Raw genomic sequence first — 144,179 nt, forward strand, 5'->3', positions numbered from 1 at the left:
GGAGGGTTTTGTTTGATTAGTTTAATGTCCCATTAACAGCCAGTCCTGTAAGGACATGCTAGGTTTGTAAATAGAAGAAAGCCAGTATATTTAATTAAGGGGACATAACTCACTGTAAAATATTAACTTAGTGCATTTAATTAAGGGGACATAACTCACTGCCAAATGTTAGCTTAGTGCATTTAATTAAGGGGACATAACTCACTGCAAAATGTAAACTTAGTGCATTTAATTTAGCTTAACTGAACATAACTCAAGAAATCAAAACATATAAATGTGATTTTTAAGACAGCATGGAGTATGCCCTGAATCAATGTATGCATAATGGGTTCTAGTAAAGTAAATCTTGTTCATTTTTATTTCAACTTTGGTTAAAAGCTATCACTTTAACATTTTTTTTCAGAATAATAATCATGACATTTGTGTTCAGACTAACTTCATTCATGTTCCTTTGGGTACATGACCTAATAAATAAAAAAAAATAGGAGAAATAGAAATATATGAAATGCACATCTATTTAGCATAATTCAGTGTGTAATTGATGTGGTGTGCTAATAGATTCCTGGTCAAGGCTCTGACACCAGGCTTTACAAGTTCTACTGCTATAACTTAAAGAAAAACCCAGTAATTGTTCCATAAAAACGTTCCATTATATAACAATTAAAATCAAATGACTCTGAATCTGTTTGATAAGTGTTTGAAGATTGATGAGATATCAAGATAACCTCAATAAAAATGAGGAAAAAAGGGGAAATAATGAATGAAACTCACTAGATAATTTAAATACTGTAAAATACATCATATATCATTTCATTCTGGGATTAATTGAAATTGACATGAAATGTTGGAGTAAGATTCATGTGCATTACCTTGGGTAAATGACACTGTGAACCGCGATCATTCACGCCACCAATAAATGGTGATATGTGTACGATATTGGACTATTCATAGGTGGTGATACCACGCTCCAACAATACATCAAAAACATCAACCAATCACAGGTACACATCTGTCAGATGTTCATTTAGCCACACAAAATCCTTCACATCAACTATCAAAGTGTTTAAATTTTATGTCAAACATTTATACTACTAATCAGAATCCAGCACCAGTTTGTGGTAGCTCTATGAAATTCAATTTATTCATTGTAACTGAGATCTAAACTATAATACCAAAGTAGGCAAACTTCATATATGTCACACAAAAAAACAATTACTCATTTTTTCTTAAAGTCTATCCTTAATTGATTACTGAATATCATATTTCATTATTCTTCAGATGTTAATTTAATTAATATCAAATAACCTTATAAGGGCATATACCAATTAAGTATGTACTTGGTCCTACTAAATGTGAGACGGACTTGGGTCTTACCATTCAATGTCAGAAGTAGAAAGTCAGAAGTACAGTAATAATAATGATTAGTATATTAATATCAAATCTGCCAAACTAGAATTTTCCAAATCTTTCCATGTCAAAATATGAATTCAATCCTTAAATAAACAGCTATATTGAGCAAAAACTATTTTAAAATTTCCATAATACTTAAAAATTCCAATATATTATGATCAGGTAATAAATCATACTTGTTAACATTTTCTTCCCTATCATTGAGCTTAAACAAAACAAGATATAAGGCTTGTTATAAATATCATATTAAATATTTCAATTTATTGAAGTATACCTAAATAGGCCAAAAATGAATAGTACAGGTCTCAATTTAGATATTGGTACTCAAGACACAATGAATAGAGAAAAGACTTATATAATGCCAAATGAATTTCAAATCAAATTTCTGTCTGACAACTTATCTATTCATAACAGTGAATAAGTGTACTTAAGGACATATAAAATGCTTTTGCAGTCAATTTCACAATTTTTTTTTTTTTTGTTGAAAAATTCTTTTTTGAAGACAAATAAAATTTTGTAAAAGGATTTGTTTTGTCGGTTTCCTGCAAAGTCATGTTTCCATAAAAGGAAATCATAATTAATTGTAAATTGTACATAGGCCTATTAACTTACTGTGGAATTCTCAATATAAAGGACTGAAAAAAATTAAATTATTTCAGTTAAAGATCATTCTGAATTAATGATTTCAACTACAAACCATGACATACCATTTTTTTAAATAACTCATATCAAACATGGATGGAAATGTTAACAGAATTAAACTGACATGAAATATTGGATCCTCCCTTTAGAAGGGATCAGGATAGTCAGTAGGTGCCCCATTTCGCTGTCCAACTCAGGGATTAATAACGTGGGCCAAGGTCCTCATCATTACATCGCTCCCTTGTCATTTACAACTCATGAATGAACAATAACCTAAGTCATCTGTGTCCAATAACTGTCCATTTAAATCACTCTACAATATATTCTCTACTTAAAAAGGCTGGCATGTTTTTGTAGCAGAGAACAAAACCCCTCCATGTTCTTTGTAAAGCCCTAGATAGACTATAAGTAAGATATGTGTGGTGTATACTCGTACATTCCGTTTGAATGCACAGTCTGTATATACCTATATACCGACACTTTCTGGTAATGGCTAAACAACCTCAAAAATTCTGTCAGTGAAATGTTTGATGATGATAGCCGATGTGTTCTTTGTCCAGAAAAACTTCATTGGACATTAAGGTGATTTATAAGGACATCAAATTCCAAATAAATGAAAACTCGGCCAAGTAGAAAAGTTCCAATTTAACCATTTAATATCATAAAAGCCTGTGTGCGGAGTTCACACTGGTTTGTATCCGGCTAAATCTAGCGTGCCTCCATCTCTAACAACGATTCTCTACCGGCGCACAAAGTTCTTTGCATCCAAATAGCTCCTGAATAGGTATCTCGGCCCGATCCCGCTGTCCGTCGGTAAATCAATTGTTTGAGGACGACTAGAGGTGTGTTCATTTGTGGTGATACAATTGCGGAGAACAACATGGGCGCCAGGGCAATTGCGACAGCGATAGGGCGATTACTTATCTTTACCTAGCTGGAGTTGGCGTTTATCAATTCTGTGAATCCATCAATTCATGGATCACGTCCTTGGTTAGGTATAAATCTGGTGCCTATAGAATCTTTAATGCGACAGGAACATCATTTGCTATGCGTTTGGGATACAAATTGCTTAAAACAGAAGTTGAACGTATATCTGAAGATAATTCTAATCTATATTAGAAACTAGATTTGGTTTATTTGACATCTGAATACAGGATGAATATTCCATTGTCTGTGAAGTGGCAAGCTGATCAATAAAAGACAATGACTTAATACCGCTACTCCAAACTGGCAAAGTCTTGGTAAATTCTTAGCAACATCAATGTATGAAGCAAATCAATCTGATTATTACAATGCAAAGATTATTCCATTGATTAAAAAAAAAGGGGGGGCATATATTATTAAATGTTCCTGTGTCAAAATATTTGCTAAATTCATAGCTTGGTTTGTAATCTAGTGATTTTTATATCTGACAATACTCTAACACATCCAATTGTTTGCTCCAAATAGTTCCAAAAAACATTACCCTGTCCCATCCTGGTTCCCATAAGAAAATCAATTGTTCGGGAATTAATTTTCAGGTACGGATTTGTCCAATTGTGTTGATACCAGTGCAAAAAAAAAAAAAAAAAAAAAAAATCAAGGGCATGGCAATCTAGAATTGTTGACCAATCAGTATCTGTATGTTACAGATAAGCACAATATGTTTTTGTATATATTACAAACATCTTATAAACCTTGACTGAATAAAAAATATGTTAACCATGAATTTGTTTTAAGTGTGGTATTTTTTTTATAAAAGTGTTCTGCTGAAAATTCAAAAATTTACAGAAATGTTACTTAAAATATTCCAGAATTCTTCATTTGCTTTTTTTCAGTTTTCTGTTTATACAAAGCTATAGAGGGTAATGTCATTAGCTATGATGCGTGTGTGAGACGATCTAGAAGAGACAGCCCAAGGGTGGTGCACCCGCTCCCCTCCCGTTTAAAATACGCACCAATGTGACATTAGGCCCTTCAGCTAACCAAGATCCACCATAGCCATATATCATTACCTATTTTAATACAGCATCCTAATTAATACCTAATCAAGCAAATAAACAATTACACATAATTAAAGGTTGAACGCGTGTGCACCTGTATGCATGCAAATCAGTCCCGTTTCTATTGCACAGTAACAATAGCTGTGAAGCAAAACCTTGCGTAGATCTGCAAAAGAACACCTGGGCCCCCAAAATACCCACGCTATCAGCCTGTTACCTTTAATCTCGTTATTTATTAGGTTATATTTACAATTGGAAATACAAAGAATACCTAGACCTTTTTATAAGTTGAGCAACAATATCTAGATAAAATTTTGATTGAATTGATTAAAGTTTTTTTTTCTTCCAGTAATAAAATGCTATGTATGACAAAAAAAAACTTAAGCATGCCATCTCAAGTATGTTAACAATATATATATAAAGTGTTGTTCTGGGCTCTTCAATGTGTGTTGTGATCTTCTATAAAAGCAAACCAAAGCAGTGTAAACGTTGAAGGTCGATTGATAGAAAACTGTTAAATCTATTCAACTAGACAGACAATCCCACCGCTGACACCAAAAAACAACCTATTCTCCTGTGTCATGATATAGGTATATCAGACGTTTGATATTATATCAAAACATTTCTGACATTTTCTTTACCAGCAATGGCAATCTAACTTTCTAGAACTTGAAGAATGAAGATATGAACATATTCTATAGCCTTATTATTTATATACATAACAGTAGTTATCTTTGAATTTCAAGTAATAGAAGATTTTGTATTCAGTAAATGAAATGAAGTTGGAATACTTCATTGACAGATGAAAAAATTTCACAATGGAAAAATCAGGATGATATATCTATAATTACATTTTTTACATCAATAATATTTAGTTTAATATACCATATTTCAGCTTTCCCAGCTCGTATCTGCTAAATGTCTTCCTTGAACTGACATAGATATGACACATTATTTCTATACATTTTTCAGCTTTCAATATCCTCATTAGCATTTAACTACACAAATACCGAGATATTAACTACTATTTCATAGAGCCCTCTCCTATCACTCACATCCAGAAATCTCCATTAGATTCGTTGGCGTTTGCCTCTGATGTTTTGACACCTACATACCGCGGTAATAAACAAGTTGAACATTTTTGCCTACATCACAATGACAAAGCCTGCATGTGTCCATAGAATTGATTTAATTGAAAAATATAACAGAACTACTCTGTGACTTAATGGAGCGCAAGCGGACACAAGATTCACAACATAATAGACAAAATGGAAACTAACGATGGTAATGGACGCCCAAAGGTCGTTGAATGGTCCTACCTATTGACAAACATTTCAACACCTCTTTCACCCCTCGACAACAGAACAATGGCAAGGAGAGGACCGGGGAGGCGATTGTTGGGACTCGGACTACAGTATCATCAGTACATTGTACTAAATACTGCAACTGGAAACTTCCATAATGATATCACGACAGTGTCTTATTTCCAAAAACATTTCTGGCGACGGAAAATCTGTGAATATTTGGATCACTTGAAGTCAAAAGGATTGAGTGATTGAAATGAAAATTATTAAAATTTATCCCTGAGCGTTTTTTTCTTTTCCTGAAGAGTCCACCCTGAACTCCTGTCCAGTGATTGATAACTTTATCAGAAACACCAACAGGGAAATGTATAGTGGTCATTTATCAATCTACAACAAACACCACGAGAAGGGAAACAGTCATTTTTAAAAAGATTTTTTTTTTTCTTCTATGTTGAAATTGAATTCACTCCTCAAATGAATATTAGTACACCTAACTAGGACATATTAAAACATGCCCATACACTCATAATAGTATAAACAAGTGTTCATATGCATATCCTCTACAATGACTACAAGCACAGAAGAGTTACTTCCCTTGCTGGATTTTAGCTTAACTTAAACATACATTTTAAGTCTCACTGAACTGTTAGGTATCCAACATTCAGCACAAAAATTAGAAATTGCTTCAATGTTTTGATAACATACTATGCATGATGGACAGATAGACAGACACAGCCGCGAATCTAATGGGGGATAATAGCCATCTCAGTAATTGAACTTTTGGACCTTGAAAAAAATTCAGGGTAAATCATACTATATTTACACTTGCTAGGCTTGTTCACTATACGCAAGTACTAGCCAATTTTGTTTACCATAACTGCATGGTAACAATGAACTTTGAACTCACGTATGAAAATGTTCTATGCAACTTAAAGGCCCACTACCTTTCCGAAACGGCTTTTTATTTTTAAAATGGGAATGTAAAACGAGATCGATAATTTTGTAGAGTCGCAAAAGTTATTAACTTACCGTTAATAATACATATATCATCACCTTCTGAACAATTTAATCAAAATAAATAAAATGTTTATTTCATAACGCGGGTCGTCTTATGATTCCTGCCGTCGTCCTAAATACCACGCGGTAGTTGACTATCACTGCGCCAGACGGCAAAACAGTGAAATGACTTTCCACTGTTTTCATATATTACGCGGTAAATCTTGCATATCTTTGGTGTTGCAACCTCTTCTTAGGCCATCGGTACATATTTTCTGACGTTATTAATGTTTTTAAGAAATCTTTATATTTTGCTCCGGAAAGGTAGTGGGCCTTTAAAGGGGCTACTTTTTTAAAAAAAAAGAAACACATGGCTTTGTTTACATTTTGACACAACATTATGTGTATATTGTTGTTTTTCATAGAATTTTAGAAAAAATATAAACAATACATTTATGTTTTATATTCATATATGATACAAACATTTTTTAAATTAACAATTGTATAAAGAAACGGGAAAAAATATCCCGACCGGGGTGACGTACAATGCTTTCATTATTGTTAAAAATGATGGATGTCAAATGTAAACATTACCTCTGTGTTTGTGTTCGTCCTACGATAGAGTCTTTGGGATGGACGGGCGTGAGACTCTCTAACAGAGGTCAGTTATAAACATATCTTCTTGTCTTTGTTCTTTGAGAATTTAATCATGTGTATTATAAAACATGCACCACTAGTAATCCACGTGTTGACAGTCACACGTCACCACAAATACATTGTATCCATCAAACACAAGTGAAGTTGTTCCATCTATCGATGGCGATGGATCTAAGCGTAGATTATATAATCACATTGCTTCCAAGGATGTATTATCGTCAAGTCATACGACAATCTCAAAAACATTGAGCTACATGTAGCCTACTTGAACAAGGTGTTTTGACATCTTCGGCAAACTCCAGTGTGTAAGTGCGTCAGCTTCGATCGCCCTGCTGAGTTCACACATGTGGCCGAGTACAAATACTTTGTTATTATGCTATATATTAACTATTAGCAAAATTGAATATACATTAAAAGTTCTGATCTGATTAAACAAAATTTATCTCTGAATTACTTTGTTTGTCATTGTTATTTTACACTAAAATATCGAACTTTTTTGTCGTCGCGGATGAATAATTCTACCTTACGTGAAGTCATCATTCGCTGTTCAATCGAGTAAGCTCCTCCCACTTTTGACCGACATTTTTGGAATAATTACGTCACTTTCACATGATGATTGTATTACATAAAATATAGATAAAATGTGTGTGTTAAGATATAGGGATTGGATTTCCCTTTTATGTTAACCATGATTTTATGGAGCAATTCCTCTAAGAATATATTCAATATGGGGCGCTAACGCATGGCTAACATAAAAGCGAAATCCAATTCCTATAAATAACCAGTTTTTATAAATATTTAGAATTAATGAAGTGAATGCGCCTCTGCACCACAATCAATATCATTATAACAGTGAACAGATAACTAAGTTTGTAATATCACTGGCATAACATCACTATTTGAGATTTTGGCATCTAAATACTGGAGGAAATAGCCTGTTGCTAGTTTACTTTTTTCTTTTTCTTATTTTTTAGAGGAAAGTTTATGAAGTTTTTTTTGTTTTGTACTTGACCTATTATGACGTTGTGGTAAGGACAACACTGTATCAGTGTATCGCCTTGTGATGTGTGTCCTTTGGCTACGGCACGATTCTATCCCTGACTAATATCATCAGGCAATAATGGCCTCATAGCATGGCCACAATAATTACCATATATAACCTATTTATGATTTGCTTCATTGGCTTTGCTCTATATCAATGTTTTTGTGTGATCTTTTTCTGTCCTTCACAAAAAAGGTCCCAAGATTGTTTGTTTGCCAGAGGTTGGATTAGGTTACATCTGGAGAATGATAATCAGAAAAGATGAGCATTCTAGTGTCAGCCAAAGCAAATTCATTATCCAAACCCAGATCCTTGCTGCCTCGAGGCATATGAAAAACCATGAAAACCTTGCAAGCTAATGGACGATCTTCTTGAAACTTTATAAAATCATCTAACAATTAACTCAAGAGCTGAATCATTTCATCAGACGACAACTCTTGTCAGTGAAATGGAACTTAGCAATATGTCGTGTCATGTATATAAGCGGTCAACTAGTTATTGTATTACCCGGAAGGCATATTTGATGTGTGTTGACTTTGTGAATGAAAAAAAGCATGTATCTGTCCTCTTTAGGTTACTCAGAAGAAGATTTTTCTGACAGAAGTATCCAGGCCTCTACAGGTTATTGAGAAGAGAATGTTTCTGGCAGAATGGTTGACAATAGACAATAATATACAGTGCAGCCACGGCTTTGTCCCAGGTGACATTGTTGCCAGTTGAACATCATCAAGACATTAAAGGTAATCTTTCATCAATAACAAAAAAACAAATACACCAGATGTTTATTGTTTTTTATTTGTCCTGTTCCCAGTACATGACTGTAATACAGTTCTATAACATACGTATACCTGGTGATAGGTACATTTTACATGTATCATGATTATTTACACTTTTAAAGTTCTGGAAAAGTTCCATTTCTATAACAATCATAATTGAGATGAGTTATAAGACTTGTTTGATAAATGAAGAAAATGAATCATTCATGACATATGAACATGACTGATGCGTAATTAATATTTGTATACAAAACAGATCTTCATTGGGAGATGACAAAACTACAAATTAATTTGTATTTTAATGTATCATTAAAGAATTGAAATTAATTTTTACTTAATTTCAATATTTTATTTATATTCCCCTTGTCATAGTTTAACAGGTACAGACTTCAAATCATTGTACTTTTCAGTAACTTAGCATACTTAGTTCTTCTCAAAAGCACTATTTCCAGTGACTTCAAATATCTGCAATTTGTGAACACTTTATCAGTCACTGAATAATATTTCCATGGATGGTTGAGATAGCATTGCCACATTTTTCGTTTTAACACACATAACATTCAAAAACATCAATTAAAAATCATTATATGTCAACAATGTTGATTGCTATATAATTTTCTATGTAAGTGTCTAATCTATGTTACTTCTTAGTCCAATGTTTGATCGCATTTGATCTACGTCACAAAAGTGTCTAATCTGAATCCTTGTCACTCTTTCTCAGCCACTATTTATGACTTTTGTTTTGGGTCACAGAAATGTTTAATCTGAATCCCTGATGCTCTTTGCAAACCAATCTATGTAACCTTTGGTCCGAGTCACTGAAATGTTTAATCTGAATCCCTGTTGCTCTTCGTACACCAATCTATGTAAACTTTGGTCTGAGTCACTGAAATGTTTAATCTGAATCCATGTTGCGCTTCATACACCAATCTATGTAACCTTTGATCTGAGTCACTGAAATGTTTAATCTGAATCCATGTTGATCTTCGAACACCAATCTGTGTAACCTTTGGCCTGAGTCACTGAAATGTTTTAATCTTTCTCCCTGTTGCTCTTTGTACACCAATCTATGTAACCTTTGGTCCAAGTCACTTCACTGTTTAATCTGAATCACTGTCGCTCTCCTCACTGCCACTTTCTCCCTCCAGAACGTCGATGGAGAACTTGTACTCCTGATCACACCCCATATAGGCGTCACTCATGAAGAAGATAGTATAGTTGTATTTGCCTGCAGTGGGGGCCACAAAGTCTAGTTTCACTTTTGCTTTCTGCTGCAGGGTCAGCCTCTTGATGGACAATAAAGAGTTGTTCTTGCTGTCACCAATAACAACCCACCAGCCTTCCTCTCGTTTCTGTCAGTGAAAAAGTATTCGTTACCATAAACAGAAAACAGTAACCAAGCAAAGCTATGGCGTTAAAATTTAGCCTTTTTGATGATTTTGATAAAGCCATGCAGTTCATAACAAGCCTTTAATTTGAACAAAGCGTAGCATAAACTTAAATTTCAACAAAAACATTTTCAGCTGAAGCAAGCCCTTGGACTACTATTACAATGTAAAGTATTTTATGATTAACTTTCAAATGAAAATTCCATAAATAAAATCGCTATTGACAATTGACTGAATCAAATATTTCATTTTTTTTCTCAGAGTTAGTTAAGAAGCTATATCCATGGGCTTGTACAGCTACCAACTTACCTGTGGGAAGAATGGTGCTATCACAGGTCCAGCTAGTTCATCCTCTCTCTCTAGGGTAGCTACCACGTTGACTGCAGACCCACTGAAAGGTAACAGAGACATTTCAGTATACTCTTTACAAATACAGTCTACAGAAATAGATGGTATTCAATATCTCTGGTAGTCTTGATTGTCCATGAAGAGGAGAAAACATGATGGCTTTCGTTTTTTAACTGTATTGATAATAAAATTATCGTTTTTTAATTGTCTTGATAAAATATTGATCGCTTTTTAACTGTCTTGACAAAACATTGATCGTTTTTTAACTGTCTTGATAAAATATTGATCGCTTTTTAACTGTCTTGATAAAATATTGATCGTTGTTTAACTGTCCTGATAAAATATTAATCGTTTTTTAACTGTCATAAAAATACATTTAGTAAAATTTAAATCTTCTGGTGTTTTAAAAAGTTATTAATTACTAAGGAAACATGAAGAATGAAATCTTATTCCAACAAATCAGAATTAAGATAATGCATCCCTTAATACCCCTATATACTAATTTTTATTGAAATGACCAAAATATAAAAACAGGAAGTGAGCCCAATGAATACCAAAAATCTTTACGGAAATGTTTTTATGTTGTTCGCCATCCCTTAAAACCTCCTGTAGACCAAATTTCATGGAGATCGGGAGATCGAAATCTTAAGAACAGAAAATAAGCCAGCGGCCATCTTGGAATAGCAAAATCTTTACGAAAACCTTTGCATGTTGTTCACCATCCCTTAAAACCCCTATATACAATTTTCATTGAGATAGAAAAAACCGAAACCTGAAAACAGGAAGTGGGCCAGCAGCCATCTTGGAATACTTAAATCTTTACGAAAACCTTTGCATGTTGTTTGCCATCCCTTAAAACCCCTATATACCAATTTTCTTTGAGATCGGAGACCGAAACCTGAAAACAGGAAGTTGGCCAGCAGCCATCTTGGAATACCAAAAATCTTCACGAAAATGTTTTCATGATGTTCGCCATCCCTTAAAACCCCCATAGACCAATTTTCAGCAAGATCGGAGACCGAAACCTGAAAACAGGAAATGGGCCCTGGCGGCCATCTTGGACTTCTGGTCGGGAAAAAAAAAAAACCTTTATGCACAATCCCATACCCTAATGAATATGTATGTGAAGTTTCGTGATAATCGGCCCAGTAGTTTCTGAGAAAAGCTGCGGGAAACCCGCGCGGCGGAAGAAACCAGAAGAAATAAGAATAAAAATAATAATAATAATAATAATTATAATAAGAAACGGAGCAAAAACAATATGTCCCCCCACTTCGTTTGGGGGACATAATAATCTTATTCCAACAAATCAGAATTAAGATAATGTATGAATGATATAACATAAATGAATATAAAAACTAAATTTGAATCATCTATGACACTCATAAAGATAAGACTTTACTAACCTGTGGATGCTGTCTTTGTCCATGACCTCATAGGTCAGCTCTATGTTGGGGTAGCGGTTACAGAATCGGGCCACATCAGCTATCTGATCTGTGGTCAGTTGTAGTAAGGAGGTCCTCTCCTCATCTTCCATCTCCATCACATCAAACACGCTCTCTATATTCTGTAGGGAACAAAGTTCAACATCAAACACACTCTCTATATTCTGTAGGGGAACAAAGTTCAACATCAAACACACTCTCTATATTCTGTAGGGGAACAAAGTTCAACATCAAACACACTCTCTATATTCTGTAGGGAACAAAGTTCAACATCAAACACACTCTCTATATTCTGTAGGGAACAAAGTTCAACATCAAACACACTCTCTATATTCTGTAGGGTAAGGACAAAGTTCAACATCAAACACACTCTCTATATTCTGTAGGGAACAAAGTTTCAACATCAAACACACTCTCTATATTCTGTAGGGAAACAAAGTTCAACATCAAACACATACTCTCAATATTCTGTAGGGAACAAAGTTCAACATCAAACACACTCTCTATATTCTGTAGGGAACAAAGTTCAACATCAAACACACTCTCTATATTCTGTAGGGGGGGAACAAAGTTCAACAAAGGTCAACATCAAAACACACTCTCAATATTCTGTAGGGGAACAAAGTTCAACATCAAACATACTCTCTCAATATTCTGTAGGGAACAAAGTTCAACATCAAACACACTCTCTATATTCTGTAGGGAAACAAAGTTCAACATCAAACACACTCTCTATATTCTGTAGGGAACAAAGTTCAACATCAAACACACTCTCTATATTCTGTAGGGAAACAAAGTTCAACATCAAACACACTCTCTATATTCTGTAGGGGAACAAAGTTAGGGAACAAAGTTCAAACACACTCTCTATATTCTGTAGGGAACAAAGTTCAACATCAAACACACTCTCTATATTCTGTAGGGAACAAAGTTCAACATCAAAACACACTCTCTATATTCTGTAGGGAAACAAAGTTCAACATCAAACACACTCTCTATATTCTGTAGGGGAACAAAGTTCAACATCAAACACACTCTCTATATTCTGTAGGGAAACAAAGTTCAACATCAAACACACTCTCTATATTCTGTAGGGGAACAAAGTTCAACATCAAACACACACTCTCTATATTCTGTAGGGAACAAAGTTCAACATCAAACACACTCTCTATATTCTGTAGGGAACAAAGTTCAACATCATCAAACACACTCTCTATATTCTGTAGGGAAACAAAGTTCAACATCAAACACACTCTCTATATTCTGTAGGGAACAAAGTTCAACATCAAACACACTCTCTATATTCTGTAGGGAACAAAGTTCAACATCAAACACACTCTCTATATTCTGTACAAGTTCAACATCAAACACAAAGTTCAGGGAAAGTGCAACATCAAACACACTCTCTCAAAATATTCTGTAGGGAACAAAGTTCAACATCAAACACACTCTCTATATTCTGTAGGGAACAAAGTTCAACATCAAACACACTCTCTATATTCTGTAGGGGAACAAAGTTCAACATCAAACACACTCTCTATATTCTGTAGGGAAACAAAGTTCAACATCAAACACACTCTCTATATTCTGTAGGGAAACAAAGTTCAACATCAAACACACTCTCTATATTCTGTAGGGGAACAAAGTTCAACATCAAACACACTCTCTATATTCTGTAGGGAACAAAGTTCAACATCAAACACACTCTCTATATTCTGTAGGGGAACAAAGTTCAACATCAAACACACTCTCTATATTCTGTAGGGAAACAAAGTTCAACATCAAACACACTCTCTATATTCTGTAGGGGAACAAAGTTCAACATCAAACACACTCTCTATATTCTGTAGGGGAACAAAGTTCAACATCAAACACACTCTCTATATTCTGTAGGGAAACAAAGTTCAACATCAAACACACTCTCTATATTCTGTAGGGAAACAAAGTTCAACATCAAACACACTCTCTATATTCTGTAGGGAACAAAGTTCAACATCAAACACACTCTCTATATTCTGTAGGGAAACAAAGTTCAACATCAAACACACTCTCTATATTCTGTAGGGAAACAAAGTTCAACATCAAACACACTCTCTATATTCTGTAGGGAAACAAAGTTCAACATCAAACACACTCTCTATATTCTGTAGGGGAACAAAGTTCAACATCAAACACACTCTCTATATTCTGTAGGGGAACAAAGTTCAACATCAAACACACTCTCTATATTCTGTAGGGGAACAAAGTTCAACATCAAACACACTCTCTATATTCTGTAGGGAACAAAGTTCAACATCAAACACACTCTCTATATTCTGTAGGGAACAAAGTTCAACATCAAACACACTCTCTATATTCTGTAGGGGAACAAAGTTCAACATCAAACACACTCTCTATATTCTGTAGGGAAACAAAGTTCAACATCAAACACACTCTCTATATTCTGTAGGGAACAAAGTTCAACATCAAACACACTCTCTATATTCTGTAGGGAAACAAAGTTCAACATCAAACACACTCTCTATATTCTGTAGGGAAACAAAGTTCAACATCAAAACACACTCTCTCTATATTCTGTAGGGAACAAAGTTCAACATCAAACACACTCTCTATATTCTGTAGGGGAACAAAGTTCAACATCAAACACACTCTCTATATTCTGTAGGGGAACAAAGTTCAACATCAAACACACTCTCTATATTCTGTAGGGAAACAAAGTTCAACATCATCAAAACACACTCTCTATATTCTGTAGGGAACAAAGTTCAACATCAAACACACACTCTCTATATTCTGTAGGGAAACAAAGTTCAACATCAAACAATTCTGTAGGAAACAAAGTTCAACATCAAACACACTCTCTATATTCTGTAGGGGAACAAAGTTCAACATCAAACACACTCTCTATATTCTGTAGGGAACAAAGTTCAACATCAAACACACTCTCAAACAAAGTTCAACATCAAACACACTCTCTATATTCTGTAGGGGAACAAAGTTCAACATCAAACACACTCTTATTCTGTAGGAACAAAGTTCACATCAAACACACTCTCTATATTCTGTAGGGAACAAAGTTCAACATCAAACACACTCTCTATATTCTGTAGGGAACAAAGTTCAACACATCAAACACACTCTCTATATTCTGTAGGGAACAAAGTTCAACATCAAACACACTCTCTATATTCTGTAGGGAAACAAAGTTCAACATCAAACACACTCTCTATATTCTGTAGGGAAACAAAGTTCAACATCAAACACACTCTCTATATTCTGTAGGGAACAAAGTTCAACATCAAACACACTCTCTATATTCTGTAGGGGAACAAAGTTCAACATCAAACACACTCTCTATATTCTGTAGGGGAACAAATGACACTTAAGTAACACAACACTCACCGGGGTAATGAGTGGGCAAAGCTTTACATCACAAAAGTAATGTATATTGTCCTGATTCTTAATTGAGAGAGGACACTTTAACAAGGTTTATTTTATATGAAACCTTTATTTATCAAAACAAATTGAGAATTTTGGTTGTTAGGGAAAGATTTTTGAGAGTAAGATATGCTTAAATTTTGTGATAAATATTTTGGAACACATTGTTTGGTTCTCTCTATTTTTTAAAAATATGTTAACACATTGGAATGAGATTTTCACACATTGGAATGAGATTTTCACACATTGGAATTAGATTTTCACTGATTGGAATGAGATTTCTACTCATTGGAATGAGATTTTCACTCATTGGAATGAGATTTTCATACATTGGAATGAGATTTTCACACATTGGAATGAGATTTCAACACATTGGAATGAGATTATCACACATTGGAACGAGATTTTCACACATTGGAATGAGATTTTCCTAACATTTGTAAAGTTGAAGCTGAGTTTAGACATTCAGTCGATAGGTTTTTATCAAAATCAGATCCAGATTTACCTTTAAGATGTTCAGATGTACTACAATATGATGGGTATACATTATTTACTGTGTGTACATACCTTGTCTGTACAGCGTTTGATGATTTCCTGTGAGAAGTGTGGGAGCTGTTTGAGGTACGAGTCCTTACTCCACATGGCCTGAGTGACCATCTGGGCCAGTTCCATAGCAGCCAGGGCAGGCGTTAACCAGCCGTTACTGGACAGGACGTCCACACAGGCCTGGATCAGCCGGATAGCCTGGGTACAAACAAGTGATAAATTATACTTGAGATGTCACCAACAATCAGATGTTACCAATGATCAACCCTACATGTACAAATTCTGGGGTATCTGATAATATGTGTGTGATACTAAAGTACTGTATCCAAACATAGCTTAGACTTTTCTTAATCCTAAATCTCCTAAATTAAATATACTCTGCTCTTAATCCTAAATATATCCCTCTCCTAATCCTAAATATACTTCTCTCTTCATCCTAAATATATCCCTCTCTTAATCCTAAATTACCCCTCTCTTAATCCTAAATATACCCCTCTCTTAATCCTCAATATATCCCTCTCTTAATCCTAAATCTCCTAAATTAAATATACTCTGCTCTTAATCCTAAATATACCCCTCTCTTAATCCTAAATATATCCCTCTCTTATTCTAAATATACCCTCTTTTAATCCTAATATAACCCTTCTCTTAATCCTAAATATACCCCTCTCTTAATTCTAAATATACCCCCCTCTCTCTTAATCCTGAATCTTTTAATAACCTGAACTTTATATATTTAGCAAATTCTGTCAATTAAACTGATATTTAACATCATATTGTACATAAATGTGCTGTGCACTTGAAATAAGTTTGTGCAAGAACATTGACCCTCTGGATCTGAAGTGACTTTCTGTAATATTACCTTGCTGAGTATATCCTCTGTGTCAGAGAGAAGCTCAGCTGACAGCTGCATACGAGACAGGTGAGCCTGTAGGAGAAGGTTGGTCTTCACGTGGGGGTCATTATACTTCTGTATCGTCAACTTGTTAGGTAGTCGAGTGGACAACTGGAGACAGAATACACAAGTGTAGGAATTAACATCTAAAACTTGGTTAAACAAAATATTTGTCATTTCTCAATACTTATAGCATTTGTGCATGTATTTCAAACATCTAGCTGGGCCTAGTTTTATTCCAACTACTGTCAACTACTTTAGTTTTGCCAGATAGATCAAATTTAAGTTTAAATGTTTCGCAAATAATTGTATAAATCCTATATTTGAATGCATGGTTGTCAGTAACAGCCTTTAATAGAAAATTTATGAATTTGCTAATATGCTGAAAATATCGAAGACAAAAAAATATTGTGTACACAATAATAAAGTGGCTTACAGTATGTTCTTGTTGTCATAGAAATGACCAGCAGTTGACATGAGTTACCTGTTTGAGTATTGTATCCTCGTGGTGGCGGATGGCTATATCCTCGTACTCAGCAGCATTAGAGATGATCTCCAACAAACCTTTGATCTTCGTCTTAGCATTCAAGGATATACTGAATGTTTCTGTAAGCAAATTATATAAACACTAAATATTTTTCATGGTAACTAGAAATGTTAAAATATAACTGTCTCTATATGAAACTAGTTCTATTAAATTCATGAAACTTTTAATGAATCTTGCCCACACTATGTACGTGAAGGGTGAGGACGTGTTAATACTTACCTATGGTTGTATAGTTGATATAATAGTAGGCAGCAATCATTCCTAAGTTGAGGGGCGTTACATCCATCTCATCCTCTACACTGATACACTGAAACATCCATCAATTAATATATATATATATATAGCATATTACCTTTTATTACAGCAGAAAATCTGTTTTTGGTTAATCAAGGGCTATAACTCCACCTAATATTGTCTGCTGGCTATACATGAAAAGACTGCCAACAAAAGATAAGCAGACAAATCTGCTTCATTTTATTTTCTTAACAAAAAGTGCAGACATAAATCAAAACTTGAGTTGGCTCCTTATGTAACAGCATGTATTTTGTTTTTAACTTTATCAATCTATGTAAATCAAACAAAAGTGATCAAACAGGTATTTTTACCTTTTCATTTTTATCACATGAGATTTATATTCCATTTAATCATGTCTTTAGATTACATCTTTCACTTGACTACAACTGATCTCACCTTGGACTGCTCAAGGTCATTGATGGTATTCTCCACCAGCTCTGACATGTGATCTGACAAGTGACGATGAGTAACCCCTGTAACATATAATACATGTCTTCTTTAAATTTGTGCATTTATAGCAAAGCTTATCACAGAAACAAAATATTTTACATACTGTCAGTTGCTAATGTATAGAGGAAATTTCTACATTTTAGATCAGATACATCAGCACGAAGCATTCAAAACCCCGTCCTAATAATCTTGATTTACCTACCATATTTCTTCCAAGCTTAATGAATTTGTTTATCCCCCAGCTGATGTATAATTACATCACTATAACTTGTAGTTTATAGTAGTTTGGGTTGTGTGTCATGTGTCGGTATACATACCTTGTAGGTTATAGTAGTTTGGGTTCTGTGTCATGTGTCGGTATACATACCTTGTAGGTTATAGTAGTTAGGGTTCTGTGTCATGTGTCGGTATACATACCTTGTAGGTTATAGTAGTTTGGGTTCTGTGTCATGTGTCGGTATACATACCTTGTAGGTTATAGTAGTTTGGGTTCTGTGTCATGTGTCGGTAACATACCTTGTAGGTTATAGTAGTTAGGGTTCTGTGTCATGTGTCGGTATACATACCTTGTAGGTTATAGTAGTTAGGGTTCTGTGTCATGTGTCGGTATACATACCTTGTAGGTTATAGTAGTTTAGGGTTCTGTGTCATGTGTCGGTATACATACCTTGTAGGTTATAGTAGTTTGGGTTCTGTGTCATGTGTCGGTATACATACCTTGTAGGTTATAGTAGTTTGGGTTCTGTGTCATGTGTCGGTATACATACCTTGTAGGTTATAGTAGTTAGGGTTCTGTGTCATGTGTCGGTATACATACCTTGTAGGTTATAGTAGTTAGGGTTCTGTGTCATGTGTCGGTATACATACCTTGTAGGTTATAGTAGTTAGGGTTCTGTGTCATGTGTCGGTATACATACCTTGTAGGTTATAGTAGTTTGGGTTCTGTGTCATGTGTCGGTATACATACCTTGTAGGTTATAGTAGTTTAGGGTTCTGTGTCATGTGTCGGATATACATACCTTGTAGGTTATAGTAGTTAGGGTTCTGTGTCATGTGTCGGTATACATACCTTGTAGGTTATAGTAGTTTGGGTTCTGTGTCATGTGTCGGTATACATACCTTGTAGGTTATAGTAGTTAGGGTTCTGTGTCATGTGTCGGTATACATACCTTGTAGGTTATAGTAGTTGGGTTCTGTGTCATGTGTCGGTATACATACCTTGTAGGTTATAGTAGTTAGGGTTCTGTGTCATGTGTCGGTATACATACCTTGTAGGTTATAGTAGTTTGGGTTCTGTGTCATGTGTCGGTATACATACCTTGTAGGTTATAGTAGTTGGGTTCTGTGTCATGTGTCGGTATACATACCTTGTAGTTATAGTAGTTTGTGGTTTATATATGTTAGGGTTCTGTGTCATGTGTCGGTATACATACCTTGTAGGTTATAGTAGTTTGGGTTCTGTGTCATGTGTCGGTATACATACCTTGTAGGTTATAGTAGTTAGGGTTCTGTGTCATGTGTCGGTATACATACCTTGTAGGTTATAGTAGTTAGGGTTCTGTGTCATGTGTCGGTATACATACCTTGTAGGTTATAGTAGTTAGGGTTCTGTGTCATGTGTCGGTATACATACCTTGTAGGTTATAGTAGTTTGGGTTCTGTGTCATGTGTCGGTATACATACCTTGTAGGTTATAGTAGTTTGGGTTCTGTGTCATGTGTCGGTATACATACCTTGTAGGTTATAGTAGTTTGGGTTCTGTGTCATGTGTCGGTATACATACCTTGTAGGTTATAGTAGTTAGGGTTCTGTGTCATGTGTCGGTATACATACCTTGTAGGTTATAGTAGTTTGGGTTCTGTGTCATGTGTCGGTATACATACCTTGTAGGTTATAGTAGTTTGGGTTCTGTGTCATGTGTCGGTATACATACCTTGTAGGTTATAGTAGTTTAGGGTTCTGTGTCATGTGTCGGTATACATACCTTGTAGGTTATAGTAGTTTGGGTTCTGTGTCATGTGTCGGTATACATACCTTGTAGGTTATAGTAGTTTGGGTTCTGTGTCATGTGTCGGTATACATACCTTGTAGGTTATAGTAGTTTGGGTTCTGTGTCATGTGTCGGTATACATACCTTGTAGGTTATAGTAGTTAGGGTTCTGTGTCATGTGTCGGTATACATACCTTGTAGGTTATAGTAGTTAGGGTTCTGTGTCATGTGTCGGTATACATACCTTGTAGGTTATAGTAGTTAGGGTTCTGTGTCATGTGTCGGTATACATACCTTGTAGGTTATAGTAGTTTGGGTTCTGTGTCATGTGTCGGTATACATACCTTGTAGGTTATAGTAGTTTGGGTTCTGTGTCATGTGTCGGTATACATACCTTGTAGGTTATAGTAGTTTGTGTTCTGTGTCATGTGTCGGTATACATACCTTGTAGGTTATAGTAGTTAGGGTTCTGTGTCATGTGTCGGTATACATACCTTGTAGGTTATAGTAGTTAGGGTTCTGTGTCATGTGTCGGTATACATACCTTGTAGGTTATAGTAGTTTGGGTTCTGTGTCATGTGTCGGTATACATACCTTGTAGGTTATAGTAGTTTGGGTTCTGTGTCATGTGTCGGTATACATACCTTGTAGGTTATAGTAGTTTGGGTTCTGTGTCATGTGTCGGTATACATACCTTGTAGGTTATAGTAGTTAGGGTTCTGTGTCATGTGTCGGTATACATACCTTGTAGGTTATAGTAGTTTGGGTTCTGTGTCATGTGTCGGTATACATACCTTGTAGGTTATAGTAGTTTGGGTTCTGTGTCATGTGTCGGTATACATACCTTGTAGGTTATAGTAGTTAGGGTTCTGTGTCATGTGTCGGTATACATACCTTGTAGGTTATAGTAGTTTGGGTTCTGTGTCATGTGTCGGTATACATACCTTGTAGGTTATAGTAGTTAGGGTTCTGTGTCATGTGTCGGTATACATACCTTGTAGGTTATAGTAGTTAGGGTTCTGTGTCATGTGTCGGTATACATACCTTGTAGGTTATAGTAGTTTGGGTTCTGTGTCATGTGTCGGTATACATACCTTGTAGGTTATAGTAGTTAGGGTTCTGTGTCATGTGTCGGTATACATACCTTGTAGGTTATAGTAGTTTGGGTTCTGTGTCATGTGTCGGTATATACATACCTTGTAGGTTATAGTAGTTAGGGTTCTGTGTCATGTGTCGGTATACATACCTTGTAGGTTATAGTAGTTAGGGTTCTGTGTCATGTGTCGGTATACATACCTTGTAGGTTATAGTAGTTAGGGTTCTGTGTCATGTGTCGGTATACATACCTTGTAGGTTATAGTAGTTAGGGTTCTGTGTCATGTGTCGGTATACATACCTTGTAGGTTATAGTAGTTTGGGTTCTGTGTCATGTGTCGGTATACATACCTTGTAGGTTATAGTAGTTAGGGTTCTGTGTCATGTGTCGGTATACATACCTTGTAGGTTATAGTAGTTAGGGTTCTGTGTCATGTGTCGGTATACATACCTTGTAGGTTATAGTAGTTAGGGTTCTGTGTCATGTGTCGGTATACATACCTTGTAGGTTATAGTAGTTAGGGTTCTGTGTCATGTGTCGGTATACATACCTTGTAGGTTATAGTAGTTTGGGTTCTGTGTCATGTGTCGGTATACATACCTTGTAGGTTATAGTAGTTTGGGTTCTGTGTCATGTGTCGGTATACATACCTTGTAGGTTATAGTAGTTAGGGTTCTGTGTCATGTGTCGGTATACATACCTTGTAGGTTATAGTAGTTAGGGTTCTGTGTCATGTGTCGGTATACATACCTTGTAGGTTATAGTAGTTAGGGTTCTGTGTCATGTGTCGGTATACATACCTTGTAGGTTATAGTAGTTTGGGTTCTGTGTCATGTGTCGGTATACATACCTTGTAGGTTATAGTAGTTAGGGTTCTGTGTCATGTGTCGGTATACATACCTTGTAGGTTATAGTAGTTAGGGTTCTGTGTCATGTGTCGGTATACATACCTTGTAGGTTATAGTAGTTAGGGTTCTGTGTCATGTGTCGGTATACATACCTTGTAGGTTATAGTAGTTTGGGTTCTGTGTCATGTGTCGGTATACATACCTTGTAGGTTATAGTAGTTAGGGTTCTGTGTCATGTGTCGGTATACATACCTTGTAGGTTATAGTAGTTTGGGTTCTGTGTCATGTGTCGGTATACATACCTTGTAGGTTATAGTAGTTAGGGTTCTGTGTCATGTGTCGGTATACATACCTTGTAGGTTATAGTAGTTTGGGTTCTGTGTCATGTGTCGGTATACATACCTTGTAGGTTATAGTAGTTTGGGTTCTGTGTCATGTGTCGGTATACATACCTTGTAGGTTATAGTAGTAGTTAGGGTTCTGTGTCATGTGTCGGTATACATACCTTGTAGGTTATAGTAGTTTGGGTTCTGTGTCATGTGTCGGTATACATACCTTGTAGGTTATAGTAGTTTGGGTTCTGTGTCATGTGTCGGTATACATACCTTGTAGGTTATAGTAGTTTGGGTTCTGTGTCATGTGTCGGTATACATACCTTGTAGGTTATAGTAGTTAGGGTTCTGTGTCATGTGTCGGTATACATACCTTGTAGGTTATAGTAGTTTGGGTTCTGTGTCATGTGTCGGTATACATACCTTGTAGGTTATAGTAGTTTGGGTTCTGTGTCATGTGTCGGTATACATACCTTGTAGGTTATAGTAGTTAGGGTTCTGTGTCATGTGTCGGTATACATACCTTGTAGGTTATAGTAGTTTAGGGTTCTGTGTCATGTGTCGGTATACATACCTTGTAGGTTATAGTAGTTAGGGTTCTGTGTCATGTGTCGGTATACATACCTTGTAGGTTATAGTAGTTAGGGTTCTGTGTCATGTGTCGGTATACATACCTTGTAGGTTATAAGTAGTTTGGGTTCTGTGTCATGTGTCGGTATACATACCTTGTAGGTTATAGTAGTTAGGGTTCTGTGTCATGTGTCGGTATACATACCTTGTAGGTTATAGTAGTTAGGGTTCTGTGTCATGTGTCGGTATACATACCTTGTAGGTTATAGTAGTTTGGGTTCTGTGTCATGTGTCGGTATACATACCTTGTAGGTTATAGTAGTTTGGGTTCTGTGTCATGTGTCGGTATACATACCTTGTAGGTTATAGTAGTTAGGGTTCTGTGTCATGTGTCGGTATACATACCTTGTAGGTTATAGTAGTTTAGGGTTCTGTGTCATGTGTCGGTATACATACCTTGTAGGTTATAGTAGTTAGGGTTCTGTGTCATGTGTCGGTATACATACCTTGTAGGTTATAGTAGTTAGGGTTCTGTGTCATGTGTCGGTATACATACCTTGTAGGTTATAGTAGTTAGGGTTCTGTGTCATGTGTCGGTATACATACCTTGTAGGTTATAGTAGTTTGGGTTCTGTGTCATGTGTCGGTATACATACCTTGTAGGTTATAGTAGTTTGGGTTCTGTGTCATGTGTCGGTATACATACCTTGTAGGTTATAGTAGTTAGGGTTCTGTGTCATGTGTCGGTATACATACCTTGTAGGTTATAGTAGTTTGGGTTCTGTGTCATGTGTCGGTATACATACCTTGTAGGTTATAGTAGTTAGGGTTCTGTGTCATGTGTCGGTATACATACCTTGTAGGTTATAGTAGTTTGGGTTCTGTGTCATGTGTCGGTATACATACCTTGTAGGTTATAGTAGTTAGGGTTCTGTGTCATGTGTCGGTATACATACCTTGTAGGTTATAGTAGTTAGGGTTCTGTGTCATGCGTCGGTATACATAAATGTTATAGTAGGTTTGCGTCTGTGTCATGTGTGGTCTCCATACTTGTAGGTGATAGTATTTCTGGTTCTGTCATGTGTCGGTATACATACCTGTGAGGAAGAATTTGTAACTTTAAATACAAAATTGTCCATAAGACATCAATACCCATATATCAGGCCAGGATAAAATGTCAAGGAACTTGATAGGACTAGGATTGGACGTAGAAAAACATTGATAACACTATATGGCTACTGATATCATATTAAATTTAATTCATCTAAATAATCTATGCATACTTTGAATAGTTACCATGCCAAATGATGCTGAAAAATTAGAAAATTTTCATTACAATTAAATTAGGGATATACTTGATAGGTCAAATTCAACAATTAAATTACTGAATAATAATTTTGAAAATTTGATGGATTTTGGGTCAAAAAGGGCTCAATCCATCTAAGTCCTTTAAATCTCTTTGTTTTTAGTTCAAATACAGAAATTTTTGACCCACAAAAATAAGCGGCTAAATGGTAAATAACACATATGTACTATCCCTTTAAAGGACAACAAAAATTTTAATTAAAGACTTGGACTTCATTCTCGTTTAGTGTAACAACAATATGGAAGAAACAAAGCTATCCTGAACATCACAGTTACTTGAGACAACATCATATATACCTCAACTGGCAAGGGTTCATACAAGAACTTCTTGAAAAATTCCTTCTTTGAACTCTGACAAAGGATAACAGCTTTTCCTGAAATGTAAAGAAAAAAACATATCTTAATAAAATAATATTAATGATTTCATTGGATAGGTCCTACTAAATCTGACAGAAATATGACACTAATTTTTTTTATTTTCAAAGTTGATCAGGAAATAAAGTGTGATTAAATGTCAAGAAACAAAAATATCTTAATAAGATATTAACATTATTTCTTATTAATGGAATTACATTGGCTTTCATTGGATTGGTACTACTGATGTAACAAGTGAGATACCTTCCTGATCCACAGTGGGTCTGTTAGCCCGACCAATCATCTGTAAAACATCTGTCACAGGGTAGTCTTCATACCTGTAAGTCAATACAAGTCTTAATGTATAAAACATCTGTCACAGGGTAGTCTTCATACCTGTAAGTCAATACAAGTCTTAATGTATAAAACATCTGTCACAGGGTAGTCTTCATACCTGTAAGTCTCAATACAATGTCTGTAATGTCGTAAATATATCAATTTGATATAAATGTCAAGGAACTTGATAGTACTAGGATTTGACGTGAAAAACATTGTCTTAACGCTATATGGCTCCAAGGGTAATATTCATCTTAAATTTAATTCAATGTCTAAATAATTATGCATACATTCACATACCACATGTAAGCTGAAAATTAGAAAATTTTCATTACAATTAAATTTAGGGTATATACTTGATAGGTCAAATACAACAATTTTAATTACTAAATAATAATTTTGAAAATTTGATTGATTTTGGGTCAATAAAGGCTCAATAATCAAAGATCCTTTAATCTCTTTGATTTTAGTTCAAATACAGAAATTTTTGACTAATGAACAAAAATAAGCGGCACAATGGTAAATAACACACTATGTACTATACCCTTTAAAGGACAACAAAAACATTTTAACTAAAGTCACTTGGTACTTCATTCTCGTTTAGTGTAACAACAAACTTAATGTACTTGAGACACTGTCCCAACATAATATATACCTCAACTGGCAAGGGTTCAATACAAGAACTTCTTGAAAAATTCCTTCTTTGAACTCTGACAAGGATAACAGCTTTTCCTGAAATGTAAGAAACAAAAATATCTTAATAAAAAAATATTAATGTTTCATTGGATAGGTCCTAACTAAATCTGTACAGAAATATGCACACTATTTTTTTTATTTTCAAAGTTGATCAGGAAAAAAGTGTGATTAAATTTCAAGAAACAAAAATATTTCAATAAGATATTAACATTATTTCTAATTAATGGAATTACATTGGCTTTCACAGGGTAGTCTTCATACCTGACACAGGTGTCAATACAAGTTCATGTATAAAAACATCCTGTCCACAGGGTAGTCTTTACCTGTTAGTCAATACAAATCTTAATGTATAAAACAGGTGTCACAGGGTAGTCTTCATACCTGTAAGTCAATACAAGTCTTAATGTATAAAACATCTGTCACAGGGTAGTCTTCACACCTATAAGTCAATACAAGTCTTAATGTATAAAACATGTGTCACAGGGTAGTCTTCACACCTGTAAGTCAATACAAGTCTTAATGTATAAAACATCTGTCACAGGGTAGTCTTCATACCTATAAGTCAATACAAGTCTTAATGTATAAAACATCTGTCACAGGGTAGTCTTCATACCTGTAAGTCAATACAAGTCTTAATGTATAAAACATCTGTCACAGGGTAGTCTTCATACCTGTAAGTCAACACAAGTCTTAATGTATAAAGCTATCAATTACATCAAGGGAAAATCTGAAATATTTTATAAACAAGATATGGGTCTGAAACAAAAACTTAAACATGCATAGAAATAATTGATTTGCTGAAGTTCTTAGGTCAGGGAGGTATTTCAGTAAAACAGCTAGCATATTTTATCAGTAAAATATTCCAATAGAAATTACAGTATCCAGCAGTGGACACATAATCATAACTTGTTTTAACACTCTATAATAGTTAGACATAATCATCAATCATTCATTGATATGTGATTTTAGTGAAAAGCCAACATGAATCATATTTGAGAAAGCAAAGATGTACTACAAAAACTTACGAATGACTCTTTCCGTCGTAGTATTGTGTATCCATGACAACCACAAGGTGACTAGACACATTCATGCCCCAGGACAGACTGCGAGAGGCCACTAGTACTTGTACAGCTCCACTAGAGAACAAAGTTTCCACTGCCTTCTTCTCTATATCTCCCAGCCCCTCGTGTAGGTAGCCTACCCCATTACTCAAAGTCTCCTTCAGAGTCTGTTGGTTATGTAATGTATACATTAATTACACAGTCTATGTTATGTTGATCTTCAGCTCATAGCTAAAGGTTAATAAATCAAAGTTAATGTGGCATCACACAACACTTGTTCAGGAAATTTTATCACTTTGAAACTGGTTTTATTTTCAAATCTTACTAGAACTGATAACAAATTTTAAACATTTTTAAACTTGCAACTCACAAAATAAGAATGCTAAAAAAACACCAGATTAACAACACAGATTTTGAATATGAATTATCTGTAACTTGTATATATGTTCATTCATACCTTGTCAGTGATTTTATCCAGGAATGGTTGTATATCTTCCTCCTTGACGTGAAGGAATCTACTTCGTGGTACGTCACTGTCAGGTTGGATTTCCGCAGCACTGAAGGTAAGGATGTCTATAGCTGTCAGTCTTGTCTGTTTACGTGATGGGACAAAGATTATGACCGGCTTCCTAGGGGCGTGACGGACAATAGCCTGATAGGCTGGCTTAGCCATGGCAACAATTCGTGAGGCATTGTGACTTGTGTTGAAACCCTGAAACATGTTTATCAAATTAACACAGTGTACAATATGTCTATATCAAATCTCTGATGACAAAGAATTTTGAAAATTAAGCAATATCCATATTGAAATTAAAGGATACTTTGGCAGACACTGGCATATTTGCAATGCCAGAGAATTAGAGCACAAATTAGAAGAAATAAGACTAACCTGAATGTGTAACTCGAGTGGGACTGGGCGGACATTAGGATGGAAGTTGAAGAATCCAGTAGCACTACATCCAAGCCACTGGGACACATCCTTAGCATTGGATAGTGACGAACTTAGAGCCACAATACGTATGTTGATACGCTCCAACTGAGACGACATGTATCTCATGCGTGAACATATCACCTCCAAAACAGGCTGAAACACAGAAGTTAAAATGTCTATAGTTTAATGAGTTAACTATTAAGCAATGTCAGCAGTGTCTCTTGAGGAGAAAATGCAGCAGTAAAAATGGTATATTTATGAGAAAATTGAATTTTTGATGTGGACATACCCCTACATCCACTCCTATGGAGGTGAAGTTCATCCACAATGAACAAGTTGACATTCTGGACATTCTTCCTCTGCTTCCATCGTCGTGACAACACATCCCACTTTTCTCTGGTGTACTGATAATAATGTTACCCTGGAAACAAACAAGGGTATGTCATCATGCTCTCTATAGTTATAAAGATCAGTTGAACTGAGGCCAATAAAGTAGTCTATACATAGTTTGACTTTTCACTTGAATTGAGTTTAGGAAAGTAACTATCTTATAATTGACATTGTATCCTATAGTTTGTTTGGCCTATAGACTACATACCTTGGCCAAGAGCTTGAGATCTGTACCAGTCCCCCCTATCAGAAGTGTACTTATAATTTACATTGTATCCTATAATTTGGTTTGGCCTATAGACTACGTACCTTGGCCAGGAGCTTGAGATCCGTACAAGTCCTCCCTATCAGAAGTACTTATAATTTACGATTGTATCCTATATTTGGTTTGGCCTATAGACTACATACCTTGGCCAAGAGCTTGAGATCTGTACCAGTCCCCCCTATCAGAAGTACTTATAATTTACATTGTATCCTATAGTTGGTTTGGCCGATAGACTACATACCTGGGCCAAGAGCTTGAGATCTCGTACCAGTCCCCCCTATCAGAAGTACTTATAATTTACATTGTATCCTATAGTTGGTTTGGCCGATAGACTACGTACCTTGGCCAGGAGCTTAAGATCCGTACCAGTCTCCCCTATCAGAAGTACTTATAATTTACATTGTATCCTATAGCTGGTTTGGCCTATAGACTACGTACCTTAGCCAGGAGCTTGAGATCTTACCAGTCCCCCCTATCAGAAGTACTTTAATTTACAATTGTATCCTATAGCTGGTTTGGCCTATAGACTACGTACCTTAGCCAGGAGCTTGAGATTCGTACCAGTCCTCCCCTATCAGAAGTACTTATAATTTACATTGTATCCTATAGTTGGTTTGGCCGATTAGACTAACTACGTACCTTGGCCAGGAGCTTAAGATTCGTACCAGTCTTCCCTATCAGAAGTACTTATAATTTACTTTGTATTCTATAGTTTGGTTTGACCTATAGACTACGTATCTTGGCCAGGAGCTTGAGATCTGTACCAGTCTCCCTTATCAGAAGTACTTAGTAATTGACATTGTATCCTATATTTGGTTTGGCCTATAGACTACATACCTTGCCCAAGAGGCTTGAGATCTGTACCAGTCCCCCCTATCAGAAGTACTTATATAAATTTACATTGTAACCTATAGTTGGTTTGGCCGTATAGACTACAATACCTGGGGCCAAGAGCTTGAGATCTGTACCAGTCGCCCCCTATCAGAAGTACTTATAATTTACATTGTATCCTATATTTGGTTTGGCCTATAGACTACGTACCTTGGCCAGGAGCTTAAGATTCCGTACCATCTCCCCTATCAGAAGTACTTATAATTTACATTGTATCCTATAGCTGGTTTGGCCTATAGACTACGTACCTTAGCCAGGAGCTTGAGATTCGTACCAGTCTCCCCTATCAGAAGTACTTATAATTTACATTGTATCCTATAGTTGGTTTTGGCCGATAGACTACGTACCTATGGCCAGGAGCTTAAAAGATTCGTACCAGTACCCTTCCCTATCAGAAGTACTTATAATTTACTTTGTATTCTATAGTTGGTTTGACCTATAGACTACGTATCTTGGGGCAGGAGCTGTGAGATCTGTACCAGTCTCCCCTATCAGAAGTACTTATAATTGTACATTGTATCTATATTCTATATTTGGTTTAGCCTATAGACTACGTACCTTGGCCTAGGAGCTTGAGAATCCAGTACCAGTCTCCCCTCAGAAAGTACTTATAAGACATTGTACTTATATATTTGGTTTAGCCTATTGTACCTTGGCTAGGATCTTGAGATCTGTATCCCCTATGGTTACATTTGTATCCTATAGACCTATAGAACTACATTACCTTGGCTAGGCAGCTTGAGATCTGTACCAGTCTCCCCTATCAGAAGTAACTTATAATTTACATTGGTAATCCTATATTTGGGCTTGGTCCTATAGACTATACGATACCTTGGCTAGGAAGCTTGAGGATCCCTACCAGTCTCTCACCCTAACAGAAGGTACGTATAATTTACATTGTATCCTATAATTGGTTGTCCTAAAGACTACGTACCTTGGGCCTAGGAGCTTGATATCCGTAATCAGTCACCCCTTAACTCAGAAGTCCTTATAATTTACATTGTATCCTATATTTGGTTTGGCCTATAGACTAATACGTTAACCTTGGCTAGGAGCTTGAGATCACGTACAAGTCCTGCCCTATCCAGGAAGTACTTTTTTTTTTTTTTTTTTTTTTTTTTGTTTTTTTTTTTTTTTTTTTTTTTTTTTTTTTTTTTTTTTTTTTTTTTTTTTATTTTTTTTTTTTTTTTTTTTTTTTTTTTTTTTTTTGTTTTTTTTTTTTTTTTTTTTTTTTTTTTTTTTTTTTTTTTTTTTTTTTTATAATTTACATTGTATCCTATATTTGGTTTGGCCTATAGACTACGTACCGTTGGCTTATGAGCTTGAGAACCGTACCAGTCTCTCATCCCCTATCAGAATAAACGTATAATTTACATTTGTATCCTAAATTTGGTTTGGCCAATAGACTACGTACCATTGGCCTAGGCGCGTCTGAGATCCGTACCAGTCCCTCTCCTATCCAGAAGTACTTATCAAATTACAATGTAAACCGATATATTGGTTTTGGCCCTATAGACTACTAACCTTGGCTATAGAGCTTGAGATTCCCGTAACAAGTCCTCCCCTATCAGAAGTAACTTATTATATTTTACATTGTATCCTATATTTGGTTTTGGCCTATAGAACAACGTACCTTGGCTATGAAGCTTTGAGATCGGTACCAGACTTCCCCTGGTAAGAATTACAACTTTCTTTCCGAAGTGCCCTCCAAACTTGGCTTGCCAGTCATTGTTACATCTGAGAATACAATTTGTTGATTTTAGATTCTGTCTTCTACAGATTTTTGCAGTGATTGATTCCTGTTTCTTGACAATTTTACATTACATTTATAAAGTAAAATTTATAGATAAACCACAGACATGTAAGCAATCTAACTGACAACATCATTTAATCCGAGTACATCAACGTGAAAGAACTTGCGAAATCAGTTTTTTATATCGACAACAAGACACATGTTTATAAACATATCAAATGAATGTCTTTTATTATAGGAAACTCGAAATACAGCTATAATATTAATTGAACATGCTTTCATTTTATTTTAAAAAATAGGATTTTTAAATGTGATAAACTGTATATGAATTTTTTTTTTAAAATGCTCCATCTGCTGACAGAGGAAACAATACTCATCATCTTGGTGAACAATATTTGATGTTTTTAATAGTGTATATATATAGTTCTTTGTCTAGATTTACACACAAAAAATATAAGATAATTATATCTTTATCAATCTCGAAGTAAAATTAAAGAAAAAGGGGGCCTCACAAAACCCCCTTTTTTTTTATTTTTCAATGATGGCAATGGTGTAAAGTAAGTAACTTATTGTGTAACCTGAAGAAAATAATACTAATTTCGTCTGTTCCAGATTTTGGAGAGAGAAAAAAATAACATTTTGTCAGCCATGGAGCCAATCTTTAAGCAATTTCATTTCAAAATACAATTAGATGATATGCTGCGTTGAATAAAAAGTTTGCGATACTCTGTACAAATTAGGTCCATCACGCAAGACACTTTGGTGAATAGTCCTTGGAAGTCAAAATCCAGAAAGAGAGGAGAATGGAGCAAGAACACGACATCATCCAGCGATACGCTAGGTATAGTTATTGAGGTATGAGAAGAGGGAACAACATGACAGTCAATAAGATAAGTAACTCTACATACAACCTCCCCTCCCTATCAGTGGAACAGGTTCTCTACATACACCCCCCCTCCCTTCAGTGGTACAGTATACTCTACAATACACCCCCTCTCCCCATCAGTGGAACAGGTAACTCTACATACACCCCCTGCCTTCAGTGGTTACAGTACTCTACAATATACACCCCTCCCTTCAGTGAGTATCAGGTACTCTACATACACCACCCTCCCTTCAGTGGTACAGTAACAACACAGATTTTGAATATGAATTACCTGTAACTTGTATATATGTTCATTCATACCTTGTCAGTGATTTTATCCAGGAATGGTTGTATATCTTCCTCCTACATGACGTGAAGGAATCTACTTCGTGGTACGTCACTGTCAGGTTGGATTTCCGCAGCACTGAAGGTAAGGATGTCTATAGCTGTCAGTCTTGTCTGTTTACGTGATGGGACAAAGATTATGACCGGCTTCCTAGGGGCGTGACGGACAATAGCCTGATAGGCTGGCTTAGCCATGGCAACAATTCGTGAGGCATTGTGACTTGTGTTGAAACCCTGAAACATGTTTATCAAATTAACACAGTGTACAATATGTCTATATCAAATCTCTGATGACAAAGAATTTTGACAAGAGGCCCAGAGGGCCTGTATCGCTCACCTGGTTTGTAATGCCAAGTAATGTTCTGAATACAGGTTCATTGTTTCTTTTCTGAAGGAATTTTAATATTAACCTCTAAATTCCCTATTGGGCCCCACCCCTCCCGCCCCCAGGGGGTCAGAGCCAAAATTTATACAAGTTCTGTTCCCCTTCCCCCAAGGATGTTTATGGCCAAATTTGGTCACAATCCAACCAAAACTCTAGGACAAGAAGTGATTTATAGGATTTACCTCTATTTCCCCTATTGGGCCCCACCCGTCCTGCCCTCGGGGGGCCAGAGTCAAAATTTATACAATTTCTGTTCCCCTTCCCCCAAGGATGTTTGTGGCCAAATTTGGTTACAATCCATGCAGAACTCTATGATTAGTAGCAATTTAAAGGATTTACCTCTATTTCCCCTATTGGGCCCCGCCCCTCCTGCCCCCATGGGGTCAGAGCCAAAATTTATACAAGTTCTGTTCCCCTTCCCCACAGGATGTTTGTGGCCAAATTTGGTTACATTCCATGCAGAACTCTGTGACTAGTAGCGATTTAAAGGATTTGCCTCTATTTCCCCTATTGGGCCCCGCCCCTCCTGCCCCCGGGGGACCAGAGTCAAAATTTACACAAGTTCTGTTCCCCTTCCCCAAAGGATGTTTGTGGCTAATTTTGGTTACAATCCATGCAGAACTCTAGGACAAGTAACGATTTAAAGGATTTACCTCTTTTACCCCTATTGGGCCCCGCCCCTCCTGCCCCCGGGGGGTCAGAGCCAAAATTTATACAAGGTCTGTTCCCCCTCCCCCAAGGATGTTTGTGGCCAAATTTGGTTACATTCCATTCAAAACTCTATGACTAGTAGCGATTTAAAGGATTTACCTCTATTACCCCTATTGGGCCCCGCCCCTCCTGCCCCCGGCGGACCAGAGCCAAAATTTATACAAGTTCTGTTCCCCTTCCCCCAAGGATGTTTGTGGCCAAATTTGGTTACATTCCATTCAGAACTCTATGACTAGTAGCGATTTAAAGGATTTACCTCTATTTCCCCTATTGGGCCCCGCCCCTCCTGCCCCCGGGGGACCAGAGTCAAAATTTACACAAGTTCTGTTCCCCTTCCCCAAAGGATGTTTGTGGCTAATTTTGGTTACAATCCATGCAGAACTCTAGGACAAGTAACGATTTAAAGGATTTACCTCTTTTACCCCTATTGGGCCCCGCCCCTCCTGCCCCCGGGGGGTCAGAGCCAAAATTTATACAAGTTCTGTTCCCCTTCCCCTATGGATGTTTGTGGCCAAATTTGGTTACAAGCCATGCAGAACTCTAGGACAAGTAGCGATTTATAGGATTTACCTCTATTTCCCCTATTGGGCCCCGCCCCTCCTGCCCCCGGGGGGTCAGAGCCAAAATTTATACAAGTTCTGTTCCCCTTCCCCCAAGGATGTTTGTGGCCAAATTTGGTTACAATCCATGCAGAACTCTATGACAAGTAGCGATTTATAGGAGGAAATGTTGACGGACAGACGGACGCCGACGGACGCCGACGGACGACGGACGACGGACGCCGCGCCATGACATAAGCTCACCGGCCCTTCGGGCCAGGTGAGCTAAAAATTAAGCAATATCCATATTGAAATTAAAGGATACTTTGGCAGACACTGGCATATTTGCAATGCCAGAGAATTAGAGCACAAATTAGAAGAAATAAGACTAACCTGAATGTGTAACTCGAGTGGGACTGGGCGGACATTAGGATGGAAGTTGAAGAATCCAGTAGCACTACATCCAAGCCACTGGGACACATCCTTAGCATTGGATAGTGACGAACTTAGAGCCACAATACGTATGTTGATACGCTCCAACTGAGACGACATGTATCTCATGCGTGAACATATCACCTCCAAAACAGGCTGAAACACAGAAGTTAAAATGTCTATAGTTTAATGAGTTAACTATTAAGCAATGTCAGCAGTGTCTATTGAGGAGAAAATGCAGCAGTAAAAATGGTATATTTATGAGAAAAATGAATGTTTGATGTGGACATACCCCTACATCCACTCCTATAAGGTGAAGTTCATCCACAATGAACAAGTTGACATTCTGGACGTTCTTCCTCTGCTTCCATCGCCGTGACAACACATCCCACTTCTCTGGTGTACTGATAATGATGTTACCCTGGAAACAAACAAGTTCTGTCATCATACTCTCAATATAATAAAGATCAGTAGAACTGAGGCTCTCTGGTGTACCGATAATGATGTTACCCTGGAAACAAACAAGGTGTGTCATCATACTCTCAATATAATAAAGAGCAGTAGAACTGAGGCCAATAAAGTATTCTATACATAGTTTGACTTTGAGTTTAGGAAAGTAACTATCTTATAATTGACATTGTATCCTAGAGTTGGTTTGGCCTATAGACTACATACCTTGGCCAGGAGCTTGAGATCTGTACCAGTCTCCCCTATCAGAAGTACTTATAATTTACATTGTATCCTATAGTTGGTTTGGCCTATAGACTACATACCTTGGCCAGGAGCTTGAGATCTGTACCAGTCTCCCCTATCAGAAGTACTTATAATTTACATTGTATCCTATAGTTGGTTTGGCCTATAGACTACATACCTTGGCTAGGAGCTTGAGATCCGTACCAGTCTCCCCTATCAGAAGTACTTATAATTTACATTGTATCCTATAGTTGGTTTGGCCTATAGACTACATACCTTGGCTAGGAGCTTGAGATCTGTACCAGTCTCCCCTGTTAGAAGCACAACTTTCTTTCCTAAGTGCACATTGTATCCTATATTTGGTTTGGCCTATAGACTACGTACCTTGGCTAGGAGCTTGAGATCTGTACCAGTCTCCCCTATCAGAAGTACTTATAATTTACATTGTATCCTATAGTTGGTTTGGCCTATAGACTACATACCTTGGCTAGGAGCTTGAGATCTGTACCAGTCTCTCCTGTTAGAAGTACAACTTTCTTTCCTAAGTGCCCTCCAAACTTGGCCTGCCAGTCATTGTACATCTGAAATACAATTTGTTGATTTAGTTTTCTGTATTCTACAGTTTTGAAGTGATGATTCTGATTCTTACACTTTAACATTACATTTATAATGTAAATTTATAGATAAAACACAACATGTAAGCAATCTAACTACAACATCTTTATCCGAGTACATCAACGTGAATGACTTGCAGAAATTAGTTTTTATTGGACAACTAGACACATGTTATAACATATCAAATGAATGTCTTTATAATAGGAACTTAATTACGGCTATATATAATTGAACATGCTTTCATTTTATTTTATAAAATAGGATTTTAATGTGATAAACTGTATAAGAAAGTTTTTTTTTAAAAATGCTCCATCGCTGACAGAGGAAACAATACTCATCATTTGAACAATATTTGATGTTAAATTGAGTATATATATTTCTTTGTCTAATTTACACACACACAAAAAATAAGAAAATTTATTTTTATCTAGAAGTAAAATTAGAAGCTCAAACTTTTCAATGATGGCAATGGTGTAAAGTAAGTAACTTTTGTAACGGAAGAAAAATATAGTAATTCGTCTGTTCCTGTTTTTGATAGAGAAAAAATTCGTCTGTTCCTGTTTTTGATAGAGAAAAAATACTTTTTGTCAGCGGTGGAGCACCTTTAATTGATTTCATTTCAAATTAGAATTAGATGATATGCTGTCTTGAATAAAAAGTGTACATCTCTGCAAAATTAGGTCCATCAAGCAAGACACTTTGGTGAATGTCTTGGAAGCTTAATCCAGAAAAGAGGGAACAGAGCAAACACAACATTATCCAGAGATTCGCTAGTTGTATATTGAGGTATGAGAAGAGGAACATCAGGACATCAATAAGATAAGTAACTCTACAAACACCCCCTCCCTTCAGTGGTACAGGTACTCTACATACACCCCCTCCCTTCAGTGGTACAGGTACTCTACATACACCCCCTCCCTTCAGTGGTACAGGTACTCTACATACACCCCCTCCCTTCAGTGGAACAGGTACTCTACATACACCCCCTCCCTTCAGTGGTACAGGTACTCTACATACACCCCCTCCCTTCAGTGGAACAGGTACTCTACATACACCCCCTCCCTTCAGTGGTACAGGTACTCTACATACACCCCCTCCCTTCAGTGGAACAGGTACTCTACATACACCCCCTCCCTTCAGTGGAACAGGTACTCTACATACACACCCTCCCTTTAGTGGAACAGGTACTCTACATACACACCCTCCCTTCAGTGGAACAAGTACTCTACATACACACCCTCCCTTCAGTGGAACAAGTACTCTACATACACACCCTCCCTTCAGTGGAACAAGTACTCTACATACACACCCTCCCTTCAGTGGTAATGGTACATCCCCTCCCTTCAGTGGAACAAGTACTCTACATACACACCCTCCCTTCAGTGGAACAAGTACTCTACATACACACCCTCCCTTCAGTGGAACAGGTACTCTACATACACCCCCTCCCTTCAGTGGAACAAGTACTCTACATACACACCCTCCCTTCAGTGGAACAGGTACTCTACATACACACCCTCCCTTCAGTGGAACAGGTACTCTACATACACACCCTCCCTTCAGTGGAACAGGTACTCTACATACACCCCCTCCCTTCAGTGGAACAGGTACTCTACATACACCCCCTCCCTTCAGTGGAACAGGTACTCTACATACACCCCCTCCCTTCAGTGGAACAGGTACTCTACATACACCCCCTCCCTTCAGTGGAACAGGTACTCTACATACACCCCCTCCCTTCAGTGGAACAGGTACTCTACATACACCCCCTCCCTTCAGTGGAACAGGTACTCTACATACACCCCCTCCCTTCAGTGGAACAGGTACTCTACATACACCCCCTCCCTTCAGTGGAACAGGTACTCTACATACACCCCTCCCTTCAGTGGAACAGGTACTCTACATACACCCCCTCCCTTCAGTGGAACAGGTACTCTACATACACACCCCTCCCTTCAGTGGAACAGGTACTCTACATACACCCCCTCCCTTCAGTGGAAACAAGTACTCTACATACACACCCTCCCTTCAGTGGAACAAGTACTCTACATACACACCCTCCCTTCAGTGGAACAAGTACTCTACATACACCCCCTCCCTTCAGTGGAAATGGTACTCTACTCTACATACACACCTTTCGTTCAGTGGAACAAGTACTCTACATACACACCCTCCCTTCAGTGGAACAAGTACTCTACATACACACCCTCCCTTCAGTGGAACAGGTACTCTACATACACACCCTCCCTTCAGTGGAACAGGTACTCTACATACACACCCTCCCTTCAGTGGAACAAGTACTCTACATACACACCCTCCCTTCAGTGGAACAAGGTACTCTACATACTCCCTTACAGGTACTCTACATACACCCCCTCCCTTCAGTGGAACAGGTACTCTACATACACCCCCTCCCTTCAGTGGAACAGGTACTCTACATACATACAGCTACACCACCTCCCTTCAGTGGAACAGGTACTCTACATACACCCCCTCCCTTCAGTGGAAACAGGTACTCTACATACACCCCCTCCCTTCAGTGGAACAGGTACTCTACATACACCCCCTCCCTTCAGTGGAACAGGTACATACACCCCCTCCCTTCAGTCATTCATTGTGGATTAGGCTACATTACCTGCTGAGCAAGAGCCTCTAGTGGCGTGACATACACACAGCGACCATCGGGATTCTGGGAGAACATACGTAACATAGCAAACTCTCCACAGATGGTCTTGCCACTCCCTGTGGGCGCTCCAATAAACACATTGTCGTCACTGTTATATACATAGCGTTAAACACTAAAACAAAAAATTACATAAATATGTCATAGCATCAAACACTAGAATGTTTAAAATACAAAATTTAATATTCTCTTTTTTTTTAACAAAGTCTCTGCATGTAAATAAAACAGCTTTTGAATCAGCACAATAACCATTTCATGTGTTACATTGTACTAGGAATATAAGAAGACAAAGGATATTGCCTAAATGTATTTTCTACACAATAACATTTCATGTGTTTACAGTACTAGGAATATAAAAGACAAGATATTGCCTAAATGTATTTCTACACAATAACCATTTTCATGTGTTACTTGTACTAGGAATATAAGAACAAGATAATTGCCTAAATGTATTTCTACACAATAACCATTTCAGGTGTTACAGTACTAGGAATATAATAAGACAAGACATTGCCTAAATGTATTTCTACACAATATACCATTTCAGGTGTTACAGTACTAGGAATATAAGAAGACAAGATATTGCCTAAATGCTATTTCTACACAATAACCATTTCATGTGTTACTGTACTAGGAATATAAGACAAGACATTGCCTAAATGTATTTCTACACAATAACCATTTCATGTGTTACAAGTACTAGTTTAATATAAGAAGACAAGATATTGCCTAAATTATTTCTACACAATAACCATTTCATGTGTTACAGTACTAGGAATATATAAGACAAGATATTGCCTAAATGTATTTCTACACAATAACCATTTCATGTGTTACTGTACTAGGAATATAAGAAGACAAGATATTGCCTAAATTATTTCTACACAATAACCATTTCATGTGTTACAGTACTAGGAATATAAGAAGACAAGATATTGCCTAAATGTATTTCTACACAATAACCATTTTCATGTGTTACAGTACTAGGAATATAAGACAAGATATTGCCTAAATGTATTTCTACACAATAACCATTTCATGTGTTACAGTACTAGGAATATAAGAAGACAAGATATTGCCTAAATGTATTTCTACACAATAACCATTTCATGTGTTACAGTACTAGGAATATAAGAAGACAAGATATTGCCTAAATTATTTCTACACAATAACCATTTCATGTGTTACAGTACTAGGAAATATAAGACAAGATATTGCCTAAATTATTTCTACACAATAACCATTTCATGTGTTACAGTACTAGGAATATAAGACAAGATATTGCCTAAATTATTTCTACACAATAACCATTTCATGTGTTACAGTACTAGGAATATAAGAAGACAAGATATTGCCTAAATTATTTCTACACAATAACCATTTCATGTGTTACAGTACTGGGAATATAAGAAGACAAGATATTGCCTAAATTATTTCTACACAATAACCATTTTATGTGTTACAGTACTAGGAATATAAGACAAGATATTGCCTAAATGTATTTCTACACAATAACCATTTCATGTGTTACTGTACTAGGAATATAAGAAGGACAAGATATTGCCTAAATGTATTTCTACACAATAACCATTTCATGTGTTACAGTACTAGGAATATAAGAAGACAAGATATTGCCTAAATGTATTTCTACACAATAACCATTTCATGTGTTACAGTACTAGGAATATAAGAAGACATGATATTGCCTAAATTATTTCTACACAATAACCATTTCATGTGTTACAGTACTAGGAATATAAGAAGACAAGATATTGCCTAAATGTATTTCTACACAATAACCATTTCATGTGTTACAGTCCTGGGAATATAAGAAGACAAGATATTGCCTAAATTATTTCTACACAATAACCATTTCATGTGTTACAGTACTGGGAATATAAGAAGACAAGATATTGCCTAAATTATTTCTACACAATAACCATTTCATGTGTTACAGTACTGGGAATATAAGACAAGATATTGCCTAAATGTATTTCTACACAATAACCATTTCATGTGTTACTCTACTAGGAATATAAGAAGACAAGATATTGCCTAAATTATTTCTACACAATAACCATTTCATGTGTTACAGTACTAGGAATATAAGAAGACAAGATATTGCCTAAATTATTTCTACACAATAACCATTTCATGTGTTACAGTACTGGGAATATAAGACAAGATATTGTCTAAATTATTTCTACACAATAACCATTTCATGTGTTACTGTACTAGGAATATAAGAAGACAAGATATTGCCTAAATTATTTCTACACAATAACCATTTCATGTGTTACAGTACTAGGAATATAAGAAGACAAGATATTGCCTAAATTATTTCTACACAATAACCATTTCATGTGTTACAGTACTGGGAATATAAGACAAGATATTGTCTAAATTATTTCTACACAATAACCATTTCATGTGTTACTGTACTAGGAATATAAGAAGACATGATATTGCCTAAATGTATTTCTACACAATAACCATTTCATGTGTTACAGTACTAGGAATATAAGAAGACAAGATATTGCCTAAATTATTTCTACACAATAACCATTTCATGTGTTACAGTACTAGGAATATAAGAAGACAAGATATTGCCTAAATTATTTCTACACAATAACCATTTCATGTGTTACAGTACTGGGAATATAAGAAGACAAGATATTGCCTAAATTATTTCTACACAATAACCATTTCATGTGTTACAGTACTGGGAATATAAGACAAGATATTGTCTAAATTATTTCTACACAATAACCATTTCATGTGTTACAGTACTAGGAATATAAGACAAGATATTGTCTAAATTATTTCTACACAATAACCATTTCATGTGTTACAGTACTAGGAATATAAGACAAGATATTGTCTAAATTATTTCTACACAATAACCATTTCATGTGTTACTCTACTAGGAATATAAGAAGACAAGATATTGCCTAAATTATTTCTACACATAAACCATTTCATGTGTTACAGTACTGGGAATATAAGAAGACAAGATATTGCCTAAATTATTTCTACACATAAACCATTTCATGTGTTACAGTACTAGGAATATAAGAAGACAAGATATTGCCTAAATTATTTCTACACAATAACCATTTCATGTGTTACAGTACTGGGAATATAAGACAAGATATTGTCTAAATTATTTCTACACACTGACCATTTCATGTGTTACTCTACTAGGAATATAAGAAGACAAGATATTGTCTAAATTATTTCTACACAATAACCATTTCATGTGTTACAGTACTGGGAATATAAGAAGACAAGATATTGCCTAAATTATTTCTACACAATAACCATTTCATGTGTTACAGTACTAGGAATATAAGAAGACAAGATATTGCCTAAATTATTTCTACACAATAACCATTTCATGTGTTACAGTACTAGGAATATAAGACAAGATATTGCCTAAATTATTTCTACACAATAACCATTTCATGTGTTACAGTACCAGGAATATAAGATATGATATTGCCTAAATTATTTCTACACAATAACCATTTCATGTGTTACAGTACTAGGAATATAAGAAGACAAGATATTGCCTAAATTATTTCTACACAATAACCATTTCATGTGTTACAGTACTGGGAATATAAGACAAGATATTGTCTAAATTATTTCTACACACTGACCATTTCATGTGTTACTCTACTAGGAATATAAGAAGACAAGATATTGCCTAAATTATTTCTACACAATAACCATTTCATGTGTTACAGTACTAGGAATATAAGAAGACAAGATATTGCCTAAATTATTTCTACACAATAACCATTTCATGTGTTACAGTACTGGGAATATAAGACAAGATATTGTCTAAATTATTTCTACACAATAACCATTTCATGTGTTACTGTACTAGGAATATAAGATATGATATTGCCTAAATTATTTCTACACAATAACCATTTCATGTGTTACAGTACAAGGAATATAAGAAGACAAAATATTGCCTAAATTATTTTACATTTGCTACAGTAAGAGCATTTACTGTACCTTGAGTCTGTATTGGGTTGAAGAAGGGGAATTTGTCGTTGTACAGCCCCTCGAATGAAGCGTTCCTGAGAGCAGACACAGGAAGGGGTTGGAGATCCAGTAGTTCTGTAGGGGGTGGGTACTTCTCAGGAAGGATGAGGTGACGGAACGACACCGGAAGTTGTGTCTCTGAGCCGAGCCAGCGATCCGATATCACTCTGATGAAGTACTGTGGGGGGAGGGGTTCAAACACAGGGACAAAGAATTTCACTGTATGTTCATCCTGGGCAAATTTACTGTAAAACAAAGATAAACAGTCTGTTATACAGAGCTCAAACTTTTCTTCTTAATAGCGATTAATTTTGATATTCATATGTCAAAGCACATTGAATGATACATAATGGTTATTTAATTCTTTTAATTTTTACATATAATCATGAGACATAAAATTTATCCAACAATAACAACGCTGACAAAGATGAAATCCGATCAACAATTTACAAACCGAAACCGATCAAAAATTATTTTCAATCTGCATCTAATGTGAGTGAGTTCAGTGAAGCCAAAATAAGATGGGGATACTTTTTCGAATACGGTATATACAGATATGAGAATGTACAGAAACCACCAACCTTTTGAGAAGGAAATACTCATGATGTAGAATGACCTCGCTGTCAACATCTTCTACTAGGATCCAGAAGGCCTGAAGACAATATACAGTATGTTTACACAAGGCCATTTTATATCTCCCAAATAAAACAGAATAAAGACAATATACAGTATGTTTACACAAGGCCATTTTATATCTCCCAAATAAAACAGAATAAATACAGTTATAAAGACACATCAGTGTCATATACTATCTTCGCTTAACAGTTACAAGAATACAGTGACATCAAAATCACTACTGCATTCTCTTTATGTGCATTGTTGAAATCTACTAATTATATGTATCCACACTATATGAACCTGATATGTAAGTTAAAACAGCCTAACTGAAGTATAATATGAACTTACTATTATATTCTTAATTAAAGTGGTTTTGTTATTAATAATTGCCATGATAAATCTCCAGCAATGATTTGAATTCATTAAAGTGTTATTTCTGTCTTTGTAATCTGTATAAACTGTACCTCAGAATGTCCGTGGATCTCCTCCTCCCACTGGAAGTCTGGCGTTATGGTCAGTTCTACACGGAGAGTTGACCGTGTGATCGGCTGGACATGGACAGATAACTCTAGTTTAGGGAACTGATGGACATTCTTGTGAATGGTTTTACCGCTCTTGGGAACACGAATAAGTTCAGCGATCTCGTGAGGGTTCAGATCATACAGACGCTCAAACGGGAAGTTCTTCTTCTCAATCTTCTTGATCACTTCTATGGGCATCTTCTTGTTGACGAGTTGTCGGAGAGGGCACATAGACTGCCACCTGTCAGGTAAGGGTAGATTATGCTCACTATTTTATAAACGAGTCATACATCACACTTTACAGTACATCAGATACATCATTACATCATATAATGTACACATCTGTTATAGTCACCACACACAAGTACAACAAACATTTCAATACAAATATTACACACAATATCATGTTGTTGGAATAGAAATTGAATATCACCCAAAGCAGAAAAAATGATACAACTACATGTAAAGGCCATTAAAACCAATCAAATTACAAAAGTTTTCTTTTACCATAAACCCCCCAGATAACTGGCATGCTTAATTGATAAGTTGTATCCATCTAGCTTATATATGGCATTACCATCAAATAAAGAAATTGTATAATTGCTGTAAATATCTTCAATTAAATGAAATTTTACAGAGGGCATGATTTGTACATAAATTTAATTACTGCCTCTGCCAGGGATCGAACTCGGGACCTCTAGAGACGCTCTCTCTAGCTGAGGGGTATATTGCGGCTAGCATGGCCCAAGGTGACAAAGGTTACAACAGCAAATCAATTCGGAGTAATACTTACATGCGTTTTGTGACCATCTTACACAGTGCCAAACACTTGTCAGCCAGCTGAGCCCAGCCTCGGTGTAGGACAATCTCAAACATGGCTCGCATCAGACGGCCGGCGGACTGGGTGATGAACACCATGTCAGACATGAGGGCGAACCCCTCCAGTTTTAACTGGGATATATACGCTTGTAGCAGTACATTGACCTGTAAAACAATGGCCTTCACTACACTGGCAAGTCTTGCATGAACACTGAGCATAATCAGATGAGAACATGAATGTTACTACTCTCAATTAAATTTGTCAACAGTTTATCAGAGATTGTAGACATACTAATGAAGCAATTCTAGTTGCTGGAAAATCAGTGTTCACAAAATACCCTCTGCACAATGTCAAACCCATCTCTATTTCGGGACAATGCCCTTTATTTAGAGTTACAATAAGAATTGATATTTTGTTCATTTCCCTCAAAGTTATAAAAGTTTTTCATGTTTAAATAAATACTAATTTTCAAAAAATTAAAATTAAATCCATATTACCAACTGACTGGCATCTGCTAAAACACACTAAATTTCACACTAGCTAAAATATTGTGGTTAAAGTTGTACCATATCTTTTAAATGCTTCACAACATTTAACCTAATTAACTGTGTCACATACCTTTGCACTGGCTTCCTCAATGCTTTCCTTGATAGGGATTGGCACTCTCTCCAACAGCTTCAGAAGCTCCAGCTTTTCTTCCTGGTCAAGTAAACAACAATTTGTTCTAAATCTACAGTTTTTCTTTCCAATTTTTCAAAGGCAACTATAATTTATAGGCATAAATATGAATTATGTAACATGTGTTTCATGATAAGATTTCAGTATAAATCTATGAGGCAATATGTTGATAATCAAGATAAAAGTTGGACATTTTTTCCTAAATAAGTTTTTGTTAGGATCGTGTGTTGCCTATTACTTGTTCTCCTACATAATCATATCTTCATGTGATTTGATTTTATCCTTATCTACCATCTTAGAAAATCTTTTACCTTGCAGCCTTATTCAAATCAAAAGACTTGTACAACGGCCACCGAATAGCTTGTGTAAAGACTAAATTGTAAAATTAAATTCAAAGAAGCTAAATTTTGTGCTTTAGAGGAAAATTGTGAAATTCTTGCACTTCAAAACTAATCACAATGATTTTTTAACCTGTTGTATACCTACCTCTCTGACATTGATGTACTTAAACTCGGAGGATAAGGAGAACACGCGGAACAGTTCTATCTCACTGAGTGTGGGCTTCAGTAGCTGATTGTACACAGAGATGGTCTCATGTGTACAGTAGTAGTGGCTGGAGATACGTCCAAGTTCTGTCACCTGTAATCACACAGTATCAATCTAAATTGTAGCAATGGTTGGCGAAACCAAAATTTATTGCAAATAATTAATCGTATCATTCATTGTCAACATTACACATATGAAATCTTTATCAACCAAGTCATTGAAATATGCTTCAAACCCCAAGATATTTGTGGGGAAACAAGCACATTCATGGAATTTCCATCTCCCGCTTTCAGGACATATTGTAGGTAAACATTATTGAGGTTAGGTTTAACCTTGGTTGAAACATGCCGTGGCAATCAAACTTGGCCAAGCCCTTAAGGCATTTGACCTTGTTACCAAGTTTGAAGAAAATCAGTTAATAATTATTACAGTTATTGTACGGAAGTGGCAGAAAATGACTGATATTGATATTAAATCAAAGGGCCATAACTCTGCTAATTAAGATCTGCCGAAAGTGGCGATCGAACTTGGCTGAGCCCTTAAGGCATTTAACTTTGTTACCAAGTTTTAACATTTGCTAGTTATTACCCATAAACTGCAGAAAAATAACATTTGTAGTAAATTAAAGGGCCATAACTTTGATAAAAAACATTCGCTGAAAGAGTTGATCGAACCTGGTCAGGCACTTAAGGCATTCAACCTTGTTACCAAGTTTGAAGAAAATTGGTTAATATTTACTACAGTTATCGAACGGAAGTGGCAGAAACTGACTTTTTTTTATTTAAGCAAAGGGCCATAACTCCGCTAAATAATGTCCATCGACAGTCGCGATCAAACTTGGCCGAGCCCTTAAGGCATTTAACCTTGTCACTAAGTTTGAAGAAAATCGGTTTAAATTTGTTACAGTTATTGAACGGAAACGAAGTGTTACAGACAGACGGACAAACCCAAATTAATATCCCCCGTTTCAGAGAAAGCGGGGGATTAAAAAACACAAAAAGTACCTGGAACTGCCCTGTCTTTTTGTCATATTTGACAAGATTGTTTTTATCCAGTAGAACGGCTGCGGTGTGGACGAGATCTTTACGACGTTGTTGAAGTAAAGGGTCCTCTCTTAGCTGGTCATGGTTTATACCGTACAGGGAAGACGAGCGCAACATACGGATGTACAAGTATGTGTAGCCTACAAAAAAACATCAACATAGTACTATTTAGCAATCAATACAAGTACATGTGATTTGATATAAAATTTGGATAGGATCTTCCTAATAGAGACATGCGACATCTTTTGAATACTCCATGAATTGGTTTTATTGATGAGTTATACTTACAAGCAATATACAGTGGACTCATAATTATCCAGACAAAGCGGAGAACAGATTTATTACTGGCCAACAAAATCCAACAGTCACGAAAAATTCTCAATACAGACAGTTTGGGCTCAGACACCGAGTCCAGATTATCAAGAGTCCAGTGTAATGTGTGTCCTACAACAACACAGCTGACCACATCATCTCTACTTACCTAGCCAGTCTACAGCTTCTTTGACATTCTGTACTGTCCCCAGTACGATCTCAGCATTCAAACAGTCCGCCAATCTGGAGATGAACTGACTCTCAATTGGCAACTGGAAAAACAACATAACTAAAATTCAGGTATTGCCTTTTAATATACAGAAGCAAAAAAATACTGCTGTATCAACCTTTTTATTTAGTAAAGATCTTATACACACCGAAATCTAATTTCAAAATATAGTAACCAGCATCTACTCTATGTAAAGGAAAGTTATCGCACAAAATGTAAAGAAATATAACCAAACATCAACTTAAAATTGTAACTTTCATCCTTTATATATGCATTCATGAATACGAATCTCATATCAAGTACAGAACTTATGATGTGGTGATGAGTTTGAGGGTGAGAGACCTAGCTCAGTCTTTACAGGGTAAGACACATAGATTGATCTTAAAAACCAAAAATGTAAAACATGTTACCTGTTGGTTCATCAGTGACAGATAGTACTGTAGTTCACTGTGATTGGTTATCATAACACCTTCTCCCTTCGTGTCAAACTGGGGACGACCAGCTCGTCCCATCATCTACAATGATAAATATCAAAATCATGAAAGAACACTATATAATATAGCCACCCAATCAATAATCAACAACAGTCAAAGTTAGGATCTTCCACTCCATATAAAATTATACTGTTAACTAGTTTATTTTTGTGATAATCTAATGTGTGTGAATGTTTTCAGCGCTTGCCTTACTGTAAATTTCCCTTAACGTAAATTTAACTTTCACATTACCAATGGAATTTAGATCCTGATTGAGCTAGTGTATATTTTCTTTGAAGCACATCAAGTTCCTGGATATAATATTAAGCTGTTGTGTTTTATAGACCTGATAAGTCTATGGTATCATGTTGAAAATTCCTGTGGTAAAAGCTAATTGTGCAAGCCCCTATACATAGGATATACCGACCTGCATGACATCGAGAGCACTTAGTTCCACCCAGCGCCCCTTCTCTGCGTTGTACACCTGTGTACCCTTGATGATGACAGTGTGGGCAGGTAGATTCACTCCCCAGGCCAAGGTCGAGGTCGACACCAACACCTGGATGTGTCGGTCCTTAAATAAATCCTCCACGAGGATACGATCCACTCTACAGGACAAATACAGTAGAATATAACACATTAAAATAGTAAATCCTCCACGACAAATACAGTAGAATTTAACATATTTAAATAGATCCTCCACGAGGATACAATCCACTCTACAGGACAAATACATTAGAATTTAACATATTTAAATAAATCCTCCACGACAAATACAGTAGAATATAACATATTTAAATAGATCCTCCACGAGGATACGATCCACTCTACAGGACAAATACAGTAGAATTTAACATATTTAAATAGATCCTCCTCCACGAGGATACGATCCACTCTACAGGACAAATACAGTAGAATTTAACATATTTAAATAGATCCTCCACGAGGATACGATCCACTCTACAGGACAAATACAGTAGAATTTAACACATATTTAAATAGATCCTCCACGAGGATACGATCCAACTTCCAACACAGACAAATACAGTAGAATTTAACATATTTAAATAAATCCTCCACGAGGATACAATCCACTCTACAGGACAAATACAGTAGTTCTTAACATATTCAAATAAATCCTCCACAAGGATACGATCCACTCTACAGGACAAATACAGTAGAATTTAACATATGTAAGAATTAATCTAATGTATCTGTTAAAACCCTGTTGTTTATATTATAAATGTTAAATAACCGTAAAAACTTGTATAATTTGCGCACCAGTGTGTAATTTGCGCAGGTACTTTTTAGGGCTGAAAATGCTGAAAAAATCTACTATCAGTATATTTTGCGCATCAAAATTTTTTTGAAAAAACGATGTCCAGGGAGTCCCAAAATCGATGTATGAAGGTGACAATTTCAATGCAAAATATTCCCCTGAAATGCTTGACAACTTGCACAAAGAAGTGTTGTATTAAGAAGAAATAACATATTAAAACCGCATCGTGTTTGTTTTCTTTTATTGGCCACCTCAACCTGAAACTAAAATATCTTGCAGATGTCTAAAACATCGGCGGTCCGGTCCGCTGTACTCCGTGCACATGTCAATGCTTTGAGATATTACACATGAATAGTAATCAGGAACATTTAAAAAGATTTGAATCTATTTGTTTAAAATTGTCACGGTAAGTAATTAGTGTGTTTGAGATCATTAACAATCAACAGCAATCGGCTACCGGATACGTATGTTAGCTTGCAACAATCACATTGCGAGTAAACTCACTACCTGTGTACGGTACCAGATCCAAGCTGATGGCTAATAATATTTATAAATACGGTTGAATATGTCACTAACCTTGTAGCTTGTTAATTCAGCAGTAATAAAATTGCAAACCACTTATTAAAGTCCTAAATATAGGTCAGTTTAGGCATCTTATAAATCCCACGTGTGTTTTGACTTTTTGCACACGGCCTTCAGCTGGGCCCTACGTAAGGTTTCATGTGCAAAGCTAATGGCTAATTATATTTATCAATACGGTTGAATATGTCACTAACCTTGTAGCTTGTTAATTCTGCAGTAATAAAATTGCAAACCACTTATTAAAAGTCCTAAATATAGGTCAGTTTAGGCATCTTATAAATCCCACGTGTGTTTTGACTTTTTGCACACGGCCTGCAGCTGGGGTATACGTATGTTTGTGTATACACACACACACTCTCTACAGACTTTCTCTACAGCCTCTCTCCCCTAAGAAAATACAGGTAAACTAGATTGACCCGGCCAAAGTCACTGATTGTGGCTGTCCCATTATACTACGAGGTGCACAGGGTATACATCGCTTGCTGTCAGTAGAAGCCATGCTCTCAGTCAGTCGCCATTGAATTCTCAGGGCAAATGGAAACAAGACAATGTGATCATAACTTAACACTTTAATTAGCCTTAGATAATCCACTTTAATAGGTGAGGCATTGTTTTTACAATCTTTAATACCTTGTATCAAATAAAATGGCTACCATACACAGAGCGGTACCTCAACATTCATAGATCGTCAGCCCCTCAGAATGGACAGATTTTTTTCCCCGTAAAATCTTTAAATCTCCTCTATCAATATAATTTGCGCACCCCCAACTTCAAATTTTATTTTTGCACAGAAAAAGTGCGCAAATTACACAAGTTTTTACGGTAATACTCCTACATTAAACGACAGATAAATGTGGAGGCTTCATTTCCATGGTAAAGGGTTCCACATTAAACTGGTTAGACTTAATGTGTTTTATACAACATCAATGGTTAACATACTTGGTCATTCCAGCATGATGGATAGCAAATCCATATGGCAGTAAATCTTTCAGTTCCAAATTCTGAAAAATAAAAACAGGTTTGTCATATAATTGTAGAAATAATCCTACTCAGTTATATGCAATACATTCAGTCAACAGAATATCAAAATTGTCATTCATTATATGGCAAGCTTCTTTTACTACCAAACACTTCAACCACTTTAAGAGTGTGTGCCTAATTGCATGTTATCAAAATAGGTAAAAACAGATTTTTATTACATATTATCTACCAGGATCATTTTTATATCACACTCCTTCTCAGCCTAAGGATCCAGATATCAGTCAGAGGGCTGAAGGTCATCAACTTTTTTCTTTAATTAAGGCTGATATCAACTAGTGGGAATTTCAGACATAACCAAAAAGGGTGATAATCAGTGGTAAAAATATAAATTGATTTCTGTGACTTTTTTCACTTAAAATATCATGATATTGACATACAATAAAATGTCTCAATTTTAACAGCACAAGGTTTGACATCGGACGTACCTTGACCTGGTCAGCTTCGGTCCGGAGGACAGCTGTAGACGCTGACCCTTCCTTGAGGAACATACCCAGTGTATCCTTCTCTAGACACATGTCACGGATAGCCCGGGCAGTCTTTCCTGTCTCCTTCCTCGAGTGGACAAACACCAGCACCTAGGAAACAAGTCCATATTTATATAATGTATACAAGAAACTTATGTCCGTACCTAGAGACACATCTAAGGTGTAGAGTTTGATAGATTATGTTTCGATTAGTTTAAAGTCCTATTAACAGCCAAGGATATTTAAGGTAATGCCAGGTTTAGAAAGTGGAGGATAGCCGGAGTAACCAGAGAAAAATCATTATCCTAAGGTCAACACATGACAACTGCTCCACATGGAATTCAAACTTGTAACTAAGATGCTGTTAGAGGGCTTGTGGTAATATGTCAGGAAATTTTAATTACCCACATGGTCATCACGTCCCCTAGATTTTGGTTATTCAATATTAAGAAAGATCTATAATTAAAACAAGCAAGTATAGAATGTCAATCAAGCTAGGTTGAAGTTTCAGATGATAACCTGAAGAAGACCTTTCTAGAACAATATTTTAAAATAATAACTTGAATCCATCATTAGAAATGGCAATGCTCAGACAAAATTATAAGATTCATTATTTGTCAGAAATCAGGGTTCAAAATTTATCATCATTGCAATTACCATTTCTAATTTAACCATTTTAAGATCAGGTTTAGTTCCACCAAGTATAAGTCTTTTCCGACCAATCCCAAACAATTACCATTTCTTATTTAACCATTGAAGATCAGGTTTAGTTCCACCAAGTATAAATCTTTTCTGACCAATCCTAAACAATTACCATTTCTTATTTAACCATTTAAGATCAGGTTTTTTCCCACCAAGTATAAATCTTTTCCGACCAATCCCAAACAATTAAATAACCATTTTAAGATCAGATTTAGTTCCACCAAGTATAGTTTAATCTTTTCCGACCAATCCTAAACAAGTACCTGGTTCTTGCCGGCATTTTCCATGACTTTATCATAAACAATTTCGTTCATGATCTGAAATCGTTTGACAGCTTTCTTTTCTGTGATACCAATGAACTGTTGTTCTAAGGGTACAGGTCTGATACTGTTGTCGAAGAAGAAGAGACCTTCAGCAGGATCGACACGTAAGAATGTGGCTACGTCCTCATAGTTAGGTAGGGTAGCACTAAGTCCTACGAGTCTCACATCCTCCTGGGTGGTCTCGATATTCCGTATAGTTCTGTACACAAATAAACACACACAAGTAAACACTCAACAGAGAGTTGGACATTCTTTAAAGACGTGTCATCAATCACAGATATCAAGCTTTTTACATAGCAAAATATTTACATAGAGAGAAAAGCTATAATGAAACAAGAGCCCAAACTTGTACCATATACATTACGATATATCAGGAATAGATATTTTCCATATCTGCCATGTCATTTTTCATATATATTTTTGAGTCCTACTTAAAGAAATATACATTTTTTTTTAGAAGCTCAATGAATAATTTTTTTTCTCATTACAAAAAACATTTAAAGGCCCACTACCTTTCAGAAACGGCTTTAAATTTTTGAAATGGGAATGTAAAACGAGATCATAATTTTGTATAGTCACAAAAGTTATTAACTTACCGTTAATACTACACGTATCATCACCTTCTGAACAATTTTATTTAAATAAATAAAATGTTAATTTTCATAACGCGGGTCGTTTTATGTTTCCCGCCGTCGTCCTAAATACCGCCTGGTAGTTGACTATCACTGCGCCAGACGGCAAAACAGCGAAATGACTCTCAGCTGTTGTCATATATTACGCAGGAAATTTTGCATATGTTTGGTGTTGTAACCTCATCTTAGGCCATCGATATGTATTTTCTGATGTTATTAATGTTTTTAATAAACCTTTATTTTTGCTCTGGAAAGGTAGTCTCATTACAAAAACATTTAAGTTTTTTCTCATGAATTTACTGTTACTGTATACATGTAAAACTTTCTGTCAAAATGTTTTATACTGCGCTAATTACATAAATGAATTTCTAATAAGGGAGATAAATGTGTAATTACCTAGCTACAAGAGCTTCCAGCACTGGTCCCCTGTCATCATGGAGCAAGTGGATCTCATCCTATAATAAACATTTGAGACATTTCAGTCGAACAATAGATCAATTAATCAGTTACACAATACAAAACAAAGCATGATTAATAACATTTTTTATGATTACCACGACAGTTTGGGAGAAATATCTACCATGGGAGTGACAACCAGATGTACAGATGTACAGTTGGGAGGTACTGACTTTGAATATTTACTTATAAATACCTCCTACTAAATAATAGTTTTAGAGTAAGGACACATGATCCCGGGGTCTAAAATATTGAGGTATTTGGTCACAATGACTGCATTTAATATCAAAACAAAAATCATTTTTGTTCATATCTTAAACTATTTAGTGTCAATAAGAGTCAGTATGAGACGAATGACTACTAACAAAAATCATGAGTCTGACGAGCTGTGTGTAGGTTCGCTCGCCTCCTTTCCTCGTGATGATATCCCATTTCTCTGGTGTACACACGATGATCTGTGTAGCTGAGATCTGTTCCTTAGTCAGCTGATGGTCACCGGTTAACTCCTCTACCTTGATGCCATACGATTTCAGACGCTGGTACAAAAAAAGGAAAGTTTATGTTACTACTGAACACATCATCATGGAGATCAAAATATTAGATGACTACCATATGATTTAACATGCTGGTACAAAATAGTTTATTCAAAAACAATCATTATTACCAAACAAATTGATAAACATAGAGCAAACAAAATACTGTCAAGTAAATAACTGCTATACATCTTCTGGCCCCGATTTCTCGAAACAAACTTAAGTCAAAATTTGACTTAAGTTAATTTTCTCAACATAAATTACAAATGGTAACCTTAGTAAGTTTTGACATAAGTCTGTACTTTTGTTACAAGAAATCGGAACCAGATGCTTGTAAAAAAATACAATGGTCAACATTACTACTGAACACATCAACAGGCATCCTCACTATTCCATGGCTTACTATCACTGTTGTTATCCCCAATCTTGGACCATACATAGTAAACTGAAGTTTCTGTGTAACAGAAGATGAGGCAGGTAGTTTGGTCCTTTGATGTACATCAAATGAATCAAATAACAGTACACTTTAGTGGACTCTATGGCTTTGAAGTTGGGCGGCACTCCCTACATAATCTTCAAAGTAAGACTTAGTAGACTTGTGATAGGTCAGGTTTTTCTCCTGCAATGCCTTCAGCTTTACTACAATAATAGTCCCAAGTATGGTGATAGTAAACCATATCGGGGATGATAGAGATCAAAATACACACAATTAAACTTAATATACAAAGAACACACAGCACAAATACGATGCTATAACTAATATAGCCAATATTTGCAAACGCATCCTAAGAGCACAGACAATTTACAGAACTTACAAGTACAACATACGCCTGCTAGTCATTAAAGGGTGAATGTATCTATAACATACCTCTCCAAAGCTGAAAACCATTTCCTGTACGAGGGATTTCATTGGAGCAATGTAGATGATCTTAAACTCGTCTGTATTGATAGTGTTATCAGCGTTAATGTGTTTACTGATTTCCTTTAACATACACATCAGTGCCACGTTGGTTTTACCAGCTCCCTGTAATCACACACAATTTATAATTATGTAAGGACTTGTCTTGTAGAATACCTTCCTAAAGAAGGACTTCATTAGAAATTCTATACAAATTTGTTCAAAATCATTTGGTAATATATCAACCACTCAAATCAGGAATGCATTTTACTATAACTATTATTTTTGCGACTATAAATTTTCTTGAATTTAACATTTCTCTTTTACCTTTGCCACTGATGGAGTTTTAGTCTTTCTGAGTCTACTATTGACCATTGCCAAACATCAAGGATAATAGGACAATTTTATTTATATGACACTAAACAGATGTTATAACAAAAAGACAACAATACATTCTACGAAGAAGACCAACAAAGACAGATACTGACCGTTGGGGCACACAGTAGGAGGTTCTGGTCCGATTCTAGGGCTGCCTTACACAGACGACTCTGGATTCTGTTAAGGTAGGTGAAGCCTTCAAACGCTGGCTGGGCGTACTTAGGTAGTCGCTCAATTGGCACCAGGGACTGCAATTAAATCAGAGGCAATAAAAGGATTAGTTTTCCTCATAACTCTTAATAGGAAGACAACTTGTATTTTTATATTTAAAACAAATGTGGTAAATGAAAATAAAGACTATAGATTATTCTAATATTGATACTTACCTCATCAGATTCAAAAGCCTTTGGCTTAAGAGCAGGTACATGTACTTCTTCATAACCTAAACAAAAGAAAGAACATAGTCAGATTTTTTAATTTTAACTTGAATTAAAATGAGAAGCTCAACTTTTCAAAAGTGGTAATGGTGTAAAGTTAGTAACTTTTGCTATGAATCGTCTGCTCTGTTTTTGACTACCATTTGGGCATCTTAACAATGAAACTAATTTTCAGAATATTTTATATTCAAGCACATGCCAAAAAAGTTAGCATATTGAACATATCCTTTTATACAAGTATTATAGCTTTAGGCATGTAATACATTTACAATGAAATAACTACACAGACCTTTCCTCTGTTTCCTGAAGGAACCATCAGGGAGCTGACATCGTTTGTTTGCCATCAAGTGACTTCCTAAACCAAAAGTCAGGTCTTCAAGGTCAAGGTTCTGGACATTCCCTAGGGATTGCTGTAAAACAAGTTTAATATTATCTATCAAGTGGCATTTTACACCATATTTGTGCTTCAGGTTTTATTGACAACAAAAACTAACTTTAATTTGGTTAACAGAAATATCAGAATATATTACCATCAGATGGAGACATTATTCAATTTATCATACAATTTTTATGACATATTATTTTACTTGTCTAAACCGGATGTCACAGATACCCGCACATCTGGTCGCTATAGCAAAGTTTACAAATGAAGAAGGAAAATTCCGAACAATTATGCTGGAAACACAGATGACTGGATTAGACAAGGTATTTTTCTCTCCACATATTGCTATACAGCTTTAGATATTGTGTTCCCCTAGCACTAATACCTAACTGATATCTCCAAATTATACAAAGGATTTACAAAGGTCAGCAGTTTTATCAGGAACACACACTATAGAGTCCTCCCAGCTCTGTGAACAATTACTTCTTAACGTGTTACTAGGATTTGTATACCTGTGTTGTGATTTTCTGTAACGACAGATTTTTGGTGATACACATATCAGTTCATAATGTTTTTCTCCCATCATTCACAGACTTGTCACCAGTTGTAGCTGTATAAAATCTCTGTCAATACCTAGGGTATGGTTCTATTAAACTCCAATATACTTTCTCAAACTATTGGTGCCTGTATTGATAAGTGTTAGGATTGCTATGTATCTCGGATCATAGGGTCAGATCAATTTCTCCCCTACATTTTAACATCCGTACCTGTTGTTGGTCAGTATCCATAGCCTCCAGGTCAGCTGCCACTCGTGACTGTCTTGCTTGATGGCGGCGCGCTCGCTCCTCAGAAACAATATCCTCTTTGTCAGCAACCTCTAGAGCCTTGAGATACTTGGACAGTTCTGAATCACTAGACATCTTTTCCTCTATCTTTGTCTTCTCAGTGGCTGTCTGTGCCTGAGCCAGTAATGTACAGTAGAGGACTGCAAGACAAAAATATAGATTTTACTTTTACATTTTCAACAAAATCTAACAACTTGCTGTCATATGAATGTTAATTGAAGATTCAATATTTAATACAAATTAACAATTACATGTTCTACATTGACTATGAACCACATTCCCATCAAATGTAGAACTGCAGACACAAATCATGAAATATAATAAAATGCAAAACCTGAAGATATGAAATGAACACTATTTTCAATTGATGACAGAAAGAAAATGTGAGAAAACACAAGGTCTGAAGAAGTTTGTACCCCAGTATCAGTATTTGGTTGTCCTCAGTATATGTTACTAATGTGAGATATAGATCTGTATACAAAGTTTAAGTCCTAGAACACGAGATCTGAAGGAAGTTTGTACCCCAGTATCAGTGTTTGGTTGTCCTAAGTATATGTTACTAATACAAAGTATGCTAACTCTATAAGAACATATCTTTTGTTACTATGTTATCTATAAGTCAAACTTTGTTACTATGTTATACTCACTCATCTGTCTGAACTGTCGCAGGACTTTAATGAAGTCAAACTGTGTTACTAATGTGAGATATAGATCTGTATACAAAGTTTAAGTCCTAGAACACTAGGTCTGAAGGAAGTTTTCCCCCAGTATCAGTATTTGGTTGTCCTCAGTATATGTTACTAATACAAAGTATGCTAACTCTATAAGAACATATCTTTGTTACTATGTTATACTCACTCATCTGTCTGAACTGTCGCAGGACTTTAATGAAGTCAAACTGTGTTACTAATGTGAGATATAGATCTGTATACAAAGTTTAAGTCCTAGAACACTAGGTCTGAAGGAAGTTTTCCCCCAGTATCAGTGTTTGGTTGTCCTCAGTATATGTTACTAATACAAAGTATGCTAACTCTATAAGAACATATCTTTGTTACTATGTTATACTCACTCATCTGTCTGAACTGTCGCAGGACTTTAATGAAGTCAAACTGTGTTACTATGTTATACTCACTCATCTGTCTGAACTGTCGCAGCACTTTAATGAAGTCAAACTGTGTGAAGCCGAGGAGACGTACCAGTTGATTCTCTGTTTCTCGATCGTCACTTGCACTCTTTTGAATATAAACAAATTGAAATATCATTAGAACACAACATAACAACAACTTTCGGTTAAAATCAAATATTGCATTGTACTTTCACTTTCATTTTTTAATTATATTATTTTATCTAGAATTTTCATTGACCTATTATGGAAAAAAAATAACAATTGGTAATGCATTCTCATGACAATTGAATTACATTACTAGATTTCCTTGTGTTATCACTAAACCTGAGCATTTATTTGAATTGTTAGAACAAATATTTTATTTCACTCCTATACACTTTCACTCTCCTATCACAATGATTACAGATATTCTGAGACACTCTGTAGATTCTAGTCTGTATCAGTTTGGGACTGCTGATTCATTTCATTTCCCTCAAAATCCATCATCTTACTTTAAATGAAGTTTGCATTATTCCTATTTAGCTATTAAGTATTGTAAAATCCTCTTATTTGTAGAACATACTGAATGTAGAATGTATTTTAAGTCCTTTTCAAAAGAACTTAAATCTAATTAAATATTTTTTGAGATGTTAGTATTTTTTATACCTTGAGAATTTCGAGGACCTCTTGGGCACGAGTCTGAGCTGTAGTGGGATCATCAGGGTAATATTTACTCAGCTTCCGCTGTAGCCAGAAGGCATCAATATCTCGAGGATGTAGTCCTGAGTCAGACTTTCCTCCCGACTCGTCTCCTCCAGCCAACTAAAATACACAATATTCACTTTTTGGTTCCACACTAAAAAAATTTGCCTGCCCAAAAAAACACCAAAAATCTATTTTCATATTGCATTAAATTCTTTGTTTAAGAATTTTACAAAAAAGATAGCAAGGTAGACATTCAAGCCAACATTACATAGAAAGAATTGCATACAGAAATGAAAAATATTTGCATCTATCATAAGCATTTACAACATTTTTCAATCTTCAAAGATAATAAATCTTTAATCTAAATTCCTTGAATTGCTACATAAAACCTTCACTGTGATTATATCACTTTTTTAAAATTTGGATAGAATCAAAGAACTCAGACATCTAGCAATGTTGGCAAATTAGCAGCTAGGATGAGCAGTAAGACAAATACAGGACTTTATTTGTATACAATCAGCAGTAACACAAAAACAGGACTTTATTTGTATACAATCAGCAGTAACACAAAAACAGGACTTTATTTGTATACAATCAGCAGTAACACAAAAACAGGACTTTATTTGTATACAATCAGCAGTAACACAAAAACAGGACTTTATTTGTATACAATCAGCAGTAACACGAAAACAGGACTTTATTTGTATACAATCAGCAGTAACACAAAAACAGGACTTTATTTGTATACAATCAGCAGTAACACAAATACAGGACTTTATTTGTATACAATCAGCAGTAACACAAATACAGGACTTTATTTGTATACAATCAGCAGTAACACAAATACAGGACTTTATTTGTATACAATCAGCAGTAACACAAATACAGGACTTTATTTGTATACAATCAGCAGTAACACAAATACAGGACTTTATTTGTATACAATCAGCAGTAACACAAATACAGGACTTTATTTGTATACAATCAGCAGTAACACAAAAACAGGACTTTATTTGTATACAATCAGCAGTAACACAAATACAGGACTTTATTTGTATACAATCAGCAGTAACACAAATACAGGACTTTATTTGTATACAATCAGCAGTAACACAAAAACAGGACTTTATTTGTATACAACCAGCAGTAACACAAATACAGGACTTTATTTGTATACAATCATCCATCCTAGAAATGGAAAATATACTTTTTGTTACAAAGTAATACTTCATAAATATACCATATTATACCAATACAAGAAATATTGATTGGTTGTAATAACTGAGGGATGAGTACCTGATGTGTATTACAGACTTACATTGGCATGCAGAGTTACATCAAGATCGGCCTCCTCTCCCTCACTTTCATCGTCATCATCTTCATCCTTTATCTCTCCAAATACATCTGCATCATCCTTAAAATTTGAAGTGGTAAGTTTAGGTAATATTGGGTAAAAGGAGCTGGTTGGTGTGGATTGTAACTAGTGTTAAATAGGTCTCTGTCACTCAGATGACGACAGAACATGCTTCTTTGGCTCTATCAGCACAGCCGTTATTTTCCACTCCAGAAACTGGATTTCGATTCTTGGTCGTGGCACTTGACAGAGATCATTTCATCAGGGCAATCAATATGAATCATTATTATTTTCACATGTTCTTCGTCATATATAACATGAAATCTTCCCTGTGCTTTCATGGTTTTTGTGGAACTATTAATATATAAACAACAATTTATACATCATTGCATTTGGAATCACCGTTTCATCAGCCAACCACAAATTAACAACACACTACCAAATACTTTTAATCATGAACAAATGAAATACTCATGTTTTATCATACTGTTTTGTTATACAGTTCTTACCTCATCTTCAGATTCTTCAAATTGTACATTCACACCATAGGTTTCATCAATGTTCTCATCTATAAAAAAAAAAAAAAAAAGGAATTGTTAAATAAATGTTTTTTTTATTTTATTTTTTTTTTATTAAATTTTATTTTAGAACATTTTCATCACTACAGGTAGGCAAGTCCATAAAAATGTACAATGGACTCTCGATAATCCAGACACCTTCGTTCCCAGCCTAAACCGCCTAGATTACAAATTTTTTGGATTGCTTAATTCTGTGTTCTTAGTCAGTTAAATTGACCTGTATGAATTACTCCCCTTGACCTGTATGAATTACTCCCCTTGACCTTGTAATCAATGATAAGTTTTTATGTATTGCACTAAGATATACATTTCGTTTGTTATATTTTAAAGGTTTTTTCATATAATTACATTCAGAATATGAAAAAAACATATTACAAAACCAAAAGTCATCGTTATTTGAGTATGATGTAGATCTGGCTTATAAATCCTTGCTACCACGATCTGTTGTACCGCAAAATTATGTTTCAAAATGCCTAACGAAGGATCTATACCTACATCCTTGGCCTAACAAAACCATGAAAATAAAAAGTAATGAACATTTTTATAAGTCTGGACCTGAAAGTTGTTTAAGCTATATAAACACACTCACAACACATCATATTTTGCAAATTTTAGGAAAACTTATTTATCCAGATAAATCTCTATGAATCAGCTAGAACTTAATTTATTCCAGTTAAACAGTCTATATAGCTAAAATAAGAATTTCTGACCCTTCAAAGCCTTGTCTACTCAAAATGATTCTGGTTTTTTGTGGGTTTTTTCCCTGTATGAATCTTGACTGTAACATGTATACTTCAGTTATAACTTCTTTTCTTTTAAAAATAAGTGTGCACTGTGTTACTATTGTCAAAAAAGATATTATCCTTACCTGTCTGCATCTTCTCCTCCTGTCCCCAGTCAGAAATTTTTTTGCCTAGATTAACCAACACCGCATAACGCTCTTCTGGCATTGATCCTAGCAGCGATTCCACTTCTCGTTTCCTTTCTTTATCACGCATCTTGTCATTTTTAAGTACGCTCAGAACCTCATCTACAGCCCCACATAGCACATCACGAGGCTGAAAGAACAAACACATACCTTGTTTAAACAAATCTTAGGCATTAACAATCTACACACTATCATTACAATTATCGTAATTTCTCAACGTTCTTAAGTCTTAAGGTATATCCATACTTTTGGGAAAACCCATGTCATTTTTTCCTAACAGGTCTTATTTTCTTGCACTTTTCATGTAGATTTCAAATCTGTAAAGAAAAGTGAGCGGTCTCGAACTACTTTTTGAGATATTTGAGCTTGAATTATACCATCCATGCAAATTTTGCGGGCCGAAAATAGAAAAATTCATACAATTATGTTTTCTGTATTATTAGAATATATGTAGTCTTGATCTTGTTGTAACGATCAAAACTCTTTTTCAGGACGTTTTTATACCTAATTATCATGTTTTGCCAAATTTTCGCCCCTTAAAAATCAATGAATATCCCGAAAAGGAAATGAAAACCCATGTCAATTTCACAATATTTGTATATGAAAAGCCCAAGGTAACATATTTTTTAAATATCGTATAAAACCACAGGGTCCTCAATCAAATTTTTACAATTTTGTAAGCTTGAAGTTCGTAACTCTCAAACCTTCCCCCATTTCATCAGGTGCTAAAATGGGTCATATTTGACTATTTTTTGAAAATCATGCCGCAAAAAAATATTCCACATTAGTTCATATGTTTTTGGTATATCATATCTGGTTTATGTCTTAGTTTTTATGATTTTGTGTTTTAAATAAATCTGTATGTGATTTTGTAGAATTCTGGAATTTCTGTCCAGACGGGTCCCATATTAACATTTATTGCGAAAACATTACTTCCAGTGTTTGAAAATCCATTCCCTATTTACAACAGAGACCGCAAAAACTTCAGAGATATGATCTGATTTTCACTTCATTGCTTTTATTTGATTTTTTATTTGTCTAATATATATCATATAATATTCAATGTTTAATATCATTAAATTGATGTTAAACATTGAATATTATATGATATATATTAGACAATTTTCACCTACTGAAAAAATATCCAAGTGGAAAATTGTAGATTATTGGAAACCATTCTGGAATTCAAAACAACCTCTGCAGCTTCTGGTATAGCATCGTATGAATTGGCGCGATTTTCAAAAGTATGGACCTACCTTAACAGCAACGTATTAAAGCAAAGAAATCATCAAAACTATTGAGTTCCAAACTTTTAGAAAAAGCAAATAACTAACCTGGTCCCCAATGGCTGCTTGAATGAAACTAAGAATAACTTCGTAAGTTTGTCGTGTTTCTTGTGTTTTAGGACGATAGAGTATCCCTACCAACTCATCAACTCCATCCGATAAGAGTGTTGTACCTTTCATTTTCATCATATCATGCTGAGCCTCATCTCGTTTGCGTCGCCTAAAGGGAAAAGACATGGTGACTTTTTCATTTACTTTTTTAGCTTTATTTAATATCAAATCATGATATCTGATTTATCAAGTCTACAGATTGTTCAGAACAAAATATTATCATAAACTGTCAGAGCAGAGTCATTACTAGAGAGATATAAATGATTTCAGTGAAAAAGATATTTGGGCTAATTTAACAATAAGTCCATGAAAGATGTGACTTACTTGACTTTTCTCTCCTCCATCTGTGGCGGTTTGTTACGCTGTGCCTTGTCACCCATTCGTGTACCAGTAAGCCTGCCTGACAAAGCAAGCACTTCTCCTGTCGGTTCATCTCGAGCCCTTCTGTCGATCAAAGATCTATCTGCTTGCAATACAAGATTGGAGTTCTGGAAAGTAATAAAAACACAGATAATTTAGGTTTTATCTCCATCACTTCAGCCTGAGATTACAATGTGTACTCATTGTTAGAAACACTTTCTATTAAAATAAAGCTTTACAGAAGTCTAGTAGATATCTAGTTGATATTTATTGAATGGACCGTGCATGGGAAATACAATACATTACTTTAAACATAAGTTGGCATGTTTAGTACTTGATTCTTTTGTAGAAATGTGCCAACCAGACCTTATCACACGTCAAAGCTCTACGGACACTTAAAATAGAGTTTTCTGGTTTAACAGATTACCGAGGCCGAACCTTACTACTGCAAAACGTTACACAGACAACACATCCGTTTTCATTGACAGATCAGGGTACAAGAAGGAATACCTTGATAGTTTTAAACCGTGTACGGTCAAGATCATTCAGTATGTGCACTCTTGATATGGGCCTGCTAGTATGCAGATTTCGCATGAAAGTTTGAAAAGACCCCCCCCCCCTCCCTTCATTGGATTTCTTGGGCCCGATATGACCAACCTGTTTTTGAAAAGACATGCACACTTAATTTAGTGCGTAAACTTACAGCTTTGTATTCATATTGCAGGGATCTAGCCGCTGCGTCAGCCATGTTTCATCCACTGTTCTTCTAATTTTTCGTTAGAAATGTTTTGTTCACGAGCGGTTTGTCGATCGCATGGCGTTTTCTCTGCGTTGTAAATAGCAGGACCGCAGTGAATCGGGAAAATCTATAAAAATAAAATAATGTTGTACAAAAAATACAAGCATCCGTCTGATATAAAGAATATGCAAAATCTAGAATTTTCACCTACTGAAAAAATATCCAAGTGGAAAATTGTAGATTATTGGAAACCATTCTGGAATTCAAAACAACCTCTGCAGCTTCTGGTATAGCATCGTATGAATTGGCGCGGTTATGGACCTACCTTAACAGTAACGTATTAAAGCAAAGAAATCATCAAAACTACTGAGTTCCAAACTTTTAGAAAAAGCAAATAACTAACCTGGTCCCCAATGGCTGCTTGAATGAAACTAAGAATAACTTCGTAAGTTTGTCGTGTTTCTTGTGTTTTAGGACGATAGAGTATCCCTACCAACTCATCAACTCCATCCGATAAGAGTGTTGTACCTTTCATTTTCATCATATCATGCTGAGCCTCATCTCGTTTGCGTCGCCTAAAGGGAAAAGACATGGTGACTTTTTCATTTACTTTTTTAGCTTTATTTAATATCAAATCATGATATCTGATTTATCAATGTCTAGCAGATTTGTTACAGAACGAATATTATTTTCATAAACAGTCAAAAAAGAGATCTTTACTACGAGAGATATAAAAAATGATTTCATTGATAAAAGCATACTTTGGGCTAATTTATACAATAAGTCCCATGAAAGATGTGAACTTACTAGATCTTTTCTCTCCTCCAATCTGTGCGGGTTTGTTTCTGCATTGGTGCCATTGTCACGCCCATTTCGATGTACCAGTTATGCCTGCCTGACAAAGCAAAGCACTTTCTCATGTGGGTTCCATCTCGAGCCCTAGTATCGCGGTTCTGTCGATTCAAAGATGCTATCTGCTTGCAATAACAAGATTGGGAGTTCTGGAAAGTAAACTGAAAACACACAGATAGATTTTGAGTCTTTATCTCCATCACTTCAGCCTGAATGTACAATATGAAGCTGCATCAGATAGAAATACAATTCCTATTAAAATCAAGCCTTTACCGAAGTTCTAGGTAGATAATCAAGTTGAATATTTATTGGAATGGACCGTGTGCATGGGAAATACAATACATTTACTTTAAACATAAGTTGGCATGTTTAGTACTTTGATTCTTTTGTTAGAAATGTGCCAACCAGACCTTATTCACACGTCCAAAGCTCTACGGACACTTAAAATAGAGTTTTTCTGGTTTAACAGATTACCGAGGCCGAACCTTACTACTGCAAAACGTTACACAGACAACACATCCGTTTTCATTGAAACAGATCAGGTACAAGAAGGAATTACCTTGATAGTTTTTAAACCGTGTAATACGGTCAAGATCATTCAGTATGTGCACTCTTGATATGGGCCTGCTAGTATGCAGATTTCGCATTGAAAAAAAAAAAAAAAAAAAAAAAAAAACGAAAGTTTGAAGTAAAAGACACCCCCCCCCCTCCCCCTTTCATTCATTGGATTTCTTGGGCCCGATATGACCAACCTGTTTTTGAAAAGACATGCACACTTAATTTAGTGCGTAAACTTACAGCTTTGTATTCATATTGCAGGGATCTAGCCGCTGCGTCAGCCATGTTTCATCCACTGTTCTTCTAATTTTTCGTTAGAAATGTTTTGTTCACGAGCGGTTTGTCGATCGCATGGCGTTTTCTCTGCGTTGTAAATAGCAGGACCGCAGTGAATCGGGAAAATCTATAAAAATAAAATAATGTTGTACAAAAAAATACAAGCATCCGTCTGATATAAAGAATATGCAAAATCTAGAATTGTTGACGATGGTAGATTTAAGTTCAAAAACTAAATAATATGATTTAGGCCTAACTATAAAAACGTTTAATAACCTTTCGGAACTGTTTTCCGTTCGCACGACCAACATAAAAAATTCCGAGGAAAACCGAAAAGTAGGTCAATCGTCACAGGAAGTTGCAGACAATGTCATACTTTGGGGTTTGGTAGGTGCAACATTGTTTACAGTAAAACAGCTGATTTTCACATTAGTACGCAGTAGTTTGTGTCGATGAGCAGCATCTTCTACTTCTTATTCATTGATACAGGGAGATCTCGACAACATTAGTGAAGGTAGGTCAACATCCAAAATATTGCAACGGAAAAAAAAATCGATTTAAAGCTCAGCAGTCATTTGTAGTAAGAATGAGTAGGCTAGCAATGTTGTGTATGGTGCAGTTTTGTTTACATGGTGGAAGACATACAATCTATTGATATTAGTGTCGTTTTTACCGTATTCTTAACATGTACCGCATTCCTACAGTATTTAATTTTTCGTGAGAATTTCCTACTGGTAGCAACTTTAGTTTAAAGATGCTCCACCAATGACAGATTCATCATTTGAAAAATAATTGGTGTTTAATCGTGTGTATATAATAACTATATATATATATATATATGTCTAATTAACACAAAAAAATAATGCAAAATAATTGATTTCGCCTTTGGTGCATGCACAATCAGTACTTTCTTCCATCTAATATAGGATATAGTGTCAAGGAATTTTTTGGGATGCAATTAATTATTTTTCATATTTTTAACTTGAAGTAAAATTAAAAGCTCAAACTTTTCAATGGTGGTAATGGTGTAAAGTAAGTAACTTTTGTAACTGAAGAAAATACTAAATCGTCTGCTCCTGTTTTTGATAGTGAAAAACACCATTTGTCAGCGGTGGAGCATCTTTAAGATTCAAATTATGAATGGGTGTCAGATTGACTCTTGAAGATGGCATTTGATATGTCATATGATTTGATCACTGAACTTGAAGAGGTTTCTTTTTAATGGAGGCAGATAAAGTCTACTAAAGATAAAACAGCATTTCAACATCTCTGACTCTCTTATAATATCAGGAATAATTCTCTATCTGGATTATTGTTAATTTTCAGTTTTAGACTATTTTGATATTTTGTGGCTTTCTGCATTTATTAAAAGTAAAATGACTGGTTGTCTTACTTTTTATCAGCAAAATCAAAGAAAGGTGCATGCTGAAAACTTGCAATCATCTTCATAATCAAGATGACCTTTTGTTCTGTGAACTTTAAATATTACTTAGCTGCAATGGTACCAATCCCAGTGTGAAAGTCCACATCAGATGTTACAGATTCCTTCTTACAATTATATAGGTTCATTATGTTACTGGTTGTTCACTCGCTACAGGAGTGATCAGGCGATGTACCCAAATATCTGTATATTGACTCAGGTCATTGACCTTTCAGTTTCGTTTGCATACAAATGTATAATGTTAACTTGTATGAATGCATTACACTTGTACGGGTAGTATAAATCTTTGTTATCTTAGAACCCACTTCAAATTTTTCCACACTGTGCCGAATAGTTCACTCTGCTGTAACGTTATTATTAAACTTTGTTGGCTTGTTATGTTATCTAAACTACCTTCCCCTTATCTTCATAAACCCTAAAACATGTATCTGTATATATATGTTTCATATTCATTTACTTTGTTTATACCACCTGTATCGGGAGAGGAGTTATCATAGGCAATACCTGATGTCTAATCATATTGTCATATTATTTTGTTTTCAATAAAATATTTGGATATGAAAATTGAAATGTTACATTGTGAGACAAAACTAAATGACACTGTATAGTTATTTAACTTTATCGGAGAAAAAATCACTGTTTGTCTTTGATCCTTATCCACATTTTCAAACAGTAATGATAATCCTTACCATTCATTCCATTTCATTCGGGGACCTGGTATTAATATCACGAAAATCAACTTGAATGCATTAGCAACAGAAATTAATCCCTGTATTAAAATTTAGAGCATCGCATTATATAAATTTATTGTTTGTTTTAACTTAGCAAATATATTTAGTTTATTTTTGGCGAGGATCACCTCGCCATTGTGATCCTGGTTGCAAAATTCTCTTACAGTCAATTTCCTCAATATGATTGGCTTAGAAATTGCTCGCAGATACTAGCGCTCCTAGCGGCAGTGTATTCAACAACTTTGATTTTACCGGGAATTTTAAATAGCAAATTTTGAATATGAAAGTTACTGATATAAGCGTATCTGTAACGTTGAAATAGGAATAGTATATTACGGCTTTTATATCCTTACTATATACACTATCCAAAAGATCTTCTGTTTGAAAATTTTCACCTGAATTATTTACAAAGTATCTAGACTTTTCGTTCCCAAAATGGTGTTTACAATGAATGAAGACGTTTCGTCCCAAAAATGCTTCGCTTCGAAGCTGGTTCCCCGAGTCGTTTACTCCCTATTAGTGACAGTTATCCCGCAATGGGAAAAAAATGAAATCAATATTTCACCTCGAACATCAAAATTGATACCTTAATGAATTTTGTAATTTGAATCAAATTTGTCTCGGAGCAAATACATTTCATGGCGAAATGGAAATGCATTTATCACGGCTGTGTTATGGCACATGGCGTTCATCCGGAACTACAATGGAAGAAAGACAACTCTAACAAAATTTTGGACAAATTTGGTCTACTGATAAAATAGTTCGTGACAGACGGTGAACATTTTGTAAATGTCAAAGGTGGCGTAATCTTAAAACTAACGGCAGTTAATAAGGTATGAATATTTACCACATCCATAATTATCGATAATTTTATAAGCACATGTATATAAATATCAGATTATATCCATATACTAAAGTACGTTCAGAGATTACCACTAAACCATACTTTTAAAACATTTTAGTTATTTTCACCACAGGAGCTTGACGTTCTGATCATATACATACAGCATATTCATTAAACTAGGTAATACGAAGTAAATTTTTGGCCGAATGACATAAATCATATATGGAATGTTCATATAACTCGAAGTGATATTTTTTGGACTACTAGATCGACGAAAATGCCGATTTCTTTTTCATAATTCTTCCGTAATACGGCACTTAAAAAGCTGTTTCAATCTGTAACAAATGTAGAGAAATTAATTGTTAATTGTTTAGCAATTATCCTGAGTTATATTTTACCAACAAGCATCAGAAATTAGCAATCAAAACTTACATAAACATATTCCCGACTCTCACTTGCATTGTGTGATCACTCGAACGGAACTAATCTCTACCACCTGGCACAGTCTTAGAAATGCAATCGCACAAAAGCCCACATGATCACTGTTTTTAGTGCGATTACATCTTAGGGTGTGAACAATGTTAGTTTTTTTAACTTTTCACTCAACAAAATAGACTTTACGCTTTTCATGATCAGCACCATCATTTTCTGTATAACTTATTAATTTACCACTGTACCCATGCATACGTGTGTATATTTATACTTCTTTGTGCACATTATATAACAACTGCTATATTACAAACAAATTATGATGGACAAAACTCTTATATGTAAGAACAGGAGGACTGAAGAACAGCGGGAATTAAACTTCAATAATATTTCCTCTATGCTGGTATTGGTATTTATGATTAAAATGTTTAATTATATGATATTAGCCTTTCAGTAATTACTCTGTTAACACATTTATTGTTTCCTTATGTTTTACAGAATGTCAGCATGCATGTATCATTTCAACTGGAAACAGTCTAGGAGAAGAATTTGTAACACATTTATTGTTTCCTTATGTTTTACAGAATGTCAGCATGCATGTATCATTTCAACTGGAAACAGTCTAGGAGAAGAATTGTGTGAACAAAAAGAAGTAATTTTCAACTGTGGAAGCTTAATATTGTAATAATTATCAATCCGAAAAAATTACTATCATCATCTTCAAATTCCTTATTGTGAATTTAACTGTAATATGATTTAAGCATATACCCGACATTTGTTTATATTCTATGACATGTACATGCTTGAAATGAAATGAAATGAATAAATAAAAGATAATTTAAATTTAAAACACAATATGACATTAGCTGGTATATTTTTTGTCAAAAACATTTTAAGCTTATTGTTCATAACACACTAATCATCACCTTCGAGACAATTTAATGAAAATCAATTAAACATTAATTTGTATAACACAGGTCGTCTTATGTTTTCCCCGCCTTGGCTATCAATGTATTAATTTTACCTTTTTTTTCGGTCACCACATGAACTGCCTTTAAATCAATCACACCAATGAGACATACATTTACTGCATTCATTATAACACTGTAAGGCAATTCTGCAAGATCAGCGAACATTGTTGATTTACCTTGAATATCTACATGCACAGTATGGTACCATATGTAACAGGAGAGGAGAAAATGTAGCGGCAAGACCGGGATTCGATCCCGGGACTCTCCGAACACTAGCTAAGTGCTCTACCGTGCTCTACCTTGTCATCGATAATCGACCCAGTCCAGTCCCGCTACACTCCTCCCTCCTTTTTTGAATACATACGAGACCCTTTCAAACACCACAACCGTTGGTTATTTAGTTGGGTGCAAATTCTGTAACAGGAGAGAAGAAAATGTAGCTCTTCCGACTGAGCTACCTGATCACCGATAATCAACCCAGTCTGATCCCGCTACAAATATTTATCTGGTTATTTTATCTCCCTTCCTATTTTCAATCTACCTTTATGACTTAGAATCTTACCTGGTGGAAAAGAATATTTTGTCTTACAAATCTCGACAAATTATGCACACTGTGATTGTTGCAAGCTAAACTACGTATCCGCTAGCTGATTGCTGTTGATTGTTAATGATATCAAACACACTAATTACTTATTGTGCCAATGTAAATATATTCTACTCTTTTCAAATATTCCTGATTACTATTCATGTGTAATATCTCAAAACATTGACATGTGCACGGAGTACGGCGGACCAGACAGCCGATGTTTTGGACATCTGCTAGATATTTCAGTTTCAGGTTACGGTGGCCAATAAAAGAAAACAAACACAATGCGGTTTTCATATGTTATTTCTTCTAAATACAACACTTTTTGTGCAAGTTGTCAAGCATTTATGGGGAATATTTTGCATTGAAATTGTCACCTTCATACATCGGTTTTGGGACTCCCTGGACATTGTATTTTCCCATTATGTGATGCGCAAAATATACTGATAGTAGATTTTTTAAGCATTTTCAGCCCTAAAAAGTACCTGCGCAAATTATACAAATTTTTACGGTATATGATATTGGAATGTATCCCAAACTTTTTATCATATTATTTGCCAATAACACTGTTATGATATCAGAAATATTTGATGGTCTACAACAAATGTTATCTGAATTTTAACAATATTGCATAACATGGAAATTAGAACTTAATATCAGAAAGATAAAAATTGTGATATTCTCAAGACGTAAATCGGTACCACAACACCAGTTGATGTTATGGAATACAGAATTAGATTTATAAGAATTGTTTACATATCTAGGTACAGAACATAATGTTAATGGTAGCGTTTTTAAAGAAAGGGAAAAAACCTGCTGAACATACAATTAAATCGGTGTTTGCTATTTATAAGAAATAAAGGAATGTATCTCTTCCTGTTCATCTTAAACTGAAAATATTTGATTCACTTGTAATGACAGTTTTAGTATACTCATCAGAGGTATGGGGATTTGAAAATAAAAAAATGTTGTAGAAAAATTCAGTTGTAATTTTGTAAAACAATCCTGAAGTTAAGAAAGTGTACAAACAATTTCATGGTCTATGGTGAGCTAACAAGTTATCCGGTTTGAATTGAAGTTCGGATACAATGTATATCAATCAACTTGCTGTTTTACAAAAGAATAGTTACAAAACTTGTTAAAAGTAGACCAATTGACCAATTTATTCAAAAATCACGTGGTGATATTGATAAGTCTTCTAGAGGACAGACATATTCTATATTTAAGACATTTTGTCATAGAAAAGTACGCCTATTGTCTTTCTCTGCTGCAAACGATACTTGTTAACTGATACTGTGGTCCCTGGAACTTGTAAGAATGGATATTTTCATTAACATCAAATTAACAAGGAAAATGCTGAATGTGTTATAAAATCATTTGACATATAACATCATAGGAAATATTAGAATAGGCTTCCAAGATTTTAGTATTTGTCTCTTATTTTACACCTTGGTGTCCAAGGAATCCTCAAAAGTCCAAACTGGAAGGAACACCAGCCAAATTTATTTCTTATTGTACAAAACTACAGTAGTATTGACCTTAAAAATAAATTTCTCCTATCATCAAGACCGAGCCATTTAGTACTTTCAGTACTTTGATTTAATGTAGAATAATAGGACAAGGAGCTGTATCATGATGAGATTACTTCATGGAATAATTTCTAATATTATAGCATACATGTATTGTATTTTCATTTCTATTTAAATCCAACAATATATTTATGCAGTAACTCACTAATGCAGTACCTATGGTACGTGCATTTTGGCATGAACTGCAATGATTTACAGGTGCACATGCAATTATTTATGGCTGTCTAGATAAGACTCAAATCAAACATCTGTGGTATGTAAGTTATACATGCTATCAAATTAAAGTGTCCAAAAGATAGGGCGAAACTTCAAATCTTGTTGTGTATGTATAATGGTAGAGCTGCTTTACCAGTGCATGTAATGTAGACTTTTGATGGATTTTAGAGCGAAGCGTTCTCTTGTCACTGTAATGAATGATCTCTGTATTAATGTCATTTGTGATTGTTGTGTGAGTCTTCTAATGCAGAGGCTAAGGCCCAGCCCCTCTTAGCCTAGCCCCTTCCCCTAGAGAAATTTAGCTATCTTTCCCAATTTTATGTGAATATTTTCTTCAATAAGGAGAAACACCTCTAAAAATAAATATCTTCAAGGAAAAACAAAATATTGAATTTTATCAATTTTAAAGTGACAATCTCCTAAAACTCAGAAATATCATCGAGTATGGAAATTGTTGCAGGCATTTTGATTTTTTTTTTCGAGAGAGAGACATATATGCATCTTGTGGATTAATAATTTGCAATGCCCTGATCCATTTCAACAATGATATGTTGATAGGTAAATACAACATGTACAAGGTGCATGTGCATCCATTTATATGTATGAACTTTTTTATCAAATGTCAAGGTTTCTAGATGACGTGGATATCATTGTATAACATGATAGACTATAAACATGAGTCAGCTAGGTTTTAGCCTGATTCTTTGGTTGTTGGCCTTGTGGCAGACATCCAGATAGACTGAGCAAGTAATAACTGTTTAAGATACTACTGCTTCTGATCCTGCTTTTCCTCAAATGTCAAATGGTGTTATGTAATCCTGTGTAAGTGGGTTATATAGACAACTGTCATCTTCAATTAAGGCCAAAGAACACTAATAATCTGTTTCTTTTCATCAATTGGATCAATCAATTAACAGGATATGTACCGGTATATATGATGATATGACGAAATGACAAGTGCGAGTAATATGTGACGTTGAGATTGTCACCATATGTAATATGATGCGGATGACATTGCCTGTTATGATTGTATGTGTGTAGATCAGAATCACCAAAAAACAACTTGTGATATGTATTATGTATGTGCATAATACATGTAATTATACACACACAGGTGTCAACAGGTGTGTTGGGTGTTTACTACTAGATTATATCAGAGAAACACTAATCAACACAAGTACACATTTTCTAGATCTCTTCTCTATCTACCTATATATCAGGTGTTTTTGTATCAGACTTTTTACCGCCACCATCCAATTTCTATTCTGTATATGATTATGATGATACCATCAAGCCAGCTGCCCATACTTTAGTGACAAAATAAATTAAATCTCATCAATAATATTTGCTTTAATTACTACAGATAATACCAGAGGAAAAAATTGTTGTTTTGTTCTATTTTAATTGAATGTTAATGAGAATGTTAAAAGAAAACATTTTTATAGTTTTAATTATCCTGCATTAAGTAGCCAGGGTTATTTCAAGGCAGGGTATACTCATGTGGTAGTTGGTGGCTAACCAACCAACTCCAGGGGTTCCATCCAGACCAGCAAGTACATGCATACAGCCACATCAGCACAGCCCTGTACATTAAGTGTATAGGGCCTGAGTGTGACTAAGAAATCATTATTGTATTACCTGGTTTAGGCATATCGATTGTTATTACTTGACCAATGAATTAATACACATGTACTATAAATCAAGGTGTATATTTAGGCCTAACAATGTGTAACATTTGAGATCCGCCAGTCTAATATTGGAATTAAACCCTGATATGTGATCAGGTGTGGGTTACCTAAGTCCATTAGATAACTGGTACACTCCAGCTAAAGTAGGTGAAGAGCTGTTAAAGTCTATGTCTTGTTTACATAAACCATTCACATCTACAGATCTTGAAACCTCTATAAATTATGACCTACAGATTTTCCAAGTGTTATATTGAATTTTATTGATTTTGTCTGTTATTTTGTGCTTTTAAAACTCATTTTCTACTTTCAAATTAGATTGTGTTCAACTATAGTAATTTATAGATTTGATTCTGTAGTCCATGTCAGTATTCTTTAGTTTCAGACATAAATGAATTAATACAAGTCATCTGTATTGTAATTGTAGGCCTTAACTTAATTAATAAATTAATGAATGTGATTGATTTGTGATAACTATGTTTACTAAATAATTAATCTACAAGCACTTAATTAACTCAGAAAGACTAATGAAGCAAATTAATCCATAGTAATGTTTTACATACATTTAAACATTTATAAGACACTTTAGGAGAAGATAAAGTCTGTAGATATCTACTTTAATGTGTAAGCTATATTTATTTGAGGAAGTTAACGCTATTTATAACACCTCCAGGAATGCGGTCAAAATGTTTGGAGTGTTTATAATGTTTGGCAGTAGATTGTTAGAATATCTAAGGCTATTTTAATGTGTTATTTATTTTATTTATAGAGGTATGTTCTATTTATAGCACTTATGGAATGCATTCAAAATATTTCTTGCATGGCTTCATAATGAATTCAGTCATACACATGTAATTGTTCGGTATACATGTGTGTAGCTATACATATATTCTCACTGCTGTAGGATTTCCCATGAGTGTATTTATATATAATTTTTGAAAGTGTTTACATGCAAAAGAGAAACTGGCTTAAAGTATTTAATACCCTAGCTGTGTACTTTGGATATATCCTAAATTGTTCTGAAATTTAGCACCTGAAATCTAAATCCTAGCTATGTACAGCTATATCTATATATATATATTGATGTTTAGTATGGGTATATATGATAGAGGGAGTACTAAAATCCTACTGTTATGTAAGTTATTGTCAGTAAGGGTACTATAGAACCAATGATAGAGGGACTGTACTAAATCCTGTGTACAGCTATATGTATATAGCTACTGTTATGTAAGTTATTGACGTTTAGTAAGGGTACTAGAGAACCAATGATAGAGGGACTGTACTAAATCCTGTGTACAGCTATATGTATATAGCTACTGTTATGTAAGTTATTGACGTTTAGTAAGGGTACTAGAGAACCAATGATAGAGGGACTGTACTAAATCCTATGTACAGCTATATGTATATATAGCTACTGTTATATAATTAATAAGTTATTGACGTTTAGTAAGGGTACTAGAGAACCAATGATAGAGGGACTGTACTAAATCCTATGTACAGCTATATGTATATAGCTACTGTTATGTAAGTTATTGCCATTTCATATGGGTACTAGAGAACCAATGATAGAGGGACTGTACTAAATCCTGTGTACAGCTATATATATATAGCTACTGTTATATAATTATGTAAGTTATTGACGTTTAGTAAGGGTACTAGAGAACCAATGATAGAGGGACTGTACTAAATCCTATGTACAGCTATATGTATATAGCTACTGTTATGTAAGTTATTGACGTTTAGTAAGGGTACTAGAGAACCAATGATAGAGGCCCCGGACTGTACTAAATCCTGTGTACAGCTATATATATCTATAAAGCTACTGTTATGTAAGTTATTGACGTTTAGTAAGGGTACTAGAGAACCAAGGATAGAGGAACTGTACTAAATCCTGTGTACGATATGTAATACTACTGTTAGTAGTTATTGACGTTAGTAAGGGTACTAGAGAACCAATGATAGAGCCCGGGACTGTACTAAATCCTGTGTACAGCTATATATATCTATAAAGCTACTGTTATGTAAGTTATTGACGTTTAGTAAGGGTACTAGAGAACCAATGATAGAGGGACTGTACTAAATCCTGTGTACAGCTATATGTATATAGCTACTGTTATGTAAGTTATTGACGTTTAGTAAGGGTACTATAGAACCAATGATAGAGGGACTGTACTAAATCCTGTGTACAGCTATATATATATAGCTACTGTTATGTAAGTTATTGACGTTTAGTAAGGGTACTAGAGAACCAATGATAGAGGGACTGTACTAAATCCTGTGTACAGCTATATATATATATAGAGCTACTGTTATGTAAGTTATTGACGTTTAGTAAGGGTACTAGAGAACCAATGATAGAGGGACTGTACTAAATCCTGTGTACAGCTATATATATATATAGCTACTGTTATGTAAGTTATTGACGTTTAGTAAGGGTACTATAGAACCAATGATAGAGGGACTGTACTAAATCCTGTGTACAGCATATATATATATAGCTACTGTTATGTAAGTTATTGACGTTTAGTAAGGGTACTATAGAACCAATGATAGAGGGACTGTACTAAATCCTGTGTACAGCTATATATATATAGCTACTGTTATGTAAGTTATTGACGTTTAGTAAGGGTACTATAGAACCAATGATAGAGGGACTGTACTAAATCCTGTGTACAGCTATATATATATAGAGCTACTGTTATGTAAGTTATTGACGTTTAGTAAGGGTACTATAGAACCAATGATAGAGGGACTGTACTAAATCCTGTGTACAGCTATATATATATAGCTACTGTTATGTAAGTTATTGACGTTTAGTAAGGGTACTATAGAACCAATGATAGAGGGACTGTACTAAATCCTATGTACAGCTATATATATATAGCTACTGTTATGTAAGTTATTGACGTTTAGTAAGGGTACTAGAGAACCAAGGATAGAGGGACTGTACTAAATCCTGTGTACAGCTATATATATATAGCTACTGTTATGTAAGTTATTGACATTTCATATGGGTACTAGAGAACCAAGGATAGTGGGACTGTACTAAATCCTGTGTACAGCTATATATATATATATAGCTACTGTTATGTAAGTTATTGACGTTTAGTAAGGGTACTATAGAACCAAGGATAGAGGGACTGTACTAAATCCTGTGTACAGCTAATATATATATATAGCTACTGTTATGTAAGTTATTGACGTTTAGTAAGGGTACTAGAGAACCAATGATAGAGGGACTGTACTAAATCCTGTGTACAGCTATATATATATATAGCTACTGTTTATGTAAGTTATTGACATTTAGTAAGGGTACTATAGAACCAATGATAGAGGGACTGTACTAAATCCTGTGTACAGCTATATATATATATAGCTACTGTTATGTAAGTTATTGCCATTTCGTATAAGGGTACTAGAGAACCAATGATAGAGGGACTGTACTAAATCCTGTGTACAGCTATATATATATATAGCTACTGTTATGTAAGTTATTGACATTTAGTAAGGGTACTAGAGAACCAATGATAGAGGGACTGTACTAAATCCTGTGTACAGCTATATATATATAGCTACTGTTATGTAAGTTATTGCCATTTCGTATGGGTACTAGAGAACCAATGATAGAGGGACTGTGTACGCTACATATATATACATTATTGTAGCCAATGTTAGGTAAGTAAACCAAGGATAGAGGGACTGTACTAAATCCTGTGTACAGCTATATATATAACATATTTATACATTATTGTAGCCACTGTTGTGTACAGCTATATATATAATATACATTATTGTAGCTACTGTTAGGTAAGTGAACCAAGGATAGAGGGACTGTACTAAATCCTGTGTACAGCTATATATATATATACATTATTGTAGCCACTGTTAGGTAAGTGAACCAAGGATAGAGGGACTGTACTAATACCTGTGTATAGCTACTGTTAGGGTAAGTTATTGACGTTTAGCACGAATACTAGTGAACCATAACAGATATCTTAGGCAGACAGGTGGCTGACGTGAGCCTACAAAGGAGGAATTTATTTCATCGGTACAGTAGTACAGGTACAGGAGTGCCGTTACATGAGGAGTGGCTTAGTCGGGTAGTATTGTTCAGAACACCCAAGTGTTTGGATTTAAAGTTTTTCACCTTATCAAGAAAGGTATGATTTTAGTGTTCATTGATTTCACAACAAACTGATATCATTTTTGTTTTATGTACCCTGTTGCTAATTTGATGAATGAAAACCTCTCTTTTTGTCCTACTTTGTCATTTTATATAATTGATTTTGTATTTCAGCTCTAAGATTTGAAAATTTGTATTGTTAATTTAATATTAATCAGTGTTACTGGCATTATAATTTTCGTTCGTAACAAGACTTTAATATACTTATGGATGTGGCGCAGTGGTAGAAGGCGCAGATATGTTTGGTTAGGCGATTGGGTGCCGTAGATCGTGAGTTCGAGGCCCAGATAGGGCACGAGTCAATAGATTGTCATGCTTTGTTAAATTGTGTTTCTTTGATATTTAAGACTTCAATATAGCTACAGTACAGTTTAATTTGGATTTTAAATTGGTGAGGTACATTATGGTTTAACTGACCAGTTTTTGACTTAATATACAAGTCGATCTGTGTCATGGATCAGCACCGTACCACCACCATTGATACAAGGGCAATGACATTAATCAAAATTTATTACTAATATAGTAACCGGATACATAGATTGAATGGTTGCCATGGGAATGGATATAATTAAACTGATTGTGCAGTGGAATGTACTTGTAATATATATTACAAGTACAGACAATGACGCAGGTGAATATATTCACCTGCGTCATTGTCTGTAATAGGTTAAGGAATATCATAAATGTATCTAACAGTTTCACATTATACTCAGTATGGAAGAATGTCTGTATCTTACATATGTACCTATACCAGATAGTACCTAGTAGAGTACCGGATTTGGATCTTAACATGATTCCTAATGAGATGTTGTGAGATCCTCTATGAAGCAGAGTGAAATTTAAAGGATCTCTATTTGAATCAGATTGCATATTTTGGTGTGTACATATTGTAGTGTGTACATATTGTGGTGTGTACATATTGTATTGTGTACATATTGTGGTGTGTACATATTGTGGTGTGTACATATTGTATTGTGTACATATTGTGGTGTGTACATATTGTAGTGTGTACATATTGTGGTGTGTACATATTGTGGTGTGTACATATTGTGGTGTGTACATATTGTGGTGTGTACATATTGTGGTGTGTACATATTTTGGTGTGTACATATTTTGGTGTGTACATATTGTGGTGTGTACATATTGTGGTGTGTACATATTGTGGTGTGTACATATTGTGGTGTGTACATATTGTGGTGTGTACATATTTTGGTGTGTACATATTTGGTGTGTACATATTGTGGTGTGTACATATTGTGGTGTGTACATATTTTGTGTGTGTACATATTGTGGTGTGTACATATTGTGGTGTGTACATATTGTGGTGTGTACATATTTGGTGTGTACATATTGTGGTGTGTACATATTGTGGTGTGTACATATTGTGGTGTGTACATATTGTGGTGTGTACATATTGTGGTGTGTACATATTGTGGTGTGTACATATTGTGTGTGTACATATTGTGGTGTGTACATATTGTGGTGTGTACATATTGTGGTGTGTACATATTGTGGTGTGTACATATTGTGGTGTGTACATATTGTGGTGTGTACATATTGTGTGTGTACATATTGTGGTGTGTACATATTGGTGTGTACATATTGTATTGTGTACATATTGTGGTGTGTACATATTGTAGTGTGTACATATTGTGGTGTGTACATATTGTAGTGTGTACATATTGTGGTGTGTACATATTGTGGTGTGTACATATTGTATTGTGTACATATTGTATTGTGTACATATTGTAGTGTGTACATATTGTGGTGTGTACATATTGTGGTGTGTACATATTGTGGTGTGTACATATTGTGGTGTGTACATATTGTGGTGTGTACATATTGTGGTGTGTACATATTGTGGTGTGTACATATTGTGGTGTGTACATATTGTGGTGTGTACATATTGTAGTGTGTACATATTGTATTGTGTACATATTGTGGTGTGTACATATTGTAGTGTGTACATATTGTGGTGTGTACATATTGTGGTGTGTACATATTGTGGTGTGTACATATTTGTGGTGTGTACATATTTTGGTGTGTACATATTGTGGTGTGTACATATTGTGGTGTGTACATATTGTGGTGTGTACATATTGTGGTGTGTACATATTGTGGTGTGTACATATTGTGGTGTGTACATATTGTGGTGTGTGTACATATTGTAGTGTGTACATATTGTGGTGTGTACATATTGTGGTGTGTACATATTGTGGTGTGTACATATTGTGGTGTGTACATATTGTGGTGTGTACATATTGTGGTGTGTACATATTGTAGTGTGTACATATTGTGGTGTGTACATATTTGGTGTGTACATATTGTGGTGTGTACATATTGTGGTGTGTACATATTGTGGTGTGTACATATTGTGGTGTGTACATATTGTGGTGTGTACATATTGTGGTGTGTACATATTGTGGTGTGTACATATTGTGGTGTGTACATATTTTGGTGTGTACATATTTGGTGTGTACATATTGTGGTGTGTTGTATATTTGGTGTGTACATATTTGGTGTGTACATATTGTGGTGTGTACATATTGTGGTGTGTACATATTGTGGTGGTACATATTGTGGGTGTACATATTGTGGTGTGTACATATTGTGGCGTGTGAACATATTGTGGTGTGTACATATTTTGGTGTGTACATATTGTGGTGTGTACATATTGTGGTGTGTACATATTTTGGTGTGTACATATTGTGGTGTGTACATATTGTGGTGTGTACATATTGTGGTGTGTACATATTGTGGTGTGTACATATTTTGGTGTGTACATATTTTGGTGTGTACATATTGTGGTGTGTACATATTGTGGTGTGTACATATTTTGGTGTGTACATATTGTGGTGTGTACATATTGTGGTGTGTACATATTGTGGTGTGTACATATTGTGGTGTGTACATATTGTGGTGTGTACATATTTTGGTGTGTACATATTGTGGTGTGTACATATTCTGGTGTGTACTTATTTATCAGCATATATATTTATATTTTCACTGCAGCCGATTGAGTAACTTTACCAAGCATAATTGACATTCATCAGTCTATGAACTGCCATTCGCTTGTTATGACTTCATTATCATTATGACTTCACCTTTGTCGTGCCAGCAATCGTGGATAGCTGTTCTGTCTTTGTGGATAATGCATTCTTTTTGTGTTGTCTGCAACGCAAGGGCGACACTTAGGTATCACTATGTCGGTGTTGGTGTCGACGGCGGCATCCGGGAAATGGTTTCCGTGAGATAACTTAATTATTTGTTGTCCGATTGCAACCAAATTTGGTATATTGCTTTGTATCAATAACATCTCCGATGAGTTTGATAATTGTCAAAATCTGTCAATATTTGCAAGAGTTACGGGACTTTTAAATCATCAAAACAGATAAATCCATGGTTTCCGCTCGATAACTCAAATATTTATTGTCCAATTTCATCCAAATTTCACAAATTGCTTTAAATCAATGAGATCTCAGATGACTTCAATAATGGTCAAAATCCATCGATACTTGCAAGAGTTACGGGACCTTAAAATCGTCAAAACAGATAAATCCATGGTTTCCGCTCAATAAGTTCAGTATTCATTGTTCGATTTAACCAAATTTGTTTTATTGCTTTATATCAATCAGATCTTAAATTGCTTTGATATTGGTCAAAATCCATCAATACTTGCAATAGTTACAGGACTTTAAAATCGTCAAAACATGGTTTCCGCTCTATAACTTAAATAGTTATTTTCTGATTTCAACTAAATTTGGTGTATTGCTTTATATCAATGAGATCTTTGATGGGTGTGATACTGGTCAAAATCTGTCAATACTTGCAAGAGTTACAGGACTTTAAAATCGTCGAAACATGGTTTCCGCTCTATAACTTAAATACTTATTTTCTGATTTCAACTAAATTTGGTGTATTGCTTTATATCAATAAGATCTTAGATGGGATAAATACTGGTCAAAATCCATCAATATTTGCAAGAGTTACGGAACTTGATAACTTCACCTAATTATTAACAATATTTTTAACTGTAAATAACTATTTCTTGTGATGCTGTGCAGGCGACACATCCACTTCCATGGAATTCCTTTATTCATTATAGATGCAAATCTCTTGGGATTTCATCATAAAATTGTTAACAAATATCTATTTAAGTATTGAACGTCTTTCAGTTGCTAACACTTCATGTTGAATTTGCCTCTGTCTAGTTGGCTTTCATATTGGCTATAAATTCTGACTGAAAGACTTTCACTACTTAAAAATAAAATAAAATACTGTGTGAGACCTTTTGATCATAAGCTACGATATGATTGTGTTGATTATATTTTCTGTAATGTAAAAAGAGCAGGTTGGTGTGGTTTGTACAAACCGGGTAGTGTTAAATATGGTCACTGTCACAAAAAGTGTTAAAAATTTGATTACCACTAGACTATAATGTATGTTTACAGTACATGTTATTTTAGGAAATGAATTGGAATGAGAATCTCGTTTTCAGTGATTTCTCTATTTTGCTGTTTTTCAGGTATATTGCTTACTTTGAAGAGAGTGCTGGATCTGCCCTGTATAGATACAACATACATACACGATGCAGACCCCAGAGGCAACGCCATCCTCTCCGATCAAGAGAGACCACTCTGGTAACTTTGTCAATATGAACGGTTCTACCACACATATGGACAACGGAAACAACAAGATGCATGTGTATAAACGACAACCCTCACACAGGTAAAACTCTTTATCAGATTAAAGGTGAAAATTAAAGTTTCTTATACGATTCCTGATTACTCAGTCAGTGAATGTTTATAGGTGAAGGGGTGCTTTGTTTGATGTCCTGACATATTACCACAAGCCCTCCATTTCTGGGTTGAGAGGTTGAAAGCCATATGGAGCAGTTGCCAGATACCACTGCCTGCTGGTCGGTGTTTTTTCTGCACTTTTCTCTTGGTACTCTGGCTTGCCTCCACCAATAAACCTAGCACATCCTTAAAAATCCTTGATACATGAGAAAACTGATCAATCACATATCTGCAGAGACTTCAAGCATCACAGAAAACCACAGTGTACCGTTATATAACTCTTTTGATGTAAATCAAAGGATCAAATCAGCTGTGTCTTCCGATGCCTTCAGTTTTACTATAAGATAGTCAAGGGATAGATATAAAGTCAGTGATAGTAATCCCTGGAGTTTGAAGGATGATCCTTAAACTATAGTAAGCCACTACCAATTTAAGTAACATTTTAATGGGTGTGTTTATAGGAAGAGTAAGCCACTCCTCTTTAGGTCACAAAGTACAAACAAGCGTACGTTACTCCTTTATCACATAAGTTTTCCACTAAATTTTTCAAATTATGTTTGACCAAAAAAAACAACGAATCATTTCATTCCTTTTCATTTGTTGTTAGTGAAATATTGACTATATTTAGACCAAATTAATTGATGAATACCTCAACTTGTATAAATTTTAATGATTTAATGAATGCAGGATGTTTCATCACCATATCCTATCTTTATTAATAAGATGTCATTGGTCATTATTACATCAAATGTGTAAGAACACTTTCATAACACAGATAGTCTTTACACATACAAACAGGACTTAAAATGTTTTCAATGTTTCCCTTTCACAGGATCTTTGTGAACAGAGCCTTACACTTAGAGAAGATCTCGGTGTATGGGTTTGATATGGATTACACTTTAGCAGGTAAGTAAAAAGTGTAAAATATATATACAATTACCTCAACAGTCATTAGCATAAACAGAAATATAAATATACCTCAGGCTGTATTATATATATAATGATCCCGTTATGTGATGAGATGATCCTGAAAAAGTTTCAATGTTACATTTTATTTGTATTTTATTTAGCCTTTGTTTCAACTTCAGCTCTTCTGACTGTGACCAATGTTATTTAAAGATATCTATCTATCTACCCAGGGATGGGAGATCTTTATCGTAACTTAAGTAACATTAACGATTGAAGGATGATCTTTATCTTATATTGTAAGCTTAATACCCAGTGAAGCATGATCTTAATATTAAGTGGTAAGCTTATCATTTGAAGGACAATCTTTATGTTTGAGTTAAAGGGGACAACATTATCCTTTAGTCATCTTGTAAATGAAAAACGATACGACTCTTTAGTCATTTGATAAATGAAAAATGGTACAACCCTTTAGTTTAACCTAATAAGGGATTTGTAATCAGCATTCATTGGTTGGATTTGAATGAGTGTTATCATCATTAAGACAGCATTAATGGTATCTGGAATGATTCATTTCTTGAACATTCTACCCACTTTGGATCAAACCATAAAATTAGGGTTTAAGTTGTCTTTTAAATGTTGCTTTTGTTTATATTGCAGTGTACAAATCGCCACAATATGAAGAAATGGGATTTGAAATGTTAAAACAGAGACTGGTACATATTGGATACCCAGAAGTTATTAAGGAGTTTGAATATGATCCCACATTTGCCTGCAGGTAAAAAAGGTTAACTTAAGTGTGGCAAAGAAATGTAACGTATACAGTAACAATGTCCAACAGTCACCCAAACACAGAGACAAATACAGGTAACAATGTCCAATGGTCACCCAAACACAGAAACAAATACAGGTAACAATGTCCAACGGTCACTCAAACACAGAAACAAATACAGGTAACAATGTCAAACGGTCACCCAAACACAGAAACAAATACAGGTAACAATGTCCAACAGTCACCCAAACACAGAAACAAATACAGATAACAATGTCCAACGGTCACCCAAACACAGAAACAAATACAGGTTACAATGTCCAACGGTCACCCAAACACAGAAACAAATACAGGTGAAAATGTCCAATGGTCACCCAAACACAGAAACAAATACAGGTAACAATGTCCAACAGTCACCCAAACACAGAAACAAATACAGATAACAATGTCCAACGGTCACCCAAACAAGAAACAAAAGAAACAACATACAGGTAACAATGTCCAACGGTCACTCAAACACAGAGACAAAACAGGTAACAATGTCCAACGGTCACCCAAACACAGAAACAAATACAGGTAACAATGTCCAACGGTCACCCAAACACAGAAACAAATACAGGTAACAATGTCCAACGGTCACCAAACACAGAAACAAATACAGATAACAATGTCCAACGGTCAAACACAGAGACAAATACAGGTAACAATGTCCAACGGTCACCCAAACACAGAAACAAATACAGGTAACAATGTCCAACGGTCACCCAAACACAGAAACAAATACAGGTAACAATGTCCAACGGTCACCCAAACACAGAAACAAATACAGGTAACAATGTCCAACGGTCACCCAAACACAGAAACAAATACAGGTAACAATGTCCAACGGTCACCCAAACACAGAAACAAATACAGGTAACAATCTAACAATGTCCAACGGTCACCCAAACACAGAAACAAATACAGGTAACAATGTCCAACGGTCACCCAAACACAGAAACAAATACAGGTAACAATGTCCAACGGTCACCCAAACACAGAAACAAATACAGGTAACAATGTCCAACGGTCACTCAAACACAGAAACAAATACAGGTAACAATGTCCAACGGTCACCCAAACACAGAAACAAATACAGGTAACAATGTCCAACGGTCACCCAAACACAGAAACAAATACAGGTAACAATGTCCAACGGTCACCCAAACACAGAAACAAATACAGGTAACAATGTCCAACGGTCACCCAAACACAGAAACAAATACAGGTAACAATGTCCAACGGTCACTCAAACACAGAAACAAATACAGGTAACAATGTCCAACGGTCACCCAAACACAGAAACAAATACAGGTAACAATGTCCAACGGTCACCCAAACACAGAAACAAATACAGGTAACAATGTCCAACGGTCACCCAAACACAGAAACAAATACAGGTAACAATGTCCAACGGTCACCCAAACACAGAAACAAATACAGGTAACAATGTCCAACGGTCACCCAAACACACAGAAACAAATACAGGTAACAATGTCCAACGTCACCCAAACACAGAAACAAATACAGGTAACAATGTCCAACGTCACCCAAACACAGAAACAAATACAGGTAACAATGTCCAACGGTCACCCAAACACAGAAACAAATACAGGTAACAATGTCCAACGGTCACCCAAACACAGAAACAAATACAGGTAACAATGTCCAACGGTCACCCAAACACAGAAACAAATACAGGTAACAATGTCCAACGGTCACCCAAACACAGAAACAAATACAGGTAACAATGTCCAACGGTCACAACAAACAACAGAAACAAATACAGGTAACAATGTCCAACGGTCACCCAAACACAGAAACAAATACAGGTAACAATGTCCAACGGTCACCCAAACACAGAAACAAATACAGGTAACAATGTCCAACGGTCACCCAAACACAGAAACAAATACAGGTAACAATGTCCAACGGTCACCCAAACACAGAAACAAATACAGGTAACAATGTCCAACGGTCACCCAAACACAGAAACAAATACAGGTAACAATGTCCAACGGTCACCCAAACACAGAAACAAATACAGGTAACAATGGTCCAACGGTCACCCAAACACAGAAACAAATACAGGTAACAATGTCTAACGGTCACCCAAACACAGAAACAAATACAGGTAACAATGTCCAACGGTCACCCAAACACAGAAACAAATACAGGTAACAATGTCCAACGGTCACCCAAACACAGAAACAAATACAGGTAACAATGTCCAACGGTCACCCAAACACAGAAACAAATACAGGTAACAATGTCCAACGGTCACCCAAACACAGAAACAAATACAGGTAACAATGTCCAACGGTCACCCAAACACAGAAACAAATACAGGTAACAATGTCCAACGGTCACCCAAACACAGAAACAAATACAGGTAACAATGTCCAACGGTCACCCAAACACAGAAACAAATACAGGTAACAATGTCCAACGGTCACCCAAACACAGAAACAAATACAGGTAACAATGTCCAACAGTCACACAGACACAGAAACAAATACAGGTAACAATGTCCAACGGTCACCCAAACACAGAAACAAATACAGGTAACAATGTCCAACGGTCACCCAAACACAGAAACAAATACAGGTAACAATGTCCAACGGTCACATAGACACAGAAACAAATACAGGTAACAATGTCCAACGGTCACCCAAACACAGAAACAAATACAGGTAACAATGTCCAACGGTCACCCAAACACAGAAACAAATACAGGTAACAATGTCCAACAGTCACACAGACACAGAAACAAATACAGGTAACAATGTCCAACGGTCACCCAAACACAGAAACAAATACAGGTAACAATGTCCAACAGTCACACAGACACAGAAACAAATACAGGTAACAATGTCCAACGGTCACCCAAACACAGAAACAAATACAGGTAACAATGTCCAACAGTCACTCAAACACAGAAACAAATACAGGTAACAATGTCCAACGGTCACTCAAACACAGAAACAAATACAGGTAACAATGTCCAACGGTCACCCAAACACAGAAACAAATACAGGTAACAATGTCTAACGGTCACCCAAACACAGAAACAAATACAGGGAACAATGTCTAACGGTCACTCAAACACAGAAACAAATACAGGTAACAATGTCCAACAGTCACCCAAACACAGAAACAAATACAGGTAACAATGTCCAACGGTCACCCAAACACAGAAACAAATACAGGTAACAATGTCTCACAAACACAGAAACAAACAGGCAACGGTCACCCAAACACAGAAACAAATACAGGTAACAATGTCCAACGGTCAACCAAACAATACAGGTAACAATGTCCAAGGTCACCCAACACAGAAACAAATACAGGTAACAATGTCCAACGGTCACCCAAACACAGAAACAAATACAGGTAACAATGTCCAACGGTCACCCAAACACAGAAACAAATACAGGTAACAATGTCCAACAGTCACACAGACACAGAAACAAATACAGGTAACAATGTCCAACGGTCACACCAAACACAGAAACAAATACAGGTTACAATGTCCAACAGTCACATAGACACAGAAACAAATACAGGTAGCAATGTCCAACGGTCACATAGACACAGAAACAAATACAGGTAACAATGTCCAACAGTCAACCAAACACAGAAACAAATACAGGTTACAATGTCCAACAGTCACACAAACACAGAAACAAATACAGGTTACAATGTCCAACAGTCACCCAAACACAGAAACAAATACAGGTTACATTAACAAATGATGGCACTCAAACACAAGCATGTGTACTGGATTGTCTTTAATTTGACAGCATTTTGTCTACATAGTATAATTACTTCTTTGCCCATATCTTTCATATCTATATTGTTTAAAGAATATGTGTCATATGCATCAGATGCCAATTTACTGCTTTCCAAAAATAAACCATATTAATAGTTAACATTGTGCTGAATATTGATAAGGTTTTTAACCCAGAAACTACAAATACACGTGTCATTTTTCATCCTCTTTAATGTTTCAGGGGACTGTGGTTTGATAAACAGTATGGAAATTTGTTAAAAGTTGATGCCTATGGAAATATTTTGGTTTGTGTTCATGGATTCAAATTTTTAAAAGGGTAAGTGAATGATAAGTTTGATTTTATTTGAACGAAGAGTTAAGATATTGTTTGCTAAATTCTTGATATGAAAATTGATCTTTTATTGTTAAGTCTTGTCAAAATCAACAATCTATGCATTAAACTTTGATTGTATTAGTTCTATCATATTTCTTGCTCTGACTGTTCAAAGTTAGCTTACTGATTTGCTCAAGAAATCAAAATGAAATTATCTACTTGTAATATATTTTTGCCATTATATAGAAATGAAAGGTTTACCATCAAATTCCATCTAGGTTGACTTTGAAATCTCTGTTTTATCTAGACATGAAGTATCAAAGCTCTACCCTAATAAGTATATACAGCTGGACGAGAGCCGAGTTTATGTATTAAATACACTGTTTAATCTCCCAGGTTAGTCTTCTCTGGTACATCCTTATGTTGTCAGCTTAGCTTTGTCACTTCTTGCAAAGAAAATATTTACTATGGAAAGACTGATGTAATTATACAACTTCACACAGAATCGATCTATATGTATATTTCCATTTCAATTGCAAATTTAATTATCCTGGTATTGAGATAAAAAAGACACTTACCGGTCAATGAAATGAAATTATCAGAAGAATAAATTGAAATATTGGCTGAATTATGCTATAAAGAATGTTTTAAAAACAATAGTTCTATTCAACAATCTAAAAGACGATTTCTTTATCTCACAGAAACCTACATGATTGCCTGTATCATCGACTATTTCAACTCCTCCAGTGACTATGTAAGGTGTGTATCAAACGTTATTGTGATTAAGAAAAGATAACTCTAGCTTTACTCCTGTTTAAGAGAGATGAGCATGTTTATAGCTACACAATTCATATACATCACCATATACAATAGCCTTAAACACCTACCAAAATGTGATTCATGATGAGCTGACTTTATGTCGCCACTCGGCCAGTAAAGAAGGACTATGTATACTACAACAGGACTTTTATGATAAGGAAGATAATTAACTTTTGACTTTCAGTACCAGTTTACGGTAAGCCTTACAATTAGACATATGTGTTAAAATTTTATCATTATGGCGAAAGTCTCTATATTCCTTACGATTAGACATATGTGTTAAAATTTTATCATTATTGTGAAAGTCGCTATATTCCTTACAATTAGACATATATGTTAAAATTTATCATTATGGTGAAAGTCTCTATATTCCTCAAGATTAGACATATGTGTTAAAATTTTATCATTACGGTGAAAGTCGCTTCATTCCTTACGATTAGACATATGTGTTAAAATTTTATCATTACGGTGAAATTCGCTATATTCCTTACGATTAGACTTATGTGTTAAAATTTTATCATAACGTTGAAAGTCGCTATATTCCTTACGATTAGACTTATGTGTTAAAATTTTATCATTACGGTGAAAGTCGCTATATTCCTTACAATTAGACTTATGTGTTAAAATTTTATCATTACGTTGAAAGTCGCTATATTCCTTACGATTAGACTTATGTGTTAAAATTTTATCATTACGTTGAAAGTCGCTATATTCCTAGATGAGGTTATAAAGCTTTACATAATATACAGAATAAAAGTAGGGTGTCTTTCTATGTTTCAATTTAACTGATTCAATTAATGATTATAAGAATATTATATTTCATCAAATCAACATTATTGATAATAATTCTTATATCTTAATCTAGGCTTTATTTGATGAATCTCATTTTGATTTTGAACAATAGGGTACATATGTTAGCTAGGTATATTTAGGGGATGTATGTTAGATGTTATCATGTGTTTTCAGGCCTAGGATTATGATTAGTTTAATGCACAGTCTCCCCACCAAACCACCACACACACCAAACACAACACCTCATGTTAACCAGGTACAATAGTAACATCATCATTTCTTTTATTCATTAGCTGACATGTGATGAACCGTCAACTTATTAAACATACCGTTTAGTTTTGATAATTGGATTATATATAGAAAGTTGAACCAAACCAATCAATTAAAAAAACAAATGTATACAAAAAAAATTAATAAAAATAAAGATATTTGAAATAAATTGACAGAAACTTCTTAACTCACCATTAATGATTGGTAAAATGATGCTTTTTCAAAAAATATTTTTTGTTGAACAGTTTGACTGTGTATGGCAAATAAAAACATGAAATAGCTACAGTAATATCAAATAGGCATTTAATGAGGAATAGGAAATTCTGTGGGATGTTCTGTACAACATACCTAATGTTAGAATTTCCCAATCCTTAATCTACACCAATGACAAATTGTTTGCGTACCAAAGGCAGTATATATCATTCGACCTCACAATATGTTTGCATCTTAGAACGCGGTGTATTTGGCAGGTTGGACATTCCCTTGGCAACGAAGCCTCGCTGCTTGGGGGTGGAGTCAAATGCCAAATAAGGGCGCAGATGACTGCCCATATTAGTAAGTGGTCAGGTAATGTGTGCAGGGGTCAAAGCCGACCTTTGACTCTGAATAATAACACCCTACCCTCTTCATCTTTTATAGGATGCTATCACATATAGAAACTATTGAAATTTGATTTAGGGCTTTGAAAAACGATATTTTGATTTTATCTAAATTTGTTGTCTGAATCTTAATTGATATGATATAAAAATCTAAAACATTTCTCTTTTGGTTGATTGTTAGTTCATATGACTAACTTTTAAATTACAAAAAAAGTAAAGTAATCATTTGACAGGTTAGTGTTTAACTTCACTGTCAATTACTAATACATAAAATACATTTTCTTAGTATCTATATGTGGTATGAGTCCTAAACGAAGATGACCTATGTATATACACACAAAGACAGTCCTGATTACTCTTATCTAACCTGGACAAATAGGCCAACTAGCTCATTTACATGTGTGCAAAATGAAAGCATGAGGATTTTGGAAGCATATCCAAATTTTATTGTTGCATGATACGTTTTAGATATTTGATCTCTCTGTATTTGCTTTGACCACAGTGACTGTGTTTAATAGATAAGATTGAGAAATTATGTGTTTGTTACTGACCTGTCTTAAAACTTAATCCAAAGACGAAGCAGAAAGTCTGTGAATTATATGTCATTTTGTCTCATTCCTGAAAATCAGAATGATGTTATCGAAATAATCACTGCCTATATCCCCTTCCGTAAGATTGGTATGAAGCCAGCAGTTTTCTTAGTCGATGATAATTCTTGAAAACAGAGAGAAGCAGTATTATACAGGGTGATAAAAAATAAAGGTGCATGTGGCCAAAGCAGTAGGTACAATTTTAGTTGAGAGTTATATTTCTAACAACATGTCTATGGTGTAAGATGGTATTATCATGTGATTCTTAAAACATATTTTTTCAAAAGATTCTTCTTCAAGATAAAAGCATTCAAAGTCGATACAAATTATGATTATAGTGTGGCATTAAATTTGGTTACTAAGTATAAGAAAACCAGGTACTCCAATGATAAGTAACATGCCTTAATAGGCCAGCATACTTTGATAACCAGTTATCAAAAAAACAAAAAGTATTAATGTTCTTGTTTTCATAATTTACATAGATTTTGTAGGTATAGTTATGTATCTAAAGTTGAGAAATCACTTTTGTTGGAACGAATTCTCTTTAGATGGTCAACTTTTCAATGTGTACTTGTTGCTATTACAGATCACCAGACGGAGTCAAGTGCAATGACTTGTTCATGTCGTACAGATCCATATTTCAAGACATGAGAGCGTGTGTCGACTGGGTCCATGAACATGTATGTATTAATCGTTTATCTGTCATCATCCGATATCTCAATTTTATGGGTGGTATTATTTATTTGCATGTTACAGAGTTATCTACCTTTGTTGATAGGTATTGATTGTGACGCCGTCAGCCCATATGTTTTCGTACATGGCATCATACTTTTCAGGGAAAGGATGTGAGTTTTGCTCACAAAACAATGACATTACAATGCATCTGCAAGGGAAGTTTTTCTGTATATGCAAGCTTAAGACAAATGCATGAAAATGAAGAATATGTAAAATATCCTTACAAATATTACATGCTGTTGCTTTGTAGTAAGCCCTTTTTCTCAGATTTATGTGTTCTAATGTGAAGGTATAAATCATAACCATTATGGTAGATTCAAAGATATGGTACATTATATATACGTATACATATATATATGTTCATATTTACTGGTTATATGCTTTAATATAATAAATTTTCTGATACATATTCTGTTGGCTGTATATGATAATCTTTGGTTCCAGGGAGCTTTGAAGGAAGACACAGTAAAGAATATGGAAAAGTTTGTTCATAAAGACAGAAGGCTGCCACTTATACTGAACAGGTAACTTTTGTACATAGTCATATCCCCTCCTGTAATCAATCTAATTAAAATTAACACTTTAGAAAAATGCGGGATGAAATGTGTCCAAAGGGGAATGTCACTGTCAGCTTTGTTTATATCTTTGTGTGCTTGTGAGTTATCCCCCCTTCTTTATGATTTTTTGTGTTGGTGAATATTTTATTGCAAATAAAATCACAAGAATTTATATATTATGAGATGAGACTTGTAGCATGATAGATAATGAGAACTTGTACTTTGTAGGATGAGAAACAACAGAACCTGTATTTTGTAGGTTGAGATGAGAATGATAAGAATCAATATTTTGTGGTTTGTAGAATGAGAGAGCATGGAGCAAAGACAATGATCATCACCAATAGTGACTATACATACAGCAATGTAAGTATTATCATCAATGTATATATAGTACTGTATCACAAGCTCCCTGGATTGAGGAATAATGCCCTCTATCTTACCAAGATAGCCACCTGTCTGTACATGTACTAAAGACGTCCCAAAATAAACCACTAAATCATGACAGTGTATCATGCTTATAGTAAATCATACAGTATAAATACAGTATAAATCATACAGAAATGATGCATAACATTTAATATTATATAATATTCAATAAATAAGTAGAAAATTAAAGTAAAGGTCTGTTAACTTTTGAACTTCCTACATATAATATCATGTATACATATATTTCTATTTTCTCTTATTTAGAGATATATTTCTGTTTCTTTTCCAGAAAATAATGGAATATTTGTTTGATTTCCCTGATGTAAGTACTGAAACAAACTAATTGATATTCAATTTGAGTTAAATTCCATCTGTAAAACTATTTTCCTCATTAATTATGTTGTTTAAAACTTGATAGTTAAAGAAAGAAGTATTATTTTTCTGACAACCATTTTGCCTATTTATCCTTTATTGACAGCTCCCAAAAAGAGACTGGACGTCCTATTTTGATATAGTGGTGGTGAGTGCCAAGAAACCTCTGTTCTTCAAGGAAGGCACCGTCATGAGGAAAGTGGATAGGGTATGTATCTTATTTTGTATCTGAGTACCTATCTTTTTAATGTTAAACTTGTTTGATTTACCGTCCTATTAACACCTAGGGTTATTAAACAACATGACAGGATTAGATAGTGGAGGAAAGCAGGAGTACTCAGAGAAAAACCACCGACCAATGGTGAGTAACTGGCCCACATGAGATTTGAACTCATCACACTGAGGTTGAGGACTTAATTGTGTTATGTGTCGGAATAACTTACCCACTCAGACATAGTATGAAATTTATCTGCAAATCCTCATTTCAAAATTTCTTTTATACAAAATCCATTTATTTCTTCATACTGCTGGTTCATCTTTCTAAAATTCTTGAGGGAAAGTAAATGGCATATGGTTGTAAAATTGATATTTAGTATTAGGTTGTTCTAAACCGGTCATCAAATATAATTTTACACCAAAACCGAACACTATTTGTAGCTGTTTCATCATTCTTAAGAGACTAACACTTTCTTTACAACAGGAGACTGGTAAACTGAGCCTAGGCCACCACCTTGGACCACTCAAGCAAGGCTGTGTCTATTCTGGGGGTAGGTCTACCAATCATCAATGTTTTAGTCTTATCAAAATGTTTTGATGTTTATTGTATGATTTAGATTTGTTCACTCATTTCAATGCTCATTACTGAGTATAGATTTACAAGATAATCATGATATTTTTGAGAGCACCAATGGTTGTTTCTCACAAATAGTACACAATTTATTATATTTTTACTATCTAAACTTGCAATAAAACATTTCTTCTTGGAATGTTAGATAATTAAGGACCGGTATATAAATTAACAAATATCTTTCAGGTTCCTGTGACCTCATCTCTCAGATGTTGGGAGTAAACGGTAAAAATGTGCTGTACGTCGGAGATCACATCTTCGGAGATATCCTACGATCTAAGAAAGAGTGGGGCTGGAGGACATTCCTCGTTGTCCCGGAACTCCAACAGGAAGTTAGGGTTTGGACAGAAAAGAGGGATCTGTTCCATCGCCTGGAGAGTTTGGAGTGTGAAATGGGAGAGAAATATAGGTATGTTTATCATATTTCAGCCATTACTTCCTGATGCTTGTATTATATTACTAGGCTAGAGAAATCAAGTTTGTTCCTATTCTTTGTAAAGACTAGTTGGAATATACTACTTTTTTTATAATTTTTTTTTATTTTACAAGACATTTTATAGTACATATCATAATACAGGCACATACACATTCACTCCGACATACCATATACATTATACATGTTTAGTAATTGCAATCATATGAAGTACATACATACATTAATACATATATTACATAGATTTATACATACACACATATATCGTAAATCATATGTATAGTAGTTACATATTTCCTTATAGACATACATACTTACATGCATACATAGATACATATACAAGCATACTTACAAAGCATACATGCACAGATACATATATAGTGTTGAAGTTACATACATACATAACATACATACATACATACATACATACATACATACATACATACATACATACATACATACAGACATACATACAGACAGACAGACAGACAGACAGACAGACAGACAGACAGACAGACAGACGGACGGACGGACGGACGGACGGGGGGGGGGGCGGGCGGGCGGGTGGGTGGGCAGACGTGACAGACGTGACAGACACAGACAGACAGACAGACGTGACAGACGTGACAGACAGACAGACAGACAGACAGACAGACATACGCACGCACACACACTTACACACCCTTGTACACCCTCACACATTCTCAACTCATACACAAAAGAAAGAAAATCATTATTTCTATTATCAACTATGTATCAAACACTTAGATTTGGGGAGGGGGTGAGAAAAAGAGGGAAGAAAGAGAAAAAGAGAGAGAGGGAGATCCCACAACTGCTATAAGATGAAAAACGAAAACAAAATGGAATATACTACTTGACTAGAGATATCACCATATCATACTTGACCTGACCAGTTATAGACCTAAATGTTCAATTATTAATGCTAACTACCAGTACTAGTAGCCCTGTAGTAAGGACTCTTTAAGAATCTTACATAAAAATGCAAGTGCCACAGAACTTTTGGGAACGTCATTAGAAACCTGATACACATTATCAATATTTCGTTATTGGTGTTTTAAATATGTTTTATTTAACAGGAATTTAGACAGCAGTCATATGGAGAAGCCAGATATCCATGGCATACAGAGGTCCATGATGGTAGGTACTTCATATTACACTACTCTCACAAACTGAGTCATGCAAAGTAAAATGCTATCATTGTTTCAGTTCTGTCTCATGATTATTTCTGATAGTAACAAATCTTACAGATACTAATTTCCTTTTCAAATCTGAATGACAGAGTCTCAAAAAATATTTAACAGCAAAAATAGACATTGCAATCACAGGGCCTATTTTAAATTCTATTTGGTTTTAGAGAACAAGTCAGATAGCAGTAGTTAATCAAATTTTGTCATTTAATTTATTGCTAAACCTTTTATTCAATTGCATTGTAGTTTCATTAATCACCATATCTAAAGTATTAGTCTTGTTTATACATAGTATTAATGCGTCTATATTAAAACACAGAATTCATTGCTTAGTTATACGTATCCTAATTAGCTTCTTCTTTTGTTGTTGGGTTAAAAATTTAATCAACAAAAGTGCTCACGCATGATGACCTAATCTTCTGCCTAATTTGTTTAATCCAACTCCCCAGGGGGAGACATTGGACCCCAGAGTCATTAAAATCAATTTTGTTTTAAAGATTTCTATATGTAAAGGGAATTAGATTTTGCTATTTGTCAAATTTGAGAAGACAATTTTTGAAGATTAAACAGTTACATAACGTAAAACCTTTTTGGCCTCCTTTGGGTCCCTTTCAAACTAACTGGTTTTACTTGTATTGTAGGAGACAGTTCACGAGCTTGACCAGTCCTATGGAATGCTGGGTAGTCTGTTTAGGAGTGGTAAGTATTTTCTAGTGGATAGATGATATATGAAAATTAGAAAATATTTCAGAGGATGCTATACACACAAAATGTTGATTGTTAATTAAGATTTATGTGAGTAACACATCATTTATGTCAATTCAATAAACGGGCAACAATCAGGGTTATACGTAAAAAATTGGAGCTTTTGGTTAAAAAAATATCATTTCCATTTCTTGGGATGGTGTGTGGTGCCTTGTGGAAATTTAACTTTCAAGAAGAGTTACAATATCATAGTGTAGTTCAGGATGGTGCATCATGCCTTCTGGAAAGTAAAGTTCCAGGAAGAGTCATAATATGATAGTGTGGTTTCTGAATCAATTTAACATTTGTGACATGATGGTGAACTTCCAGGTTCCAGACCGACATTCTTCGCGGCCCAGGTACAGAGGTATGCTGACATCTACTGTGGGGACTGGTTAAACATGCTCCACTACCCCTTTACCTACATGTTCCGTGCTCCTTCCATGCTGGTAAGCTTATTTTTATCGTTATATGTTTCAAATAAATGTTACATACATACATAACATACATACATACATACATACATACATACATACATACATACAAACATTCATACATACATACAGACATACAGAACAGACCAGACAGACAGACGGACGGACGGACGGACGGACGGACGGACGGACGGGGGGGCGGGCGGGCGGGCGGGTGGGTGGGCAGACGTGACAGACGTGACAGACACAGACAGACAGACAGACGTGACAGACGTGACAGACAGACAGACAGACAGACAGACAGACATACGCACGCACACACACTTACACACCCTTGTACACCCTCACACATTCTCAACTCATACACAAAAGAAAGAAAATCATTATTTCTATTATCAACTATGTATCAAACACTTAGATTTGGGGAGGGGGTGAGAAAAAGAGGGAAGAAAGAGAAAAAGAGAGAGAGGGAGATCCCACAACTGCTATAAGATGAAAAACGAAAACAAAATGGAATATACTACTTGACTAGAGATATCACCATATCATACTTGACCTGACCAGTTATAGACCTAAATGTTCAATTATTAATGCTAACAACCAGTACTAGTAGCCCTGTAGTAAGGACTCTTTAAGAATCTTACATAAAAATGCAAGTGCCACAGAACTTTTGGGAACGTCATTAGAAACCTGATACACATTATCAATATTTCGTTATTGGTGTTTTAAATATGTTTTATTTAACAGGAATTTAGACAGCAGTCATATGGAGAAGCCAGATATCCATGGCATACAGAGGTCCATGATGGTAGGTACTTCATATTACACTACTCTCACAAACTGAGTCATGCAAAGTAAAATGCTATCATTGTTTCAGTTCTGTCTCATGATTATTTCTGATAGTAACAAATCTTACAGATACTAATTTCCTTTTCAAATCTGAATGACAGAGTCTCAAAAAATATTTAACAGCAAAAATAGACATTGCAATCACAGGGCCTATTTTAAATTCTATTTGGTTTTAGAGAACAAGTCAGATAGCAGTAGTTAATCAAATTTTGTCATTTAATTTATTGCTAAACCTTTTATTCAATTGCATTGTAGTTTCATTAATCACCATATCTAAAGTATTAGTCTTGTTTATACATAGTATTAATGCGTCTATATTAAAACACAGAATTCATTGCTTAGTTATACGTATCCAAATTAGCTTCTTCTTTTGTTGTTGGGTTAAAAATTTAATCAACAAAAGTGCTCACGCATGATGACCTAATCTTCTGCCTAATTTGTTTAATCCAACTCCCCAGGGGGAGACATTGGACCCCAGAGTCATTAAAATCAATTTTGTTTTAAAGATTTCTATATGTAAAGGGAATTAGATTTTGCTATTTGTCAAATTTGAGAAGACAATTTTTGAAGATTAAACAGTTACATAACGTAAAACCTTTTTGGTCTCCTTTGGGTCCCTTTCAAACTAAGTGGTTTTACTTGTATTGTAGGAGACAGTTCACGAGCTTGACCAGTCCTATGGAATGCTGGGTAGTCTGTTTAGGAGTGGTAAGTATTTTCTAGTGGATAGATGATATATGAAAATTAGAAAATATTTCAGAGGATGCTATACACACAAAATGTTGATTGTTAATTAAGATTTATGTGAGTAACACATCATTTATGTCAATTCAATAAACGGGCAACAATCAGGGTTATACGTAAAAAATTGGAGCTTTTGGTTAAAAAAAATATCATTTCCATTTCTTGGGATGGTGTGTGGTGCCTTGTGGAAATTTAACTTTCAAGAAGAGTTACAATATCATAGTGTAGTTCAGGATGGTGCATCATGCCTTCTGGAAAGTAAAGTTCCAGGAAGAGTCATAATATGATAGTGTGGTTTCTGAATCAATTTAACATTTGTGACATGATGGTGAACTTCCAGGTTCCAGACCGACATTCTTCGCGGCCCAGGTACAGAGGTATGCTGACATCTACTGTGGGGACTGGTTAAACATGCTCCACTACCCCTTTACCTACATGTTCCGTGCTCCTTCCATGCTGGTAAGCTTATTTTTATCGTTATATGTTTCAAATAAATGTTTCACTTACATAGAGAGAACTTTTCATTTTATAATTAGAAATATACATAATTTGTATTTTATTTCATTAGTAAAGGTTTGTTAAGTTTTTTTTGATATATTGCTATTACTTAATGAAGTCTAAATGACAATGGGTGTCATGGACATCGGTATTGACATTGTACTACATGGTTTGTAGATGCCCCATGAATCAACCGTCGGTCACGACCTCTCGTTCGAAGTCGAGGAAGTAAATTTCCACAGAGTTAACAGTGTGTCATCTGATACTAGTTCTAAACATACGAACGGCATGCATCTCCGTGCCGACAGACCAAAGAAGGTCACACATCACCATGACGATGATGACTTTGATGACGAGACTAGCAGTACAGGAAGTGATTAGAACTCATGCCAATGTGATCTTGATGAAAGATATGAGGTGGACATTAACAACGATATGGAATTATCATGATTTTACTTACCTAAGTAGAGGGTGTTTTTTGTCTTACTTTAGGGAAATCTTACACCTTTTGAGTGGAGGAGATTGTTTTTTTCTTCATAGTTTTACTTTTATTAACTTTCATATGAACAAGGTACAGAAAAGCACTGTAGTGTAACATCAATATCATATGTAAACGTGTTTATATAAAAATTCTGCTGAATTTGTTGTATGCTTCTTTTGATTAATTAACCCTCAATGTTGATACTGCCAAAGTTACCTCACTTGTTCATTTGAGCCAGATTTACTTTGTGTATCTCCTCCAATCAGAAACTTGCACTAGCTCACCCTAGTTCGAGTTTTTGTCACTCCCTAACCGAAGTGCTACTGTTGCAATATGTCTTTATATGTATAGATTGTTGGTATGTATTAAGAATTCACCTGTGAAAGGAGGTTTTGTTTACTTTTAATCATTTAAAAATATCATTGCTCTTATTGAGAGTTGGCTTGGTTGTATTAAAGTTGTTCATTAGTCTTTCTATGAAGATACTAGAACACCATTGTTTATATATTCAACAACATTTCATTTTGAGGTGTAACAGATATATATTTATGTTTTGTTTCTTTTACAACTAGGAAAAACCATGATCTCCATCTGAACCAACACAGCTTTGTTCTAACCCTATTAAAAGTTTTACATGAGTTTAATGGAATTATCTGCTTGTTCTGAAAACTTTCATTTATATATGATTTGTGCAATGCTTCATGGAATTAATGACAATTCTAAGAACTGAACAAAAATCAAAACATTTTTACATTTATTTTGTCTTCCAATACCGACAAATCCCGAACAAGAATCTACACAAACATTGCTGTCTCTCTAGTCTTGATCAAGTATCAGTACGTCAAAAGTATTGCTATTTTTAGCAACACATGTCTTAAAGTTATAATGTAACATAATTGATGTTCTGAACTAATTAAGTCACAAATACCCATGTTGTTTTACTTGATGGTAAATACAAGGGTTTGTTAATGTCTCATAATGTGTTAATGGTACGGTTATTGAATATCTACATGTAGTTACATGTAAGTTTAAACAGTATTTATCTTAGATATAACATCTCACAGTGTATATTGTTGAACTTTAATCATAGATGGATATATACTGGTATAATCTAGACAAGGCTCTTTAGTCATGTCCAGTAATGATAATCTCGAAGTGGGTTATGTATTTTACATATTGTCATATACGGTCTTTGCATATTACAGAAGTACCCCTCTTGCAGGTAGGTATCCATTGTGACGTCATTTTTTGTGTGCAAAATTCACATTGTTTTCTCTGACAAGTATGATGTTTTTTTTTTTTTCTTTTTTTTTTTACAGTACAAATATTTTATTCCCCCAGCTAAGTATGATGTGTATATACATTTGTGGCATTGCAACAAATGTATATACACATCGGTAATTTGGTGAGAGCTGCCAGGGTTGGGGTGCCCTGGGGTCAACTCCCCGAACAATAATGTCCTCGCACAGGAGGGCTCTCGCACAGCATGCATCACTTCATCAATTTAAACAATAAATATAAGTTTTTAGAGCCATTATAGTTAAAGGGAAAAAAGGAAAAACTTTTTAAGAAAATTACTTGTGTATTGAGTATTCTGTTCACATTAAGATTTGGAATTTAATTGTTTTGGTTTAATGTTTGTAGTGGAGTGAATAAAACATTTGTATATACAAACAAAATCTAGCACAAAAAGACACACACACACACACATATATATAAAGAATTATAGACAATACACAAACAAAACAAAAAGATTCAAATCATACATATTTAAGTACTACAACATAAAAACATCATACAAACATAGATTGGCATATTTCAAGAACTATTCAAAAATATATTTCCAATTGATCCATGTTTGATCAAATTTCTCAATACTTCCATTTTTAATTGACAGCTTTTTTTCAACATCATATTTTGTTAACAAAAACTCACTCAAACCTTGCATATTTATGTTTTGTTTTTTTCTTGATACAGAAAAAATATAAAACTTCATATAAAGAATAATAAAATTGAGAGGTATTGAAAAAAATTCAGTCTCACCAAACAGTATTGTTTCTAATTTAAATTCCACCACATTATTAGTTTTTTCATATATTTTTCTTTTCATATCTTGCCATATTTCAAAAGATTTTTGACAATACCAAAAAAACATGTTCTATGGTTTCAACTTCTGTATTACAGATATTACATATATTAGTTTCAGAAATATTTATAATTTTTAAGTAATTATTCAAAGGGAGTATACGGTGCTGTAATCTATACTGAAACCATTGTATTGATGTATCTTTGGTAATTAGAAAAAGTATTTTATATTTGTTTTTCCAATGTATATTTCTAAAGACAGCTTGTTGCTTCCATTTCTGCTCTGATGTTATCAAACCTTTATTTTTTTCAATTAAACAAAGATACATGTCTTTACATCCCTTAATACTTTTAAATAAAATATGAATATGGCTAGGTATGAATGGTCTATCTAGTTTATTTAACATACTAAGGTTTAAATTTAGATTCTTACATATTTTCTTGATACAACTGCATATACTTCGATAAAGCAAAAAATTTTCTGATTCTATACCGAATCTTTGTTTGAAATCATTAAAAGAAAGAAAATTATTCTCTTGGTCTAATAAATCACAAACATTTCGAACACCCTTATCAAACCATTTTTTGTTAAAAAAGGATTTATTATCAATGCAAAAAATAGGGTTGTACCATAAAGGAAGTCTTAAAAATTCTGAAGAAGTTCTCACCTGTACTGTTTCAGATACCCTAACCCATGCCTGGAAAACATGCATCCAAAATGTATTATTTGTTTTATGGTTTTTTATAAAATCAGTTCCTAAATCAGATACATATGATTATTGGGAAGTGTTGTGCTTCAAAAATATTAATCCAGCATTTTCTATTACTTTTAAGAAGCCTTCGCATCCATGTAGATTTCAAACTAGATATGAATTCAGAAATATCAACCATTTTAAGACCACCATTTTCATAATTTGATATTAATGTTTTTCTTTTGATTTTATCAACTGGTGATTGCCAAATGAAATTAAAGAATAAAGTATTCAAATGTTGAATGAAAGTGTTTCCAGGAGTGGGAATGGTTATAAACAAATGATTGAATTTAGGTATAATAATTGATTTCAAAACTACAATTCTTCCAATAGGAGTAAGGAGTCTCCTTGACCAATGCCCAAGGATATTTTTTATATTAGTTTGCACTTTTGTGTAATTTATACTAGTCATTTCATCTAAATTAACTGAAAAATCAATACCAAGCAAATTAAATTTTGTTTCACCCCATTTAAGTTTCCATCTATGATGGTATACGTCAGCACTGAATTTTTTCTTCCCAATCCAAATAACTTTAGTTTTGTCATTATTGACTTTCAAGCCAGAGATCTTACCAAAAAATTCTAACACATTTAGAGTTTCATTGAATGAGTTTTGCGATCCGTCTAAAATAATTGATGTGTCATCTGCAAACTGTGAGAGTTTATGGTCTTTTTGATAAACTTTTATGCCCTTGATATTTCTGTTATTTTTTATAAGAATAGCTAGCACTTCAGCAACAAGTAAGAAAAGGTATGGGGAGACAGGATCACCTTGTCTGCAACCTCTTTGTATATTAAAAAAACTTCTGATAGAAAACAATTTTGTGTAACTGCTGAAAATGTATTATTATATAATGTTTTAATCCATCTTTTGGTGCTTTCTCCGAAATTAAAAAAATCTATTACTTTATGTAAAAAATCCCATGAGACCATGAGACAAGTATGATGTTACACCCACATGACTTCACAGTCGATACCTTCCCCCAAGGGCAGATAACTTTGTAATAAGCAAATACAGAATATGTACTGGACACAAATCTGACTGATTCACACATGTTCCAGGTAGAGATTTTTCTCAGTAGTTTTGTTTGTGAATCTGACTGATTCACACACATTCCAGTTAGAGATTTTTCTCAGTAGTTTTGTTTGTGAATCTGACTGATTCACACACATTCCAGTTAGAGATTTTTCTCAGTAGTTTTGTGTTGTGAATCTGACTGATTCACACACATTCCAGTTAGAGATTTTTCTTCGTAGTTTTGTGTTGTGAATCTGACTGATTCACACAGTTCCAGTTAGAGATTTTTCTCAGTAGTTTTGTGTTTGTTTATCAATTATACCAAGGACAAACAATGTATCTTTTGAGAATTCTCAAAACATTTCAGAAATCTCAAGTATTATTGGAAATGTCTTTGACACCTTGTTGTTATAAAGACCAATGTTTTAGTATGATGATTTTGTTTGTTTGTTTTGTTACTGTAGTTTGTTTTGTTACTGTACATAGATGTATATACCAGGTAGACCGTGTCCAGTAGACAGTTTTTATTCTGTAATACCAGTGCTTGACCGTAAATTGTGACACTGTATGATTTCATGTTTATTTATTTACGAGTTTTTACACCGGTGGGAGCTACAATGATTTTAGTGCAATATTTGAATCCAGAATCAAAATGTCTCTCCTGGTTTAGATAAAAGTTCACACAGTATCTGATTTACTCCACGTAATTTCATTTCATCAATTTGAATAGGATATGGAGAATATTTCTTCTAAAGGTTCATTTTAAAAATCAATACATAAACAGATTGTGATAGGTTTATGTTCCTAAATTAATTGTTTCAACCAACACAAAACCAATTAACCATGCCATACTTTGCCTTGTTGTATGTGAGGTTATCGTAAAGAAGCAGGTGCTGCCTTGCATTATTGAGATATGGCAGTTTTTGTTTAATGTCAAGTGCTCAAAGAAACTTTTCAAAGTATTCCAACGGTTTTATTAGTGTTTTCTCTGTAGTTTGTGATATGTATTGGTTACAGTGTAAGTAATATACATGTACTTTGATTGTTTTAATCTTCTGCCCTAAATTGGGGTGTTTTTGGTTTTTTTTCATGTTTAAGTATAATATCGTTGAATAGCTAGTGATTAAGGGACCAAATTTATAAGAGAGTTATGTTTTAAACAAGTCCTGTAGTTTTAATATATAAACTTATTAGTTTTATTCAGTAACTTTATTGGTTGGCATGTTTAATTATCATCTATTTAGATGCTTTGTAGTGACCTCAATGTTGAATGATCAAAACATTAAAAAAAAAACATTTATGGAAAAATATCTATCATATCTGATGGGAATTAAGATAACGCTGTTTAATTGATGAATATTTCTTTTTTTTCTCGCAGACTTTATCGTTTAAAGGTTCATTGAATATGAAGATTATTTAATTACACGTAGTAGATTTCTGCTAATCATTGTATTACGTTGTACACCTGTTATTTTTTGTCTGGTGCTGATTACTGCCATTGATTAAGACTTATAGGCCAATATGTACCCAGAAGTTATGTCTATTTAGTCTAACCATTATATGTGTATGCGTATTATATAATAGTACATTGATTTTATTTTAAAATGTTTCATTTAGTGAATTAACTTAACATTAATAAGAAAAGGCTATCATTTACCATCGTGCTAACATGCCTCAATGCCTTTTGTTGCCTTCAGCTTAGTGTAACCAGTACATAAATACATATTGTTTTAATTTATATTGAAATGTATTTAATTATAGTTGTTCATTGTTTATATCTATCAATATTGAATATCGAATAGTAACCTAGTATTATTGTATGTTTTATTTATGATTTACAATCGTAATACATATTTACCAAGTGTTTTATTTGTCTAATCAAACCAACACTTAAATAAAACCAAACTTTATATATCAGTCATTTGAAACTTAGAGCCAGTTATCATTACTTAATTTGTAATTTCTTGTCTTTGGTCCAAAAGACACCAAACTTATTTTATCTCTCTGGTTTCATTTTAAACTTTTACACCAATATAAGATTTTTAAAAATCACACATTTCATACTGTTTATAATATTGCTTCAAATGTCACATTGGATTGATCATTATGATTGTTCTGGATCTGTGTTATGCAATATTTGAGGTGAAGGACCGTAAGTGCTTTACCAGCTTCTACCTCTCGGGGTGGTTGTAATAGTGGAACAAAACACTGCTACATGTATATACAGGTAATAAAACAACATCCATGTCTCCTGTCTTATTTACTGTGTCAAGAAGAAAATTAAAATAAAATAAAAATGCTAAAACAACATCTCTGTTGGCCCAATCTAATTAAGATTTGATGTTTATTATCTACTCCGTGAACTCTTTCATACAGAGTAGATAATGAACATCTACTCCTTAAACTGGGTCATACAGAGTAGATAATGAACATCTACTCCTTAAACTGGGTCATACAGAGTAGATAATGAACATCTACTCCTTAAACTCGGTCATACAGAGTAGATAATGAACATCTACTCCTTAAACTGGGTCATACAGAGTAGATAATGAACATCTACTATGTAAACTCCTACATACAGAGTAGATAATGAACATCTACTCCTTAAACTCGGTCATACAGAGTAGATAATGAACATCTACTCCTTAAACTGGGTCATACAGAGTAGATAATGAACATCTACTATGTAAACTCCTACATACAGAGTAGATAATGAACATCTACTCCGTAAACTCCTACATACAGAGTAGATAATGAACATCTACTCCGTAAACTCCTACATACAGAGTAGATAATGAACATCTACTCCGTAAACTCCTACATACAGAGTAGATAATGAACATCTACTATGTAAACTCCTACATACAGAGTAGATAATGAACATCTACTCCGTAAACTCCAACATACAGAGTAGATTATGAACATCTACTCCGTAAACTCCGTCATACTGAGTAGATAATTAACATATACTCCGTAAAATTTGTTCATACAGAGTAGATAATGAACATCAAATTTTGATTAGACTGCCGTTGGCCTAAATGCCACCATTATTGATACTATATACGATTATCTACTTATTTGTCAAGTCTGGCAGTGATGCTGAAACCCTACTGTAAGAGTTGGACAAACTCTTGCATTGGGAAACAAGAGATCCCAGAGGGATCCTGGCAGCCACCAAAGAATGGTCTACATCTGACAATGGAAAGACAGAACTTTTCTCTGCTTTTCAAACTTTAACTACATATTACTACATATGAAATTTAAGAAAGATTTTTTCAATACTTTCTGAGATATTTAACAGTAACAAATTTCAATTATCAAAATCCAAGATGACAACCTGTCAGCCATCTTGTTGACCAATCGGTTCGAAAGTGCAATATGCACAACTAAGGTCCAATGGGAACCTGCACATGAAATTTGAGACAGATCCCTTCAGTAATTTCTGAGAAATAGCAGTAGCAAACTTCAATTATCAAAATTCAAGATGGCTTCCTGGCAGCCATCTTGTTGACCAATTGGTCCCAAACTGCAATATGCACAACTAGGCCCCAGTACTTTCTGAGAAATAGCAGTAACAAGCTTCCACTATTAAAATCCAAGATGCAGCCTGACCGATCGATCCCAAAATGCAATATGCATAACTAGGGCCCTTGGGGGAACCTACATAGAAATTTTAGAGATATCCCTTCTGTACTTTCTAAGAAATAGCGGTAACAAACTTCAATTATCAAAATCCAAGATGGCTTCCTGGCGGCCATCTTGTTGACCGATCGGTCCCAAAATGCATTATGCACAACTTGGGCCCTAGGGGGACCTACATTTAAAATTTGAAGGATATCCCTTCTGTACTTTCTGAGAAATACCAGTAACAAACTTCAATTATCAAAATCAAAGATGGCTTCCTTGCGGCCATCTTGTTGACCGATCGGTCCCAAAATGCAATATGCATAACTAGGGCCCTAGGGGAACCTACATAGAAATTTGAGGGATATCCCTTCTGTACTTTCTTAGAAATAGCCGTAACAAACTTCAATTATCAAAATCCAAGATGGCTTCCTGGCGACCATCTTGTTGACCGATCGGTCCCAAAATGCATTATGTACAACTTGGGCCCTAGGGGGACCTACATTTAAAATTTGAGAGATATCCCTTCTGTTCTTTCTGAGAAATACCGGTAACAAACTTCAATTATCAAAATCAAAGATGGCTTCCTTGCGCCATTTGTTGACCGATCGGTCCCAAAATGCAATATGATAACTAGGGCCTAGGGGAACCTACATAGAATTGAGGATATCCTCTTACTTTCTAGAAATAGCGGTAACAACTTCAATTATCAAATCAAGAGGCTTCTGGCGGCCATCGTTGTTGACTTTCTGAGAAATACGTAACAAACTCATATCAAAATCAAAGATGGCTTCCTTGCGGCCATCTTGTTGACCGATCGGTCCCAAAATGCAATATGCAAAACTAGGGCCCTAGGGGAACCTACATAGAAATTTGAGGGATATCCCTTCTGTACTTTCTTAGAAATAGCCGTAACAAACTTCAATTATCAAAATCCAAGATGGCTTCCTGGCGACCATCTTGTTGACCGATCGGTCCCAAAATGCATTATGTACAACTTGGGCCCTAGGGGGACCTACATTTAAAATTTGAGAGATATCCCTTCTGTTCTTTCTGAGAAATACCGGTAACAAACTTCAATTATCAAAATCAAACATGGCTTCCTTGCGGCCATCTTGTTGACCGATCGGTCCCAAAATGCAATATGCACAACTAGGGCCCTAGGGGAATCAATATCTTCAATTTGAGACAGATTGCTTCAGTACTTTCTGAGAAATAGCAGTAACAAGCTTCCACTATTAAAATCCAATATGTAGGCCTGTCGGCCATCTTGTTGCCCAATCAGTCCAGAAAACTGTCTACTGGACATGGTCTACCTCTGGTACATTGGTCTGTAAATAAAATAGACTCATCCCAACACACAATTAAGGCATACTCATCAGCAATCGTCGTTCCTTAGGACGATATCTGAATAGAATACATATTGTTCTGTTTCACCCCTGATCTTCTGTCAGACTATACCCAAAACTAAAATAACATAACCCATTTGGCATTGAAATTCAGAGCTTATGCTGGACCAATGTCTGTTGCTGCTTGCTGCATTGCTCCACCATTTATCCCATCTCAGAATCATCGTATGGGGGTAGGGCTAGGTGATCATCGCAAATTACATGCGAGATATGTATGTCCCAAATTGTTGCACCCTAAAAATATTTAGCTCTCGTTAGTGGGAGAATTTTAAAGCGGTGAAGTGTAGAGGAAACGCTACCCTGACTCGCTGGAGTAGCTATTTCAGTGGCAAGTGATCCCGTCTGCTCAGTGTTAATTGGTCTGTCTAGAAGTATTGGAAACGTTTGCTGTTGTGTAGGCTGGAAAATTTTGTTAATATATTTTAAATATGGTATCTGGTTCTGAAAGCAGACCGCTTCATTACGTCTATCGTTGGCATTTATCCGAGTGAAGATGGCTGCTCCAGCAGATCATTCTAGTGTCACCAGCTTGTGGAATGTATCTAGATCGCCTTTAATAAATACTCTGCTGTTGTGACCACTATTGTCTAAAATTTCAATTAGGTGGTTGATAGCAGTTTCTTAGGATTCCAGAGTTTATCTGTATTTGGATTAGACTTTTCTTGGCAAATTCTTTTTACTTCAGGTGGTCACATTTAAGACAGGATGTTCTAGCTTTCCCTCTGAAGTTCTCTATTATGAGCGGAACGCATTGATGACACATTGTTTGTAGATCAAGGGGTTATATGTGGCAGAGCGCTTGGAAATTTCTTGAGTGGTTGTAAGTTGGTAAAAATCAATCATATTTCACATGTGGATGTCCTTTCTGTGTCTTAAGTTCTCTCGTATGTTGTAGGATTCCATACAGATTGAGGTTCAGATAGCGCGTAGATCTAGAAGTTAGAGTTAGGTGAGGTGGTGATTTCAGAGACATACACGCCTTTTATTTCAGTCGAGGCTGTTGACACGTTATCAAGACTCCATACTTGTTATTGGACGAACCTTTTGATGTATTTGCAATATGCGAGATAGCACTGTACCGTTGTAACAAGGGGTCACAACACAGACATAGATGTTTGGCACTTTTTAAACATGCCCCACCGCCGACAGAGCATAAATGATATTCATTATTTGAACAGTAATTGGTGTTTAATCGTGTATATATATGTCTAATTAACACAAAAATATTATAAAATAATTTATTTTGCCTTTGGTACATGCGCAATCAGTACTTCTTTCCATATAGGATATAGTGGCACAGAATTTTTTCGGGATGCAATTAATTATTTATTATATTTTTAACTTGAAGTAAAATTAGAAGCTCAAACTTTTCAATGGTGGTAATGGTATTAAGTAAGTAACTTTTGTAACTGAAGAAAATACGAAATCGTCTGCTCCTGTTTTTGATAGCGAAAAAATACCATTTGTCAGCGTTGGAGCATCTTTAAATGAAAAAAAAAGTTTGATAAAAAAAAATCAGCCGATGGTTTTTATATACAAGGTACACACATGTTATGAGATCGTAACCGCAGAGAATAGACAATTCAAATTCCTTTAAAAGATGATAAAATTATTTTTACTTCTGGTGGTTATATTTAAGACAGGATGTTCTAGTCTTTACCTCTGAAGTTCTCTATTATGAGCGGAACGCATTGATGACACATTGTTTATAGATCAAGGGTTTGTGTGTGACAGAGCGCTTGGAAATTTCTTGAGTGGTAAGTTAGTAAAAATCAATCATATTTTACATGTGGTGTCCTTCCTGTGTCTTAAGTTCTGAAGTATGTTGGACGATTCCATACAGATTGAGGTCCATATAGCTCGTAGATCTAGAAGTTAGAGGTTGGTGCCAGAGTAAGGGTGAGTGAGGTATAAATTTCTCGAGGCTGTTGACACGTTATCAGGACTCCATACTAATGTATTGCTCCTCACCATAAAGCAATGCGGGTGTGAGTGATTGTTATGGATGAGCTGTTCGATGTATTTGCATTATGCATCATTGAAATAGCAATGTTCCGTCGCAACGTTTGTCTTTCTTAATCCTCGCCGAAATACAGTTTATATTTTAAGACACTGGCCATGTATTTTCTATATCTTGGATATCATGTGATGTCATTTTTAAGCAAAATGAATACAAGAATGATGTACATTTTAAAATATTCTTTCGATGTAGTTTTCTAATTCCATGGTCACCGACTGGCATTATTTGCGATCTACCTGAACATACTAATCTTCCAGTCAAAATATACTGTTAAATATAATTGACGGGGAAAAGAATAATCAACATGATTATCCACTTGGCATATCATGTTAAATAATTAACGCAGAAAAAAAACCACATCTGATGACTTTATTGATAAAATAAATAAGAAAATATAGCTTTGTCACAATAAATTTTGATATAAAGATACGTAGGTAAAATTATACATCAACGTACAAAAGAAAATTTTGAGATTCATTTTGAAAACGTATCACATGTAAAATAGCACGCATAATGACACTCACATTATCATTGTGTAAGACATGTGTGCTATGAGTAATATTTCTGTAAAAATAATTTCAGTTATACGAGTACTAGGGACATCAAACCAAATTTAAACAAAGTTTTGACTGTTAATAAAATAAAAACAAGGAACAAATTTCAAAGCGTATGAAAAATCTAAACACAAATAAAGGACTAGCTGTAGGTCATATACTATTTAGTTGTTAATATTCACGTCGCTATTTACGGATTCATCAAAATTCGCGAAACTCGAAAAAAAAAAAAAATCTCGCAAAATTATTTTAAATCATGGTTAACATAAATGTGCGAAATCGTGTGAATGACGTTTCCAAGAGTTAGATGATTTGCGAAAGAAACTGCCGCGATTACAATGTAAGTTCAAATCAGTCAATTACGAAAGCCTACATCCACGAAATTTAACAACTAATCTCTATACATATATAAAGTTAAAGAATTTATTACAATCCACCATACGATTTCATTATCCTTTCATTAACATAGTGTATGTTATATTTAAAACAAAGTCTAAAATCCCGAAAAACGTACCGAAGTGCAAATACAATGTGGCTGGGTTATCACTCAAATTGAGGTCTGAGGTATGACATAAATAAAATATATATCGATAACATATAAACTGAATATTATTATCGCCGAATATATTAAAGGTCCAAAGATATTGAAAACAATATCCTTTACATTAAACATACATTTTTTTACATAAATCCACTGAGCACAATTATTTCACTGCAAAAGCACTATTTCTATAGTGAAACAAAAAAGAGTTTGCACTATTTCAATTCATTCATCTACACAATGAAAACAACCAATTACAATCTAAAATACATCCCATGTATCAAAATAATGACATGAACACGTACCCGATTTGATATGAATAAGTATAGGTTTCTAGATGATCGATTCATATTTGCTGAGCAAGTTGATGTAGAAGTTTTCGGTCTCATTGACAGTAACAAAGTCCCTCAAACTTCTGGCGAAAACGCTTTCCTCGTGGAAGTCTGAAGGTATAACGTCCTCCCTGTCGATGATGACGTCTATGCTGTCATTTAGGCTGGCTACCAGGCCGTGCAGGCTACACATAGCACTGTAATGTCGCTCCTCTATCCGGTCATACATTGACACATATTCGCCAGAATGGAATAGCTCTTCATCCATTCGCGACCTCTCCAGAAATGCCCCAAGCACAGACAGCACGGTATAGTCGTCTTTAAAACTTGATGTCATCTGAGAATAAGAAAAAGGCATTGTAGATCATATATACAATATATTCCAAAAGTATTTTGCGAAACGTAAAGTGAAAGTTTCTTATTCACTGTATATTTTTCGTGTGTACTTTCTGTCTTGGTGTGGAGATTTCTTTTTTTTCACGGGTAGAATTTTTTGTGGTTAGTCTTTGTAACCATGGTTGAAGTGTTTATTGGGCAAACTTGGTTTTGATAACCATAGATTCATAGCAGCAATTAAAAATTTATTTGTTTGTTTATTTTTATTAAGCGGCCCATCAACAGCTACGGTCAATAAGCGCCAAACAAACACCAGCATTGGCAAAGCTTTCAAAACTTACCTTATGGGAATACATACGGTTATGCGTTCTAAATTACTTTCATATATTTTGATAGGTATTTAAAGATGCTCCACCGCTGACAAATGGTATTTTTTCACTATGAAAAACAGGAGCAGACGATTTAGCATTTTTCTCCAGTTACAAAGGTTACTTACTTTACACCATTACCACCATTGAAAAGTTAGAGCTTCTAATTTTACTTCAAGTTGAAAATATGAAAAATAATTAATTGCATCCCGAAAAAATTCCGTGACACTATATCCTATATGGAATGAAGTACTGATTGTGCATGCACCAAAGGCGAAATAAATTATTGTATATTATTTTTTTGTGTTAATTACGCATATATATACACGATTAAACACCAATTATTGTTCAAATGATTAACATCATTTATTCTCTGCCGGCGGTGGAGCATCTTTAAAAGGTTTTTAATAATAAATATTTTTTCAGTTAAAATAACAGGTAAAGGATTGTCAAGCTGGCATAGAACAATTGTTAATAACTGAACATTAAAGTTTAGTTGGGTTGATAGTCGAAAGCAAATGCTTACATTTCTTAAATCCAAACTGGTATCACGATTGATTTCCTCAGGTAGACCTTCATGGGTTACGTTTCGTAGTAGATCAATTAAATGTTCAGACTCCGCTAATCGTCCTGCAATCTTTGTTAAAATAATAAAAAAAAAAGAAATAATTAATTATGAATAACAACATTACATCAGCTGAACAACTATTCTGTATTGTCTTAGATAGAGCGTGTTGTTGTAGCTCTGTGATATGTTTCATTGTTGCTGAACCTCTCACCATACTTGCTGTGGAGACTGGCTGGTCCAATCAGAGAGATTCCTCCTGTGTTTGGTATATTGTGTCGTTTAAGGACGACCTCCTGTGTATGTGGTGCTTTGCGTGTGTGAACTACGAGGTGTGTGTTTTGGGAGACTGTTGTATGTTGTGTCTTCTTGCATAGTGTGAACGAGTCAGAAAACAGTAAGTAAGTTTGTCACAGCATAACGGAGGGTACCATCAACATTCCAACGTAGTAACCCAATTTGTTCTTGTCCACATTAACATTGAACATGTAAACCTTAATTATTTAACTGATTGTCCTTCGTCTTATTGTCCCTAAATGACCGTAGCTCTTAGTTGGACGTCAAGCCAACCATCCTGCATTTTAAAACAATAATCTTCCAGCATAGTGGTAATTTTTTTATTTTTTTTAATTCAACTACCGCGCAGTATTTAGGACGATGGCGGGACACATAAGACGACGCGCGTTATGAAAATTAACATTTTATTTATTTTAATAAATTTGTTTAGAAGGTGATGATACATGTAGCATTAGCGGTACGTTAATAACTTTTGCGACTCTACCAAATTATCGATCTCGTTTTACATTCCTATCTTAAAAATTAAAAGCCATTTTGTAAGGGCAGTGGGCCTTTAACCAAGTTGTTTTCTAAAAACAAAACTGTTAAAATACCTAGAAAAACTCGAAAATATTAATGGGTGAAAATTTGCTTCCTTTATAAAATTTCAACGGAAGACACGAGAGTAATCAACACAAGGGTGCGTTACCTACTATTTAACACAGATTGACATTATCTAACCTCTAACACTTACGGCTCGGCTAATTACCGTATCATTTACAATGCTGAACTGAAGAGGTCACTGAACAACCCACACATATGTAAAGTGATCATCTTGAGATGTCATAATCAGCGAGATGATGTTTAAGTGGAGCGACACATAAAACAATAGCCAGCATCACTGCACTTCATACAAATGCACGTGTATTGTAACATACCATTTTCCCTTTCAATGCCGCAGTGTGAATGGTCGCTTCCTCTAGACTAATGAACACACTGAGAACGTAATCCCGCGATACTTCCTCCCGGTATTCTGAATTCGGGGATATTTGTATCGGTACAGAGCAGGGATGTGTCCAGCGGCCGGGGGAAGAGTCCGATTTCGTACTGACCACTGCCCTCCCATACACTACAGCGGCGCACAGTGATACAACCAGTATCGTTAGCTTAACGTCGGCTGAAAATTAAAAAAAACTTAGTAAAACTAATCACGTATATCAATGTGGAAAATGACTTGGATCACAAAATGTGAAATGAAAAATGTCCACTTAATATCATCCTGTAATAGTAAGTCAATGGTACATCTAACATGCATATTGCAATATGTTTTTGTCTGACAGTTAAATATTTTAAAATGAAAATATTTTTTAAGCGTTTTCAAATACTTCTTGTTATATTATTATATCAAAAACTCAATGTGGAACTTCTATTTTTGAAAACAAAAATGAAATAAAAAACAAAAATGAAATAACACAATAATATTCCACCAATATGCTGAGCCATCAGTCATGACTGAATCTGAGTGATAAGACAAACTTTTGTATTGTCTTTATAACATTTCCAAGGACATGTATTAAGACATTATAGAAAACAGACATATAACTTGTGTACCCATTATTATGCTTTCTCCTTCAGAATTGTATCGTATCACTAGAAGTTTAAGAGATGATGTTGTAGACAAAATTTTGGCCACTTTTATAGAAGGTTTTCTGGGTTTATCATTTTGAAATGTCCTACCGGATCAGTAAATAATTTGGTAATTTCATTTACTATTAAAATTTCCCGCGATTACGCTTCTACGAAAAAAGTCCACATAAGCCCAAAGTTTCTAAGAAACCACATCTTATCCATGCAATACCAAATCCATAAGGAAATGACACGCAAGTGCAAACCATGGAGTATTTACTATGTATGTGGGATGGTATACAAAAGAAGTACTTAAACTTCAAGATGCCATAAGACCCGTGAATAACGAGACAATATAGTGGAAAGGCCAGTTTGGGTAAATCTCCACCAGTGTGGACGATGGTTATAGCAAGAGAGAACAGGCGTTCGCTGGTTCCAATACAGGAAGTTCGGCGTATCCAGCCCCGTCCAATATAATTGTCCCGTGTGTAGGAGATATATTGACCCTCCGACCCAGCCGTGTTGTTTATTGTGTTTACATAACAGCAATAAGGAAAGCATTTCAATATGTTCATTAAACATCCTGGTCAAATATTTCTTAACTATTTACGGGCACTCAATTCATTTATCCGAAAAAAAATCATTTATTCTATCTTTCCTTTCCAAAATTTAGCCGAATAGATTTTATTGCTTGAATTTTATCCAATATCATTTGTTTTCACACTACGGACTGAGGTTCTACAAAGCAATGGTATGGTTACTGTTTTGTTAAAAAAAAAAAATTAAGATTTAAAAATGGTAATTTTTGCGAAATGCTATCGCATTGTTAAAATATATATGATTAAATTAAAATTAAATCGAAAACAAATTGATGAGAAAAGTTAGAAAACAAAGTTGTTTTTTTTAATTTTTACATCATTGGTCATATATTTCCAGGACTTTCACCTTAATTTACTTGTTTTACTCCTAAATAGGTATAAATAACAATATGTGCATAGCTGTGCATATATTTGGGAAAGTTTGTTGTTCGATACTTATTCAACAACACGCCTGTCTGTCTTCGACTCAGTTAGAAACCGTGAGTTGTAAAGTCAATCCTCATACCTGGATAATTAACATTGTTTTATAAATCTATAAAGTCAATCCTCATACCTGGGTAATTTACATTGTTTTATAAATATATAAAGTCAATCCTCATACCAGGGTAATTTACATAGTTTTATAAATATATAAAGTCAATCCTCACACCTGGGTAATTTACAGTGTGTAATAAATATATAAAGTCAATTCTTACACCTGGGTAATTTACATTGTTTTATAAATCTATAAAGTCAATCCTCATACCTGGATAATTTACATTGTTTTATAAATCTATAAAGTCAATCCTCATACCTGGATAATTTACATTGTTTTATAAATCTATAAAGTCCTGTGATATTCTTACTTATATATGTGATTTATATGTTTATTTATGTGTTTTAATTGAAGTAATTGCCAAAACATAAAACGATCAATTATCGAAAGTTCATTAAAATAAACTTGAATAATGTTTACATTCACATCTACCCAATAAAGAGTTTTAGGATTGTTTTGTTGTGCATCTGGAAAATAACACAATCAGGAAATGACATACATACCATTTAACACCAAAACGTGAATACCTAAATATGTTGATTCTGTTAGTAATAACAAGATTGGGTACACAGGCACTGATGAAGGGAATATGCAGTATATATTGCAATATTTTAACCATGATGTGATGCATAAGGCAACTCTCAAATCACTTGTTTTTAAAATAATGGAAATGGATGGCTAAATTGTATACACAGGCAGACTGGCTTAATTAATTTCTCATAAAAAAGCCTCACATGAAATGTACCTGAAAATATAGATTTTACATGCAAATTTGGGCTTGATGCATTAGGTTTTATTACCAGGATCATTTTAGGACTGGGTCCTATGTGTCAAATGTGTGGATTTCAGTATGTGTTAGGAGGCTGCAGTACATTTCTCCAATGTGTTGTGATGTTTGGATTCAGTATGTGTTAGGAGGCTGCAGTATATTTCTCCAATGTGTTGTGATGTGTGAATTCAGTATGTGTTGTGTTAGGAGGCTGCAGTACATTTCTCCAATGTGTTGTGATGTGTGGATTTCAGTATGTGTTAGGAGGCTACAATATCTTTCTCCAATGTGCTGTAAGGTGTAGATTTCAGTATGTGTTAGGAGGCTGCAGTATATTTCCCCAATGTGTTGTGATGTGTGAATTTCAGTATGTGTTAGGAGGCTGTAGTATATTTCTCCAATGCGTTGTGATGTGTGGATTTCAGTATGTGTTAGGAGGCTGCAGTATATTTCTCCAGTGTGTTGTGATGTGTGGATTTCAGTGTGTGTTAGGAGGCTGTAGCATATTTCTCCAATGTGTTGTGATGTGTGGATTTCTGTATGTTTTAGGAGGCTGCAGTATATTTGTGTTGTGATTCTTGTATAGTGTTATGTCACTGAAGCTGCCACAAGTACATCCCACCCGGTCACATCATACTATTATTGGGAAAACTAACCCTCCCATTACCTTTATGATGACCGCTAAGCAAGAGAAGAAACTACCACTTTCTAGACTATTGTGTGTCTCGGACAAGTCCTTCTGCACCGGTGTGGAGCTTAACTGAAAGCCAAATGTGAAGTGGCGTCAAGGGAGACGTTAGGAAACTTAGGAAAGTCCATTATGAAGAAAAGATAAGATTTATTCTGCTTCAGGACAATCTTATGGCCTCTATACCAGACTCGTATAAATACATTAATAACACGTGGCACGCTTTCCAGTCATCGCTCATATTTTAGCGTTCTGCCGAACAGCATGGATACATTTTGTAGATCCGGCCTTCGGCTGCCACTTGCTGAAGGGTAAATTGCGCTCCATTGTGCTGTATAGTTTAATATTTGCCTACTTTGTCCCGTATCATTGTTCGTATCCTATTATGTAATCGTGTTCGTTTTGTATGTCTTGATAAAGGGGCAGATCGCCTCGAAAATTTGACAATTTGATTTTGAATTTGATTTGACAGCAAACAGGGAGTGGGACGACTGGTTCACCCGTTGTCAGTATAATGTGACCGGGTGGGGTATTTTGCTTGGTGTCTTCGGCGGCATGCTTCAGTGTTATAGCACTAAAAAAAGGGCAACAGTTCCACTATACAAGAAGACACAACATGAATATACCAGTCTTCCAAAGCTCGCACCTCGCACAACATACACACAACACACTGCATACATGGGAGGCCGTCCTCACATGACCCTGGCTGTTAATAGGACATTAAAATAATCAAACAAACAAACAAACAAAACCTTTAAGCTGAGCGCTGAGCAGGAGCAGAAACTACCAATTTTATAGACTTTGGTGTGTCTCGGCCAGGGGACAGAACCCATAGCCTTCCTCACAGGGGCGAACGCTCAAAAGTGAGGCGGTGCCAAGGGAGGCATTAGGAAATATAAAGTCAGTTAGGAAGAAGAGAAAGATCCTAAATTTTGTCGTCTTTTACGATCATGCAATAGGGGTAGAAGGTACAATTCTAACGCCCTACCTGCAGGGATGCAGCTTTTCTTTTTCAGCTTAAAGGGAGTGGGACGACTGGTTCGTACTTTGTCAGTATAATGTGACCGGGTTGGGTGTGTTGCTTGTTGTCTTCGGCTGCATGCTTCAGTGATATAGCACTATAAAAAGGGCAACAGTACCACTATACAAGAAGACACATCAAGAACATACCGAAGTTTTCCAAAACACGCACCTTGCACAACATACACGGAACATACATGGGAGGCCGTCCTTACATAACCATAGCTGTTAATAGGACGTTAATTAATCAAACAAGCAAACAAATCTTAACGTTCTTTTAAAAAGAAAAGTTAAAATCCTAAATTTAGTCGCTTTACCCACAGGGCATAAAATCGCATATTATATTTCACACGAAACAAGTTGTGAATTACGGTCATTTGATTCACCTAAAATTCATATTTTCATGTCATTCTTACGGGAATTTAATATGGTTTTGATCTTAAGATAAATTCATGTTAATTTCAGGCCAATTTCGGGTCGAAGTGACATTTTGACCGGTAACATTGACATGGTTTTGTCGCCCTCAGCTTACCTAAAGACACATTGCCAGTGATACCACTCTAGAGCACATATCATACAGCCATATTCAACGCAATTCAAATACAATAATTCCAACGACGAGACACTTTTGAAACATAACGCCTTGTCGACATTCAGCAAAATAATGTTCGATGAAAAAAAACGGGTGACCATTCGACTCTCATGTTATGGAAGTAACAATCACCGCACATATGCAAACTGGCGTTACTAGTACCACAATGAGCATTTGCAGGGGAAATGCAATGCCGCAACCTTATATCCATTGAAACTCTATAGAATAGGTCACTGATGACTAAAATGACGATAGTAATGTCAATTACCCGACATCATTTGAATATATGTGTTACATACGAGAAAGATTATTAAAAAAGTGCTTACCGTTTTCAATTGAACCTATTCGATTTGTGGGTTTTCTCGGTCTTTGAATAGTGACCATTTCCGAAACTGTCTTTTGGGAACCATGGTAGATAACTTATATACATCAGGAGATATACTGTGCAGATTGCAGGTGTGGAAGTATTCGCCCGTACTATGACGGAGAGCTGCAGGTAACACGTGCGTAATGACATTCATGCTCGCGGATATGACGACATTAGTAACAGTTGTGTTTCTGCCTGGCCGACACCGGTATCAATCATTCCAATTCCACACAGATTTAATTCAAATTATTACAATTTTCATCATGATTATTCTAATAAAAACGAGCTTTCTGGGTGTCACACGTATTTCTCAAAATCTGACATGTCGGGTAAAAGGTCAACTATTACGGAAACCACCATTCGTTTAATTCGCTGATTAATTAGTTTCATCCCACGTGGAATCGACGATTGTGTTACTAAAGCTGGTGCATTTACTGTTCATTGACTAGACCCTTCAACGTGGGGATGTAAAGCTTATGGTACTTGTGTTTTTATTGATGGTAACTCTGCTATTTATCATTAATTTCTTAACTAGACGATTCTCTTTTATATAAATAAAATGCCAAAACCCTAGGAATCTTGATATCTAACATAAATTGTCTATTGTGCTCTATTTGATAGCAAAGAAAGATAATGTTTATAAATAGATACAGTACTTATTTCCTTCAATTTACACATTCTACCCAAGTGCAAACCTTTTTCCGGTCGAAAGTTCGAAAATGTTACGATGGTATTGCTGTCTCAATTCTACAGAAAAGCATCAAAACATTGCACTGAAGACAATGCATGGTTTTTAATTTTAGATTTTGATTTTTTCTTTGATTCAATTAACTTTCTATTAACAGCCAATGTCATGTAAGGACAGCCTCCCATGTATGTTGTGTGATGCGTGTATGAAGTGCGCAATGTGGTTTTTGTTTTGGGAGACTGCGGAATATTCGTGTCGGGTCTTCTTGTATAGTGGAACTGTTGCCCTTTTTATAGTGCTATATCCGTGCAGCATGCCGCCAAAGACACCTAGCATCACATCCCACCCGGTCACATTATATTGACAACGAGCGAACCAGTCGTCCCACTCCCTGTATGCTGAGCGCTAAGCAGAAGCAGAAACTACCAGTTTAAAAGACTTTGATGTGTCTCGGCCAGGGGTTAGAACCCAGAGCCTACCTCACAGGGGCGAGAGGTCAACCAAAACTGAGAGCCAAACGTGGTGTCGGGGGAAACGTAAGGAAGAAGAAAGTTAGTTAGGAAATGTCCTAAATTTAGTCGCCTTTCACATTCATTCAATAGAGTAAGAAGGTACAATTCTAATACCCTACCTGCAGAGATTTAAGAAATTGACAAGGGAACAGTTTATCTATAAAGTAAATTGTGCCTTTGAATTGATATGTTGATTCCAAGTTGATTTTTATTACAATATTCTTTGGCTAAATCTTATCATCTTTATTTATTCGGCGTTTTATCATACTCCTAAATGGAAAGGCAAAGCTTTGATGAAATATCTATATGCCCACTACACAACTGATATAAGGCTCCATAGGCACCTCTGGGAAGCGGGTTCGAATCCCATGTGGGGCAGTTGCCAGGTACTGACCGTTGGCCGGTGGTTTTTCTCCGGGTACTCCGGCTTTCCTCCACCAACAAACCTGGCACGTCCTTACATGACCCTGGCTGTTATTAGGACGTAAAAATAAACAAACCAAACCAAACCAAACCATAGAGTGTGTAACACATTACTAGTAAACCTGGATGATCCAGACACAAGGTGTTCAAATGATAACACACACGAGTAATGCATACTTATGCCAAAATTGGAACACAAAACACAAAGGACATTGAACTGTTTCGGCTATTTGTTTTGTCCACAGAAATGTTAAGAAATTAATGTAATATCCATAACATCCCTAATGGTGTTTCTTCTAGCTCTTCAGCAGCAATCTACGAACTATCAAAATTTGCCCACGAAGCAATTTTATCAACACTAAATGTGTAGTGACATCGAAGCCAACCCTTGAACTGCGATTTTTTTTAAATCAAAAGGTCCCAATGACCAAATTAAAGCTGCACAGGAGGTTAAAATAGGGTCCCAGTTTTTATCAGTATCAAAATAATGGTTTATGCAATCTGATATTATTTTCTCAAGATATAAATACCTTCAAACTAACATCAAAACAGCTGCATTCTTGAAATTTCTAGTGCTATATTCAGCTATGTCATTTAATAAATAGATTCACTCACTTCCAGTTTGAAAGCACAAAAACTATTTGATAAACAAGTTTGCTTATTTTCTGATGTAAAAATTTTGAACGAACATCTTTCACGAACAATGTAAATGTTAACGAACCAATTTAAATAAAACTAAATGTAATATGCAGCAACATTAATGCCAACCCTTGAAATGCATTTAAAAAAATAAAAAGGTCATGGGCCTGTTCTATGGCCAAATTAAAGTTGTCCAGTAGTGGTGTGTGACAGAAACTCCTTTTTATCCAAAATGGTATAAAAATCATGTTTTATGTCGTCAAACTATACTGTTGTCTCAAGAGTATACATAACTACATATTATGATCACATATTTGTAGGTAAAATCTAACAAATCAAATTTCGGCTACATTTTTAAAGACAGCTTGTTTGGATTTCAACTAGATTTATTTATTGATATTTGTAAAAAAAAATATATTTTTTCACATAACCGAAATTACAATTTGTTTGTTTGATTAATTTACGTCCTATTAACAGCTATGGTCATGTGAGGACGGCCTTTCCTGTATGCGGTGTAGACCACTATAAACTGTTTTGCAATTGTGGTGGCTTCACTAATGTGTCTTGTTGTGATATGTTTTAAATTTGTAATCATAGAGCGCATTTACAATGAAGACAGTGATAAGAATAGGGTTCTGTAATGATGTGGTTTGAGTTTGAGTTACCAGGGGTTAATTTTTACAAAACTAGTTCAGCTAAACTAATATTTGATGTAATACTGTACAATGATCGATTAAGATTCATGTTAATTCATAATAACAATTACAAAACCACCACTTTTAATATATTTTTTTCTTGTTTTTAAGTGATATTTGATAAGGAACTCATTTTTACATTAATTTTTAACATATTAAAGTCAAATATTTCTTTAATCTTGCAAAATTACACGGTAATTGGATTTAGCAGTTTTTAAATATAAACAAACACACGGTATTTCAAAAGGTTCAAGATGTATTTCACCTAGCTTTTCTTGTGTTTCTATGTACCTGAAGATGGCCAAGAGGCCGAAAATTTGTGAAAGCGACATTTATACTGTTTGAAGTTTACACGGTATTAGTCGATCGCCAAAACTTGATCTTATCTCTTTTGTGAATCGTCATATTTGAATTCCATGACAGTATTATTTTAAGAGTCAGGAAATGTAAAGATTTACTTAGTATTGGACACAAAAAAGTTTTGATATAGTGTATATTCTAGTGGTAAAGTGATTGTTGTTAGAAAAACACGGAGTATGAATAAATGTCAATTGGAGACTTTAATGTGACTGACAAGATGAGTGTCTGACCATACTAGAAATCATTTATGCAGTGTAAACACCTGTGTATTACCCTCTGTGTCGTACACATCATAAATGACTTCATTTGATTCTCTGATATATTATCCATGTCTTCATAACAAAATTCCTGTTACAATAAGAAATTTAAACATTGGGTCGTTTTGATTGCTACTTGTAGTATAATGTTTAATTAAAGAATTATGAAGAATATTCAAATAACCATAATCAAAATTTAGTTGATTTGCCCCAAGATATTTTGAACAATCTTATTCTTAAACTATGCTAAGAAATGTTACAAATAGTATAATAATTTCAATTTTGAAGAAAAACAATCGTATTTCAAATTTGTGTTTGTTTTTTCTACAAAATGTTAAATGGTGTTATTTGTGATGAATTACCAACAGTGAATGTAGGTATTTATAATTTGAATAACAACAAGATTATATCCACCACGTGTAGAATACTGGATGTGTGGAAATTGGAAAAAACTTGATTCTTAAACAACAAACTTCCACACATTTTTTCCAATTCCAACAATAGCTTACCTAAGAGCCTTTCATCAAAAGAATGAACAATTCTGAAAATGCAGATGTCAATCATCAAAAAGTTTGAAAAGTACATGATAATCAATGGCTTGATTATTGTAGATTATCTGTGTAATGAAATCAAATAGGACTTAACATCTCAACGTTTGTTTGTCTAACCAACGTCCTATAAACAGCGAGGGTCATGTAAGGACGGCATCTCATGTATGTGTGTAGTGTGCGATGTGTTTTGAAAGACAGCACATGTATATTCGTGTTGTCTTCTTGTATAGTGGAACTATTAAATAACATAAGCAAACTACTCTCGTTGTTTTCTAATTGACTAGTGCTGTGGTTAGACTATTGTATAATATTACTAAAAAATGACCTTGCCACATAAGGAACTTACTGGTCGACGACTGTTCTGACCCTATGTTGTGTCATTTTGTCATGCATTGAAATGCTCCTCAGTTCATCAATCCTTTACGCTGCTTACCTTGGGAAACATTAGGCTAGTATAAGAAAAGAGTTGTTTGGTGGAGATTACATTTTCAGGATGACAAAAGGAGGACTTTCAAAAGCGCTTACCTTTGAGAAAGATATTTTATTTTTTGGTCTACTATTAAAGTTATATGTGCCGTTACTGGGCGAAAATTTTGACATGTCATTTATTCTTCAGTAATCTATTGAAAACCATAAGATTTGATGAATTAAGCTGTAAAAATAATTCAAACGGCTTCAAATGCCTTTGTGGTCAAATTGTACCCAGGCAGAATGTGACCTCTTGGAGTCAATCCAGCTTGAAGCAATACATATAATTACAGGTTTAAGAAAGGGGACTAGTCATAATATATTATATAATGCAATTGGTATTGTACCTCTCATTACGAGAAGACATCTTCATCAAAATATCACTTTTTATAATATTTTCAGCAATAACTGTCCCAACCATATAAAAGACCGACTACAACCATTCATTAACACCAGTGCTGCCTATACTTTTCGTCATACTAGATTGTTTAATATTCCAACCTCCAGAACTCAAATATACAATAATAGCTTTTTTCCGTCTTTAATGTCAGAATGGAACTCTCCGTCCTGTCCGTTTCCCTCTATGTCATCCATACGTGCAATAAAAAAGGAATGTTTACAATCTGGTGTTACCGATAATTTTCCAATATGTTCGGAAGCATTTAAATATTCTGGCGAGAGGAAAACAAATATTACATTGTGCCAATTAAGAAATTCCGCTAGTAATCTAAACTCTGATTTATTTAACTCTCATTTAACCGACAGTTCTGCTTGCCTGTGTGGTTTTCCAATTCAAGATTCCTATCATTATTTCCTTTATTGCCCTCTCTATAATAATCAAAGAACTCGCCTGTGTAATTCTATTCTTGCACTAGATATCAACATTCCTCATTCTATCGTCACTTACCTCTATGGATATAATCACCAATATTTTAATTCAAATGATTAATTATTGAAAATTGTACATGAATACATTAGAGATATGAGATGTCATTGACCCTGGAGCATTTCAATTCTATTCATTAAGATATTGTGAAGATTTATTAAATATGCTTTTCCACCAACGAATGCTATTTTCTCTCCATCAAATACATGAGCAGACGAGTTGATGTTTTCTACAGAAAGTCAGAACTTCTTTTCTACTTCTAAATAAAAATATAAAACAATTTATTACATCCCGAGAAATGTCCATGCCACTGTGCCCTATATGGAACACATTCACCAAATGTATTGTAAATTACTTCAATAGAAATATATTAACATGAGTAAATGCTAATTATTGCTCAAATAATGAAATTCGTTTATTCCTTGTTGGTGGTGGAGCATCTTTAACATATTGTAAAAATTGTGATACTTATCTGACAATAATTTCTTATGCTTTATTTTAAGCTTATGAGACTCTCCTAAATCATTTTGTAATTTCTGTTAACGAGATGCTATTTCTATTGATGGATTTTATGTATTGTACTGTTATTCATGTAGCTACCGGGGAGAGGGCTAATATAGACATAGCCTGTTGTCCAATCCCAATTGTAACACTACAATAAAATATTCTGAAATGAAATGCCTTATACAAGTTTAAACACAGAAATTATGTACTGTAAAATTGTTGTTTTACATATATATGCCTTTTTAATGTTCAGATGGAAACATTCCTGTATAAAAGCACTTTACAATTACATGGCCCTGCAGGTAGAGCGTTAGAATTGCTGCTGCCCCTATTGCGTGATCGTAAAAGGCGACTAAATTTAGGATCTTATATTTTCTCTTCTTCCTAACTGACTTTATCTTTCCTAATGCCTCCCTTGGCACCGCGTCACTTTTGACCTTGAGTTGAGCGTTCGCCCCTGTGAGGAAGGCTCTGGGTTCTGTCCCCTGGCCGAGACACACCAAAGTCTAAAATAGTGGTAGTTTCTGCACGAACATATAGCGCACTCCCAAAACACGCACCTCGCACTTCACACACGCTACTCACTGCATACACGGGAGGCCGTCCTTGTATGACCCTGGCTGTTAATTGGACGTTAAAATAATCAAACAAACAAAACTTTACAATTACTAATAATACTGTAAAACTGTGAAAGAAAATCGGAGACCAGAATTCGGCTGCATGGTCTGACAGTATGTATATATTTCACTGCACTATAAACACTATTGCGGAGCTTTTCGTCGCCATATTTGCTTCGCATACAAAATTACACCTCCGCATATACCAAGACACGTTCGACCACCTGGTGTTCAATGGTATCGAAGGTGATACCAATGTGTCACCAATCTGGTTAAAATACAGATCCTTATTATCACTACGTTTGATAAAAGGATCTGACAACATCACACTTGGGGTCCGAATTATTTTCGTGTATGTAGTCATCTCGCCCAAAGAGCTCAACAAAGCTAAATGTATCCTATACTGGAACGAAATGGTCTGAAGAACACGTGGTAAAAAGGTCACCGAACATGACCCCATGTGGAGTGTTGTCAGATCCTCTATTGAACGGAGTGGTTATAAGGATCTTTATTTTAATCAGATTGATGTGTCAAGTACCTATCATACGTTTTACTTTACATGTATTCAAATTTTCCGCGAAAACAAACGTATCGAAATACCTCTGACTAAACCGATTCATTTATATAGCAGCTAGGGGACGTCACTCTAATCGCTCTCCACTAGGAGGTTGCTTTCGATGTCACAAGTCACAGAGCGCCGGTAATTTTGGATTCAAATATTGCGTTCGACTATATAGACATCGTTTATACGCTTTTGCATGGTACAGTTGGATTATCGGAGGACTGATGTGGGACTCAGATTCTAGGAAAAAATGTATGCTATTGTGAAAACAAGAGGCCCAGAGGGCCTGTATCGCTCACCTGGATTTTTTTAATAGCCCTACTTATCACAAAAACTCTTACAATCAGAAATAGCAAAATTGACCAGACAATTAGTTTAAATAAAGTTTAAATAATGGTGCTATCAATATTTTATGACTAGGAGTGTTGGTCAATGCTAAGTTTCCCTACCCTTAGCTGCAATATTGTAGCTCAAAAGACTTTCAGATAGAAAACGGTGTCGTCTTTAGAACAATTGGTGCCTATTACTACTAATGGAGCAAAGTAATGATTATGCAAACCGTTATAAAACGTTTGTTTGCCTTTTATCGTACTTGTTCGATATCGCTAACCTACTAGGCAATACAACTGAACCACAAAAATTATCAAATTCTCATCGAGGCATTATTTTTTTTACATAATACATATGAAGGGCTTTCTGAAGAGAATTTATACGGCAAGTCCAGAAATTGTGAATTTGACGTCGCGTGACCGGTACGGTAGATATTAAGAATAGTAGTTATGTTCGTTTTGGACAAAATAATATGTAAATGCATGCATACGCATACAATAATTGGAAACCTACAAAAAAGTATAGAAAACTGTGCCCGAGTGATTTTCGGAGGCAGTGCTCCACTACGACACATAGGGACCAATTCGTACCCGGCCGAAATGTATAGTAGGCCGGGTAGGAATATTCGTTCTACCCTATCCTATAACTTGTATACTGCAGTAAGGATGCTACCATTGCATTGTGAGGGCTATCCAATGCTTGGTTTCAGAGAAGAAGTTGTTTAAATGAAAATTGCCTATTTGACCCCTTTTGGCCCCGCTACTCAGGCCCCCAGGGGTTCAGCACCATCATCTGTACAATTTTGAATCCCCACCCTGTAATGATGCTACCATTGCGTTATGAGTGCTATCAGATGCTTTAAAGTTTGGAAGAAGTTGTTAATATGAAATAGCTAATTTTACCCCTTTTTGGCCCCACCCCACAGGCTCCTAGGGGGTCAGCCCCATCATTTGTACAATTTTGAATTCCCACCCTATAAGGATGCTACCAGTGGCAATTTGCATTGTGGGTGCTATCCAATGCAGTTTTATGATATATGAAAATAGTCAATTTAACCCCTTTTGGTCCCGCCCCATAGGCCACCAGGGGTTTGCCCCCTCATTTGTAGAGTTTTGAATCCCTACCCTATAAGGATGCATTGCATTGTGAGTGCTATCCAATGCTTAGTTTCAGTCGTTTTTATGAAAATAGTCAATTTGACCTCTGTTGGCCCCTTCCCTCAGGCCCCCGGGGGTCAGCACCTTCATCTGTACAATTTTGAATCCTCAACCTAATATGATGCTACCATTGCATTATGAGTGCTATCACCTGCTTAGTTTTGGAGAAGAAGTAATTTATATCAAAATTGCCAATTTGACCCCTTTAGGCCCAGTCCCACAGGCCCCTGGGGGGTCAGCCTCATCATTTGTATAATTTTGAATCCCTACGCTATAAGGATGCTACCATTGCATTATGTGTGCTATCCAATACTTTGTTTCAGAGGAAAAGTTGTTTATATGAAAATTGCCAATTTGACCCCTTTTGGTTCCAACCCAACAGGGCCCGAGGGGGTCAGCCTCATCATTTGTTAAATTTTCAATCCCCACCCTATAAGGATGCTACCATTGCATTATGAGTTCTATCCCATGTTTAGTTTCAGAGAAGAAGTCGTTTATATCTATATGAAAATTGCCAATTTGACCCCCTTTTGACCCTGCCCCTCAGGCCCCTGGTGGGGTCAGCCCAACCATTTGTACAATTTTCATTCAGTAGCCCATAAGGATGCTATCAGTCAAATTTTGTTAAAATCTGGCCAGAGGTTATTGAGAAGAAGTTGATTGTTGACGGACGGACGGACGTCAGACGCTGGAGTATTGCATAAGCTCACCATGATCCTTTTGACCAGGTGAGCTAAAAATAACCTTAATTGAGGTGGGGGTAAAAATTCTGATATGGCGACTATCGTCCCTTTCTCTGTTTATCCCAATTTTTTAATAATTTTTCAAATCTGGTATTTTCTGAAAAAAATCACTTGACTGTTATATCTTTTCATCAGTTCATCTACCAAATACAAAAAAATGTATGAGTAACTTGTACTACTTGGCATCTACCCCACATAGGAAACCACTTTTCATTTAAACAACTTCTTCTCAATAATCAAAATTCCTATGCAATAGTAGCATGCAGGGATAATGAGTTACCAAGTTTGTTCAAATCAATTACCTTGACTATTTGAGGTCATAGGGGTTAAATAGGTGAAAACCGTTACACAACTTCTTGTCAATAATGAAGAGGCCTAGAAAACAGACCTTGGCCTTGAGACATGCTGAGATGAAGGGTAACAAGTTTGTTTAAATTTAAATAACCTTTACCTTTATTCAACGTCACAGGAGCCAAATAGTCTGAAATATTTAACGCAGGTTCTTATCCATAACTATAAAGAGACATAGACACATATTATTAAATATATAATCTTAACATCTTGTAAAATGATCGTATATATCATATATATATGATATGTCCTAGATATATGATATGTCCTATATATATGTGCTAGATATATGATATGTCCTAGATATATGATATGTTTATATGATATGTCCTACATATATGATCTGCCCTAGATATATGATATGCCCTAGATATATGATATGTCCTAGATGTATGATATACACTAGATATATGATATGTCCTAGATATATGATATGTCCTAGATATATGATATGTTTATATGATATGTCCTACATATATGATATGTCCTAGATATATGATATGTCCTAGATATATGATATGTCTTAGATATATGATATGTCCTAGATATATGATATGTCCTAGATATATGATATGTCCTAGATATATGATATGTCCTAGATATACGATATGCCCTAGATATATGATGTCCTAGATATATGATATGTTTATATGATATGTCCTAGATATATGATATGTCCTAGATATATGATATGTTTATATGATATGTCCTAGATATATGATATGTCCTAGATATATGATATGTCCTAGATATATGATATGTCCTAGATATATGATATGTCCTAGATATATGATATGTCCTAGATATATGATATGTCCTAGATATATGATATGTCCTAGATATATGATATGTCCTAGATATATGATATGTCCTAGATATATGATATGTCCTAGATATATGATATGTCCTAGATATATGATATGTCCTAGATATATGATATGTCCTAGATATATGATATGTCCTAGATATATGATATGTCCTAGATATATGATATGTCCTAGATATACGATATGTCCTAGATATATGATATGCCCTAGATATATGATATGTGCCCTAGATATATGATATGTCCTAGATATATGATATGTCCTAGATATATATATGTTCTAGATATATGATATGTCCTAGATATATGATATGTCCTAGATATATGATATGTCCTAGATATATGATATGCCCTAGATATATGATATGTCCTAGATATATTATATGTCCTAGATATATGATATGTCCTAGATATATGATATGTCCTAGATATATGATATGTCCTAGATATATGATATGTCCTAGATATATGATATGTCCTAGATATATGATATGTCCTAGATATATGATATGCCCTAGATATATGATATGTCCTAGATATATATGTCCTAGATATATGATATGTCCTAGATATATGATATGTCCTAGATATATGATATGTCCTAGATATATGATATGTCCTAGATATATGATATGCCCTAGATATATGATATGTCCTAGATATATGATATGTCCTAGATATATGATATGTCCTAGATATACGATATGTCCTAGATATATGATATGTCCTAGATATATGATATGTCCTAGATATATGATATGTCCTAGATATATGATATGTCCTAGATATATGATATGCCCTAGATATATGATATGCCCTAGATATATGATATGTCCTAGATATATGATATGTCCTAGATATATGATATGTCCTAGATATATGATATGTCCTAGATATATGATATGTCCTAGATATATGATATGTCCTAGATATATGATATGTCCTAGATATATGATATGTCCTAGATATATGATATGCCCTAGATATATGATATGTCCTAGATATATGATATGCCCTATGATATATGATATGTCCTAGATATATGATATGCCCTAGATATATGATATGCCTAGATATATGATATGTCCTAGATAATGATATGTCCTAGATATATGATATGTCCTAGATATATGATATGTCCTAGATATATGATATGCCTAGATATATGATATGTCCTAGATATATGATATGTCCTAGATATATGATATGTCCTAGATATATGATATGTCCTAGATATATGATATGTCCTAGATATATGATATGCCTAGATATATGATTCCTAGATATATGATATGTCCTAGATATATGATATGCCCTAGATATATGATATGTCCTAGATATATGATATGTCCTAGATATATGATATGTCCTAGATATATGATATGTCCTAGATATATGATATGTCCTAGATATATGATATGTCCTAGATATATGATATGTCCTAGATATATGATATGTCCTAGATATATGATATGTCCTAGATATATGATATGCCCTATGATATCTATATGATATGTCCTAGATATATGATATGTCCTAGATATATGATATGTCCTAGATATATGATATGTCCTAGATATATGTCCTAGATATATGATATGTCCTAGATATATGATATGTCCTAGATATATGATATGTCCTAGATATATGATATGCCCTAGATATATGATATGTCCTAGATATATGATATGTCCTAGATATATGATATGCCCTAGATATATGATATGCCCTAGATATATGATATGTCCTAGATATATGATATGTCCTAGATATATGATATGTCCTAGATATGATATGTCCTAGATATATGATATGCCCTAGATATATGATATGTCCTAGATATATGATATGTCCTAGATATATGATATGTCCTAGATATATGATATGTCCTAGATATATGATATGTCCTAGATATACGATATGTCCTAGATATACGATATGTCCTAGATATATGATATGTCCTAGATATATGATATGCCCTTTGGCTAGATATATGATATGCCCTAGATATATGATATGTCCTAGATATATGATATGTCCTAGATATATGATATGTCCTAGATATATGATATGTCCTAGATATATGATATGCCCTAGATATATGATATGTCCTAGATATATGATATGTCCTAGATATATGATATGTCCTAGATATATGATATGCCCTAGATATATGATATGTCCTAGATATATGATATGTCCTAGATATATGATATGCCCTAGATATATGATATGTCCTAGATATATGATATGTCCTAGATATATGATATGTCCTAGATATATGATATGTCCTAGATATATGATATGACCTAGATATATGATATGTCCTAGATATATGATATGTCCTAGATATATGATATGTCCTAGATATATGATATGTCCTAGATATATGATATGTCCTAGATATATGATATGTCCTAGATATATGATATGTCCTAGATATATGATATGTCCTAGATATATGATATGTCCTAGATATATGATATGTCCTAGATATATGATATGCCCTAGATATATGATATGTCCTAGATATATGATATGTCCTAGATATATGATATGTCCTAGATATATGATATGTCCTAGATATATGATATGTCCTAGATATATGATATGTCCTAGATATATGATATGTCCTAGATATATGATATGTCCTAGATATATGATATGTCCTAGATATATGATATGTCCATAGATATAGATATGTCCTAGATATATGATATGCCCTAGATATATGATATGTCCTAGATATATGATATGTCCTAGATATATGATATGTCCTAGATATATGATATGCCCTAGATATATGATATGCCCTAGATATATGATATGTCCTAGATATATGATATGTCCTAGATATATGTCCTAGATATATGATATGTCCTAGATATATGATATGTCCTAGATATATGATATGTCCTAGATATATGATATTTCCTAGATATATGATATGTCCTAGATATATGATATGTCCTAGATATATGATATGTCCTAGATATATGATATGTCCTAGATATATGATATGTCCTAGATATATGATATGTCCTAGATATATGATATGCCCTAGATATATGATATGTCCTAGATATATGATATGTCCTAGATATATGATATGTCCTAGATATATGATATGTCCTAGATATATGATATGTCCTAGATATATGATATGTCCTAGATATATGATATGTCCTAGATATATGATATGTCCTAGATATATGATATTATAGCCCTAGATATATGATATGTCCTAGATATATGATATGTCCTAGATATATGATATGTCCTAGATATATGATATGCCCTAGATATATGATATGTCCTAGATATATGATATGTCCTAGATATATGATATGTCCTAGATATATGATATGTCCTAGATATATGTCCTAGATATATGATATGTCCTAGATATATGATATGTCCTAGATATATGATATGTCCTAGATATATGATATGTCCTAGATATATGATATGTCCTAGATATATGATATGCCCTAGATATATGATATGTCCTAGATATATGATATGTCCTAGATATATGTGTCCTAGATATATGATATGTCCTAGATATATGATATGCCCTAGATATATGATATGTCCTAGATATATGATATGTCCTAGATATATGATATGTCCTAGATATATGATATGTCCTAGATATATGATATGTCCTAGATATATGATATGTCCTAGATATATGATATGTCCTAGATATATGTCCTAGATATATGTCCTAGATATATGATATGTCCTAGATATATGATATGTCCTAGATATATGATATGTCCTAGATATATGATATGTCCTAGATATATGATATGTCCTAGATATATGTTCTATATATATGATATGTCCTAGATATATGATATGTCCTAGATATATGATATGTCCTAGATATATGATATGTCCTAGATATATGATATGTCCTAGATATATGATATGTCCTAGATATATGATATGTCCTAGATATATGATATGTCCTAGATATATGATATGTTTATATGATATGTCCTAGATATATGATATGCCCTAGATATATGATATGTCATAGATATGTCCTAGATATATGATATGCCCTAGATATATGATATGTCCTAGATATATGATATGTCCTAGATATATGATATGTCCTAGATATATGATATGTCCTAGATATATGATATGTCCTAGATATATGATATGTCCTAGATATATGATATGTCCTAGATATATGATATGCCCTAGATATATGATATGTCCTAGATATATGATATGTCCTAGATATATGATATGTCCTAGATATATGATATGTCCTAGATATATGATATGCCCTAGATATATGATATGCCCTAGATATACGATATGTCCTAGATATATGATATGTCCTAGATATATGATATGTCCTAGATATATGATATGTCCTAGATATATGATATGTCCTAGATATATGATATGTCCTAGATATATGATATGTCCTAGATATATGATATGTCCTAGATATATGATATGCCCTAGATATATGATATGCCCTAGATATATGATATGTCCTAGATATATGATATGTCCTAGATATATGATATGTCCTAGATATATGATATGTCCTAGATATATGATATGTCCTAGATATATGATATGTCCTAGATATATGATATGTCCTAGATATATGATATGTCCTAGATATATGATATGTCCTAGATATATGATATGCCCTAGATATATGATATGTCCTATATATATGATATGTCCTAGATATATGATATGTCCTAGATATATGATATGTCCTAGATATATGATATGTCCTAGATATATGATATGTCCTAGATATATGATATGTCCTAGATATATGATATGTCCTAGATATATGATATGTCCTAGATATATGATATGTCCTAGATATATGATATGTCCTAGATATATGATATATGTCCTAGATATATGATATGTCCTAGATATATGATATGTCCTAGATATATGATATGTCCTAGATATATGATATGTCCTAGATATATGATATGCCTAGATATATGATATGTCCTAGATATATGATATATGTCCTAGATATATGATATGTCCTAGATATATGATATGTCCTAGATATATGATATGTCCTAGATATATGATATGTCCTAGATATATGATATGTCCTAGATATATGATATGTCCTAGATATATATTGCTAGATATATGATATGTCCTAGATATATGATATGTCCTAGATATATGATATGTCCTAGATATATGATATGTCCTAGATATATGATATGCCCTAGATATATGATATGTCCTAGATATATGATATGTCCTAGATATATGATATGTCCTAGATATATGATATTGTCCTAGATATATGATATGTCCTAGATATATGATATGTCCTAATATGATATGTCCTAGATATATGATATGTCCTAGATATATGATATGTCCTAGATATATGATATGTCCTAGATATATGATATGTCCTAGATATATGATATGTCCTAGATATATGATATGTCCTAGATATATGATATGTCCTAGATATATGATATGTCCTAGATATATGATATGTCCTAGATATGATATGTCCTAGATATATGATATGTCCTAGATATATGATATGTGCCCTAGATATATGATATGTCCTAGATATATGATATGCCCTAGATATATGATATGTCCTAGATATATGATATGTCCTAGATATATGATATGTCCTAGATATATGATATGCCCTAGATATATGATATGTCCTAGATATATGATATGTCCTAGATATATGATATGTCCTAGATATATGATATGTCCTAGATATATGTCTAGATATATGATATGTCCTAGATATATGATATGTCCTAGATATATGATATGTCCTAGATATATAAGATATGTCCTAGATATATGATATGTCCTAGATATATGATATGCCCTAGATATATGATATGTCCTAGATATATGATATGTCCTAGATATATGATATGTCCCTAGATATATGATATGTCCTAGATATATGATATGTCCTAGATATATGATATGTCCTAGATATATGATATGTCCTAGATATATGATATGTCCTAGATATATGATATGTCCTAGATATATGATATGTCCTAGATATATGATATGTCCTAGATATATGATATGTCCTAGATATATGATATGTCCTAGATATATGATATGTCCTAGATATATGATATGTCCTAGATATATGATATGTCCTAGATATATGATATGTCCTAGATATATGATATGCCCTAGATATATGATATGTCCTAGATATATGATATGTCCTAGATATATGATATGTCCTAGATATATGTCCTAGATATATGATAAGTCCTAGATATATGATATGCCCTAGATATATGATATGTCCTAGATATATGATATGTCCTAGATATATGATATGTCCTAGATATATGATATGTCCTAGATATATGATATGTCCTAGATATATGATATGTCCTAGATATATGATATGTCCTAGATATATGATATGTTTATATGATATGTCCTAGATATATGATATGTCCTAGATATATGATATGTCCTAGATATATGATATGTCCTAGATATATGATATGTCCTAGATATATGATATGTCCTAGATATATGATATGTCCTAGATATATGATATGTCCTAGATATATGATATGTCCTAGATATATGATATGTCCTAGATATATGATATGTCCTAGATATATGATATGTCCTAGATATATGTCCTAGATATATGATAAGTCCTAGATATATGATATGCCCTAGATATATGATATGTCCTAGATATATGATATGTCCTAGATATATGATATGTCCTAGATATATGATATGTCCTAGATATATGATATGTCCTAGATATATGATATGTCCTAGATATATGATATGTCCTAGATATATGATATGTCCTAGATATATGATATGTCCTAGATATATGATATGTCCTAGATATATGATATGTCCTAGATATATGATATGTCCTAGATATATGTCCTAGATATATGATAAGTCCTAGATATATGATATGCCCTAGATATATGATATGTCCTAGATATATGATATGTCCTAGATATATGATATGTCCTAGATATATGATATGTCCTAGATATATGATATGTCCTAGATATATGATATGTCCTAGATATATGATATGTCCTAGATATATGATATGTCCTAGATATATGATATGTCCTAGATATATGATATGTCCTAGATATATGATATGTCCTAGATATATGATATGTCCTAGATATATGATATGCCCTAGATATATGATATGTCCTAGATATATGATATGTCCTAGATATATGATATGTCCTAGATATATGATATGTCCTAGATATATGATATATGTCCTAGATATATGATATGTCCTAGATATATGATATGTCCTAGATATATGATATGTCCTAGATATATGATATGCCCTAGATATATGATATGTCCTAGATATATGATATGTCCTAGATATATGATATGTCCTAGATATATGATATGTCCTAGATATATGATATGTCCCTAGATATATGATATGTCCTAGATATATGATATGTCCTAGATATATGATATGTCCTAGATATATGTCAAAGATATATGATATGTCCTAGATATATGATATGTCCTAGATATATGATATGTCCTAGATATATGATATGTCCTAGATATATGATATGTCCTAGATATATGATATGTCCTAGATATATGATATGCCCTAGATATATGATATGTCCTAGATATATGTCCTAGATATATGTCCTAGATATATGATATGTCCTAGATATATGATATGTCCTAGATATATGATATGTCCTAGATATATGATATGTCCTAGATATATGATATGTCCTAGATATATGATATGTCCTAGATATATGTTCTAGATATATGATATGTCCTAGATATATGATATGTCCTAGATATATGATATGTCCTAGATATATGTCCTATATGTCCTAGATATATGATATGCCCTAGATATATGATATGTCCTAGATAATATATGTTCTAGATATATGATATGTCCTAGATATATGATATGCCCTAGATATATGATATGTCCTAGATATATGATATGTCCTAGATATATGATATGTCCTAGATATATGATATGTCCTAGATATATGATATGTCCTAGATATATGATATGTCCTAGATATATGATATGCCCTAGATATATGATATGTCCTAGATATATGATATGCCCTAGATATATGATATGTCCTAGATATATGATATGTCCTAGATATATGATATGCCCTAGATATATGATATGCCCTAGATATATGATATGTCCTAGATATATGATATGTCCTAGATATATGATATGTCCTAGATATATGATATGTCCTAGATATATGATATGTCCTAGATATATGATATGTCCTAGATATATGATATGTCCTAGATATATGATATGTCCTATGATATATGTCCTAGATATATGATAGTCCTAGATATATATGATATGTCCTAGATATATGATATGTCCTAGATATATGATATGTCCTAGATATATGATATGTCCTAGATATATGATATGTCCTAGATATATGATATGTCCTAGATATATGATATGTCCTAGATATATGATATGTCCTAGATATATGATATGTCCTAGATATATGATATGTCCTAGATATAGATATGTCCTAGATATATGATATGTCCTAGATATATGATATGTCCTAGATATATGATATGTCCTAGATATATGATATGCCCTAGATATATGATATGTCCTAGATATATGATATGTCCTAGATATATGATATGTCCTAGATATATGATATGTCCTAGATATATGATATGTCCTAGATATATGATATGCCCCTAGATATATGATATGTCCTAGATATATGATATGTCCTAGATATATGATATGTCCTAGATATACGATATGTCCTAGATATATGATATGTCCTAGATATATGATATGTCCTAGATATATGATATGTCCTAGATATATGATATGCCCTAGATATATGATATGCCCTAGATATATGATATGTCCTAGATATATGATATGTCCTAGATATATGATATGTCCTAGATATATGATATGTTCTAGATATATGATATGTCCTAGATATATGATATGCCCTAGATATATGATATGTCCTAGATATATGATATGTCCTAGATATACGATATGTCCTAGATATATGATATGTCCTAGATATATGATATGTCCTAGATATATGATATGTCCTAGATATATGATATGTCCTAGATATATGATATGTCCTAGATATATGATATGTCCTAGATATATGATATGTCCTAGATATATGATATGTCCTAGATATATGATATGTCCTAGATATATGATATGTCCTAGATATATGTCCTAGATATATGATATGCCCTAGATATATGATATGTCCTAGATATATCCTAGATATATGATATGTCCTAGATATATGATATGCCCTAGATATATGATATGTCCTAGATATATGATATGCCCTAGATATATGATATGTCCTAGATATATGATATGCCCTAGATATATGATATGTCCTAGATATATGATATGTCCTAGATATATGATATGTCCTAGATATACGATATGTCCTAGATATATGATATGTCCTAGATATATGATATGTCCTAGATATATGATATGTCCTAGATATATGATATGTCCTAGATATATGATATGTCCTAGATATATGATATGTCCTAGATATATGATATGTCCTAGATATATGATATGTCCTAGATATATGATATGTCCTAGATATATGATATGTCCTAGATATATGATATGCCCTAGATATATGATATGTCCTAGATATATATGTCCTAGATATATGATATGTCCTAGATATATGATATGTCCTAGATATATGATATGTCCTAGATATATGATATGTCCTAGATATATGATATGTCCTAGATATATGATATGTCCTAGATATATGATATGTCCTAGATATATGATATGTCCTAGATATATGATATGTCCTAGATATATGATATGTCCTAGATATATGATATGTCCTAGATATATGATATGTCCTAGATATATGATATGTCCTAGATATATGATATGTCCTAGATATACGATATGTCCTAGATATATGATATGCCCTAGATATATGATATGTCCTAGATATATGATATGTCCTAGATATATGATATGTCCTAGATACTATGATATGTCCTAGATATATGATATGTCCTAGATATATGATATGTCCTAGATATATGATATGTCCTAGATATATGATATGTCCTAGATATATGATATGTCCTAGATATATGATATGTCCTAGATATATGATATGTCCTAGATATATGTTCTAGATATATGATATGTCCTAGATATATGATATGTCCTAGATATATGATATGTCCTAGATATATGATATGTCCTAGATATATGATATGTCCTAGATATATGATATGTCCTAGATATACGATATGTCCTAGATATATGATATGTCCTAGATATATGATATGCCCCTAGATATATGATATGTCCTAGATATATGATATGTCCTAGATATATGATATGTCCTAGATATATATGATATGTCCTAGATATATGATATGTCCTAGATATATGATATGCCCTAGATATATGTCCTAGATATATGATATGTCCTAGATATATGATATGTCCTAGATATATGATATGTCCTAGATATATGATATGATAGTCCTAGATATATGATATCCTAGATATATGATATGTCCTAGATATATGATATGCCCTAGATATATGATATGTCCTAGATATATGATATGTCCTAGATATATGATATGTCCTAGATATATGATATGTCCTAGATATATGATATGCCTAGATATATGATATGTCCTAGATATATGATATGTCCTAGATATATGATATGTCCTAGATATATGATATGTCCTAGATATATGATATGTCCTAGATATATGATATGTCCTAGATATATATGATATGTCCTAGATATATGATATGTCCTAGATATATGATATGTCCTAGATATATGATATGTCCTAGATATATGATATGTCCTAGATATATGATATGTCCTAGATATATGATATGTCCTAGATATATGATATGTCCTAGATATATGATATGTCCTAGATATATGATATGATATGTCCTAGATATATGATATGTCCTAGATATATGATATGTCCTAGATATATGATATGTCCTAGATATATGATATGTCCTAGATATATGATATGCCCTAGATATATGATATGTCCTAGATATATGATATGTCCTAGATATATGATATGTCCTAGATATATGAGTATATGTCCTAGATATATGATATGTCCTAGATATATGATATGTCCTAGATATATGATATGTCCTAGATATATGATATGTCCTAGATATATGATATGTCCTAGATATATGATATGTCCTAGATATATGATATGTCCTAGATATATGATATGTCCTAGATATATGATATGTCCTAGATATATGATATGTCCTAGATATATGATATGCCTAGATATATGATATGCCCTAGATATATGATATGTCCTAGATATATGATATGTCCTAGATATATGATATGTCCTAGATATATGATATGTCCTAGATATATGATATGTCCTAGATATATGATATGTCCTAGATATATGATATGTCCTAGATATATGATATGTCCTAGATATATGATATGCCCTAGATATATGATATGTCCTAGATATATGATATGTCCTAGATATATGATATGTCCTAGATATATGATATGTCCTAGATATATGATATGTCCTAGATATATGATATGTCCTAGATATATGATATGCCCTAGATATATGATATGTCCTAGATATATGATATGTCCTAGATATATGATATGCCCTAGATATATGATATGTCCTAGATATATGATATGTCCTAGATATATGATATGCCCTAGATATATGATATGTCCTAGATATATGTCCTAGATATATGATATGTCCTAGATATATGATATGTCCTAGATATATGATATGTCCTAGATATATGATATGTCCTAGATATATGATATGTCCTAGATATATGATATGTCCTAGATATATGATATGTCCTAGATATATGATATGTCCTAGATATATGATATGTCCCTAGATATATGATATGTCCTAGATATATGATATGTCCTAGATATATGATATGTCCTAGATATATGATATGTCCTAGATATATGATATGTCCTAGATATATGATATGTCCTAGATATATGATATGTCCTAGATATATGATATGTCCTAGATATATGATATGTCCTAGATAGATATATGTCTAGTATATGTCCTAGATATATGATATGTCCTAGATATATGATATGTCCTAGATATATGATATGCCCTAGATATATGATATGTCCTAGATATATGATATGTCCTAGATATATGATATGTCCTAGATATATGATATGTCCTAGATATATGTATGATATATGTCCTAGATATATGATATGTCCTAGATATATGATATGCCCTAGATATATGATATGTCCTAGATATATGATATGTCCTAGATATATGATATGTCCTAGATATATGTCCTAGATATATAATATGTCCTAGATATATGATATGCCCTAGATATATGATATGTCCTAGATATATGATATGTCCTAGATATATGATATGCCCTAGATATATGATATGTCCTAGATATATGATATGTCCTAGATATATGATATGTCCTAGATATATGATATGTCCTAGATATATGATATGTCCTAGATATATGATATGTCCTAGATATATGATATGTCTGATATATATGTCCTAGATATATGATATGTCCTAGATATATGATATGTCCTAGATATATGTCCTAGATATATGATATGTCCTAGATATACGATATGTCCTAGATATATGATATGTCCTAGATATATGATATGTCCTAGATATATGATATGTCCTAGATATATGATATGTCCTAGATATATGATATGTCCTAGATATATGATATGTCCTAGATATATGATATGTCCTAGATATATGATATGTCCTAGATATATGTCCTAGATATATGATATGTCCTAGATATATGATATGTCCTAGATATACGATATGTCCTAGATATATGATATGTCCTTGATATATGATATGCCCTAGATATATGATATGCCCTAGATATATGATATGTCCTAGATATATGTTCTAGATATATGATATGTCCTAGATATATGATCTGTCCTAGATATATGATATGTCCTAGATATATGATATGTCCTAGATATACGATATGTTTATATATGTCCCTAGATATATGATATGTCCTAGATATATGATATGTCCTAGATATATGATATGTCCTAGATATATGATATGTTTATATGATATGTCCTAGATATATGATATGCCCTAGATATATGATATGTCCTAGATATATGATATGTCCTAGATATATGATATGTCCTAGATATATGTCCTAGATATATGATATGTCCTAGATATATGATATGCCCTAGATATATGATATGTCCTAGATATATGATATGTCCTAGATATATGAT

At 34.5% G+C, this 144,179-nt stretch overlaps 3 protein-coding genes across 3 annotated transcripts; 1 reads left to right on the plus strand and 2 right to left on the minus strand.

Annotated features, from left to right (window-relative positions):
* Positions 1-8,810: 8,810 nt before the first annotated feature.
* Positions 8,811-63,842, minus strand: LOC138334743 (U5 small nuclear ribonucleoprotein 200 kDa helicase-like). The gene is given in 47 exon segments (XM_069283441.1): positions 8,811-10,161; positions 10,507-10,588; positions 11,952-12,112; positions 15,996-16,172; positions 16,837-16,980; positions 17,354-17,475; positions 17,636-17,723; positions 18,107-18,183; positions 23,953-24,113; positions 24,223-24,231; positions 24,648-24,735; positions 24,980-25,053; positions 26,773-26,975; positions 27,266-27,520; positions 34,277-34,471; positions 34,608-34,736; positions 35,491-35,589; positions 38,259-38,408; positions 38,411-38,421; positions 42,333-42,607; positions 42,944-43,014; positions 43,445-43,742; positions 44,295-44,485; positions 44,940-45,020; positions 45,486-45,638; positions 46,550-46,728; positions 47,070-47,172; positions 47,540-47,644; positions 48,030-48,210; positions 50,403-50,464; positions 50,930-51,079; positions 51,934-52,192; positions 53,022-53,080; positions 53,447-53,617; positions 54,483-54,638; positions 55,001-55,138; positions 55,277-55,332; positions 55,617-55,737; positions 56,477-56,694; positions 57,687-57,786; positions 58,326-58,481; positions 59,683-59,778; positions 60,228-60,286; positions 61,165-61,354; positions 62,559-62,730; positions 62,946-63,109; positions 63,685-63,842. Coding segments are annotated over 47 exon segments (6,486 nt in total). The 5' UTR covers positions 63,730-63,842; the 3' UTR covers positions 8,811-9,909.
* A 1,927-nt stretch (positions 63,843-65,769) lies between these two features.
* LOC138334744 (cytosolic purine 5'-nucleotidase-like) lies at positions 65,770-106,205 on the plus strand. Its single transcript, XM_069283442.1, has 18 exons — positions 65,770-65,920; positions 82,607-82,809; positions 83,713-83,786; positions 84,447-84,564; positions 88,611-88,706; positions 89,011-89,099; positions 89,405-89,462; positions 92,360-92,453; positions 92,953-93,032; positions 93,368-93,428; positions 93,781-93,813; positions 93,970-94,071; positions 94,564-94,630; positions 94,897-95,119; positions 96,241-96,301; positions 96,993-97,050; positions 97,426-97,544; positions 99,798-106,205. The coding sequence occupies exons 2-18, from the start codon at positions 82,670-82,672 to the stop codon at positions 99,999-100,001; spliced, it is 1,677 nt and encodes a 558-aa protein (XP_069139543.1). The 5' UTR covers positions 65,770-65,920; positions 82,607-82,669; the 3' UTR covers positions 100,002-106,205.
* A 5,157-nt stretch (positions 106,206-111,362) lies between these two features.
* LOC138335720 (uncharacterized) lies at positions 111,363-115,192 on the minus strand. Its single transcript, XM_069284880.1, has 3 exons — positions 114,920-115,192; positions 113,667-113,777; positions 111,363-112,773 (listed from the first exon to the last, which is right to left on the minus strand). Exons 1-3 carry the CDS (start codon positions 114,920-114,922, stop codon positions 112,438-112,440), a joined length of 450 nt encoding a protein of 149 aa, XP_069140981.1. The 5' UTR covers positions 114,923-115,192; the 3' UTR covers positions 111,363-112,437.
* Positions 115,193-144,179: the final 28,987 nt, after the last annotated feature.

Source organism: Argopecten irradians, chromosome 11, assembly GCF_041381155.1.
Source record: "Argopecten irradians isolate NY chromosome 11, Ai_NY, whole genome shotgun sequence".
NCBI classification, from domain to species: Eukaryota; Metazoa; Mollusca; class Bivalvia; order Pectinida; family Pectinidae; genus Argopecten; species Argopecten irradians.

Bases quoted from the DNA above. Each gene is read 5' to 3' on its own strand.
- LOC138334744 (XM_069283442.1), top strand. From the start codon at position 82,670: ATGCAGACCCCAGAGGCAACGCCATCCTCTCCGATCAAGAGAGACCAC. The intron at 92,454-92,952 runs GTATGTATTAAT...CTTTGGTTCCAG, and splicing joins TCGACTGGGTCCATGAACAT to GGAGCTTTGAAGGAAGACAC. The intron at 95,120-96,240 runs GTATGTTTATCA...TTTATTTAACAG, and splicing joins GAAATGGGAGAGAAATATAG to GAATTTAGACAGCAGTCATA.
- LOC138335720 (XM_069284880.1), bottom strand. The intron at 112,774-113,666 runs GTAAGCATTTGC...TCTTATTCTCAG, and splicing joins CCAGTTTGGATTTAAGAAAT to ATGACATCAAGTTTTAAAGA.